This window comes from Sphaerodactylus townsendi, linkage group LG06 (assembly GCF_021028975.2).
Source record: "Sphaerodactylus townsendi isolate TG3544 linkage group LG06, MPM_Stown_v2.3, whole genome shotgun sequence".
In the NCBI taxonomy this organism is placed as follows: Eukaryota; Metazoa; Chordata; class Lepidosauria; order Squamata; family Sphaerodactylidae; genus Sphaerodactylus; species Sphaerodactylus townsendi.
In genome coordinates this window covers 30,069,547-30,213,725 of record NC_059430.1, presented here as the reverse complement: position 1 = coordinate 30,213,725, position 144,179 = coordinate 30,069,547, and the positions used below count along the sequence as shown (strand labels likewise).

General features: G+C 44.7%; 3 protein-coding genes across 9 annotated transcripts; 1 reads left to right on the top strand and 2 right to left on the bottom strand.

Moving 5' to 3' along the window:
* Positions 1-66,778: 66,778 nt before the first annotated feature.
* Positions 66,779-99,002, bottom strand: SLC37A3 (solute carrier family 37 member 3). Its single transcript, XM_048501038.1, has 15 exons — positions 98,862-99,002; positions 91,389-91,566; positions 88,412-88,526; positions 84,446-84,538; positions 83,733-83,816; positions 82,296-82,441; positions 80,637-80,733; positions 80,235-80,319; positions 79,871-80,064; positions 78,947-79,088; positions 77,027-77,128; positions 76,032-76,079; positions 74,085-74,236; positions 71,412-71,477; positions 66,779-70,122 (listed from the first exon to the last, which is right to left on the bottom strand). Exons 2-15 carry the CDS (start codon positions 91,481-91,483, stop codon positions 70,030-70,032), a joined length of 1,512 nt encoding a protein of 503 aa, XP_048356995.1. The 5' UTR covers positions 91,484-91,566; positions 98,862-99,002; the 3' UTR covers positions 66,779-70,029.
* A 3,565-nt stretch (positions 99,003-102,567) lies between these two features.
* Positions 102,568-111,937, top strand: RAB19 (RAB19, member RAS oncogene family). Of its 4 annotated transcripts, none has more exons than XM_048499161.1 (4): positions 102,568-102,785; positions 107,171-107,394; positions 109,185-109,368; positions 110,017-111,937. In XM_048499161.1, exons 2-4 carry the CDS (start codon positions 107,200-107,202, stop codon positions 110,280-110,282), a joined length of 645 nt encoding a protein of 214 aa, XP_048355118.1. In that variant the 5' UTR covers positions 102,568-102,785; positions 107,171-107,199; the 3' UTR covers positions 110,283-111,937. The 4 variants fall into 4 exon arrangements, with proteins under 4 accessions (XP_048355118.1, XP_048355117.1, XP_048355119.1 ...); XM_048499160.1 differs by lacking the exon at positions 102,568-102,785 and adding an exon at positions 103,065-103,128; XM_048499162.1 differs by lacking the exon at positions 102,568-102,785 and adding an exon at positions 103,069-103,087.
* A 2,268-nt stretch (positions 111,938-114,205) lies between these two features.
* MKRN1 (makorin ring finger protein 1) lies at positions 114,206-143,947 on the bottom strand. Of its 4 annotated transcripts, XR_007244837.1 has the most exons (9): positions 143,678-143,943; positions 128,179-128,307; positions 125,746-125,966; positions 121,496-121,722; positions 119,044-119,258; positions 118,217-118,327; positions 117,626-117,764; positions 114,834-116,240; positions 114,206-114,740 (listed from the first exon to the last, which is right to left on the bottom strand). XR_007244837.1 is itself a non-coding variant. In XM_048500685.1 (8 exons), exons 1-8 carry the CDS (start codon positions 143,872-143,874, stop codon positions 116,028-116,030), a joined length of 1,452 nt encoding a protein of 483 aa, XP_048356642.1. In that variant the 5' UTR covers positions 143,875-143,943; the 3' UTR covers positions 114,206-116,027. The 4 variants fall into 4 exon arrangements, 3 of the variants coding, with proteins under 3 accessions (XP_048356642.1, XP_048356643.1, XP_048356644.1); XM_048500685.1 differs by having other exon boundaries at positions 114,206-116,240; XM_048500687.1 differs by lacking the exon at positions 114,206-114,740 and having other exon boundaries at positions 116,021-116,240; positions 118,284-118,327; positions 143,678-143,947.
* Positions 143,948-144,179: the final 232 nt, after the last annotated feature.

Below are 144,179 nucleotides of genomic sequence, written 5' to 3'. Positions count from 1 at the left end.
TAAGACTGGAAAGATGTAACTTAAAGCAGCAATAGCCAGCTTTTTCAGCCACAGTCAGAATCCTTTCCAGCGTAGATATTTAAGAACAGCACTTCCCCCCGGCCCACCCCCAGCCATGATGTCACTGCTTTTCTCCTAACTCTCAGCCTCCACAGATGGGTCAGGAAAATGTCAGGCCCACCATACATGCTGCAGTCCCACCCAGTGGGACCAGAAGTTTGCCAGGTGCCTGTGAGGGCTGCTATTTAAGAAACAATCTCTAAATGTAACCTCACATTCAATGTTCTAGAAGGGAAATGATGTTTCAAAGGTACTCTTAATCTGCTTCTCCAGTAACCAAGCTGGATAAACATCCCTAAGTTGTTGCAGCACCTGCAAGAGAAAGATTCCCCCCATCTAATTTAGGTAGCCCAATTCCTTCTAGAACATCTGCTCAACCAACCAGCATCACCTCTGTCTTGTCTGGTTTCAATTTTAGCTTGATAAAATTCATTAAGCAAATTGCTTATAAATATGTATGTTTATATGTTCCATTTGGGCCCTGGGGGAAGGGGGAGGGTCTGGTAACCAGAAGGCCTCCCTTTTAAAAAGAGCCAAGCTATGGATTAAGGGAATTATGTAGATCTCAGCATGAAGCCTTCCAAAACTGGCCATGTAGAATTCACAGTAGGGAAAAAAAACACTGTCATACTGGTCCACCCCCATGGTTCCTATGAAAATAAAGGCATAAATGAATCAAGATTCACCCACACGGGTTTGGAAGAAAACACAGGCCTTTTCAGTCATGCCTCATGCTGCACAGACTGTTAGCAAATACTCCACATACAGAAAGACATTCGCTCCCATACTCAGCCCACACAGACGTCCTTGAAAATACCAGTGTGATTTCACCACATTCACGAATACGTCTCAATGACGTAGGATAAAAAGGGGGTATGGTAAAGGAACACTTTTACCAAAAAAGAACATATTTGTCCCAACTTCCAAGCAACCTAAGGCCAAATCGGAAACTCAGGAGAGGAAATCAAAGCCGAGGTGGTTTTATTTACTTCCACATGACTTGTACATAACTAATAGCAAAAAATAGTAACTTTCAATAGCAATATGCTGTGAAGAAGGGACAGAAATCCAGGGATTCTGGTTGCATTCTTACTTGAGATGCCAGCTCCAGGTTGAAAAATTCCTATGCCCTTTTCTACCAAAAAATCTAAGTGCGGTTGTGCGTAACGTGGAAGAACTGACAGGAATGTCTTTCTGCTGTTGGAAATAGTCCCGATTCTCTACTAGCATTTAAAAAATCATGTTTAAGCACAGCCCTCATCAAGAAGAAGAAGAAGAAGAAGAAGAAGAAGAAGAAGAAGAAGAAGAAGAAGAAGAAGAAGAAGAGGAGGAGGAGGAGGAGGAGGAGGAGTTTGGATTTATATCCCCCCTTTCTCTCCTGTAGGAGACTCAAAGGGGCTTACAATCTCCTTGCCCTTCCCCCCTCACAACAAACACCCTGTGAGGTGGGTGGGGCTGAGAGAGCTCCGAAAAGCTGTGACTAGCCCAAGGTCACCCAGCTGGCGTGTGTGGGAATGCACAGGCTAATCTGAATTCCCCAGATAAGCCTCCACAACTCAAGCGGCAGAGCTGGGAATCAAACCCGGTTCCTCCAGATCAGAGTGCACCTGCTCTTAGCCATTGCTCTTAGCCACTACGCCACTGCTGCTCCATCAAAACTATCATTCTGGGCACTATCATTTTCCTTTGATACTTAACTTTTACTTTGATACTTTTACTTTTAATTACCTTGTTCTGTAATAGTTAGTGCCTGCCATTTTCTGCCGGGTTCAGGAGCCTCTGTGCGGCAGGGGGCATTTTGTCGCCAGAAAATTCCTCTCCTTGCAGCATATCCGATGGCAATTTCCATGTAAAAAGTAGCAGAATTGTTTATCTTGGCAATCCTGTGCACATGTGGTTTTTCTTTTTGTTTGTTTGTTCTGTGGAAGGTATCTTCATCACTTCACAGAGTGTATATTAGAATAGCAGCTGCTCAGAGGTCTGGTCTATCTTCCATGAAGAACCATTGGGTAGACGAGGCCAAGTCTAGCCAATGCTTCTGAATGGGAGGTAGACTAGATCTCTGAGTGGCTGCTATTCCAACATATGGTCTGCAAAGGTACAATGACACCTCCCTCAAAACAAAAAGAAAAACTCATATGTGTGCAATATCTATTGATAGGGTTATTTTTAAAAAATTAAAAATCTAATGCTATGCAGGAGTGGGGAGGCCAAGGGCAATGGAAATGATACGGCAAGGTAAGAAGCGAGAAGTAGTTGGCAACAGGGTGGAGACCTGCTGCATGCAAAGCAGTGGGAGGGAGTGGGAGGAGGATAAGACTAGGTGGCTAACCGGTTGGAAGGAAGAGGTTCAGGGCAAAGCTGTGCCCAATCTGTCCTGCTCTGGCAGCGAAGCAAAATTAACATTGTGCTTTAAGTCGATTTGATTGCCGCGGAAAGAGTGGAAAGTGAAAGCAAGGCTAGATGAAATATGTCTGAACAAGAAATCTTGCTGCAGCAGACATTTGCCTCCACCACGCAGCAAACACCTGGCCACTTTCTTACAATAAAATAGCAACATATAAACCATTTCTAAGCAGCCCAAAAACAGTTTGTATGAACAGTTTAGCAGAATTAATAGTTAGCAGCTGTTAAACAAACTTGCTGTTATAGGAAGGAGCACATATGAAGCAACCTTATACTGAATCAGACTATTCATCCATCAGGGTCAGTATTGTCTACCCAGACTGGCAGTGGCTTTCCAGGTTCTCAGGCAGAGGTATTTTCCATCACCTGTCACCTGGTCCTTCTCACTGGAGATGCTGGAGAATGAACCTGAGACCTGCTGCATGCAAAGCAGGAGTTTCCTTGCTGAGCCAAGCCCCTCCCCAAGTTGTTTCTTTCTTTGGCATGTGGCTATCTTGCTTGAAGTCCAAAATGGTCAGGTGAATAATTAAACAGATGCCCAAGTAAAAAGGCTTTAAAGCAAAGGAGATTGAGCTAATAACTGTACATGACATACCAGCTCAGTCTCCTTTGCTTTAAAGCCTTGTCCTTTGGAACCCCATGAGATGGAATATTTGTGCACATGCTGGGATTTGCCCAGTAAATAAATAAGCCATCAGAGTTATGCACCAGTCATTCTACAAATTTCACCAAAAGATTTTTCCAAAAAGCTGTTGACTTATTATTTGGCCCTAACATACCCTGATCCAAAAGCAAGTGCAAAATAAAATCAAGTATATAATATAGCAGTTTGCTCTGGTAAAATAAATACATCCAGTATAAAACACAGGAAAGAATTTCCTTTAATCTGTAATACCGTAATGGAAAGTATGTGTAGGGAAGGGGTTTCAAGTGGGGACCTGTAGGGCAAAAATCATTGTGGGAGCATAACGCTGATTCCACATGGGCCAAAAACAGCAGTGTGAAAACGGTGTGAAAATGGTGTAAACCCTTTTACACTGTTTTCACACTGTTTTCACACCACTGTTTTTGGCCCATGCGGAATCAGTCTAAGTTTCATATTTCTTTTAACCTTCAAAGCAAAGTGTAGGGAAATTACTTTCATAGTAAAAAGATTACATTGTAGAGGGGCACTAAATCCCACCCCCTTCCCACATCTGGCCTCTCTTCATTGTTCAACTATCACTACCAATTTCAGACATGGGAAAAGAGAAAGGCAATGAGAGTAATGGACAGTAGAAAGGTCCAGACGTGAGAAAGGTGCAGCATAGCTCTCCCACCTGCTCCTTTTTCTGTTAAATTAAGACACACACACTTTATATGTAAATAGGACACACACAACTGAAAGTCCCTTCAGTATGCTTTGGGTCTATGTGTGAGGAAAGGGGTGTTGGAAGTACTCCAGAGGATAGTTTAAGGAGGGTAGCCATGTTGGTTTGCAGTAGGAAAGATTCAAGTCAAGGAGCACCTTAGGGACCAACAAGATTTTCAAGAGTCAAAACTCCTTTCATCAGATACAACGGAGTGTCTCTGTAAAGTCAACAGAGGTATGTCATGTACAGGTATCAGCTCAATCTCCTTTGCTTTAAAGCCTTGTCCTTTCCAGCCCCATGAAATGGAATATTTATGCACATACTGGGATTTGCCCAGTAAATAAATAATGAACCAAGAAAATGGGTAGTCTTTTTTTTTTGGTCCCTGCTTATCACATTCCATTAATTAACATTATCTTAGCACCGTGCAACAGTAACTGGCGTCTTGTTCAAGCTCAATAGCCAGAGTGAGCTGTTTCCTTTTTTTAATGGTCGCTGTTTACTGAAAGATTAATGAGCAAGCTGTATTATGCATAAGTGACTTCCCCTTACTTCTCTCAGAGGTCGGAACTGATCCTTAAGTAATTGGTGTTTACAGCACAGTACTGTTACCCAGTTGTTGATAGCTGCAACATACAGCTCTATGTAAAGAGTCACCCATGATACATATCAGCAGTTCATAAAATGCAGTACTTTTTAATATGAAGCAAGCTGCATGTACCCTATAGGTCAGCCTGACTACACGTTATTTTTCTGTTATACACCATTTTCATTTTGAATGAAATGGGCAACACGTGTATTTTCAGTTTCAGCGCGTTCAGAGTCTTGGAATATCAGGGACCTAGTATTCATGGCCCAATGTTAAAAATAAGCGTGTTTCACACAAACTGGCCATGATGCATATTGGAAGAATCAAATGTAGGGGTGCTCAAAAACCCACCACCGGTCTAGCTCAGGTCTTATTTGCTGGTTGCAAACAGAGACCTGATTTTTCAACCATCTGTTTGATAGATAATTGATACGTTCCTGGGTGTTTGGCATGTTGTTTCACTATATTTCATCTAAGAATACGGTGTGGTTGGCTTTTCACGCGTGCCTTCTCACACAGCCTGTTTGAAAGTCAACTACCCCACCCACCCGCATTCTTATTGCATAACTGTTCTGCTCAGCACAAAACTGTTTCAATGGACAATTAGATCATTCACAAATCACATAAATCAGTCGTCTATAAATACTGTATTCCAATAAAATCCAATCCTTTGGTGTTTATCTAAGGAGTCCTTAATGAGGCTAATAACTGCCAATCAGTTTGAAGTAGCAGTGCCCATGCACAGTTTTGGGAAAACCCAATGCAAACAAGGCATTCTCAGCTGCACAGCGTGATCCAAACATGCTGAATGATCGACTCACATCTGATGGTCACTTTTGAACACAGTACATTTCATGGAAAAATTCATAGCGTCCCTAATGTGTAGCATGTTTTTCCCATAAGCATGGTGAAATGTAATAACTTAAAAGAGTCATAGTTAAATGGACTTGTGCCGTGAATGCCCATGGGAAAATTCCTCTATGTCCTGTTAATTCTGTTCCCCAGACAGGAATAGTCATGCAGGTCTGAACACTGTAAGGAGGAGAGGAAAGGAAATTAAATTTCTCCTTCTGTATCTTCAGCAATGTAGAGCCAGTGTGAATGGTTAAGGTGTCACACTAGGACCTGAGAAACTCAGGTTCAAATCCCCACTTGTGCCATGGAAGTTTGCTGGGTGATCTTGGGTGACATTCTCAGTCCTGACCCTGCCTAGTATTTGTGTGAGAGACGTCCAAGGAATACGAGGGGTGTGATGCAGAAGCAGGCAATGACAAACTACCTCCAAATGTCTCTTGCCTTGAGAGGTCTACAGGATCACTATAAGTCAACTGTGATTTGATGGTCATAAATAAAAAAAAATCTTCTGCAAATGATTCCACCCTCTTCCTTCTTCTCAGTGAGGCACTGCAGCTATCCTGCATGGAAATCCCTCAGTTCCAGCAACAATCTTTCTAGGGGTCAGAAGGGGCTGGCTGAACAGAAAGGAACACAGAAGAACATCACATGCCTTTTGTGCATGCATGATTAGACATCGGCTACTATCTCAAAACATCGGCTAGTATAGAAAGAAGAAAGATCTGCTTCTTTCCAGCTGGCTAGTGGATCAGCTGGCAAAAGAACCATTTAGAGCCCAGCAAGTGAAGTTAAAAAATGTTGCCATATTTCATTCTTGCTTCTTTTGAGACATTAGGGGGCTCAAAATTCCTGTATGTGATATCGCAGGCAATATCCAATAGATCCCTGTTTTGCATTTCAATGCTTCTTTCTGTGCTGCTGGCTCCACAGACATCACTACTCTTGTCTCTCTGCCCCCCACCCCACCCCACCCCGTGCAATTTCTCTGGTTTCCCCACAAATTTCAGAAAGTAATCCCATTAGTCTACAGCAGCACAAAAAGACAATAGCATTTGATAGATTGCTGACACATCAGTTTTATATCACTTTAACTATCGTGGCTTTCTCTTACAACCCTGGAATTATAGTTTGGTGAAGTTCTCAGAATTTTCTGTCAAAGATCCCTAGGAACCCCCTACCCACCCCCCACCCACCCACCCCCGGCCCGCCTCCCTTCACAGAACTATAATTCCCAGGGATTTGGGAAGATAGTTAAATCTGTACTCTGGGATACTTTAAAAATACTGTGGCATCTTAGAAATCATCACTGCAACCACGTGCAGAGTTAGATAGCATAAATCTTATTGACTCTAATTGGATTTAAGCAGGCGATCTGTGCACAGGACTACAGCCCAGCAGATTTCAGACTGCAGACAATTGCCTGCTTGAGCAGAGGCAGAGAGCAAATTGTTTCCAAACACCATCAGTTCCCTGGGGATCTTAATTAAGGAGGAGAGAGAAGTGACAGAGGAGAGCAAGGGATCGGCAAGCATTCCTATTTGTTGAGTGGATTTATTAGAAATAATTGTGTGATTAACATTGTTATCTGCTCGTTTGAAAAAAAGCAGCATTTTGCAATTGCTGGGGTTGCCTCAGAATTTCTCAGAATTTCCCCCCAAAGTTTCCTAATGTACACTGTTTTGCTTCCCATTCTAGCCTCTCAGTTCTCTCTCTCTCCCTCTCTCTTTGCCAACATGACACAAACGAAAGATACCTCCATAAGCTGCTTAAAGACAGCAGGGTCCAGAACCCAACCAAGAGAAAAATGGATTCATCTGTTTGGCTTATCATCTCTCTCTTTTTTTTTTAAGGAAGGGGAAAACAGGGGACTGAAAAGAGTGAGACTTGCCATGTTTGACCTGGGGAAAGAGTTGCTTTTGCACTTGGGAACCCAGTCCCTGCATGGTAGCCCACTAGGTTTCTTTCCAGCAAATCAAGAAGCAGGAATTTGTTGCCCCAAATGAGAATGTGTAGCACGTGCACATTATGGAGATTGGCAGGTTCCTTCTCTCATTGCCATGGAAACATAGGCATCTCCACCAGACAAGAAGTTCAGGCAGACACCGGACAAAGGTGCAAATTGCTTTGATATACCCAGGTGAAGCAATAACATTTCTAGAAGACAATACCTAATCTCTATTGTTACCCCTGCTCTCTGAACACAAGGAACTAGGATAAACCATGTCATACATATGGTATCTGTCTGGGACCCTCATTTAAAATGCAGGTCCTAAACCATGTCAGCCAGATCCTTCCACTTTCCCAGAGGTTATTTGTTGCAAATTTATTGCCTCTCCTGCCAAGGTGGCCAGACAAAGATCTCCACCTGAGTTGAAAACTTGCACACTTTTTGGTCTACCCAGGATGGACTGAAGGAAGTTTTTAGGTTTTGAGCTTTGCATCTTCTGCTTAAGAGTAGCAGCAACAAAGGATGGATAAGAACGGCCAGCAGACTGGGCTGGCCTGTTCCACTGGTAAGGAAGGAGGAGTCCTATGTTCAAGCTCACCATTTGCATGCATGGGCCTTCTTCTGAAGGCCCCCTTATTGCCACATTGGACACTTAACTTTGGTACTGCCAAATGAAATCCGTAGCAAAGCTGCATGTGCCAAGGCTTTAGAACATGATTATGCCAGGGCTTGCCTCATGGATAATTCCCCTCTACATATTTATCAAAAGGGTTTTTTTTAATGCAATGACTATAAATCTTTAAAGATGCATTTTGTTTACACATAAAAGGCTCCAGTGTATCAGTATATAATCATTCATTTGTGGTTCATTTTTTTTAAAAAAAATATTTTCTATTGTGGTGTATTAAAATGATTTAAAATCATTTTTTGAAAGACATGTTATAGGGGGGTTTTTTTACAATGTTTAACCTTGTTGTCATAAATTATCTTAAAAGCATCAAAAGAAATTTGTTTCCACACAGACATTCCACATGGATAAATGCTGATTTGGGGAGGGTCCAAACAATATCATCCCCTAATTTTTCATTCTCTAGGTACATCTATCCCCTCCTGAATTTAAAGCTGCCACCACAGGACTTCTAGAACTTTCAGTCATCTTGAATGGGGGCAGAATGGGCTCCAGAAGATATGCCAGTCACCTTCCTTGTTGCCAATGGGTAGGAGCAAGCTGAGCTACTGCAATCCATCAGGCTTCCCTTCGTTATGCTGTCCCAAGCAGTCCTTTTGGTAACTTGGCTGGAGAACCAGCTTTTACTTTAAGATTGTTTAGATGGGGCCTCAAGAATTCTGACACAAGGTGGTGGGTGCAACTACAAAATGGCTGCCACAAGAGGTGGAGACAGCCACAAAATGTCAAGGAGAGAGATTATGCATAATTCACATCCTAACTCTGTTTACCAGGATATCTTTTAATCCACACAACCAATCTTTTAATTTTGTTGACGGATTTAGAAAGGAAGCTCATTTTCAAAGAGATGAAGCCAACGACCAGGAAATACACGAGAAGTTAATGGTCACACCAATTTTCCAAGATGGCAAAAAGATTCAGCTGATTCTATGAGGGTTAACACTAATTAATACAGCATAAGGGGAAGGAGAAGTCAGATGGTATCAAAGCCTCTTCAACCGTATGCTTGGTGCAACAACTCTGTTTTTACAGGTCCTGAGGAATCTATAAGATCAGGGTCTTGAGTCTCATTACCAGGGTTTGTAAACCATGCGGCTCTCTAGGATGTTCATGGATTCTCACAATCTCCATCAGCCCTCAAAGTTGCCAACATGGATCATAATTCCCATCAACCCCTGCCACCATGGCCAATTGGCCATGGTGGCAGGGGCTGATGGGAATTGTAGTCCATGAACATCTGGAGAGCCGCAGGTTGCAGACCCCTGCGACGAGTGTTCCACCAGACTGGGACTAGAACCCAAAAAGCCCTGGCCCTGGTTGAGGCTAGCTTAACTTCTCTGGGGATGGGGACCATCAATAAATTACAGGTCGATGACCAAAGAACTGTTTAGGGAACACAGGATGAGGATAAAGTCCCATGGACATGGCAGGCCCAAGACCTACTAGGAGCCAGGGCAAAAACCTTTGATCCAATGCTTCACCCAGAGCCAGTGCAGCTGGCAGGAGCATTCCATTGAAGAGAAATTCACCATGGAGTCCCCCTCAGGACCCCATTGCTGGGTTTTGGACCCAGCCGGAGCTTCTGGTTATGTCTACATTTATAGCCCTGTATAGAGCAAACTGTAGAAGCCCCAACTCCTGGTGCCTGTTGCATGGATCACTGTGGCAATGTTGGATTGGGAAAGGTAGGGTGCCACCTGCTTCGCCTAGCAAAGATAGAAGCACACTGTACAGGCATGTGTACCACCTGGGCCTCCATAGCTGAGGAGGCATCCAGGAGCACACCCAAACTCTTGACAGTGGACACAGCTTTTAGCTGCACCCCATTCAAGGTGCACCCCATCCAAGGTTGGCAACTGGCACTTCCCACCCAACCTGCGCCGATCCAGTCACATGACCTCTATCCTTGTTGAATTTAACTTCTGTGGCTCTCTTTCATCCATCCATAATGGCATCCAAGTAACTGGCCAAAACCTCTGGGGCAGCTCCCAGGTGACCTTCCACTAATAGGGAGCTATAGAATCGGGGTGCCATCAGCACACCATTTATATCCCAGTCCAACCCTCCGGATTAAAATTTCAAGGAAAGTGCCACATAAAGATGTTAAAACTATTATTGGTGAAGGAACTGTCTCTTTGCTAGTACTCAAACCCCAATGGAATTATAGGAAATCATCAATTGCTATCCTCAGTCCCTGGCCCTGGAGAAATAAGAACAGCCACAACAAGACTATCCATTCAATCCCCATATCAGTGAGGCAGTTGGCCAAGATATCATGGCCACCAGGTCAAATGCTGCTAACTGATCAAATAATATCAGCTGTGCCAACCCTTGTCAGTCCAGGTGCCTCCAAAGGTAATCTGTGAGGGCAATCAAAGCTATTTCCCCCCATAGTGCAGAAACCAGACTGGAAAAGATCCAGGGCTGATGAACATCCAGGAACCTTCGGGAACCTGTTCTAACACCCAATTTCTCAACTGCCTGGTCTGAGGAATTATGATTCGACACTCAGTAGGTAATTGGCAACCCCAAGAATCCATTGATTTTTTTCAAGAGTGGTCTCACCATGACCTCTTTCAGTCCTTCAGAGGATATCTCCAGTGGCCACTCAGAAACCCCACTTTCTGAAAACATTTGGTATTGGTAGATGCTGTGGGCTCAAGGGCACCACACTGGAAGCCTCTGATCTACAACTCTATAGCATTCTAGGAACTTAAAAACCCTTCATGGATATGATCACAGCTATCCATTTAACAGCACTGTAAGGGAGTTTACTATTATTTTAATCTCTGAAGGTTCACTTGCTACCAGAAACCATATAATGAGTTTATGGAAGAGGCAAGATTTGAACCAAAACCATTCTAGGGTTGGATCAATATACAAGTGCCGGCACTACTGATCTCCTTTAAATGGCCTGCACATTCCTTTTAAAAGTGATTCTGGGCTGATGACGTACATTTCCAAATTTTCCAAGTGGCAATCCCCACCCTGGATTCTGAGAATCCCTATGGTTTCCAAAAAAATTCTGAAACTGCAACTTTACCTCTCCCTTCTCAGGGAAAGTGAAGGAGATCAGCACTTGTTCATCTTTCTTTGGGTTTTTTTGCTCCTCCTTTCCTTCCCCTGCCCACACCACGGCAGTTCCTCCCTCTCTTTGGGCCACCTTTCCGAAGGCTCAGAAAGGCTTTCCTTTTTAAAAAATTTTCATGCTGAAGAACTGTCACTGGAACAATAGACTTGACATAAAATTGACCAGGTTTAGCAAAGTAATGCTAGACCAAAGATGGCAACCAAAAAAAGAGGCGGCAGGTAACCTCCACACAAAAGAACAAGGAAGTGATGGATGGGCAAAATGGTGGATTGGATTGGGTAAGGACAATTTGAAGGAGGAGAATCCTTGTGCACACAAATAACTGTGAGAAAACACCACTGCAAAGCAAAAGGCTGTGAGGTAAGTAGCACATGCATAAATGGCCCAGGTTTCTAATCACTCACCACTACATACACAGAGTGGGGGTGAGAGGGTGATTTATCTCTTCATCCCCTTAGTATGCCTGCCCTTGCCTTAAACACCATGCACAGGTTCAGTTTTCAAATAGGGAATGGACACATAAAATCCAATATGTTTAGGCTCAGAAAGCATGGTCAGTGACTGGATTTTATCTGGGAAATTAACTATGTGTGAAATGGAACTGCTCAGGATTGTATGCCTCATTTGAAAATCATATATGCCTGAGACCATGTATCATATATATGCCAGTGCTGGTGGCATTAATGATTAGAGGCTGGACAGGCAGGACTTTTCCTTGCTCAGCAGAGCCCCAATTGGTTTTCACTTTTCCTTCATTTCTCTGGAATAGGCCCCAGCAATACAAGATTAAATTTACGAGGGCAGGAGTGGCACATGAATTACAAGCCCAAAGGAAAACTCTCATCTCCAAATTCAGGATGATCTAAGAACATAAGAACATAAGAACAAGCCAGCTGGATCAGACCAAAGTCCATCTAGTCCAGCTCTCTGCTACTCGCAGTGGCCCACCAGGTGCCTTTGGGAGCTCACATGTAGGATGTGAACGCAATGGCCTTCTGTGGCTGTTGCTCCCGATCACCTGGACTGTTAAGGCATTTGCAATCTCAGATCAAAGAGGATCAAGATTGGTAGCCATAGATCGACTTCTCCTCCATAAATCTGTCCAAGCCCCTTTTAAAGCTATACAGGTTAGTGGCCATCGCCACCTCCTGTGGCAGCATATTCCAAACACCAATCACACGTTGCGTGAAGAAGTGTTTCCTTTTATTAGTCCTAATTCTTCCCCCCAGCATTTTCAATGAATGCCCCCTGGTTCTAGTATGTGATAGGAGAAAGAGAGAAAAATTTCTCTCTGTCAACATTTTCTACCCCATGCATAATTTTGTGGGACTTAAATCATATCCCCCCCCTCCTCTCCAAACTAAAAGAGTCCCAAACGCTGCAGCCTCTCCTCATAGGCAGGGTGCTCCAGTCCCTCAATCATCCTTATTGCCCTTCTCTGCACTTTTTTTTTTTTCATCTCCTTAATATCCTTTTTTTTGAGATGCGGCTACCAGAACTGGACACAGTACTCCAAGTGCGGTCGCACCACTGCTTTATATAAGGGCATGACAATCTTTGCAGTTTTATTCTCAATTCCTTTTCTAATGATCCCCAGCATAGAGTTTGCCTTTTTCACAGCTGCCATGCATTGAGTTGACATTCCCATGGAACTATCAACTAAGACGCCTAAATCCCTTTCCTGGTCTGTGACTGATAGCACTGACCCCTGTAGCGTGTATGTGAAGTTTGGATTTTTTGCCCCTATGTGCATCACTTTACATTTTGCTACATTGAACTGCATTTGCCATTTCTGAGCCCACTCACCTAATTTATCAAGGTCCGCTTGGAGCTCTTCGCAATCCTTTGTGGTTCTCACCACCCTACATAATTTGGTATCATCTGCAAACTTGGCCACCATCTGGATAAGATATCACACCTTTCATGCCTATTTGAGTGAGAGAAGGATATCTGCAGTACAGCATCCCAGCCCATGGTGACCTGATGCGTCTATTTCTGTCCCAAATTGAAAGGTCTTAAAGTCACTGAGGAGGGAAAAGTAAAAAGACTCGGAGGCTCACATCTACCAGTTCAATACCTACTAACCAGCATGTCAGCCAGCATGGTGTAGCGGTTAAGAGTGGTGGATTTGGAGAACCGGGCTTGTTTCCCCACTCCTATATATGAAGCCTGCTGGGTGATTTGGGACTAGTCACAGTTCTCTCAGAACTCTCTCAGCCCCATCTACCTCACAAGATGTCTTTTGGGAGGAGGGGGACAGAAAGTGATTGTAAGCCACTTTGAGTCTCTTTAGAGGTGTTTCATTTAGAAAATATATAAGCAAGGTTGTCAGAAACCTGTTTGAGGCAGCAAGGCTGCTCAAGGATAACATGAAAATAACTTAACAATGTCAGTTGAGAGAAACATGGATGGAAGGAAACATGGATGGAAGAAGCCGGATTTAACAAAGAACTATGGAATAAGAGAATAAGAAGAATGAATCTCCTACTGCTTGCATAAAACAATTAATAGAAAGGGGGGGAGGGGGGATGAAAAAAAATGTATAGATGAAATGAAGATATTGAATGTAACAAATGCATAATTAGTCTGTACAATAAAAATCTATCGATAAAAAAAAACAATGTCAGTTGAGGGCTGTGAACCTCAACTTGGTCCCCTTGAGTGCTCTGGTGCCCACAGTGTGTATTTGCATGTCTACACCACTCAGCTGGTAACCCTGGTTGGGAAAGTCTTAGGCTGGAAGAAGGCTTGAAACTTTGCTAGTGGAATGGGAGGATGGGCGGGATACACCCCACTAACACGAATGGTTGCAGGCAGGAATATTTGAGACAGAATAATCAGACGGGGAACTGCAAGACCCAGGATATTGCAGCTTGCCCTTGATTCCCAGGGCAGCTCCAGATGCACAATTGAAAAACAGAAGCACACCCTTATCTACACTTGTAAAGACCACCCATGGTGTGCATACTTCCTAGTCCATACCTCTGTTCCCGAAGATCCCTGTAGATTTCTGTTGTTACGTTAAAAGTGTGTATCGAAAACTGTCGGCTCTGGAAGCTAAATAAATGGGGGGAAGTGATGAAGGACGGAATCTGGCCATCTCCAAAGGAAATGCCCTGGTTCAGGCTTGCGCATGAAGGGGTACCTGGCATCTATGTGCTTATATCTTCGGTGAGTAAGTGAGAGCTGCTTTGAAGGGGTGCCAGTTGTGGTCGTTTTGTAACAGAGATTAATGTTGTGCATGAACTGACGGCCTTTACTATATGACGGCCATCAAAGAAAGCCAGGATCACAGAGAGAGAGAGAGAGAACTGGAAGTGGAATCCATTTGAAATAACTCATTAGTGGAGGGAAAGGAGTTCCATATATTTTCAGTAACAGTTTTAAAATTTGCATGAAACCCCCTTTAAAAAAAAAAAAGATAGATAGATAGATTTAAAAGTCTGAGCAGTTCTTAATTTTTGTCAAGGTGCTTGGATGTTATTTGTAACAGCTGACCTCGAAGGATTTTGTAAATAATGTGATAGTCTATCATTTGCTTGTGTTCTACACACCCCTTTTGCCTGGCAACCAGCTAAGATACCACAGAGAGCTGTGATTCTGTTTCCAGTGTATACAACAAGCTGAATGGATGGATTTCTTAAAGGGAAGCCGACTACACACAAGTCAAACATTGTTCAAAAGCCCCTTGTATAAATGTCCTATTGAAGCCAATGGTGTGGCTTAATCTGGCTTAAAAGGAAGCTTTTATGGGGATATAGGACACAGAAGATGGTAACTCCTTTTCTATGTGTAAATTACAATGTCAGCATTCAAGTCACACAGGACACTTTGGCAAGCTGAGCCATTCAGAATAGCTCTGAAGTTTGCATCCTTAGCCAGCAACTAATTACCAAGGAGTACCATTTTTAAAAAAAAAAAAAGGACGTTAATACCTGTGGTATCTGTATCCTGTCTCAATACCACTACCAAGGATCTGCATTTAGCAGACCTTATGGCTGCACTGGTATTCTTCCATGCCTATTTTTACCTGCAGGGTAGCAACAGGAGGCTAGATGGCTCCTCTCAGTATGCTCCTGGCAACCCACCTTTGTGAGTAAGCATACCTTTCCCTACCAGCTGACTCTTTTGAATGGAAGAAACCATTGCCCTTATTCATTCTACATCAGTCCCTTTCAAGAAAGCTGTAGGCTTCCAATCCTTGATCTTTGTCAATGCCTTGGAAGTGGCATCAAGATACTGGTGGTCAGTAGTGGGATCCAAAATGTTTTATAACAGGTTCCGATGGTGGTGGGATTCAAACAGTGGCACCGCAGCACACACGCACCTCCAGTCCCTATTAGGCAGGGAGGTTGCTTTAGTAACCCCTTCTCGGCACTCAGAAAAAATTAGTAACCACTTCTAGAGAAGTGGTGAGAACTGGTTGGATCCCACCTCTGCTGGTGGTGCTTTCATGGTCAAAAAAAATGGGATTCGTTCAAACCTACTGTGAGCAGCCAGGAGGGACTGTCGTGAAGCTAGGGATCATACAGACCTGTCTAGACATTAGGTATAAATGAGATGGCAGAGTCCTGAGATGGTGGAATGGACTGAACAACTTCAGAATACAAGGGAGGAATGAAATTTTTCAAAGTTCCCCCTAGATCAATAACATTCGTGCAAAACTAACTACAGCATGCAACGAGGCTAGAACCTCTCACCTGGATATGCTAATTTTTTATTTGTGGGGGTTTTGATAATCTGGTCCTGAAAAGGCCTGCAATGGCTTGAGGTAGGATTGCCATCATGGAACCAAGGAGTTCTTTGTGAACTGATTCTTCCTTAAGACAACTTTAGAGCTTTTATCTCCCTACTGGCAACAGTCTTTACCCACTGGGATGATAAGAACCCTAATTTATGTATTTATTTGCTTCATTTATACCTCACTTCCCCCTCCATAGCCAGGCTTACAACATTCTTCCCATCTCCATTTCACTTTCACAACGACACTGTGCGGTAGGTTGAGTGGTGTGGATTGTGTGGTCACAAACCTCCATGACAGGGGCTCATTCCGCACATGCAGAATAATGCACTTTCAAACTGCTTTCAGTGCTCTTTGAAGCTGTGCGGAATGGCAAAATCCACTTGCAAACAGTTGTGAAAGTGGTTTGAAAACGCATTATTTTGCGTGTGCGGAAGGGGCCAGGGTCAGGATTTGAACCTGAGTGTCTCAGATCCTGGACTAAATGGATAATTAACTGAAGGTTCTTGATGGAGGGATGTTAATTCATTTTTACCTGAGGATGTGATTCCTCCCTGCCTTTAAGCTAGGATTGCCCACAGACCTGAAGAAATGTGTTATGTTCCTTTAACAGAAGCTTCATGTGTGGAAATGGACAGCTGAAGCTTTTGGTGGGATGTGGATAAACAGCATCCCCTGGTAGATAACATTTATTTATTTGTGTCATTTATAACCCACCGTTCTCTATGAGACTTCAGCAGGAGCGCAAAATATTAAAAGAACAATTCCATAAAACAGCATAAAACATCCAATATACAATGCAGTAGAGCTAGGATTACAGCATTGCAAACAATGCAAAAAAAATCTCCTTATTACCGGTAAGCCTTTCTTAAAGGGACAGATATTTTTTTCCCTCCACACCATTAGCAATCCTAAGTACATCCCATTCTACCATTTCGTTTTGCTTCATATGTAGACCGGGCCCCACTAGCCCTTGGGTTGGGAAGAAGGTTGAATGCAAATAGTGTATCAGCCTCACCAAATCCTGTCAGCAGCACTGACGGCTTTTAAGAAAATGCTAATGTAACTACCAGCTCATTCACATGACACCCCCCCCCCCAAACACACACACACACACACATCCCCAGTCACCAACGGAAGTACCCAAAGGCTATCAGTGTGCATCACCCTGGATAAACACTCATCAATAAAGAAGAAATATTTTTCTGGGAAAAATCTGATCCCTACGGACACCTTTGATTTACCGTCTCCTCTATCTGTGCCGTAAATTGATCCCGCTGACTGCCCACATCCTCTCCAATATAACCAGTTTCCGCTAGCGCTAGAAGAGTCATTTACATTGACAAGTGAATCCAGTGCAGGCATCAGTGAATCTCTTTTCTCTTCCCCAACAAAACAGCCTTTTGTGCCTTTAAAGCCTGAAGCAGTCTATGATTTCAGCAGGAGACACTCTGTCTAAAAGTCAGTTCTGCTTGGCTTTTTGACTGAGAGGAACGGATCTGTCAAGACAGGAAACACAGCGTTTCCTTTGTGCTTGAAAAGTTGCCACCCCATCGATGTGTGGTGGCTAGCCATGCCCTGTTTTTCTATGCATTATGTCACTCAAAATATTAATGTCCCTCAGGCCTCTCACAGTGCAATCCTGAATTGAGTTTTGCCCTTCCGAGCCAATCGACTTTAATGAGCTGAGAAGAATGTAACTCTGTTTAGGATGTGCTGTCACTGTGGTACAGCGCCTCACATTTCCAGCTAGGACTGATTCAAATCCACATCCTCCCATGAAAGCTTGCTGGGTGACCTTGAACCATCATTTACTTTCAGCTTAACCTATCTCACAGGGTTGTTGTGAGGACAAAATGGAAGGTGAAAGTCCCGTGTACATCACCCTGGGTTCCTTAGTATAAGAGCAACAAATACAATAGATACATATGCCTATACTAAGATATGAAAATATATCTTTGCAATGTTTTGGTATTAGCTGGGCAAGGAGTTTGGCACATATTATCGAGAGGTGGTTTTGCATATCACATCCATGTTTTGTTTTGTTCTTTGTTCTTCATCTGAAATAGCCATTCTCTTCTCTTCCCCTGCCCCACCATTGTGCAAATCAAACTTGAGATAATCGTTACATTATTTTCCGTTCCTTTGCATTGAATTCCCTAATGCATGCATTTCCTACACTGTTTCAATATCAATAAATCAAGATTATATGCACATCACGTACATAAATGCCATACACTGCTTGTATAAACATACAGTGTACAAATCTGTGTATAGCCCCCTCTATACTGAGGCAAGGTCAAGCAGTGGTGTCAGTCAGTGGATTGTGGGAAATAGTAGCCTCTGCTGCCATTGTCTCATCCTCGCCCCTGGCATCGACATATTACTGACACCTCCGCCATCTCTACCACCACACTCCTTCCCACTGCCAGTTCTCACAGGAAATAAAACACCCAACATTCCTTCCTTCCGCATTTCCCAGGCATCTTTAAATTCTTAGTGGCTAGTTGTGCAGGCCCCCTAACATTCCCTAAGCTCTTGTTACATGGAGGTTTGGGAAGCCTTGCTAGTCTTGTGCCATTTGCCTTGCTATATTTAAGGATAATTTATGAATGCAGTGAGGGGAAAGGACCTTGGGCAGTACCCCTTCTCAAGCTCTCATTGGCAACCTGTATTCAACCCAAATGATTCTGCAAAACCGACATTAAAAAGAGAACTGAAACCATTGCCAAAATTGGAGCAAATAAAGAGAAACGAAATAGGGTACATTAGTTCATCCATAGTATATTCTAATTCTCACAAACACCAAGGAAGAGAACTGACTTCCTTCCACCTGTTCTGTTTATCCTGTTGCAAAGCAACAAATGGGGGCTTGCCACTCAGACAGTGTGTGCTTAGTTTGGGAATTTCAGCCATGCCTAGCTCTGAAGACAAATATCTGAATATGACATGCTGCCGTATTGATATCTTTTTTAAAAAGAAAAAACAGCCCTGTGGTGAGAAGGCAGACACTTTGAGAGGTTCTGCCTGCTCCACTTGAAATAGTCATCAGACACCACCTTGCTCACATGCTGGAGCGGGGATCCTGTAGGCCTCAGAAGGGGAAATGAAAGGGTTCCTCTTCCACCCAGCTAGACTCAACTCCTCTGCAGTCTGGAGTGGCCAACAGCAACTTCCTCTCTGACCTGTTCTTGGGACCTCCTTTTTATCCTCCCCCCATTCTCCTTCCAACCCATTCCCTCTGATCCCCAGCCTTTTCCTCTCCCACTGGGAGGTAGCCTCCAATTAACTTCAACACTGCTCACCTAGGGCCCTCCCAGCCCCAGGCTTCTGCCCCTCTCCTACATCTCCTCAGTCTGGTCCATGCCGGGGGAAGGCAAGTTACCAACTCCTGTCCATGAGGCAGGCATTTGGGAAGACAGCTAAGGCTCTGGTGGCCTTCCTCCTACCGATGCTACCAAAGCGATGTTAGTTGATGATGTCATTGGGTCCTCACTGTAATTCTGCCAATTGCACCTGCTCCTGGACATGTACACACTCTCAGGGGACTGGTGATGAGTCCTCAGAGATCTGACACTTAAAACTGGAATTTATGTGTTGCCATCCTGGTTAGGGCTGAATTGTTCAGCTAACAGGAAAAAAAGAAAGGTTCCCAAGACTAGGGGACTGTGTTCTTTCATTTACAATCTGTAGTTATCTGTGAACACTACAAACTGACTATTAACTAGATAACAGTGCAATGCTCCAATAGCCCACTTCACAGTCAATGACTCTTTTCCACTATAGCATACTTCTGTTCCACTTACAGCTCAGGAATAGGTTGGGGTGCTCTTGCCATCTATCATCTGGGAGCGGACAGCCCCTGGGCCTGATGCTGAGGCATCAGTTGGGGTGATAAAGAGGTTGCTAAAATCTGGGTTGCAGGTCTGGAGATCAGGAGAGTGCTATCTGCAGTGTCAAAGAGCTGTTGGGTGGTTTTGCGTCCACTGCAATTTCAGTAGGCTGGGCCTTCTGGAAGATGGCCCGAGAAAGGCCTGACCCGCCAAAAGGGGGTACACTACTATATGATTCCTGCCTGGTGCAGGCTGCCCCTTAAATGTTTCTTAGCTGTAGATCTGGGCTATGTTCTAGGGTTGTTATCTTGTCTGGTGGTGACTTCAGCTATCCTGGCCCACCAGGTATCTAATCTATTTTAGCTCCTGAAAGCTCACATGGCTCTTTTTTGAGTTGGCTTTTAACCAGGTTGCAGTCAAAGCCTGAAGGACTTGTTCCAGGTACTGGTGGTGTGAACGTTGCTACATTTTCCTTTTGAGCTTAGCATATGCTCAGAGACTTCTTAGTCCAGTTATTAAAAAGTAAGGAAATGTTTAACCATCCATCCCTAGTATTGGTCCTCATTGGTACACTCAGGAACCACTGTCCAAGGTCCTGGAGGTGCAGGCAGGTATAGCCAGGAACACCTGGATTGATTTAAAGTAATTTCCCAGATGGGGGAAGGAACACCCCCTCCTCCCCAATTTTTTTGGTGAGATCCAGCTACATCTACTCCATACCCTGACTGAGGGCAAAGCCTCTCTTCCATGTCATCATGGGTCCTAATCCAATTGTATGCAAAAACTGGAAGAGGAATCCCACATACAGTACCCATTTGCACTGGACATTATTCACCGAATGCTAATAGCCTACAGATGGATTATGGGAACTGTGAAGATCTGCCATGCATTTTAACAATGACAACAACAACCATTTGTGAATGCAGTTATATAGAGAGCGTATAACCAAATAACTGCAAAAACAGGACACAGTCCAACCAATGTGGAGTATATTTGAGCTTTGCAGATCTCATTCTCAACAGCATAGTTTAGATCAGTGATGGCGAACCTTTTCGAGACTGAGTGCCCAAATTGCAACCCAAAACTCACTTATTTATCTGTGCGCCAATACAGCAAATTTAACCCTGGAATGATTTGAGGTTTTAGTTTAGGTGCCGGTTAGCTCTGAGGCGCGTGCTACTGGTGAGTAAAGCTGGCGGGTAGTCAGTGGCATATTAAAGCAACCAGCAAACCTTCCAACATAAGTGAACTGGTAACCCTAGGAGGGTTTTACTCTGTAGCCAAGCCCCATTGCCAGCAACTGAGCTTACTCCCAGGTAAAGGATCGCGCTTTAGTTCTTCACATGAAAATCAGTGGGGTTTAACAGCGCTTAATAGGGTTACCTACACCGCTTCCCCAAAACTAGGTCTTAGGTTTAATGCTAATAATCGAGCCCGGCGGCCCAGGCCAGTCTAGATGTGTGTGTGGGAAGGGGGACTCTGTTTGCACGTGCCCACAGAGAGGGCTCTGAGTGCCACCTCTGGCACCGGTGCCATAGGTTCGCCTGAAGTCGGTACGACGACGCAATGAAGAGACGAGACGCAGCGATATCATCCGGTGGAGAGAAGCCAGTGGTGGGCTAGCACGATCCGTGGATCTGGCTAATCTGCCGTACTGTGGTCCCTGGCACCTTTTATTAGGGTTTGGGGAAGGCGGGAGAGCGGGAGAGCGGGAGAAGGTTGTGCAATTCGGCATTCGCTGGGCGTTGTTACCAGCCATCAACCCAAATTTCCTCTTCCAGGAAGAAATGTCTCCGTCTGGGTCAATTCCACATCTGGGGGTCTTGTGACCCATGATTCAGGCATCTGGTGACCTATGAGTCAGGGGGATCTCGTGATGGGTGTGCGTGTGCGCCCAGAAGGGGACAGATGGTGCAGGCATTCCTGTGCTCTTTCTGAGCCTCTGCTGGGTTCGCGGGCTCACCCCTACATCCACCACTACTGGTTTAGATATATTGGGGGGAGAAAGAGGACATGGTTTGCCACTATGGAAAAACCCACAGGATTCATGCATTGTGATACTCCCTCTTCCCTTTGAGCAAGGCTACCTAATTAGTGATTTCCTCTTTTGTTGTGAACTGAGGTTTGCTCTGGTAAACTGTGTTTATGCTTTCCCTGCAAATTGGCACTCCAAACTCTTGTTCAATCCTGGTTTGTGGCAAAATCATAAACTATACTTTGTCAGTTCCAATGTAATGGCAAACAGTGGTTTCCTAACAAGAACAACAAAAAACCCTCTTATTCTGCATGCAGTCCCTAGAATGAATGGCCCAGTTCATTGCTAGACGTTAAAAGGACCAACATGGTTGAGATACTATGGACTGCCTGTTAGCCCATATTTGAAGAAAATTCTCATTTGGTTAAAACAAGGCCAGGCAGTAGGCTCAGCTTCATTGACTTCAAACGCACTACGGGCCATTGCTTTAATAATGTTTAAACTAGACAGCAATTATCAGGTCTGCAATTAGACTAGTACCTGCGGTGGCTTCAAAAGACTCAAGTCTGAGGGGATGCATAATCCATGGAGTGTTAACTGCAAGAGGAGGACTCCTACCGTACGCAGTCCTAAATCTTGCTGCACGAGCATATAAAGCCATTTTGAGTGAAGCACCACCTGCAGCTGTGTCAGCACAGCCTCCTAAAAGACACACGGACAAAAAAGACAACATGCCAAACGAGCTTCACAAGAAGCTTTAACCAGCATTGCAAATAACTAGACTGGAACACATGTTTCCAGTGGGCAGTGACATCTTCTGAAGATGCATTTGTCAAGCTTTACATGTGGAATGTACCATGTGAAGATCTGATGCACATGTGAAGCCCCAGGGCTTGGTGGGTAGCATTAGAAGTTAAGCAAGTGTGAGGCTGAACACACTCAAACAAAGCAACTTAAAAAAGAAGAACTTTATTGATTTAGGTCGCCCTAGGTACAGGGTGCTGGAACTGAGGATTCTTGTCCTCAGTGCCAGTATTTAAACTATTTACAAAAAACAGACAGCAACCAATCAGCTTTTCCCCTCCTCCCAACTCCTGGTCTCCCAATGGTTCTGAAGTGGGGAGGGGACCCAGCATCTGGACATGGCCCACCCCCCTACCAAAGGGAGGGGGAGGGTGGCATGCAAGGGAAGGGGAGGGAGGGGATGTAGCTTCTCAGTTTGTCTTCCCGCTCTTTTTCCAAAAAGGCGGGAACTAGTGCATGCTGGGAGTTTCAGTCCTGACAGCAAGTCTGCTCCATATTTGGGGTGGAAACTATGTGGGAATCTGACATTTACCACCATAAGGAGGGATGCTAGTCTCTAGGTGGGATTTGGAGATCCCCTGGAATTACACCTCATCTCCAGACTACAGAGATCAGTCCTCATGGAGAATACGGATGCTTGGCGGGGAGGGGCGGAAAACGACTGTGTGGCCTTGTACCCCACTGAGGCCCCTGTCTTTTTCAGCCTCTATCCTCAAATCTCCTGGAGTTTCCCAGTCTGGATTTAGCAATCCTAGCTATGATTTCCATGATGAATGAAAGGTGGGATAGTAAGATAATTAGTTACAGAATTCCAACCAGTTTGGGGTCTTCAAGTAAAAATGAATGGTAAAGCTGCGTATTGCTCGTAAAGCAATTGTATTTGCATGTGCAAGGTATTGGTTCCATACAAGTGTGGTACTGCCAACTCAGTGGAAGGACAAGACAGCAGGAAGTGGTGCAGGAGTATGTAAACGCTTCCTCCACCTGCCTCTACAACACTTGCTGTAGTTGCACCGCGAGGTCAGCGTAATGAAGCGCAGGGCGAAGTGCCAGCGGTGATTTCATCTGAGATGGAAGGCGCCAGCAGCGGAGCACAGGTTTCCGTGTTCCTAGCTGACCTCTACTCTCGATATGCTGGTTCCTCGGCACCTTTTATTATGATGATTCTAAGTGTAGCAGAAGAGCTGAGCGAAACCTGGAATTCGAGGAGGCTGAGGCTGGCGGGAGACTGAGAAGATCATCATGTGATGCATGATCTCCACCTGGCCTGCTACGTCGCCGGAGGAGAGGAGCATCGGGCGCTCTGGGCCTGAAAATCCCTCACCTGGGGGCAGAGCCATTTGTCCCTTTGTCCAGGACACCTCGGTGGTTTATGAGCGAGGCCAGGTAGTTCATGACCTGTGACTCGCGCCGAGGGGATGAGGGGTGGGGAGGCCCGGTCGCGACCAGAAGGCTGTAAAGGGAGCCCGGTGTGTGCGAGAGGCGCTCTACTCTTTCACGATGCTGCTGGGTCAGCAGTGCATCCCTACATCTCCCTCCTTTTTTTACATTTTAGAAGGGAGGCGGAAATGTTAGGGGGGGGTGATTTAGAGGGCCTTTCGTCTGCCTCGCCCGTTTAGCCAAGCTGGCCGAGCTGCTTGTGCAACAGTATTAGAACTTGGTTATGCGATGTAAAGAGGAAAGCTCGAGGGCTTCTTACATGTCACAGGCAATATTGAATATTACATTGGATAATGGAAACAAGATCCGGCGATCGAGGGCACAATAACAATCAAAGCCAATGCAAGAGCTGTAACAATAGCATCTTTAACCATCCCTCCGGTAGCCAGCTCCAGAGGGCTGGACGACCATAGTAGAGTATGCGCGTCCATACTTCAGGATTAGATACAACATCTTGCAGTTCACACACTTTCATATATATATGAATCAAATGGGAATTATCAGAAAGATTAAAACAACACATATCATGCACATTCTCAGCAACCTTGGTGATGCAATAACAACAAATAATCAATAGCGGCACGATTATCTAAAGTAAACGGCTTGTCGAAGTTCCTGCTGCTTTCGGAGGCCAGAGCATCCCAAGAGCCATGGAGGTGGAGTTGATGGACTTTGCAAGGGCACCGGGCAGCCGACCAATGGTCTTAAGCGTTGTAAGAAGAGCTGAAGGTCGGGGGACTTTCCACTAGGGAAGTTCACGAGGAGGAGACGAACTCCGGCTGACCGGAGGGAGGGCAACAGCGTTAAGCTACGTCCGCAGAGAAGGGAGTCGAGGGGCAGAGTGGAAGCGGCGGCGGCGGCGTCCGGGCTCCTGGGGTGGAGCCACTGAGGCAGGGCTGATGGTGAGGCAGGCTACTAAGAGCAACAGAGAGAGTCCCTTCCGAGCAGAAAGCCGAGCAGGGATGTGATTGAAAGTTGCCCTCTCCATGCAAGTCCAGAACCAACCCTCCGAGGAGCAAAGATGTTTCCCGTTACACGGGGAATGTCACTCCATGCGCGGCAGTGCAGTTCCAGAAGTTGGTCCGAGAGCCGGTGAATGGAGCCCGGAATTGATTCCCTCGTCATACGCCCTTGGCGGCCCGAGATCTCGCCTTAGCGCAAGGTGTTGGACTTGTGATTAGCGACAGTCTTGGTGACAGAAGAGGAGAGCGCCCGGCGGGAGAGGTTTTGGACAACGAGTCCCCGATCCAGAAACATAAGAAGTACTTTGATGGATTGACATTCATAAAAGGGCTCTAAGCCAGACTCAACTCGCTAGGAAGTCTCAGGGGGGGGCTTTGCAAGAAAGCCTTGAGGGAGCAGGCAGGAGCTTAGCAAGGCTCCGACTCCCCAGGAGTACTCGGCCCAGGCAGAAGGAAGCGAAAGCACGTTGGCGGCGGCAACCGACTGCTCCCAGATGTTGGTCTGGGTCAAATCTTTCGTCAGGGGTGGCCCGACTGCCACCACGGCAGGAGGCAACAGAACGGAGCAAAGCAAGGATGGTGGCCGTCCGAGTTGGCGAAGTGATGATTGCAAGAGAGAAGTGACACAGAGAGGTTCTCAAGGCGTCTCGGAGGTGGCCTTGCTGCTTTGCACAACAGCTCTTGAGCTTGGCTGGAGCGGTTGCTTGATATCTCCCAGGTCATCCGGGTCTTTGGACCGCTCTAGAGGCGTCGGTGGCTTAGCGTTCCCACGTTAAGGCAGCTGGGGCGAGATCCCTCCAGAGAGATTGCGTTCCATCTCTGGGATGGGGTGATTGTTCCTCCTGGCGCCATTCCATGGGCTGGCCCTTACATCATGGCGAAATCGCGAGGATCCAATCGGAAAATCTGTAGGAAGAGGGACTTCGAAACATACCCCTTCCCCGGATTATAGGAGGGGCTGGGTCCCTGCAGGCGAAGGAAACCAATAAGCGGGAGAGGTCAAAATCAAGTTTGTTGGAGTTTAGTGTTTGATATGGGGCTGACAGGCTTATTATGCCAGCCTCGAAGGAGTTGCACAATGCCTTTTATTACTGCAGTCTACTGGGGGCAGCCTACTCCTCTTTCTTGCAGATTGTTTGACAGGAAGGGCAGATGGGTAAGCGATCCTGATGGAAGCTGGCTTCAGAGGCGTCGTCAGGGATGGCGATCAAAGCCGAGGGTCCGAGCCTCGAGGAGAGGAGGGCAAGCGGGCCTAGGGGAATTCAAGTGGGTATGCATGCTTAATTTTAGGTAAACACAAAAGAGAGGCTTGGATGCTTTGGGTGATGGATGCATCCGGGAGACAAAGTAATCAGCCGACATTAGGGGTAAATTTCACACACAAAGGGGGGAGGGTCTTTCTTTGCAAGCGGGAAAATGTACTTACAGTGACCTTGGTGGTCCAACGCTGGAGAACTGGAGGCTGTTCGTTGCTGGAATTATGTAATCGAATTATCTTGAGGAATTACTTGCCGCCCGCGAGGGCAGCTCCTTAAAGAGGCGGTTTGCCGCTAAATATTCGCGCCTATTAACTTTGAAGCGTGGTATTGAGGTAAGAGTTGCCAGAAGCGCTGGCTGCCAACCCAAGCTATATGAACCAGAGTTTTGGAGTATTAAGAGGTGGCATAATGGACTGGTAAGTCTTTTAACCTGGGGCCCCGTCCTGTGCTAAGGTACTCAGCCCAGCAACATCGGCCTGTGTCCTGGCAGTGCTTTCGCGGTACAGGGCCAATTTGGTTCAATCCAGGGGAGCCAGTGGCCAATTCGACACTTCCGCGCCTCTGTTGGTTGAAAATTAGAGGAAGAGAAGAGAGAAAAAAAAGGGGTAGTTTCTCTGCGGAAGTTACCGAGGGATGAGTTCGGAAGGCACAATTAGGATCTATGATCTGTGTGATGGGATTTATCCATCCCAGACTAGAATTCGTTTTGACCTGGCTCATGAGGTCCGCTTCCCCAGAAGATTTGACATGGATGTCCAGAAACGATGGGCGGACTGTGAGCGAGTCTGCAGCTTCGACCCTGGAGCTGTAGACGTGAAGCGAGGCGAGGATGTCTCCGTCGCGCCGGTTTGTTTTTCCCCACCCCCCAAATGTCGCGGACAGGTCACCGGTTGGCCCACTGGGTCAGGCCACTTTCGGCTGCTCTGATAGCGGTCACAGTCAGCGCCTTGGTGTCCACAGAGCCCTTGAACGAACACCCCTCCACAGTGAGCTCTCCGAATGCAGGCGGGAGCTTCCAGATAGGAATGTTTTCACCGCTGCAATGGTAGGTATTGGATGTGGCCCCCTGATGGCTCGCGGGGCTTGTGGCCTTTATTGTGTATTAGAGCAGCGAGGCAGCGATAGGGAGCAGGAGGATCAGCTGCTTGGCAGCAGCTGGTCCCGCTTAAGCAACTCCTGCGCCCGGGATGTTTGTCCAGACTTGGAGATGGATGGAGTCCCTGGTCGCGTGGAAGTCAATTACTCCGGGGATGATGAAACAATCCCTGCTCAGCGGAGATAACCCGACGCTCGCACCAGCCCAATGGTCCCCGGTAGGGATAAGGGTAAAACGCATATATTGGGTTGGGAGCAACCTTGAGGACCCTAGATCGTGGGGAATTTAAAGGAGATGGGCTGGAGTGCACACATGAGCCGAGATGCCACCGCGAGAGGGGGTGTGGCCTTTGGGGCGTGGGTCTTGGGTGTTTGGGCCTGCTCACAGTACTCTTCCCACTTGGTCCCTGGGCTGGGGAGATGCCGAGCCTTGAGAGTTCCCGTGAGACAGTCGCTTCTCAGTGGAAGCCTTTCTGCCTTGGCACAGGGGGCATGTCGAGGTTTTAATGACCTCAGGGGCATACCGCCTCTTGAGGGGAGGACCTCTCCTCCATCGAGGTTATCAAGGCAGGCCCCGCGCCGAACTGCCTACTGCACTCCCGCCGGAAGATGTCCTGACCTACGCAATGGTGGAAGCAATCACCTTAGGGCTGTCCCTGGCGATTAGAGAGTGCACCGGCAGGAGGCTAGCTAGCTGAAACAGTGGAAGCGGAGGATCCCGGATGTCCGCGGCAAGCCTTAAGCATGTCGGCCAGTTCAGGATCTTTTGCTACTTTCGAGACCTCGTGATTTGCTCTCTGGCAGCACTCAGTGAGGCGTTCTCTTTGGCGAGCACATGAGGAGCTCGTTTTGGGCCTCCCTCGCTATCTACCTGCCTCTTAAAAGCCTCCTGGAGCCTGTTCACAAAATCGTAGGGCTCTTGGGGTTTCTGTCGGATGGTGGAGAAACTATGGGTTGGCTACAGCCAGCATTAGGGACCTTTGATAAGCCTTGTAGAAGCATTCAGAGGCAGTAAAGTTGACCTCTGGCAGGAAGACAATCTGATCGTTAGGGTTGGCAAAGGCATGTACGTAAGCTGCTTGTAGGCCCGATTATTAAAGAAACGCGGCGGCTCCCCTAGCGACACACTGCTGGCGAACTTCGCTTTTCCCAGATCACAAATTACCGGGGCTCAAAAGCATCACGAAAAGTGGTCTTCCAGTCATCGGGAACCATTAGGTGATTCCGCTGCGACTGCTTCTAGCATGCCTCACATAGGGCTGGTGACTCCCACCGTCGCATAAACGGGCTCGGTGAGGATATTATAGCTCAACGAAGGCGATTTTCAAACGGCTCCCGCCCGAACAATGCCATCCTCCTACGTTATCCGTGAAGTGAGCGAGGGCATAGAGGCGAGGGATATCGGTATCGTCTTCCGTCAGGGTTTCCTTTTTTTCGCGGAATTAAAATTGGGTTGTCATCCTGCGAGGTTTTGAAAACCCAGCGCCATTATGTGGCGCTGAGGAGTGCCATGGCTTCAGAAATGAAAGCGAGGAGCAGGAGGGTAAATGCGGTAGAATTTGAAGGAGGCAGGGGTGGGGGCAGAAGGAGGACAGGCGTCCAATTTAGAGGATAGAAAATTCCGGGTGAAATTGAAGTTGAAAGATCGAGAAAGGAGGAGGCTGACCTACAGCAAGGGAGCCATAGGTCTACCTGAGCTGATGGCGACATAACATTGTCTCCACGTCCAGTAGCAGCTTTGACTTGTAGCGAGCTTATCGCGAAAAGAGTCGCCCGATGTTTTCCCAATCCTTAAGATTCAATGTCCCCCCTCCGGGTACCATGGACATTGAGCTTCAATCTCCTCGACCAATTGCGCAGCTCCCTCCTACTGCGGGGGGACCCTGCGGCGTTTACATGCGCTTTAGCTGGATGCGATGCTTGTCATAAGCCCTGCTTTGCAAGCTCCATACTCACCGGTGTTCCGTCGGGCCGAGAGTCCTAGGACTTCGAAGTCCCTGGATCTCGCCGATCAATGACGAAGGCGATGTCGAAATGGTGGTCCCTGGATCGCCCGATCCAAGCGGACTTCGATTACCTTGACCCTTTCCCAAGCGGCGGTGAGCAGGGTGGAGGTTCGAGGATTCCCGGGTTTCGGCACCAGCTTGTAGTTAAGCTGCGAGGTCCGAAAGCGTAAGAGCGAGCGAGGCAGCGGTGATTTCATCTGGTGGAGGAAGCGCCAGCAACGGGAGCACAGGTTTCCGTGTTCCTAGCGACTCTCCCGTATGCTGGTTCCTGGCACCTTTTATTATGATGATTCTAAGCGGTGTAGAAGAAGGGTGGAGCAGGGAATTCGAGCGGGCGGGAGACTGAGAGATCATCATGTGATGCATGATCTCACCTGGCTGCTACGTGCGGAGAGGAGCATCGGCGTCTGGGCCTAATCCTCACCTGGGGGCAAGGCCATTGTCCCTTTGTCCAGGACACCCGGTGGTTGTGAGCCAGGTAGTTCATGACCTGTGACTCATCGGGGGATGAGGGGTGGGGGAGCGGTGCGACCAGAAGGCCGTAGGAGCACCGGTGTGCCGGCGCTCTACTTACGGTGCTGCTGGGTCAGCAGTGCATCCCTACAACTTGCTGCTAGTTCCACAGCAGGGATGCCTTTTCCAGCCTCCTCGTGGAAGAGGCCAAAGGCTGAAGAACGAATCAGTGGTCCCAGTATGGTGTGATGAATATCTGCCAAGGAAGATTTACTCGCTTCATTTATAGTCCACCTTCCTCATACAGGTTTCAAGCAAAAGAAAGAGAGCTGTACCAGTAGCTTGGGGAAACACACTAGGCAAAGGGAATAAAGTACAATAGCAATTTAATCAACAGTTCCCAATATCTCCTCAAGAGGAATTATTCCACAGTTAAATAGACTCCAAGTCCATCTCCTTCTGGCATGCCATTGATAAAGGAGCTGTTTCTCCAAGGGTGACGCAGCTCTTCTGTCAGTGACAAAAGACACCTGATAGGCACTGGGAATTCTTTGTTAAATTGCAATTGTACCTCAACGGCTTGCAATTTGTCTTGTCTGGTGTACAGCAGATATGTGGAGCTGCACAATACTTAGAAAGAGAATGGAAGGTATCCAGTCACAAAGACTGCAAGATTAATTTTTGGATCTAGTAGCTTTTGCAAAAGAAGAAGAAGATGGCTTTACTCTGCTCAACAGGAAAAGTAAAATTAATACACCGAATAAGTATAGTTTGTTGTAATCTTTGTATGCTCTGGAATTAGGATGACCAGAAGCCGTGCTGTCGTCATGCTTTGTATAATTCCTTGCCTACATCTGGCATTATGCAAAAGGGACAAGTAATAGTTGGTCCTGTCTTCAGATGTTACTTTCATTCTTACTGGGAGCCCAGAATCCATGCGTACTGGCAGCATGCTTAACCCATAGAGCTCATAAGTCTTAAAGGGCATGATTACTGCATTGTCTCAACAGCGGAGAGCCCATGTTTTGCATGCATCTATTTCTTTGGTATGTGCTATCTAGAACCCTGAAAAAATGTAGTGGTTGGTTCATGGATACTGAAGTTTTATGCATCTGAAAAATATGTACTCCCTCCCTCCCGCATTTACAGCAGAACAACCACCAAAAGAGGTTGAAAATTTCCTGATGTGTTGGTGTAATATTTGAATATTTTCTTTCTTTCTTTCTTTCTTTCTTTCTTTCTTTCTTTCTTTCTTTCTTTCTTTCTTATATTTGCATTTATACCCTGCCCTCCCCAATAGGGCTCAGGGCAGCAAACAACAGCAAAATATCAGAATTAAAACAATAATAAAAACATCATTTAAACCATTAAAACGTTAACATTAAAACAGCACATGATGGTGTCAAACCCCACTTCAACTACTACTACCCATGGGAGGCCAGGAATGGTACCTGTCAGGCCGGCTGGCTAGATGGAAAAGCCTGGCGGAAAAGCTCCGTCTTGCAAGCCCTGTGGAACTCATTCAAGTCCCGCAGAGCCCCAATTTCAGCAGGGAGCTTATCCCACCAGGCAGGGGCCAGGGCTGAAAAAGCCCTGGCCCTTGTGGAAGCCAGCCGGACCTCCTTTGGGCCAGTGATCTCCAGTAGATTCCCCTCCAGTGGAGGGACCTAGTGGGGCAATATGGGCAGAGGCAGTCCCGTAGGTATGCAGGTCCAAGACCGCTCACAGCCTTAAAAATCAACACTAACACTCTGAACATGATCCGGAACTCAGTTGGCAGCCAGTGGAGTTGGTACAGGACTGGAGTGATCCAGTCCCCGCTTTGTACTCCAAAAAGGAGCCTGGCTGCCTCATGCTGGACGAGCTTTAATTTCTGGGTCATGGATAAAGGAAGTCCAGCGTATAGCAAGTTACAATAATCCAATCTGGAGGTGACCACTGCATGGATTACTGTGGCTAGGTTGCAATGGGAGAGGTACGGAGCCAGTTGCCGTGCCTAAAGCAGATGGTATACTTGGATATTTACTTGGATATTTACTTGGATACTTATCTGGATATTTACTTACTTCATTTATACCTCTCTTTTCTTCTCAATGGGGACCTAAAGTAGTCTACGGCTCATTCCGCACATGCAGAATAATGCACTTTCAAACTGCTTTCAGTGCTCTTTGAAGCTGTGCGGAATAGCAAAATCCACTTGCAAACAGTTGTGAAAGTGGTTTGAAAACGCATTATTTTGCGTGTGCGGAAGGGGCCTACATCATTCTCCTTGCTTTCTTTTTATCCTTACATTCCCCTTGTGAGGTAGGTTAGGCTGACAGTGTGTGACCTGGCAAGCTTTCATGGCAGAGTGGGGTTTGGAACCTGGGCCTTGGAATCTTTATGCTAGTCCGATACTCTAACCACTACAATTCACCAGCTTTTATTATGACACTAAGGCTCATTCCACACATGCAGACTAATGCACTTTTAAACTGCTTTCAGTGCTCTTTGAAGCTGTGCAGAATGGCAAAATACACTAGCAAACAGTTGTGAAAGTGGTTTGAAAACGCATTATTATGCGTGTGCGGAAGGGGCCTAAGAGTATTCCATCTAGAGTTTTTGATGGATCTTTAACTTATTGGTGAAGTTTCTATTGGTCAGTCAGGAACAAGCTGAACTGAACAGTATCCACAGTGGTTGTTTAACTTGGATATGGCCAGCAGTGCCTACCATGGGAGTAGACTTATTCATCATCTTCTCTTATCTGAGTGTGAGCCACTTGGCTTTCATAGTACTTTGGAAGAGACTAGCAAGATCTAGAGAAAAATCTGTGCCATCCGTGCACAGGCGTAGCTACCATGGGGACATCCGGGGACAAGCGCCCCGGGCGCCACCTTGTGGTGGGCGGAAAAATTGCAGGTTCGTTTGAAGCTTTCTGTATTTTTTACTGTTTTTTCCAATTTTGGTCTGCAGGAGGCACAGTTTTTAGGCTAGTGGCACCAAAATTTCAGGCTATTGTCAGGTGACTCTCCTGATGATATCAGCCAGGTTTGGTGAAGTTTGGTTCAGGGGGTCCAAAGTTATGGACCCCCAAAGGGGGTGACCCCATCCTCCATTGTTTCCAATGGGAGCTAATAGCAGATGGGGCTATCATTTTGAGGGTCCATAACTTTGGACCCTCTGAATCAAACTTCACTAAACCTATGTGGTATCATAAGGATAGTCTCCTGCTGATACCACCCAGGTTTGGTGAAGTTTGGTTCAGGGGGTCCAAAGTTATGGACCCCCCAAAAGGGGTGCTCCATCCCCCATTGTTTGCAATGGGAGCTAATGGTAGATGGGGCTGCCCTTTTGAAGGTCCATAACTTTGGACTCTCTGAACCAAACTTCACTAAACCTGGGTGGTATAATCAGGATAGTCTCCTAAAGATAGCCTAAAATTTTGGTACTGTTATCTTAAACATTGCTCTCCTGACAAGCACCCTCAAATTTTCCCCGGATTCTCTCTTTAAATCCACCCCCTTTGGAGTGGATTTAAAGGGAGAATCTGGGCTCCCTAGATTAAAAAAAACATTGAAAGTATTGTTGAAGGCTTTCACAACCAGATTCAACTGATTGTTGTGGGTTTTACAGGCTGTGTGGCCATGGTCTGGTAGATCTTGTTCCTAACGTTTCACCTGCCTCTGTGGCTGGTAAGAGAAGTCTGGACACAGTGTATAACAGACTTCTCTCTGTGATACACCTCTGAAGATACCAGCCACTCTGAAGATACCAGCCACTCTGTGATACACCTCTGAAGATACCAGCCACAAGATCTACCAGACCACAGCCGGATGCAGCTTAGAAAACCCACAACAACCAACTTTGACAATGGTGCTGTTTGGGGTGGATGGGTGGGAAATCTACCCTGAAACAGCATCACTTTCAATGTTGTTTAAACTAGAGAGCCCAGAGTCTCTCTTTAAGGTGAATTTAAAAGGAGAATCTGGGCTCTCTAGTTTAAACAACATTAAAAGTGATGCTGTTTCAGGGTGGATTCCCCCCCTTCAAAAATAGCATCACTTTCAATGTTGTTTAAACTAGGGAGCACTGGGTGTGTTCAGATTCATGTGTTGGGGCATGTTCTATAATGTGATGGTGTTTGGTCATGGTGGGGAAGGGGGGGCGCTGCCCATATGCCAGGGGGGGGGGCGCAAAACTCAGATTTTGTCCCGGGCTCAATTTTCCCTAGCTACACCACTGCATCCGTGAGAGGCTCAGGAGAAAGGCAGGCATCTAAATATGTTAATTTCCTCTGGCACAAGTATTCTAAGGAACTCTGCCACCACCTCTCAGCCAATGTCAGTTTGGTCAGGACATTGTTGGGATACAGAGGGGAAAGGATTAGCAATCCTCATGGCACCAGTGCTTCTGTCCAAAACACATACTGGTAGATCCAAATTATTTCTCCCATTTTCTCATTCCCCACCTCCTCACTAATGCTTCAGGACCACAAGGTTCTCAGTGTTAAGATCTCAGGACTGAAAGCACAGAGTGCAAAATTCCCAGAAAGCTGCTGGATGTTTCATCTGAAAACAATCGCCCTCATGTTTACTTTCCATTGTTTTTCTGCTGAAGCTGCTGGGAGCAAAACCAGAACAGTATGTCCCCTGTGGGGAGGAAGAGTTTAGTGTACCATTAGAGTTGGGTGGCAGTCGTGAATAATGGCAAAGGCCTCAGCTCCTGTTACAAAGTAAACGCCTTCCAGGAACTGGCCCAGAATGAGTTTAAATGCTTCATGGCAGTTGAGAAGAGTCAGCAAAGGGCTGTTGTCTCAGCCAATGACCTGAAATTGCAAACACAGAGATCACATTTAGTTCAGCTCCCAACTGTGAGGCAGGGCTATCATCCATCTGCCCAGTGCAGCCTTGCCTACTCCATCCAAGACACCATGTGTTGCAAACTGCATAGATATAAAACCACGCTATAAGAGGAGCTTACAAAACTATTTCTATCTGTGATCCAGATAACACACACTATGACATGCAACCCCCACCACCAGGAAGTTGTCATGGCCAGTTGTAAAGCAACTCAAAAGGATACCACTTCAAGGCATGAAGACACGCATACACACACTAAGTGGCACATATACAGAGCAAGTACTGAGGGCTCTATTGGGCCATCAGGGACTGCTGAGCGAGCCCATAAAACTCCTTGGCTGTTCTCGAGAAGGGAGACAGCTTTCTCAAATACCCTTCTTACTGAGAAAAGGCAGAAAGAGTGGGAGAAACAGTCTGGGTCTTATCCTCCTGGCCAATGAGAAGGGAAAGTCTAGTGAAGCGGAATGGTATGAGGTAATATCTTTTCCTCCTAACAAGGATGTAGGTAAAGGGGGGGGGGCGGGTTCCCAGGTTAAAAAAATCCCCATTACATGTCTGAAGCTCCACCCCTTTTTTGTATTTTTAAAGTGTTTTTCCAGTTTGTGGCCTGCAGGGAGTGCAGCTTTTAGGCTAGCAGCACCAAAATTTCACAGATTTTTTTGAAGACTCTCCTGATGATACCACCCAGGTTTGGTGAGGTTTGGTTCAGGAGGTTAAAAGTTATGGACACCCAAAGGGGGTGCCCCCATCACCCATTGTTCCCAATGGGAGCTAATAGGAGATGGGGCTACACCTTTGAGGGTCCATAACTTTGGACCCCCTAAACCAAACTTCACCAAACCTGGGTGGTATAATTAGGAAAGTCTCCTAAAGATACCCTGAAAGTTTGGTACTGCTAGCTTACGAATTGCACCCCTGACAGCAGGCACCCCTCAAATTTCCTCAGCTTCTCCTTTTAAATCCACCCTCTTCAGCATGGATTTAAAGGAAAATCTGAGGTCCCCAGATTAAACATTGAAAGTGATGCTGTGTCAGAGTGGGGGATAATCCACCCCAAAACAGCATCACTTTCAATTTTGTTTTAACTGGGGACCCCAGATTCTCCCTTTAAGGTGGATTTAAAAGGATAATCTGGGCTCCCTAGTTTAAACACCATTGAAAGTGATGCTGTTTGAGCATGGCTTCCAGCATCACAGTGACTGCCTATGGGAGGCAGTGGCGCAAAACTCAGATTTTGCACTGGGCTCCATTTCCCCTAGCTACGCCTCTGCCCAGAGGGAAGGGCAGAAGGGACTGCCAGCTGCCAGCTGGGAGCCCAGCTAGTGTGGGGTGAGGCGGGGGGGGGCAGGGGAGTCTGCCGTCCCTGGCCTCGGAGAGCTGCTTATATAAGCATTGAGGCCAGGGCGGGGCATGGGAAGGCGTGGCCACGCCCCTAGGGGCAGGTGGAGGCATGGCCCCGCCCCCCATACCCACCCCATAAAAAATCTATACCTACGTCTCTGCCTCCTAAGACTGAAGAAACAGACACTCAGCAGACATCTCGCATAAGAGCCAAGGCTGTGGGCACTGAGGTTCTTCTATGATTGCCAATCTCTTATCTGGGGCCGGGAGATCTCCTGGAATTACAACTGATCTCAAGACTACAGGGGTCAGTTCCAGTGGAGAAAATGGCTACTTTGGAGGGTGGACACTATGGCATTATACCATGCTAAGGTCCATCCTCAAGTCTCTAGGAATGTTCCAACCTTGAATTGGCAATCCTACGTCCTGCTGATATCACACTGTGACAAACAGTTCACAAGTTGTTTACCATAAGGGCATAAACAATATTCCTTCCCTGGTAAATAAAGGAAAGGTTAAACACCACCCCCCCCCCCTCCAATCAGGCAGATCTGGTCAAAACCAGAATCTCCCATGCCTAATTTTAAGTTTTTTAAAAAAATCCAGTGGCAGATCTCCCAAGATGGGGTGCCGTCTGGTTTCCGGGCTATATGGCCGTGTTCTAGCAGCATTCTCTCCTGATGTTTCTCCTGCATCTGTGGCTGGCATCTTCAGAGGATCTGAAAGTAGGAATCAGATCCTCTGAAGATGCCAGCCACAGATGCAGGCGAAACGTCAGGAGAGAATGCTGCTAGAACACGGCCATACAGCCCGGAAACCAGATAGCACCCCAGTGATTCCGGCCGTGAAAGCCTTCAACAATACATTTCCCAAGATGCATTTGGTTTGGCTGTCAGGGCACGAATCACAGGAGATCTGGACAGCGTCTGTGTTATTTTAACTTTGGTTTTGCTTTCTACCTGTCCTTGAAGTGGAAAAACCTCTTTTGGTTTTATCTGCCTGACTTTAAGCAGTAATTTATTTTGAATGTTTATTGCTATTAATAAAAGCATACTTACAGCTTTCCTCATTATAAATGGGAGCTATATTTCAGTGACTGCAATACCAGGAAAAATCCATTCCTGGGCCGGACTGTACTGAAAACCTCCACCACTTTGTCCCCTGTGGTGCTTTGGGATTCTTTGTCCCCTAGCAGAGGATTTTGGTGGGAATGGCAGGCCTCAGCAGGAGGGGCGAAATCATAAAATTATGTTCCGCTATCTCTGCAGGCCTGATCTGTTTTACAAAACTCTTTAACAGGACTTTGTATTTTGTCCGTGGAGGCAGCCTCTCTCACAACAGAAATCTTTGGATTCTAAAATGATAATAATAAAAAAAGGATATTGGTTATAAAAGGACAGGGTAGGTTACTTCTTGCGTATGGTAATTACCACCTGCTTATTTTTCCAAGGCAAGCTAACTGTTCTTCTGCGTCATTTCGTTCTTCTCTTCCCCCTTGCCTGTTTGATGAGGAGATCCTTTGAGTCGAGATTACTTCCTTCCTTCCAGACTATAACATCAAGGAAGGCAAGGCATGAGAGCAATATTAAAATGAGGCTATATGATCCCATTCCCGACAGAAGAACAATAAATCCTCTTAGGATAAGCCTGGCACACTCTCGCTTGCTAAAAGAGATACAGAAACAATCATAATTGTCCTATCCATTTTAGCAGAGGGGATCCCTGATAATGATGGGACATAAAATTTTGGGGTGACGGGGGAACGTCACCAAGGGAGCTTGAACATGGTCATTGGCTGCACCATTATCTTTGCTCACATGTAGGCATAAAAGGAGAGCCAGCAGGGTGTAGCGGTTAAGAGCAGTGGCCTGTAATGTGGAGAACTGGGTTGAATTTCCCAGTCTTCCACATGAAGCCTGCTGGGTAACCTTGGGCCAGTCACAGTTCTTTCAGACCTCTCTCAGCCTTGTATGCCAATAAAGGCTTGCTGTTGTTAAGTGGACCTCCCTCAGCCCACACAGAGGCAGGCAATGGCAAATCACCTCTGAGCCGCTTTTGCCTGGAAAATCCTACAAAGTTTCAATGTCAGCTGTAACTTGATGGCACACACACACACACACACACACACACACACACACACACACACACACACACACACACACACACACACACACACACACACACACACACACACACACACGTGTTAGAGGAAGGAAGTGCCCAGACCCAGCCTGACAGAAAAGAGTCCAACCTCGTCCAGGAACAAAAACACTATTTCAGTATATTCCTGGACTAATCCACCTAGAAGGATGACTTCTGGTTTGAAGGGAAAGAGGTGATTGAACTATTTGCTAATCCATCTACTTGTGACCAGAAACACAATATTAGCAGACATATCCACCAAGCATGTCTATTATCTGTTTTCGAGAATCGCACCTTCGGCACCCATTTTTGAATACATTAAACATCCTTTTGATCTTCTGTGGGGCCTAAAACCACTCAGTATTAAATTCCTTATTGTGAAGGATTCTCAGTAATTCCAGAGCATCATAATCCCAGTGAACATCAAAGGAGATTCTCTCATTTTTGGCATTAGAGCTCCAACACGCAAATTCAGAACATCTCTGTTTGTGTGGTAGTCACAGGGTGCTGCCTTACATTCACTCCGCCTTGAAGCGTCTTAATCCTAGAGACCCTGGCTGTGGACACAGAGAGAAAGCCAGAGACAGAGAGAGACAGAGTTATATACCACTTCTTTATCAGTCCAGGCTTATAGCTGCTAATCTGACTACAGACAAATTACGTTCCTGTGCTTCCATTGTCTTGTCTAACCACTGCTGAAGTTAAACAAATCCACGACCAGGCAGACAACATTTATCACCTACTTTAAAAGTAGCCCGGCTTGGCCTTAAAGCCCCCACCTCCTCCTCCGCTCCTGAACAGGAGTCAATAGGCAGGTTTATGGGGAAGCAGCAGGGACCATGACGCAAGGCAAAAAGGTATTTACCCCCTGCCCCCCTACATTAAGGTGCCATTAAGGTAGACTGGCCCACAGTCCACTTCTCTTTAACAAGGGACTTAGAATCCACTTTCAGAGTATCCAAATAAAAGTTTAATCCCCATTTATGGTCTCCCCCAGTGGCTCGCTGCAGTGGCTAACATGCTTGTGCTTAAACGAGACACTGCTCTGTTTGTCCTCATTACTCCCCACCCCACCCCTGCAACCCTGCTTTTTCCTGTATCCCCCAATTACAGATTTGAGATAATACAGTTTGCTCAAAGGTTGAATGCATTAATGGTCTGAGCACAAAGCTTGTAGCAATTGAATTTATTTTCTTAATGCAGGTTGGCTTTAGGCAAGTCACTTAGATATCCCCCCCCCTCACCAGTTTCTACAAAGATGCTCAGGGAGGGGGGGCGGTTTACAAGAACAGAAAGAAAGAATGCTTATGTACAGCATTATGCACAGTGTATTGCATTTGTCACTGAAGAAGCATATGCGCATATTCATCTTTCCCAAGGACTTGGCTTTTCGACCAGCAAGCCATGGTGGATCACATCACTGGCATGAGTGAGCCTCTGTTCCTTTTCCTCTTCCAGCCGACTTTGTACCATTTCTGGGTAATCTTCCTTATGACATTATGCATGTTTGAGCATACATTCATGAACACACAATATTACCAGCTTCCTCGGTGGCCCTGGTGAGAGTAAAGAGGTCAGATATAAATTTAAACCAGGATAAAGTACATTGATTACTGTGTCTTACTGAATTTAGAGAAAATAAATCTACAGTTGTCATTGGCCCATCCCAAACTTCACTGACAAGGCACATCTGGAAGTAAAAGCTGGGATTCGTTCCTGACGAATAGCCATTTTCTGCACAACTTTCGGGAACTTGTTTGACTTATATCTCATGTGATTTTCTTAGTCATTTACAGTGCAATCCTAAGCAGAGTTACCACTAACCCCTTCCCTTGATGTTACCTCCTGGAACTGGTAATGATAGAGATTTGTTGAACTTCAGTAATGGTTAGACAAGACAATGGAAGCACAGGAAAGTAATTTGTCTGTAGTCAGATTAGCAACTATAAACCTGGACTGATAAACAAGTGGTATATAATCTGTCTCTCTGTCTCTGGCTTTCTCTCTGTGTCCACAGCAGTGGCGTAGCACCAACAGGACAGGGAGTGTGATGCCCCAGGTGGAGCCATGGCAGGGGTGTGGCTGGGCTGTGGAGGGGGCGTTCCAGGGTGGGCGTGTAACCCCCATGCTCAGAATGGGTTGACCCAGAAAGGGGTGGAGACTCAAAGCTGCAGAGCTCATGTAGTTTGGAGGAGACAAGGCTACCAGACTCGGACCTTGATTTGTATAAGCCCTTAACACCTTGTTAAGGGTTTCTTTTTGTGGTTGTAATGGGTGAGAGTTCTCCTGGAAACCTTCATCATGTTGAATCCTGTTCATCAAGCCCTTGGAGTCTTCAGGAGCCAACCCACTTGCAAAGAAGAATTGGACTTGGCAGTATCAGTAGACTGTAAATATAAGGACTTGAAAATGCAACCTGAACAGGACCTTGAAGTGTGATGTTAAATGCTGATGTTTGATGTTATATGTTAAGAAAGTAAACCATTGTTTTTAAAATTTGTTGTTGCAAACTCATTCCAGGTTCTGCCCCACAGAACCCACAGTTAGAGGTTACAGGCGCAGGGCACGCACAAGCCCCAGACATAGTTTTCCCTCATTCCACCTCTGGCCACAGCCAGGGGCTCCAGTATTAAGAAGCTTCAAGGCGGAGTGAATGTAAGGCAGTCCACTGTAATTACCACACAAGCAGAGTTACAACTAAGCCCTTCCCTAGATGTTACCTCCTGGAGCTGGTAATGATAGATTCTTGATTTTGAACATGGAGGTTCCTTTAGTCACCAGGGCTAGTAACCGCTGGTGGACCTAACCTGCCTGCTCTCGTAGGTTCTCTTCTCCTTGAGCCAACTGAAGATAAAAGGGTGTGCAAAGAGAAGGCTTTTTGGGGGGTAGTGATTTCACAAACACACCCGTCTTTTGGAATATTTTCCCTATAGGTCTATGAAGATAACACATGTAAATATTTAAATAAATAAATAGATCCAGTCTGAAATGAATCCAGGATAGAAAAGGGGTTGTTAGATATGAAACTAGCCTGAATCTTTTCTTTAGACTTGATTTGGACAGTTCTGAAATTTGTTTTAGATTACTGGTCCATTTGCTGTGTTTGTCGCTTCACTGACTTTTCTGTTTTCAGTTCTCTAGCATGTTATAAATCAGGGGTGTCCAACTCTGGATGTTCATGGACTACAATTTCCCTCAGCCCCTGCCAGCCCCTGCTATAACTCAGCTTACCTTCTCCATGATGACAAATACCAGGAGATTTTTGAGGTGGAGCCTGAGGTAGGCAGGGTTTGAGGAGGGAAGGGACCTTGGTGCAGTATAATAGCAGAGATTCCACCTTCCAACGCTGCCATTATCTTCAATGGAATTGATCTCTTGTCACCTGGAGTTCAGTTATAATAGCAGGTTAGGTCCACCAGTGGTTACTAGCCCTGGTGACTGAAGGGAACCTCCTGAGCTACTAGCCCTGGAACCACCAGTTGTTACTAGCCCTGGTGACTAAAAAGAACTTGGAGGTTGGCAACCCTAGCATTAAATGTGTTGGATCAAATAACGTCTTTCTGAGAGCCAGCATAGTGTAGTGGTTAAGAGCAAGTGCACTCTAATCTGGAGAACTGGGTTTGATTCCCCACTCTGCCACTTGAGCTGTGGAGGCTTATCTAGTGTACCAGATTAGCTTGTGCACTCCAACACATGCTAGCTGGTGACTTCGGGCGAGTCACAGTTCTTCGGAGCTCTCTCAGCCCCACCTACCTCACAGGGAGTTTGTTGTGGGGAGGGGGGAGGGAGATTGTAAGCCCCTTTGAGTCTCCTTACAGGAGAGAAAGGGGGGGATATAAATCCAAACTCTTCTTCCATCTGCTGGAAAGAGTCTTGCTCCGTCTCAGCGGGAAGGTTGCTCCAGTGGATCAAACCCTATCTCAGTGGTTCTCAACCTTCCTAATGCCACAACCCTTTAATACAGTTCCTCATGTTGTGGTGACCCCCAATCCTAAAATTTTCCATTTTACAGATGGAGAACACTGATGCAAAGAGTCTTAGGCGACCCCTGTGAAAGGGTCGTTCGACCCCCAAAGGCGTCCCAACCCCCAGTTTGAGAACCACTGCCCTATCCTCTGATGGTCTTTTAAAGAGGTTCGTTTAAGCATTATTCTTTTTGTAGTTCATGCTTTTATTCTTGATTATCTTGTAAATTGCCTCAAGATCTTGCTTCAAATAGAAGAGAACATTCCAGATTTTTCTTACAATAATAGTAACTATAGTAATTTAGGTTTGCATACTCTGGTTTGGGCAATTCCCAGAGATTGGGTGGTAGAGGCTGGGGAGGGGAGGAAGTGTAACCCCTCTGTTCAGAATGGGTTGACCCAGAAAGGGGTGGAGACTCAAAGCAGCAGAAGCCTGCAAAAACTGGTGAAGTTGGAGGAAGCAAGGCTACCAGGCTGGGACCTTGATTTAATTCTTTATAAGCTCTTAACATAAGGTGACCAGATGGTCACCTTTGTGAACCGGGACGGGTGGCCGCATGCACGCGCGACTGCAGGAACGCACGGCCTTCTGGGGCGCTCCCTTCCCGCCCTATGACAGGGTGGGAAACGGGAGCGCCCCAAAAGTCCGTGCACTCCTGCGGCCACGCACGGGAGGCTGCTACACTGCCTTGCACCCCAGAAGGCAGTGCGGCAGCCTTCAAAAAACCGGGACACTTGAAAAAGAAAAGAAACCACAGATGGGACAAATTGTTTGGCCCGGTGGGACATGTCCCAGCTAAAAGCCGGAGACGATCTGGTCTAAGCCTATCTTAACCACCTTGTTTAAGGTAACTGCTACAAAGTTGTTGGGAATCCTAAGTGGGAAGGAGGAGTTGTTTATTGTTGCTGTGTATTGTAAATGTTAGAATTTATTGTTTCAAGGCTTTCTATGTATGTAGTTGATGGGAGTTCTTTTGGGGACCTTCATCATCTTGGATCCGGTTCACCATGCCTCTGAAGTCTTCATAAGCCAACCACCAGCAAAGAAGAATTTGACTTGGCATTATCAGTAGACTGTAAAGATAAGGACTTGAAATGCAGCCTAAAAGGACTGTAAATTGTTGGTGTTAAATGTTAAAAGTATTACCTGTTAAGGAAGTAAACCATTTTGTTTTAAATTTAGTTCTTTGCAACTCCTTCCAAGTTCTGCCCCACAGAACCCACAGATAGAGGTTACAGAAGCACAGTGGATATGTGATTCTTATGGTTGCTAAGAGTGGCCTGCAGACCTCCTGGAATTACAGGTAATCCACAGATGAGAGAGATCAATTCCACTGAAGAAAATGGCCACTTGGAAGGTAGATTCTATGGCAGTTTGCCCCGTTGAAGTCCCTCCTCTCCATAAACTCCACCCTCCCAAGGCTCCGCCCACAAAATCTCCAGATATTTCCCAAGCAGGAGTGGGAACCCTACCCTCAAAATCTTCCATTTACTCCAGAGGAATAGATCTTTGTAGTCAAGAAATTGGTGGTAATTCTGCGAGAACTCCGGATTACAAACAAAAACGATAAGACCACAGCCACACTGGCCAGAAAATCCACAGTTTGGGCCGCTTTGTTTTCTGCTTTCCTTCTCGCTAGATTAGAACCTGTTTGATATCAAGAAGCAGCGTGGTTGTTTTTGTGGTTGTTTACTCCACGCTATCTGAAATAGGAACTCTGATAAACGTGGATTGGGTTAGCAGCACCAGGCATACAAATTCCAGAGGATTTAGCCACGTTAAGTCTTTTGCTAAAATATTGTGGCACCTTGAAGACAAGTACAAAAACGTTTGTGTTTGAATAAAAACATGTTTTCACTCAAACAAAGTGTCACAAGACTTCTGTTTATTTTCCCATGCATACCAAAACAAATGGTACGGCAAGGGATCTCAAACCTTCCCAGGCAGATTTACGGCAGGCAATTTACATTCTCAACTGGGCTTCCTTCCCTAAAAATGCATGCAGAATTATCATATAACATGCATCCTCTTTTGGAATTCATCCTAATATCCAAGACTTGGCAGAATTAGATGCATTCATTCCTTTTTTCAGAAGCTGCATTTGGTTGTTTGATGATCACCACCCGAGTCATTTGAACTGGCTCCTCCACCTATTCTGCCTTATCTTGCTAATCCACACCCAGATTTGCATATGTGGTTTATTTCCTGATTTGCCTTGGCATGAAATGAAAAAAAATCACTAAATAAAAACTGTGTTGTATCATATACAGTCGCCTTGTTTATTCTGGCACTATACCCAAGAGATACTTGCCAGACAAGATTTCAAAAATCAGAGTGCTTTGGTGCTGCAATCTTAGGAATATATACCTGGGAGTACATAAAAGAGGACTAGCTTCAGAGTAAACATACATAAAACTGCATGGTAAGTGATAGGCCCCATCTGCACATGCAGAATAACACACTTTCAATCCACTTTCACAATGGTTTGCAAGTGGATTTTGCTATTCCACACAAGTGCAAAGTATAATGAAAGTGCATTATTATGCATGTGCAGAAGGGGTCTTAGAGCTGATGAGAGCCAGGTGGATATATTCCAGTTGCAAGTGCTAGAACATGATCATTTGGAGATTTTGTTTAAAAAACTGATTGTTTTATGCTATCTGGGCAAGGAAGCTTGGTTTTCAAAAATATCTATTTGTTAATGTGTATAAATGCAGAATGTCTAGAATTCTGGTCAATGGGATTAAAAGAGATGGCATTTGTTTATTTAAAATATTTATAATGCACATAATTATCAGAGCGATCTTAATGACATTTTGCTGGGAGCAAGCCACACTAAATAGAGCTGAGGAAGATTCCAAACAGACCTGTTTAGGATTGCTTTCTAAATATGATAGATATTAAATATATTAAAACCACATTAAAATAGTCCACACATGGGAGTGCCATATTAACAGCTAGAATGATTAGTGCCATTGCAAAAAAAATGGAAGGCAAACATGAGCCCGACTAGCCCAAGGAGGTTAAATCATACTGGGACTCGCTCCTTTGTAAGCGTGCTTAGATCTACAGCTTCCATTAAATCAACAACCAAGACACTTCACTGTTCATAGGCATAAGGGTTACCACCCTCAATGTGGGACACCATAGAGTCTAGGACAGGGGTAGGGAACCTGTGGCTCTCCAGATGTTCAGGAACTACAATTCCCATCAGCCCCTACCAGCATGGCCAATTGGCCATGCTGACAGAGGCTGATGGGAGATTCTGTAGGTGTCCTCGACCTTCTGGAGAGCCTAGCAGGTGTCCCTACCCCTGGAAATCTAGGATGAGATAAACCTAGAAGACGCTACAGAGAGTGGAACTTTGGTAGAATTTTCATACTTATCTACTATAGATACCAGCAGAGAAACTTGGGAGAAACTGATTGACTGTGTGATCCCTAAAAATACTAAATGCCAAGGGCTGGCTAAAGATTAAGAGACAAATGGGGCTTCTGTTGGCTGGAGTCTTCCTATGGTTCTTCAGAGAGGATTTTTATTCTCAACACTGAAGAAAAAACCTGAAGAGCATTTTGAAAGGTCATTTAGGTTGCATTTAGCAGATCTGGGGATGCAGCCTCGGTGGGACAGGGACCTTGGTGGGGGGGGGGTACAATGCTACAGAGTCAACCCTCTAAAGCCGTGGTGGCGAGCACCTTTTGGCCTCAGATGTTATGGACTACGAATTCCCTCCAGCCCTGCCAATTGGCCCGTTACTGCTTGCAGGGTCTGATAGAATTATGCTCAGATCACCTGTATCTGGAGGAGGTGGTCTCCCTCCACTAAACATCCATTTACTTGAGAGGAAACAGATCCCTATCATCTCCAGATGAGCTGTAGTTCTAAGAGGAAATCCTCCAAGTTTACACCCTTGATTCCAGGCATCTCTACCTACTATACTTTAGGATGTCATTGGGAGATATAATAGGAGTTTAGGAACTGAGTAATATGCAAGGTAGAGTAAAGCTATCCAAGTCAAACCAAGAGGAAAGGGTAAGAAACCTGCCAAAAGCTCTTTTACTGCCTCAAGAAGTAACAAATGGACCAAAAGAGCAAACCCGGTTCTCCATTAGCCACCTTTTTCTTCAACAAGTTTTTCTAACCTGGGAATTCAGGAAATCAAATGGCCCAGCCTAGATTGTAAAATATTAGATAAGTCCCCCCCCTCCTCCTCTCTTGTGTGTGCATACTGAATCTTTTAAAGAAGTGAATAGCACTGAGGACGCCACACGACAAACCAAATCAAGGCCAGTCTGTTCTCTAGGCACCCCCCTTGGGTTGGCCACAGTGCCTAAGGGGACTCCCCTGGCCACTGGCAGAGAGCGGGGGTAGGGTTGCCAGCATCAGATTGGGAAACTCCTGATAGTTTGGAGGTGGAGCCTGGGGATGGCAGGGAGTATAATGGAGTAGACAGGAGTACAATGTACTCAGTGGAGTACAATCCTTCATACCCCCCTCAAAGCTGAGAGATGTATCTGGGAGAAAGGAATTTAGCCTGGTTCCAGAAATCTAGGTTTTTCGCCCTGCTTCCTAACCACCCCATGTATATGAAGCATTACCCCTCCCACCAAACCATTTTTCTAGGCCGAGGTGACTAAATGGCCATTATCCGGGGGACATTTATTGGCCCTATATAACCCCCCTGGAGCGGTATGCCCCCTGCTCCAAAGCATCCATTTTCTCTAGGGGGATCACACTCTGTGATCTGGAGATGAGCTATAACTCCATTGTGGAAAGTGTCTTATAGAAGAAGAGTAGAAGAGTTTGGATTTATATCCCCATTTTCTCTACTGCAGGAGACTCAAAGGGCTTCACCTGACTCTCCTTGCACGCTTCCCCCCTCACATTACCAAACACCCTGTAGGGTGGAGTTAGGGGCTGGGGAGACTCCGAGAAGCTGTGACTAGCCAAGGTCACCCAGCTGGTGTGTGTGGGAGTGCACATACTAATCTGAATTCCCCAGATCAGCCTCCACAGCTGAAGCAGCAGAGCGGGGAATCAAACCCGGTTCCTCTAGATTATAGGTTTCATCTGGGGTGTGGTGGCTACATTCTTACAATACTCTTGTATTCAAAATGTTTGTTACGGTTTTTAAAAGTTAGTCCAATACAATTTAGTTTCCCAGTCCCATTCTGCAGGACCATCCTGACTGTAAACAGCATCTGGTCTTGGGCGGCTGCCACCCTTCCTGAATGACAGGAGAGTGTTGGGCACAGAAGGTATTCTTTAAGAACCTGCAACAAATTACTGCTTATGTGGGGTGTTTACTCACAGTTCCATGGCAACCTGGGTCAAGCTGACACAGTTAAAATTGCTTGACTCAAGATTTCGGCTATTTGTCAACTCGCTGTATGCAACAGTCTAAGCCAAGCTGGACCAAATCCCAACCAGCCATGGCAGTTACAAAGTGCATGTTGACACATTTGGGACTGCAGAACTGCTTCTAAGCGGCTTGGGTGCAAGGCTAGTCCAGCTTGACTGACAGCAGCTAAGGCAGTACTATTGTTCCCTGCAAGTAATCTCACTGATTTCAGTGCATTTGCAAGAAATGCAGTTTGGTTGGGTCTGTGGCTGAAGGGACAAAAACTTGGTGAGCTCAGAGAGGTCAAGAAGTAGGAAGAAAAATAAAAGGAAGGCTTGGTCAGTGTTGGTCTCATAACTTTTAAGACTTCCCCTTTTAGCACCACCCCATCTCATCTGGACTACAAGCATACAGGGATGGTGTTGTGATAGAACTTATCATTCAAGATTTTCCCTTATATTAGTCTAGCGTGTTAATTTTAAGACATTCCCTAAGGTCACATGTTCAAGTTCAGTTTGTTGACAGTGCTGGCAAGAACCAGCTGGATTTGCTCCTTAGACTGAGCGAATTACTCATAATTCTGCTGGTCTCTGTCTTGGAACCCAGCAGGTTACAGATGGTGTCAAGTTGCATCCATCAGAGTACCAACCTTGCTTAGCTTCCAAGGCCACCATCAGAGTACCAACCTTGCTTAGCTTCCAAGATCTGATGAGATCTATAAACTGCTGCCTTTCTCTTCATTTTAGCCACAGTCCTCCATTCAGGTGCATAGCTGCAATGGGGACATCAGGCTTAACTGTCCTGAAATACATACATGATAGTCCTGCAGAAGGGGAGGTGGGGGCGGGGGAAGTTTGCATGAAGTGTTACATTGGGTGGGGAGGCAGAGGCAGGCGGGCAGTTCATGCTCCGGGCTCAGTTTCCCCTCCCTTCATCACTGCCTCCATTAGAGGAACATTCATTTGCAGATATGACACTAGCAATATAAGAAGAGCACTGCAGGTAGATCAAACTAGTGGTCCATGTAGCTCGGTGTCTTGTTTCACGCAGGGACCTACCAAAGCAACCACCTGGCCCCCGACCTCCATAAGTAAATGCCTGGAAGAAAAGAAAAGTTTTAGCTTGACAACCAAAATGAGCATGGCTAGCTGCCAGACCAGTAATGAAAGGGAGTTCTATAAGAAGGAGCTAGACTGGAGCCACCATCCAAAAGGCTTTCTCTCTTGTAGCCATCCAATTTACTTCCATACAGAAAAGCATGTGACCAGCAAATCATGATTTCCAATAGTTCACTGCAATTGGATAAACCCTAGGCTTTTTAACTGTCAAACGGCACCTTTCCGCAATGTTCTTGAAAACAATTCTAGCTGCTCTGCTCAGGTGACAACTGGTTGTGTTTTAGGGCAGAAAAGTTTCTAGTAAGTGCAATTCTTCCAGCCCTGACCCAGATGGCCTAGGCTAAACTAATGTCATCAGATCTCAGAAGCCAAGGAGGACCAGGTAATCCAGGTCGGGATAAAGAGGAAGGCAATGAGAAACCACCTCTGTTAGTTTCTTGACTTACAAACCCTACTGGGTTACCACAAGTCAGCTGTGACAGACAACATTTTACAAACACACAATCCTTCCTAGATCACATAAATGACTTAGGGCTCACTGTGTTGTATAAAGCTATTTGGGAAAACGTAGACTGTGCAAACAAGTGAAACATACAAATATCTGTTTCCAAATTGCCCTTTTGGGGACTAGCTCCTCCTGTGTTCTATGTTTGAAAACAGCAAAACTGGATACAACTGAAAGCAGTTTTTGGTTCTTGCCGAATCACTTTTGTACGTTAGTCTTTTAGAATGCTTGTATCAAAAATGTTAGCCCTTGGCAGCAGATTCAGCCCTGCATATTTACTTTGTGGATTAAGGGGTCAAACTAGAGAAGACACTGTTTTCTTTCTTTTAAAAAAAAATGAAAATAGCAGCCAAGCAATGACTCAATTCAGACTGGAGCCAAAATAACTGGAGAAAGAAGGGATTTTAACCCTTCCCTCCTTGTGCAGTTTTACTGATTGAAAATGATCTCTCCCCCTAGAATTGCCAACCTCCAGACGGTGCCAGGAGTCCTCCAGCAATTGCACCTTATCTATAGGATACAGATAAGAAGGGACCATAGAGTCTAAGAGAAATGGAACTCCTATAGTTGCTACAGAGAGTGGATGCTTTATGACTTCAATTTCTTCAATGGCATGACATAGCAACTAAGAGACACTTACAGAATATCTCAAGTGGGAGTTGGCAACTTTTCCCCTCATCTATTATTAACCTCAGAATGGGGGGAAGAGGGAGACAGAGTGTCTCTGACTTTTTTCATTTTAGGAGTTGGTTTCCATTTGTAAAACTAAGTAGAGAGAGAAGGTTTAACCTTCCCCTCAACACAACATGGCTGTCCTTTAAATCAGGGCCCTGGACTTAGGGTTGTTGACTCTGGCTTGGAAAACTCCCAGAGTTTTGGAGGTTGTACCTGGGGAAGAGGACGGAGGTCATCAAGGGTTGATAGCACAGTGCCTGCCCTCCAAAGCTGACATTTCCTCCAGGAGAACTAATTTTTGTAGTCCAGAGTTTAGTTGTAATTCCAGGAGAAATCCAGACCACCACCCACAGTCAGGCAGCCGTACCTGCACTGCTACTTTCCCCTAGGGACTCCAGCCTCCAGGTGGGACCTGTGGATCATCTCCAGGCTACAAAGATGTATTCCCCTGGAGAAAATGGATGCTTTGGAGGGTGGACTCTGTGGCACTGCACTCCACTGAGGTCTCTATCTTCCCTAGGTTCCAGCCCAAATCTCCAAGTGTTTCCCAACCTGGATCTGGTAACCCTACTACTCCCCCCCCCAACCCCCCCCCCCCCAACAATCCTCACTATTTGCAACTTGTGGCAGCATGCCTGACTTGGCCCTGGGCTGCACGTCAAGAGTTTCTAGATCATGCAGCAACCCCACCCAAATACGATTAAGAGTGTTGTTGAGTCACCTTTTCACATTTGTTTTAAGACTGCTGCCAGACTGATTAGAAGTCTCTTCTGAAGAGAAAGTATCCCAACACCAGAGCCATCTTGAAGTTTTCTTTTAGAGAGGCAGGCTGCTTCCACATGACAGAAAGCCCCCTCCCCACGTGTCAACATCCTGAGCAGTATTCCTAGGGCCAGCAGGGGCTTCTCCCTGGGAAAAAGCTTCTTTGATGCAGCTCAAAGAAGAAAGCACTGGGTGGCTGTCGGCGGAGATGTTGCTGCCAACTTCCATGCTACTTGCTGCTGCTTCCAAGGCAGGCTGAGTGAAAGCAGACCATGCTCTCCAGAATCCCCCCAGACATTGGCAGGAGAGCAGGATGGTGCTCTTAATTGGTTCTTTCCAGGAAACACCGTCCTTCTGGCCTGCAACATCTTGCACATTTCCTGTTTTTTAAAACCCAGAATCTCTTACACAAGTTTCTTGAAAGTGAGGAGGAATCTTAGTACCAGCCTGCCAAGTACCGTCTGCTTCCCCAGCCCTGCTCTCGTCAAACACTTGTAGAAGTTAAATTGTTAACTAGAGCTTTGGGGTTGGAGACTGGGAAGGACAGGGTTTGGGGAGAGAGAGCTCAGCAGGAATGTGATGCCACAGAATTCACCTACTGAAGCTGCATGTTCTATAGGAGGCTTCATCTCTGTAGTCTGGAGATCATTTGTAATACTGGGAGAACCCCAGGCCACACTGGAGGTTGGCAAAACTACCACGGTAACTAGAGACTGGGTTTCTTGAGTGCTGGCATCTCACCTTTGGCATGCCCTCCCCTCTACGGACCTTCTGGTGTAGGCACCAGGCCAAAGCATTTCTTTTTAACAAAGAAGTTCATAACTGGTTTAGCTGTTCTTTGGCTCAAATCTAGCTTGCGGACTTCTAGAATCTATCAGATATTTTCAATCTACTGGGAGGTGGTTTTATGTTATTTTGAGGTTTCTGGCTTCTGTTTTAATATTAATAGCTTTATGCAGCTCTTTTACGATCTTGTTTTTACTTGTTAACCCCTTCCAGAACAAGTTTCCAGAAAAGCAGCATATAAATACATCCAAATAAATAAATCAAACCCTGTGTAGGCAGCCAGAAGTGTGCAGAATTGTTGAAGCAGTGGATTTACTCGGAGTAGACCACCTTGCAGGACACAATGTAGACAAGAACTGACAGACACACAGTGCGACCAGTGCAGTTCTATTTATTTATTTGCTCTCTACTGACAAGAGTGCTTACTTGCCAGACCACAGGTGTTTTCAGGCACACCTCACTCTGTAGTCTGTGCTATCCTATATATACAAATGCTGGTACCAATCAGGTGCTCTCACGCTTATCGGGTTTTGCTGCAGCGGTACATGATTTATTGCACTCAGTAGTCAAGACTTTTACTACGGCACCTGCTAGGAGGGTCCAGCTGTCATTTTAGATTTTGCTCATCTAAACTGCGTGTTCTGACTTCCCCTTCCAAAATCCCATTTATGACAGTATGCCATTATTATGTACAACATTGACAGAGACACCACATTTAGCTGTCTTACACTGGTAGATCCATAGATTTTCTACTTTTGCAGTAGGTTTTGTTAAGGCATCGGCCACATTTAGTTTAGAATCCACATACTGCAGTTTGATGAACCCACTCTGTACCAGTTCACGTACACGTTCATATTTGACACCTGTATATTTCGTTCTGGCTTTTAGGTTCTCGGTTTCAGCTAAATGGATGGCTGTCTGCGAGAGTCTTCTAACAGTGGTAGAGAAGGGGTGACGGGAATCAAGCCTGCCATTCTCATTCTTGGCCTCCACGCATTCTAAGGTTGCCAGGTCCCTAGACCTTGCAGGGGATGGGGAGGGGTGGCTGGATGGCCAGATCCAGGATGGGAAACTCCTAGAGATTTGGGGATGGAGCTTGGGGAGGAGAGGGACGTCAGTGGAGGACAATTACAGTTTACCCTCCAACGCATCTATTTCCTTCACAGACACTGATCTCAGTAATCTGGAGATGAGTGGTAATTCTGGGGAATCCCCAGGTCCTACCTGGAGGTCCCACCCCTAGTGCATTTGTTCTTCCCTGTGCAGAGAGGGCTGTTGGGGGTAGAACTGACAGATGTGACCTTCCTGGCATAGTGGCGTAGTGGCTAAGAGCAAGTGCACACTGATCTGAAGGAACCAGGTTTGATTCCCAGCTCTGCCGCTTGAGTTGTGGAGGCTTATCTGAGGAATTCAGATTAGCCTGTATACTTCCACACACATCAGCTGGGTGACCTTGGGCTAGTCACAGTTTTTCGGAGCTCTCAGCCCCACCTACCTCACAGGGTGTTTGTTGTGAGGGGGGAAGGGCAAGGAGATTGTAAGCCCCTTTGAGTCTCCTACAGGAGAGAAAGGGGGGGGGATATAAATCCAAACTCTCCAAACTCTTTACCACCACAGGCACAATGGCAGTTTCAATTCACAAAGTTTCATAACTTTATGGATTCATAAAGGTAGCCAGAATTGAGTAAACCTGTATTTGTCCTTTGGAGAAAATTGGATACAAATTGAGCAGTTGAATGGAGCTATCTTCTGGCCTATCAGCACCAAACACTGATATGCGGTTTTTATATTAGTCATACCCTCATACAAAGAATTTGGGACATAGCAGTTTGGTAACAGCGCTGAGAATCCTCTGTTACAAATCCCCCGTCACTCCCAAAGGCGTTCCCTGGAGTTAGGGAATGTGTATTTAAAATGTGTTGTGAAGATAAGATCTGTAAAAGTGATTTAAACCCCAGTACATTTATTTGCCAAGCATGAACAAGCTGACGCGGAAGGTGTTTTATTAGTCACACAATTTGGAAAGAAAAGCTTTGACGTACAGAGCAGTCAAATCGCTCCATCTTTGGCTTACAGCATACCTTTTCGGAATGTTCTCAATGACTGGTACAAAAGGGGAAATGCAGGTAGCCCAAAGATTAACATCTAATTCCCAGTAATTGCCCAGATTATATTATCCTCCATTCTCACTGTTTGTGAATGTGATTCATCCGCAGGCTCAGCCCAACACAAGGAACTCATCTGGAGCTCTTTTCCTCCTGCTGCCTTACAAATAAGTTAGCAAGAGGTTAGTTTATGACTCCACACAAATGTTATTGACCTGTAAGGAACAAAGAGAACACCTATGTGAAGAGAGGTAGTCTGCAGTTCTTGATTGCAGTGGTGTAGCTAGACTAGAGTAAGCCAGGGTGCACCTCTGGCTTTCACTTGCTTGACACCCCACTTTTTGGGAAAGGAGCAGGCAGGATAAAGAGGCTAGGAAGCCTGCCTGCATTACCTGGGCCTGGTGGGAGTACATTTCCTAAGGCCCCTGGGTGCTTGGTTCCAGCCCAGGCAATGCAGGCGGGCTTTCAACTCGATAAAAGTAAGCAGATGACCCATAATGAGAGAACAGGAGGGGAAGGAGGTTTCCACCCCATGACTGGCTAGAATGGAGTGTAGTCATTCAGCACCCCCCCTTCCCCTGGTAGCTTCACCACTGCTTGATTGACAAAGGAAGCTTTGACTCAGGAAAACTTTTCCCTTGAAAAATTGTGCTGGTCTTTAATTCAGGCTTGAATTTTGTTCTTCTTCTATAGACCAACACCTGAAAAACTGCCCTTCAATGGTGAATCAAGGTAGGCAACATATGTAATCTGCATGATAACATGCCAGGGAAAAACTGACACGAATGCTTCCGGTGTCGAAATATGCAGCAACCAGAGTAATGTGTAGCTTGCCTATGAAGCTACTGGTGAAAGCTCTACAAATAAGGCCAGCCAGAGTTCCCAAGGCAAAGGATTATAAACAGAGAGTTTTTTCCTTAGGGTTTTTTTTTTAATTAAACGATTGCCAAGTTGGCATGCTCTGCTTTGAGTTGTGGCCAACCTTCATCTGCTCCTCTTTCAACTAATGTCTGAGAGTGTGAAACTTCCCTTTGCTACTAGCACAAGCTGCCAATCCTTGTGATATTGTAACTGTGCAAGTGCTAAACTGTTTTCAGATGATACATCCTGCGAGAGAAAAGCAACACACTTACAGCCCAATCCAGATGGGTGAGGAGAATGAAGTTATGAATATGGTGCAGGCTCGCACCGATGCGCTGCAATCTTCGATATGCTTTCTTCATGTGTGTTTAGTGCCATCAAGTCACTTTTGATGTATGGCGACACTATGAATTAATGACCTCCCAAATGTCCTATTGTTAACAGCCTTGCTGAGGTCATGCAAAGTAAAGGCTGTGGTTTCCTTGATCGAGTCAATGCATCTCATGCTGGGTCTTCCTGTTTTCCTGCTATCGCCAGTTTTTCCTCAATAAATATCTTCTCCAGTGACTCTTGTCTTCTCATAATGTGACCAAAGTATGATAGCCTCAGTAGTCATTTTACCTTCTAGGAAGATTTAAGCTTGATTTAATCTAGAGCCCACTTATATGTCTTCTTAGTGGTCCACAGTATCCATAAAACTCTCCTCAGCTGCGACTGTTCCACCTTGAATGACTGCTAAGAGCTTAGCCCCTTGGTGGCGAACCTTTGGCACTCCAGATGTTAAGGACTACAATTCCCATGAGCCCCTGCCAGCATGGCCAATTGGTCTGCTGGCAGGGGCTGATAGAGGTAGTCCTGCTATCCTTGGAGTCTCAAAGTCCTCCTGCTCTCTGGACAAAGTTAGGAGATTGCTTTCTTCAGTGGATGCTTAACACAGCTGAGGATGGATAGATTCCCTTTACAACAAAGTGCTCTCTAGTACTAATGAAACAAGTATCACTGCACTTCATTCTCCCAGAGGGTCATTCTTGTTTGATCCTTTATGTTAATCATTTTTAAAGTATACAAAATAAAATTGAAGAGACAGATGACGAATATATTTATGTCCACTATATCAAGGCACAGAAATGAATAAATAACACTTTGTTCGTTTGTTCTCTCATGGCTTACACCATCACACAAAATTGTTTCTACTTACAACTTTGACAACAGCTGTATTTTCCTGAGGTTTATAAACATTCCAGGACTTATTAATTTCTCAGAATCCTCCCAGATGTCAAGTGTGACTCTAGCTGCTTCCATCCAAGATCTATTTATAGTTGCTGTTTTGCACACAAGCATTCCATTCCATACTCTTTGTGTGAATCTTCCAGTTTTTAGCTATTAACATTTCATCCAAATCGAAGCACTACTCTGGTAGCAGCTCTCCTGGGTTCCAGAAAGAGAATGACTGCACTTATCATAGGAGATCCTTTAGCTGGAGATATAAGAAATTGAACCATAGAGTGGCTACATTAGTGATCTTGTAGTTGTTCCCCCTGGCAGTCATTTTATGATGGTGACCCCTACCTAGTCTTAAAATTCCACAAATGAGCGCAGATTTCAACTGTTTTTTATGCCAATTAATGACTGCTACTTGGGAAAATTTGTGCACATTGACTGTTCATCTGTGATGTGGTTGGATTAGATTGAGCGAGGAACAGGTGGAACACTAGCTGAAGCTGAACAAAAGCACTGTGAACTGATTTTCTACAGAGACTACAGTATCAAGTATCACTCTCAAGCGGCTTTAAAAATCACCACAGAAAAAACTATACGACAAGTTATTGCCTAGTTTCTAATTTGCCTTTTCTTGACCAAATGCTTTATATTAATACAAAACCAACTCCCAGCCCTTCCTAGATAAATCATTTTTCCTAGACCTTTCAGCCCAATTTCTGACCAGATTGTGGGATGGAGATAGTGCTGGTGACCCCAGCAAATGACCTCTGTCTAAATGTAAACAAAGAGGCTGTGCCTCTCTGCTGCTTTTGCTAGACTTATCAGCAGCCTTTGACACAGTGGACTATGCTATCCCACTGAGCCATTTAGAAGTAGGGATCAAGGGCTTTGAATTGGTTTAGTCGTTCCTTTTAGGCAAGACTCAGAATATTTCTGTCAGAGACACATTTTCACAGTGCTGGACCTGATTTCTGGGATTCCATAAGGTTCAATCTTGTCTTTAATGCTACTTAGTGGCCCTTTCCACATAAATCTTCTAAAATCTTTGGAAGCAGGAAATAAAACATTTCCTCTACTGAGTTCTGCAGGGTTTTTTTCACCCCCTTTGGCCCCCCCCCCAAAAAAAATTATTTGCACCTTCAAAATGTTTTAAATGAATGCTCTTTTAAAACAATCCTTTAGTTGAAACATTTTCAAAATGGTCCCGAGATGTTTCCAATACCTCTTTGTCTTCCCTGAACTTCCTCCTTGGTGCAATTTTCTGAGTTCATTCCTTGATCCTTGCCTGTTTTTCCTATACCATTTCTGTGAGTTTCTTTAGTTGCGTGGGGCTAATCTTTGAAGGATGGCGTGTAGAAGGCACAGAGAATCATAGCACAAAGCTGTGAAGCTTGGAAGCATCATATGGACAACATATTTTTTTAAAATGGGGAACTCACAAAATGGCAGAAATACATCCTGGTAAAGGGGGGGGGGATTGAAAATGTTTTAGAAACTTTTTGGAGATTTGTGCAGAAAGGGCCTATGTTAAGCCCTTTGGAGAAATAAGTCATGGTTTTCAAACAAGGTGCCATCAATAGGTTGATAGGCTGAAGTCACCCAGCTCTACACTTCTTTATCGAAATTGTCTGGTGATACTACAGTGTCTCTGAACCAATGCCTGACTGCTGTAGTTTAATAGCTAAGGGTAAACAAGCTGAATACAGGCAGAGTAATGTTGACTGGGAAAACTGAGAAGGACAGAAGACTCCCCACTTTTGATGGGGTCTCTTGCTAACACAGTTAAGAACACTGTGTTGTTTACCTCTGAAGATGCCAGCCACAGATGCAACCTCTGAAGATGCCAGCCACAGATGCAACCTCTGAAGATGCCAGCCACAGATGCAGGCGAAACGTCAGGAGAGAATGCTGCTAGAACACGGCCATACAGCCCGGAAACCACACAGCACCCAACTGTTTATTCATCAGTTACCAGGCTCAATTCAAGTTTTTACCTTTCACCTACAAAATGCTTAATGGCATATGAGAGTGGAGATAGAGGCTCCGGACTTTATTGACCCACTGCAAGCTGCAGCTACTAGGATTTCAGTATATGTGTGAGGCATTCCAATCCTTAAGAATATGGGATAGGACTTTGTCTTCCTCTCTCTTCTCAATGCCTGCCTTGACCTGCCATGCCAAATATTCCCTCACAGTCTTCACTCCCCTGTTTGCCTGCTGTTCTCCAGTCCTGTCCCCTGCCCAAGCAAATCTACCTTATGGTCCTCCTGTTGCTGCCTTCCTGTGCAGGTGCCTTACCCAATCTTCTTCAACCTAAGAGGCTACAGTGCTGTCTGTGTTATTATCTGGAACCTTTCCTGTCAATTTTTCCATATACTTTAATATTAAACACAGGTGCCTTTCATTGCCACAAAAGGGGGGGTGTAATTCTATTTGTCTTAAATTTGGCAGTGTGGGTATGCTCAGGGAATACCCCTAAGTTTTGTCCAGTTCAGATGGAAAAGCTTGACGGAAGGCACAGATGTGAGAAGAGGTGCATATGTCTTCCACTGAAACCGATGGGAAATAATGAAATAGACATCCCAAAGTGAAACAACATGAGCAAAAATAATGCAACAAAATCAAATGAATCCTCAACCCAATAACTAACCAGTCTCTTTTGCAATTAATAACAAAAACAAAAGAAATCAAAGAAACTCCTGTGCACAAGTCTACTGACTAACTACCATCACCCATGCTCAATTTTCCCAACAGATTTTTGAATTCCAGCCCACCGTCTTAAAGTGCAATCCTAGGAGAGGAAGGGGACCAAAAGAATGGTGGGAGTGGCACAAGGGCTTACCAGCGCATGGGGCAAATACACCAGAGGGGTGCTAACACGTGTTAAGAGTGCTTGCTTACGGGCAGTGGGAGCACTAGAGGCTGTACAGGGCACTTGAATGCGGAAGCGGCCGCAGGACCAACAGTTGTCCGTCACAGGAGCCCATACTGGCACTGGTAAGGGTGTTTGGGAGAAATCCCCAGGAATGGAGCTCACTTTAGGCTGTGGTTTTTCAGCCTGGGAATGTTCCACCAACACCCTCACCAGTGCCGATGTGGGCTCTGGTAGCAGAGAAGAAAAATCCGAGAACATGAGGTATAAATATTTTAATAAATACAGTTTTTACTTAGTGGAATGGTAGGATGGGATAGAATCCACCCCACTGCATTCTCTTGACACTGGAACCACCCATCACCATTAACCTATTTAGTTTCTAGGGAGAAACTAGATTAGATGACTTACTCCACTTTTTAAGTTACCTGGGCATATTCAGACCAGGGCTTTAGTGCTGGCAGGGTATCTTCCCCATGCTTTTCTCTTGATTTAAGCCTCCAAGTAACACTGTTTGCCCAAATGATGTATCCACATTTTCCTGTTATGAACATAAGAACATAAGAACATAAGAACAAGCCAGCTGGATCAGACCAAAGTCCATCTAGTCCAGCTCTCTGCTACTCGCAGTGGCCCTGGAGTGCCTTTGGGAGCTCACATGTAGGATGTGAACGCAATGGCCTTCTGCGGCTGTTGCTCCCGATCACCTGGTCTGTTAAGGCATTTGCAATCTCAGATCAAAGAGGATCAAGATTGGTAGCCATAAATCAACTTCTCCTCCATAAATCTGTCCAAACCCCTTTTAAAGCTATCCAGGTTAGGTATCACCTCCTGTGGCAGCATATTCCAAACACCAATCCTGCGTTCTGCATTGAAGAGAAGTGTTTCCCTTTTATTAGTCCTAATTCTTCCCCAGCATTTTCAATGAATGCCCCCTGGTTCCTAGTATTGTGAGAAGAGAGAAAAAATGTCTCTCTGTCAGCATTTTCTATCCCATGCATTTTGTAGACTTTAATCCATATCCCCCTCAGCCTCCTCTCCAAACTAAAAGGAGTCCCAAGCGCTGCAGCCTCTCCTCATAGGAAGGGTGCTCCAGTCCCTCAATCATCCTTGTTGCCCTTCTCTGCACTTTTCTATCTCCTCAATATCCTTTTGAGAATCGTGACCAGAACTGGACACACCACAATTACTCCAAGTGCGATTAAGCACACCACTGCTTTATATAAGGGCATGACAATCTTTGCAGTTTTATTATCAATTCCTTTTCTAATGATCCCCAGCATAGAGTTTGCCTTTTTTCACAGCTGCCATGCATTGAGTTGACATTCCCATTGGAACTATCTTCAGGCAGCCTAAATCCCTTTCCTGGTCTGTGACTGATAGCACTGACCCTGCTTAGCATGTATGTGAAGTTTGGATTTTTTGCCTATATGTGCATCCGCGCTACATTTGGCTACATTGAACTGCATTTGCCATTTCTGAGCCCACTCATCTAATTTATCAAGGTCCGCTTGGAGCTCTTCGCAATCCTTTGTGGTTCTCACCACCCTACATAATTATGAAGAAAATAACAACTAAAGTGTATGTATTATTTAAATCAGGAAAACTGTGCAGTGGAGTAAGTTTAAGCTTCCTTATCTCCCCTGCCCCCTTCTATTAGTTTTTGCTTGTGCTTTGTTTTAATGAACAGAAAACAGGACTCCAATAACACATCTGCTTTGATCATTCCTTAGGGTTGAGAGCTCTGGGTTGGAAAACATCTGGAGATTTTGGAAGTGGAGTCTGAGCCAGCAGGACTGGGGGAGAGAATTCACTGGGATATATTTCAAGAGTCCACCTTCCAAAGCAGCCATTTTTTCCAGGTGGACTGATCTCTGTGGCCAGGGGATGTTGCAATCCCAGGAGATCTCCAGCTACTACCTGGAGGTTAGCAATCTAGTTTAGCTCTACTGTTGAGAAGGGATGTTTAAAAAGCATGAGAAGCACAGAGGCTTTCAGAATGTAGTAGGAACCAGAGACTTCAACAGATCTAGCAACTTCTGCCGCTAAATAAGATATTTGGCTGTGCTCAAACATGAGCCCGAATATTTGGACTTATCCTACTTGATGTGATTTTAGTCCGTGAAGTCCAAGGGGCCAGAATTCTGAGTGTAATGCATTAAAAAGGTCAAGCAGCTAAGCAGTTCAGGACACTCAGCAGAGACCCCAAGAGACGGAATAGTACAATTACTACTTTCCAAGAACAGGAATTACTGGCACAGCAGATTACTTTGCTACATAACGGAGCTCCCAGGGGTGTGAACAAGCATCTCCAACCAAATTAAAATTCCCTCCCATTTTGTAAGTGTAGCTATATAAAAACAAATGTGATAAGCAAGATCTGCAGTTAACTGACTAAAGGAAAACTCTCTCATTTGAACCTGGAAAGTACATGAGGCAGATGAACACCCACAGAATAGCATGCGCCCGGTAATGAAAGGAGTGGAGATGTCCAAGGGCAGATAAATATGGGGGGCAGGTAAGAGGAGAGTATCAAGTGTGTTTTGGCTGCCTTATCAGAAGCCATTAATCACCACAGCCTCTGTTCCTCAGGCAAAGCAAACTTATGAGCGTGTGGGAAAGCCGCCAGACTTACATGCCCTAAGATAATAATGGGAAAGTCTGAGGCTGGAGCCTATCTGCCTCAGAGGAGACCAGAATCAGAGCAACTGCTTATCCTTTGTTTAAAATACAACTGATAAAAGTTTTAGCCTTAGCTCAAAGAATCCTGGCTCAAAGGCTAACAGGGTTAACAACTCCAGAGTGGGTAATTCCTGGAGATTTGGGTGTGGAGTCTGGAGAGGAGAGGGTTTGAAGAGAGTAGGAGGCTTAGCCAGGATGTGATGTCACATAATCCACCCTCCAAACCGACCACTTCCTCTGGAGAATTGATCTCTATCATCTGGAGATCTCCTGTATTCTAAACCTACAGACCCCACCTTACACGCCAATAAAAGGTCTGACAACTTTAGGGCAGGATTTAGCACACATCCATGGAGATTTTTTTAAAATGTAAAGCAATGATATCCTTGCAGTAGAAAATGGTGTAGAGCCACGCTGGTCTATATGGAATCTAAAAACAAGAATGGAACCCATGTAGAATGTTTTAACAGGATGATGCGCATTAATGTAGTGACCAGGACAAGCAAAACGATTCAAGAATAAGACACTACCAGAAGCCTTTGCTTCTTGACCAAAGTTTCTCTAGTCTCAAGATAGGCCAGTGAATAGGATAGGATATATTTTTAGCTTATTAGATAGCCTAGAAACCAGTGCTGGGTAAACACTCCTCCTGTTGTCTGTCCAATATATTGTTCTAAGAGAGCAAGATCAGGATGAACAGGTGCAAGTTGCTACTTTTAATGAGGTCTGAGGTAATCAGTTAACTAGAGGGAAACTGAAGAACTGCCCCTATAGGAATGAAATGAAGGTTTGAAGGATAATATATATTTTATTCACATACACACATATATGTGAGTGAATAGTATCGAAAAATTTATTATGATCACATTCAAAGCCGTTCGCGGTCTCGGACCTGCATACCTGAGGGGCATACTCTCCCCATATGTGCCCAGTAGGCCTCTGCTCCTCAGAGGAGGACCTACTCGTGATCCCTGGCCCAACAATGATCAGGCTGGCCTCCACGAGGGGCAGGGCCTTTTCAGCCCTAGCCCCTACCTGGTGGAACAGGCTTCCTAGGGAGATCAGAGCCCTGCAGGACTTACAGAGTTTCTGTAGGGCCTGCAAGACAGACCTGTTCCGTCAGACGTTTGGCCAGCCTGATTAAAAATATATCTACCATGTCATCTGGCCTCCCGTGGACACAAAAGGGGGGAGGGGGTAGCAGGGCCATCATCCACACATTTTAAATGGGTTCTATTTTTATGTAGCTGATATTTAAATTATGTTTTAAGGTATGTTTTAACCTTGTTGTGAACCGCCCTGAGCCCTCAGGGGGAGGGTGGCATAATAAACAAACAAACAAACAAACAAATTTAAGAATCCCATTGGTATAAGCACACATAAGAATCATATTATTTGCACTATAGAAAATAGATAAGTTTCCTGCAGCACTAGAAATCTAGCAAGTGATGTAATTTGGGATTTTGCCCAGAACCTTATATGAGCTTTCAAACTTCAAGGAACTAATTGGGACCTAGCTGCACTCTTAGATGATATATTATAAAGAGAGGGGAGGGGGAAAGGAGAGTTTGAGTAACTAATTAAAGAAATACACAGAAGCTTATATTCTGTCACAAAATGTAGAATTGATTGTTTTATTATGCACAGAAAACGTAAGCTGGAGTCCGCCTCCTGTTTGGATTATAGAAAAGCTAGTTTTCTTTGTTCACCTGCTCTTCTTTGTTACGGATCGAATCCTCTCTGATCTGAATAAAAGCCTATTAATTCAATCACCTGTCTCCCGGTAATTCTTCCTGCCCACTTTCCCTGGATTGGGAGATGGGTAGCTGCCAAAGATACTCCACGGAGTATCATTAACACACAAGACTGTGCTGGTTTTCAGGCTCACCAAAATTTTTTCAACCAGCAGTAAAGCTAATTGGTTGTCTGCGGCCCTCAGACGATGCACGCACGTTCAGACCTTAATACCACAGACTGAAGAATCTGCTTCCCACCTTTCTCTCTTTTGACATGCTGTAGCATCCAACATAATGAAGAGTTGCGGTCATCTTGAAAGTTTACACAACATGTTGTGTCAGTTTGGTTGATCCTAATAAACGGTATTACACGGATTTCATTGTTAGTCAGTTGTACATAGTTCAGCAGCAGATAGACAGAGGCTGAACCGAACTGATTTCAAGAAAGAGAACTGTTGTAGATGTCTTATTGGATTTATGACTGCCTGCTTTTGTGTTCACATGTGCACTCTCCCTCTCAGACACACACACTGAGCATTTGTCCTAAAACACAAGCTGCTTAAGAGAGCAGTTTTCATTTCAAAAGCAGCTTGCCATATTGCATAGTGCACTGGTGTGTGTCCCCCACCCACCCGCCCCCCAAAGCAAATTGTAATCTCAAAGCCCCCTTGGGCCCACTGAAGTAGCTACTCAGTTCTTTGGACCCCAGCCAGATCCTGGACAGAAAGCTTTGTTAGTTTCACCTGGTTTTAAACCCAACTGAAGCAAGAAACAAAGACTCCCACCCAACAACACAAATACACAGGGCTGCACAGGGCCCTTTAAAACAAGCCACTGTCACACTCAACATATAGCAGAGCAGAGGCACAGAATGTCACGCTCCCTCCAATTTTCAATCTGTCATCTTCTTTTACAGGACCACATTGCACAGGTAGTGAGTGGGCACATCTGTGGGCTACAGCTCCATCTGGGAGGAGGTCTGACCTCTACAATGGAAAGTAGAATCTCTGAGGCTTCCCCATATTTTGCCTTTACCCTGTAGCAAGGTCTCCCTTTCTGTGATGTATGTGACAAAGCAAAGGAGCTGAAAGATTTGCCATATATGATACAGGGCACATTATAAAAATTTGGTGTACTTGTGAAGGGCATCATTCTTCCAAACAAGGTTCCCTCTCCAACACAACTTGTTCTTATAATACAGGTCAAACAAAGATACCCTCTGCAGCTGCTGCTGTGGTATAGTTGGGACAGGTGCTGTTCCCATTTTTCAACCCCCCCCCCAAAAAATAATTACCAATCCAATATAATCTGTTTACAACACCAGTAATTTTAAAAATCAAGTAACATTTTAAGCAATTTTGGTCCTGCAGAAAAAAGCAGTAGTCAGCATGGTAGCTGGCGGATGCATGCTTGCAATGCGGTAAATTACTTGGATTAGTTCTGGCTCAGAATCATGGCATCCCAGAGAGGGCATGCCCTATTAAAAATCATCTCCGTTAGCATGCTGTTGCTGGTTAGCAGCATTCCTCATGCTGGGGTATGCTGGGGCATACTCAGACTCAATCAGATGAAGCTACATTATGCAAATGCAATGTCTAAGCATACTAAGCATGTAGTATGTACTGTATGCAGGCCCTCCCCACATGATCTGTGCACTACAAAATGGGGAAACTGAGCCAATACATACAGGTTGAACGTAAATATCCAAACATGCTGTGGGGGGGGGGGGGGCGGGATCCAAATTCATTGTTTTTATGCTGAAGATTTAGCATAAGACATTGATCAATCTAGTAAGAAACTCAAGAAAGTCATTGCAAATAGGCTGATGACAGCATAAGAATGTACAATTGTAGGCCACAGTAGGCGTAAGAGTTGGAATTTGTGAGGACAATGAAATGGTAAATTCTTATAGGAGGAATGGGTGAGATAAGGAACCCATAAGGGTATTGTTGCTATGCCACGGGCTAACTGAACTGTACATAAGGAAGTCTAACCTGGGTCACAGTGCACCTGTTCTTTTGAGCTTTATGCTGACAGAGTGTCTTTTGCAGCTGCAAAATAAACTTTTCTTTCCACTCCTAGTATTGGTTATGGGGTTCACTGATACCAGGCATGTTCCTAAATAAGGGTCACAGAAATATCTGGGTATAATGTAAATATCTTTAAAACCAAAATACTACTGTGTAATCAAAGGCCCTTTCCGCTGCCGGACCCAAGCGACAGCCTAGGGGGCGGTAAAATGCCACAGCCCCCAGGCTACCCCTACGTCCACCTGAGAAGCGGCTGCTGCAGCAGCAGCGCCAACCTCCCCCCCTCCCCAGAGCTGATCAGGCAGCCTAAGAAACAACTCAACCAACTAAAGGGTTGTTGTTGAGGCGTCTTCCATGGTGAGGTGCAGACTTAGCCAGAAAGGAACTGCCTCTGTTTCCCCCCTTCCCACTTGCTGCTTGCCTCTCATTAGCCATGCGTCCCACTGCTGGCCTCCTAAGTCCCTCCTGCAGCTGTCCCTCCGACCCCTGGGCTGAGGAGGCCAGCAGGACTGAGCCACACCAGAGGTACATGGGAAAGGGTAAGGGAAGAGGCGGCTCCATGCGGAGCCGCCTGCCGTCTGCCGGCCTCTCCAGAGGCCGTCTGCATGCCTGCATGCGAACGGCCTCCGCCTCCACGCCGGCGGAATTCCTGCCGGCGTGGAGGCGCCCTTACGGCCGTGCGGAAACGGCCAAAGAAAGAAGATTTAGATTATATAATTGGTTACAAAAAGCATCCCATTCAGCAGTAATTTGGTACTTAGGGATTAAAATATCTGCATATTTAAATCTCTTCTGTAATTTCAATTTAGAACCAGTTTTTACAGAACTTAAATGTAAATCGCAGTATCTAGCTTCTCTAATCATTGTTTAATACAATTAGCATGATTAAAATGTTGGTCCTTTCAAAATTAGTTTTCCTGTACCAAAATCTTCTGGTTTGTGCTTCAGACTTTAAGAAAATGCCGAAATGATTATTTTGCATGAGAGAAAAAAAGACCAAGGATTGACTGAAAACACATTCCGTTAAAGTGGAAATATCAGTGAACCCCATAACCAATACTATGAGTGGAAAGAAAAGTTTATTTTGTGTTGCATGTTATTATCACACAGCAAAAAGTTTATGGTTAGCTGAGTGGTTTACAGTGCAACTTGAGCCAGCGTTATGTATTGAACAAGCTTCAGTACTGATAACTCTGAGGCCCCTTCCACATGTGCAGAATGCGCTTTCAATCCACTTTCAATCCACTTTGCAGCTGGATTTTGCTGTGTGGAATAGCAAAACCCTCTTGCAAACAATTGTGAAAGTGGATTGAAAGTGAATTATTCAGCACGTGCGGACGGAGCCCGAGAGTCTTTTTTAGGAGGGAAATACTGACAGAATGAGGTTTCCTTCACAAAGGTCTTCAGAAGAAAAGAAGAGCTGGTTTTTTATTTTACTTTTCTCTACCAGAAGGAGTCTCAAAACAGCTTGCCTTGCCTCCCCCTTCCTCCAACAGGCGCCTTGTGAGGTAGGTGAGGCTGAAAGAGCTCTGAGAGAACTGTTAATGGCCCAAGATCACCCAGCTGGCTTCGTGTGGTGGAATGGGGAATCAAAACGCAGTTCTCCAGATCAAAATCTGCTGCTTTTAACCACTATACTGATTCCATTCTGAAAACATGGGATAAATGACAATCTAAAACGTCTCCCCATCTTTCACCTTTGAAATCTACTGTAACCCAATCTAAATTTAGTTGGACTAAACAACATTGCAAGTATTAGACTAATGCAAACCTGGACCATTTTTATGAGCTAGTGAAAAAAATAGTTTCTTATGAACTAATAATAATAAAAGCAAAAGAAATGCATAAGTTATTGTAATTAACACTGTTGCAGAAATACCAAGATATAGCAGGAGTTACAGGAACTTAAAATTATGTCCTGTTGGGAACTGAAACAAGTTTTCAAATTGTTTCATTACATTTAAATGTAAAGGTAGTTAATAATGTGTAGTAATGTAAATATAGAAAGGAATGTAAAAATTAAAAAGCAAAAAAACCCCAACATGCTGTGACCCATGGCGAAGGGATGAGATGCTCCCTACTACAAACAGGAAACAAAACCTCCGCATAGGACAACTTTTATGAATTTTTTTCATCTACAAGGTGTTTTTATTATTTTCATATTATTTTCGCACAAAAATCTCTCAAACAAGACACACAGTCAACTAAGACACAAACAAAACCAAGTTCAGAGAATGTCAGTTTGCCAAAAATAATTTATTCATGTGAAACTAATTTGGAACAATCTCGTCAGAACCAAAGTATTTCCCCATATACACAGAGCAGAAGATACTAAAACAGGTAAAAGGGGACAGGGAGTGCCTTATCGGCAGTTGTCAGTCATTAAAAAAGGTATGCTGGATACTGTGGAACTTGTTCTGCTCACGTCAGCACTTTCCCACGAGGGGCCTTACCATCAACACAAGAGACTCTTCCATTCTTGGAAGAGACTCCGGCATCAGAGGAAGGTTCCTTGTGTGGGAAGGGGACAGTGCCGGAAGATGAGCAGGATCCAGTATGTTTCAAAGCACCCGAAGGACACAGTATGCATTGCTAGTGGAAAACTTGGCAACAGTTCAGAAGCAGTGTCAATCATTTCAGTCGAAACGTTCCCGCAGACTGAAACTCCTAACTTGCATCCTGGAACAGTAGGCCGCACAACCTGCTTTTAGCACAAGTTGAGAGGAGCTGAGCTAAACAAGTATTGGACCCTTTTTGCAAGACCCAGTCCTGCACAGATTTCCTCCACTGAGCTACAAAACAGCAGGGAAAAAAAAGTGATTGTACAAAGTCTACCCTAAAACTCACAAAAAGCCTAAAACTCAGTCTACAGTGTGTTGCTTCCCATTATGAAAATCACACTGCTATAAGTGTTCTTTTAAGATGCATTTCAGCAATAAAATGAAACCATGTGGAAAACCAGTTTCTTTCTGGGACAAGCCACAGAAGAGCTGATACTGCCACAAAATGGGAAGGAGCACAGGAAGAAGAGAGAAACCAGCCAATGCTTTCTCTACCCCCCTCACCAACAGGATCCAACGTTAAAAAGCAAGAGAAAAGGTCCAGACTTTCAAAAGACATCTAAAGATGAAGCAAGAGCTTCTTATGGAAACAGAGCAAAACACAAATCATAAAACAGTACCAGCTAAGTACAGTCAACTGTAGCCACATGATTCAAAATTTACATTCATAAATAAAAAGGTATTACGGTACATTAAGTGTTTTAAAAGGCATTTTTGGAATGAGAGGAAGAATCCCTTTTAACCTCCTAAAATCTGTAAGTAATTTAAGTGTTTCTTTCCCCTCTCAGTCTCAGTGGCAAGAAGAAGCCGGGCCACAAGATGGGACTCTGGAACTGAAATTGGCAAGGAAGCATCCAGGTCAGCAAGGCTGTAGGCACAAGGATCAGTTTTCTGAAGCAGGCTGAGAATGGGCCAAGCAACGAAGTGCCTCAGCATCCAACTCATGATGTATTTCTAGATCTTACAGACAGATGATCAACAGTGAATCGGGAACAGAAAACCATACCCCCAAATGATCTAAGTTCACCTGAAGAGGTGAGGCAGCAACAGAGACTTATTATTCCGACTTGATTAATAAGGACCAAAACAATACATAATGCAAAAAAAAAAAAATCCAAGAGTGCTGCTGAAATAATCCACCTCTTGTTCTCCATAATGTCTAGGTCAGCTTGCTTCTTGTTCCAACATCACTGCCCCAAGCACTTCCTTATTCCAGAGCACTGGTTGCCATTAGTGGAATAAGGAGAATTTCAGCATAATTTCAGGAGGGTGGCCATTTTCGTCTGCAGTAGAACAGCTAGATTTTAGTCCAATGTCACCTTAGAGACCATCAAGAATGTTGAGATAAAAGCTTCCGAGAGTCAAGATATCTGACTAAGGGAGCTTCAATTCTTGAAAGCTTGTATCATCCCCCCCTCAATCTTGTTGGTATGTAAGGTGCTACTTGTCACTTAACATAATGACACTGGGGTACACGGAAAGCTTAATGCTAGAGGAGAGGGGAGAGACAATCTGATAGTTCTCAGGGCATCTCCATCCTTTTTAGAACCCCCCCCCCCACGCTGCCCTGAAAATGCAAAGGACAATTCGGCCATATTCCCTTCAACTTGATTGGGCCGCAACTTTAATTCCTCATTGAGAAAGTGTGCCTCTGAAGCTATCAAGGGCATCTCCAACCCAGACAACAAATAATTATTGCTGTTCAGAAATGGATAACTCCTTAGGTAATTCAGAACCCCCTTTTTCTTCTACCAGCCTCTCAAGTGCATTCAAAATCATATCATCAATGTCCACCTTAAAATCATATCATCAATGTCCACCTTAAAATTAAGGACCATGGTAAACTGACTACTTTTTCTACAAAATACTCAGCTCACACATCTCCAAAGACACAGCCTCATTCTCATTCTCACACTTCAAGCAGATCAACGGAAGAACCAATCAAGTATAAAATGTATCTGACTTGTGGAATAGAAGCAGCTTGCGAGATTTGAACGGGACAAATGTTTAAGACCAAAATAATATGGCCTCTGCCTTCTTGAGGCAGGGCAGTAAGGCCCTGGGCTGCTTTCACAGGTTCAGAGTTTCCTGATGTCCACTTTGTAGTGATATGGCCTGGCAGGAAGCACAAGGAAGGCAGCTGGTTCAGTCAGCTTGCCAAAAGCCAACAACCAAGAGGCACAAAGTTGACGAAAAGTAATGCTTTAGTCTCAAGTAACAAAGAGGCCTTTTTTAAAAGCCTATTTGCTAAAGGAAGCAGCAAAGAGAGCTTTGTGTCAGTTTTGTGGCTTCGGCCATTATCAGATGTTCAGACACAGCAGAAAAACGCAAACAAACAACAGTACAAAGAATTTAAGAGGGTCAATTCACACAGAAATTAGTGGTTAAAGAAACTTCCTGGATTGTACCACTTGTGGCTGCCTGAGGCGGGTTGTACACATGGACGCTTCCCAACTATCAATAAAAGCTTCCTTCAAACAGATGTCCCAAACAGGAAGATGGCAAATCTGAACTCCTCTCCAGGCCGCACCACTTTCCTGGGGGCAAGGAAATTTGTTTTGTAAGGACACATTCGCAACGTATGTTCTCAGCCACCGGCAGCCTGAAGCATTCCATTCCAGGAATGAAATCTTTACCATTTGATTCTGATGATTGCACAAGCCGGCTCGGAAAACGTGAGGTACAGTTAAAATGAAAACAATCCTCTCTGGCCTGTTCAACAAGCTCTTCAAGAATCAACCTCCACAGACGACCACCGTACGTCTTCAGACGGGTTTAAAACCATTCAGGTGACAACAACTGTCCTGCAGCAGCAAATCCTTTCAGAGCAATTTTCATCCAACTCTGGTTAAAAATAAAAGATACACGTGGAAATTCCGATAAACACGCTCTCTTCACTGGCCTTCGTTCAATGGTGACTAGGGCAGTCAGCCAGTCAACCTGCGCGTGGATGTCTCTCTCAGGAGCGCACTTATTTCCCTCACGATCAATGGTGCGATGAATAAGAGTGTCAAACTTGTCTGTGAAAAGAAAGGAGATTAAGGGCCATGAGACCAGCGCACAGTGCGGCTCAAAGCCATTCCGGCAGCTGCTCTAGGGTTATTTCACACATTATGCTGAGGTTATCCAGGTCTGCCGTTAGGACCCACAGCCAACCAGAGCTCTGACAAATGAACTGTTACAGAACTGTGTGTGTTGCCCTATCAGTCTTCAGGGTTTGAGCTGTTTTAATGCATGAAGAAGTCCCTCAAGCACAGTTTTCAAGAACGGGCAGACCAATTACATGCTGCACTTTCCAGCAGAGTAATTCTTCACATAACTGTTTGATAGGAGGCAGCCCCAGCATGAAGGGGATGCTCTTCCAACTGCGCACAGCATTCATTTATGAGTGCAAAACAACCCACAAATGAAAAAAAAGTCCTCACATAGAATGCAAGTTTCACCCCCCCCCCCCCATGAGGTAGGTTGCCTCCTCCCATTTCCAGGATGTTGCATACAACCACAGAACGGAGATGGTACAATCCCTATGGGAGATGCGCACTCCACTAAATGATAAAATGGTACTTTTGCACTTTAAAATATCATTCTGACTTGGAATATAAAGATGTATTTATTGAAAACATTTCTACAGGACCTTTCCATCTAAATAAGGTCCCCGAGACAGTGAACATTAAAACATTGCAACATTAAAACATTTCAAATAAAGGATATACACAATAATTGAATAAAACCACAACAGAATGCATCACACCAAAAAAAGGAGAGCCGCAACCGTTCTTGGAGGTATGCCAAACAGAACAAGAAAAGTCTTCATCCTCCAGTGGAAGGCAACTATAGAGAGAGACGAATGACTTTCCCTCAGGAGAAATTTCTGAAGCTTTGGTGCCACGACCAAGAAGGCCCTTTCTCAGGTTACCACCTGTCAAACTTCAGATGTCAGGGGCACCCAAACAGGGCCTCCAAAGATGACTGGAGTGGACGGCAGGCTCATATGGGAGAAGACAGCCTTTAAGGTATGCTGGCCCCAAGTAGTATAGGGCTTTAAAGGAAAATACCAGCACCCTGAATTGGGCATGGAAGCAAATCAGGAGCTAGTGTAAAGGGAACAAGACTGGAATGATAGGGCCTCCTACAACCCATTCCAGCCACAGCATTCTGTACCAACTGTAGCTTCTGGACAGTCTTTAAGGGCAGCCACATGTAGAACACATGGCAGCAATGATGCCCAGAACGAATGCAGCGGCTTCACCAGCTAAAAAGGCACCCCAGCCACCCCTGCCAATGGTTTATCCCGCATTAAGGGTCTTACCATTAAAATGAAGAAATAGAAAACCCACATCCATCCCAAGTTCTCTTGGATCAAGGACACGAGGTACTGGAAGCAGAAACACAGCACATGAGGAGTTAAAAAGTCGTCAAGGGACACATCACACACAATTGACACTTTTACTTCCTTCGTCATGCTTGGCCACAGAGCTACCCCTGATCTCCCCTTCACTTAAAAAGAAATCTGAGTACTTCAAGAGAAGGAATTGCAACTTCGTAAATTAAACGTCTGAACAAAATCCCACAATCAGTTGCCTAAAGATGTGCAGCTTCAGAGGTAAACTCCAAAGAGTTCTGAAACATGCATCTGAAGAACAAGAATACGGTATATTTATGGGGAAAGCAATTGTTGGAGCTGTGTGAAGTCAAAAGCTTTTGTAGAAATTTTGCCCTGAAATCTGCTGAGCGTTCTGTCATTTCCTTTTGTTTCCAACAGGGCAACCAGGTCAAACTAAGAGGGGGAGTTACCACTTCCCTGCATTTTTTCGTTCATTCTTTTTTCAGATTTTGAACATACTCCAACTGCTCGGTTCCCACTAGGGGAGACAGCCCAGCTCATGAATCTTAGCCGGTTGCTATGGAGATGGATCATCACCGATGACTACAACCTCAGGTAAAAGGAGGAAGCAATTTGTCAAACACAAAGCCCCGGTTTCTGTGGCAATGGGGACGTTCAAAACCTGGAGAATGGGCAAGGTGAACTTACTCGATAGGATTAATTCTACAGAGGATGTTTTCCATTGTGAGCGTCAAACAATGGTCGAAGTGACAGCACTGAGAACCATCAATGCTGCCTTCATGTGAGGGACAAATTGTTGGCTTCTCAAGGGAAAACCGCTCCAGAGACAGCATAATGCAAGCGGGGGCTCTCCCCCGCACATCGCATCCAGTCAGGCAGCATAAAGTTTCTTGGTACAGATCCTGGGGCCTGTTCAAAAGGTACCTGAAAACAAAGCAGCCAACTTGGGTCCCAGAGGAATCGAACCAGCAACTTTGCCAGACTCTTAATTACTCTCTTGCACCAGGCAAGATTTCCCTCCAAAGTCAGCTTCCTATTCTGTTGGCTTGTGAGACAATGCCTCTGTACATTACGGCAAGTGGTCGATTTAAAAGCGCGCAGCCTTTCTTCCATCATCACTCCATTGTCTAATGGGCTTTTCCAGCCTCATGAAGTCCACATTTGAAGCGATTATTTTAAGTACATTGCTACGCAAACCATTAATTCCTACATAAGTCCAGGGAGGTTCATAGAAGGGAAGGGACACTGACCAAGCAAAACAGAAATCCAGTACTGGGGAAGGGAATCCAGCCTCATAAATCTGTGTGTTCTGAAAGTCTCCTTTCAAAAGACAGCATGCCATCAAAACCTTTTCTAGACACCAGCTCAGATTGTTATAATAAAATCAGAATTAACATTCAAGCCGGCACGATTAGAGAAAACCATACAAGAAAAGCCATGTGTGGCTCCCGAGCCACTGAATGAGTATTGCTGGGCTAGAGCGTTGGACTAGGACTCTGATGATCTATTCTAGGATCAAGTCTCCAGGTAAATCCACAGAGTAACCTTGGGATAATCACTCTATCTAAGAATGCAGCCTCACAAGGCTCTTGAGAAGATAAGAGACAGATAATTGATATATGCTACCATGCACTGCTTAGAGGAAAGGAGAAGATGTAAATGAGGCTTTTCCTCATCTAGAAGGGGAACTGCATCTTCTAAGACCACGTGTGCCACCTGCAGTTAGACTGGGCATTGCACCATTCCTCATCAAGGATAACATCTTCATTACGTGAGCTTGGCAAGTGCTCTGAGATAATGGCAGTGTTGGCCAGGCAGCCAAATTATTCCCTCACTCTTTCTCTCCAAAATGACATACTCCCCATTTTAGTAAGGCAGGCTTGCCTAAATTCAAGACAGTGACTTCACAAGCTCACCCCCTCTTTCCCTCCAAGTCACTAAGGAGACCCTGAATTGATCCTCGCCCAGCAGTATCATCTTGCCTGGCTTCCCGGGTGACCAGGCCTCCAGAATTGTGTTCCCTACAGTCCAGTTCCGGCTGGGAGAAGGGCAAGAGTCACAAGGAGGCCATAAGGAATACGAAACTACTATAGAGAGACCCACAAGATTGACAGCCCCTTCTCATTCCCCCAGTGAATCTGATGGAGGATGACAGAACTAAGAACTGATGCTCCCAGTTTAAGAGAGACCCTCTGACTAGTTGCCTGGAGGCAGAACTTATTTGCCAGAGGGAACCAGGTAGGTGGACAGTTGAGCGTTTCTGTTAGGACTTCCTGCACCAACACCACATCCTGCTTGACAAATGACAATATGGAGCCAGGAGACAGAACAGCTGGTAGATATCTATTTTACCATATAAAACGGAGGGTGACAGGAATGCCTGAATTCATAAAAAGGGGCTAAAGTGAATTTAGAAACACATAATTCCATGATCAGGTCAATCAAGACCCATTTCCAGGAAGGTCTTCAATGAGACGTAACTTTTTCTTTCAAAAGATTTGAATTCATTGCAGCTATAAGTAAAGTTTTCAGCTAGCAAACTTTGGATACAACTTGGAGAGAGCTGATCCTTTTGGGGCTATGTTCCTTCCTCAGCAGAAACCATTTTTAATCCTTCTGGACAGATCTCTTTCTCACCTGACCCACGGCTGCTCCGATGCTGCCAGTGCCATCCACGATCCCTGTCACCGTCGCCAAAGCTTCACTGCTTCCCTTCACCATTTCTTGACGTCCCAGATCAGCGGAAATGGCTGAACTGATCATGTTAGAAGGACCCCCAATGAAAAAGCCTGGAGGACCACAGAAGGAAAAGCAGAAGAGAATACTACAACTGCAAGGGATGGGCACCACTTCAGATCTGAACCCAGATGTTCCCAGATGTGCCATGCTTTTCTGCAAATGCTGACGCCTGACGAACCACCCTCTTTCCAAGCTGTTCAAGGCCACCAGCTAAGATCCTCTTTCCAAATCCTGCTGTCTGTTTCCTAACTGCAGGAGGTAAGGTACGTGGCAGAGACAGGGTATTTTTAGTGGTGGCATCTCCCTTTGGAATGCCACACACCTTTGGAATGTTCATCTGGAGCCTACCATACTGTCTCCCAGGTACAAACTAGCCCAAACATTTTTTTTCTTTAATCCAGGCTTTTAACAAAGGCATTTGATATTTTTAGCTGTGTAATTGTCTGCTTCTAGCTCAAAGAATGTTTGATGGCTATTTATGCTGCTCAATTGTTTTATTCTATCTTTATGCCCACGGCTTGTTTTTAAGATTTCTACTGCATACTGTTGTTTTTAGGGTACTGTTTTGTACTTGTGAGCCACCTCAAGCAGGTCTCTGGAGAAGCAGCATATAAACTTCCTAAATTAAGTGTCGGGGACTTTTACATTTTTAAAAAGTTGCAGCAGGGAAAGAGTTAGAAAACATACTAAAGTTTTATAAAATTGTACACAGTTTGAAGAAAGTGAAGAAGAAGAGTTTAGATTTATATCCCCCCTTTCTCTCCTGTAGAAGACTCAAAGGGGCTTACAATCTCCTTGCCCTTGCCCCCTCACAACAAACACCCTGTGAGGTGGGTGGGGCTGAGAGAGCTCCGAAAAGCTATGACTAGCCCAAGGTCATCCAGTTGGTGTGTGTGGGAGTGTACAGACTAATCTGAATTCCCCAGATAAGCCTCCACAACTCAAGCGGCACAGCTGGGAATCAAACCCGGTTCCTCCAGATCAGAGTGCACCTGCTCTTAGCCACTGCTCTTAGCCACTACGCCACGGAGAGAACATTTTCTCCCTCTCCCTCAGAATACTAGAACTTGGGGACACCAAATGAAGTTGATGGGCAGTAAATTCTGGACAGCAAAAGAAAGTATCCTGCACAATACAAACCTAACCTATGGATTTCGCAGACACACGATGAAAAGACAGTCGCTCACTTAAATGACTTTTAAAAGGAATTAGATAAATCTATGGAAGAGAGCTCCATCAGCGGCTTAAGAGGACAGCCATGAAAAGCAATATGATGCGGTGGTTATAGTGTTGAACTAAGGAGCTAAGTTCAAGTCCCCACTCAACCAAGAAGCAAAATGGATGAGGCAGGGCTAGCTGATTGGTCTGTCTGCCTGTCTCTCTCCAAGTCACTCTGCAAGCCTGATATAACAACCAGATGGGAGAGGAGAGAGATAGGTGTGCTGCTCAGAAGTACCTAGAGGAAGGGTGAATAAAAATATAAACAGAGATTCAGAGGTAACAAGCCTATGAATTCCAGCTGTGCGAAAACAGGGCAAGGCTTTGGCCTTTAAGTCATCCTTGCAGAGTTCCTGGAGGCATGTGGCCAGTATGCATGATGAACTTTGGGTGTGAAGCTATGAGATCCTTCTAATGTTCTTGCCAGCATTGCTGGGGGGCCAGACGGGCAAGAGAGGATGTCCATTAGACCTTGCAGGACGCTAAAATTTTACTGGGTTGCTCCTTTACTAGGCCTATAATATATTATGATGAACACTTGCTCTTGAGACCGTCAGCACCATTGTCCGTTAGCACCGCTGAGGCTAGATCTAAAGTAATGCTGAAATAGCAGGGCCAACATCTTACCTGTAACAGCCATGATAACTGCATTGATGACTTTGCTGTTTGGTGATCCTAGAGAGACGGAGGGAAAAAAGCAAAGTCCCCTGAGAATCAAAATTCATCCCTGATTGAAGGATTCAGAAGCTGATTCGTAAAACAGCTCTCCAAGGCTATAAAATGCAAAGGTCTCTCTCTCGCTCTCTGCCTTCGTCATCCAACTCAGCCTGGTCAACATTGATGGACTTTTGCCATGACAGGATATTGCAGAAAAGTGACGCAATACTCCTAGACTTTTTTTTCCTGTTTATTAAGGAAGTTAGTGTGGCAATAGAAATCAGGCAAGATTTTAAGATGGACTGGTTAGCCCAAAACTGATGAGGAAGCAAAAGAAGAAAAGGCTTGCATTTTGAGATTTAATTTAATTTCTACAGTTTATGCTTTCTCAAACTGGGTGAATGAAGGTAGGAGACAGGAGATTGTCTACTGACCACTGAATTATACTGAAGCTGTTATTTCCCAGTCCTGGAAAATTCTCCACTCCCCAGCAATCCTAGCCTCACAACCCTGGGTAAGATCAATAATGCTATTTTCGGAGATACTTGGCAGGCTTCGAATCTTTCTATCACAGAAGCATGACAACGATTTGCACAACATCCCTGACTTCTACCGGAGCATGAACATGGAAGCCTTCATGGAACAAAGAGGCTGTAACACAGGCTCGCTTCTTCTCCTGATCGCTCAAAAGAGAGCCTGTAGAGGGATGTGTTTTCTCGACACTTTTAACGAGTCTCTGTTGGAAACAGGATGCTGGACTGGACAGACTTTTGGTCAGATTCAGCGAGGCTCTTCCTGCTGTCATTGTCACGACGTCATCCACCTCCACAAGCCAAGCCTGGTTAAATGCACAGCATCACCACTGCAAGTGCGCCCCTTCAACTGCAGATTTGGAAGGCTGACCTGGAGAGCACGGCAGTCCACACCCACCCTTAAACACCCCTCCAACGCAGAAAGGTACTCACGGCTGTACCCAAAGAGAGACCCAATTGCCAAGATGAGACTGATGGCCAGCACTGGCGCTCTCTTCTGAAGCACATCAGAGATCAAGCCTAGGATGGTGCCACCTGCAGAAACAACAGGAACACAGAGCCTTCAGGTCAGGAATGCAGAAGGCATTGGGGGGGGGGGGGACACACATCCTTAACAGCCTTACAATTTCACCTGAAATAAAAGACCACAGCTTTCTAGGAGCGCGGATTATGATGTCATGAACCAGCTCTGGTTTATTCTCAGGTTCATGCGCTTCTCCCCTGGCTGCTTTTTTCTCTCCTCCTCCAAGTGGAACAGGGCCTAAAGAAGAAGCCTTCAATCGGACCAACGTTTGTTGCCATGGTCGAAATTGGGCTCTCTAACACGCTACAGCTCGTTTCTTGCCAACAAACCAGGATTCTACAGCAAGATTATAAGAACATAAGAACATAAGAACGAGCCTGCTGGATCAGACCAGAATCCATCTAGTCCAGCACTCTGCTACTCACAGTGGCCCACCAGGTGCCTTTGGGAGCTCACATGCAGGATGTGAAAGCAATGGCCTTCTGCTGCTGCTGCTCCCGAGCACCTGGTCGGTTAAGGCATTTGCAATCTGAGATCAAGGAGGATCAAGATTGGTAGCCATATAGATCGACTTCTCCTCCATAAATCTGTCCAAGCCCTTTTTAAAGCTATCCAGGTTAGTGGCCATCACCACCTCCTGTGGCAGCATATTCCAAACACCAATCACCCGTTTAGCATTGAAGTGTTTCCACAGTAGTCCTAATTCTTCCCCCCAGCATTTTTCAAGAGTTCTACAATTGTTGGCCAGAAGAGAAAAATTTCTCTCTGTCAACATTTTCTATCCCAAGCATAATTTTATAGAATTCAATCATATCCCCCCTCAGACATCTCCTCTCCAAACTAAAGAGTCCCAAACGCTGCAGCCTCTCCTCATAAGGAAGGTGCTCCAATCCTTCAATCATCCTCATTGCCCTTCTCTGCACTTTTTCTATCTCTTCAATATCCTTTTTGAGATGTGGCGACCAGAACTGAACACAGTACTCCAAGTGCGTTCGCACCACTGCTTTATATAAGGGCATGACAATCTTTGCAGTTTTATTCTCAATTCCTTTCCTAATTATCCCCAGCATAGAGTTTGCCTTTTTCACAGCTGCCATTCATTGAGTTGACATTCCCATGGAACTATCAACTAAGACGCCCAAATCCCTTTCCTGGTCTGTGACTGATAGCACTGACCCCTGTAGCGTGTATGTGAAGTTTGGACTTTTTGCCCTTATGTGCATCACTTTGCATTTTGCTACATTGAACTGCATTTGCCATTTCTCAGCCCACTCACCTAATTTATCAAGATTAAACTGTGGTTTAGAATTCTGGTTTGAGGCCAAAAAAAAAGCGCCCCACACCTCTGGTAAAAGTCAGAATCAGGACCCTACATCATTCTAGTGGATAGTTTATTAATACAATTATAGACCAGCATGACAACATTGCATGAGATAAAACAAGAAGCATGTAAAAAGTTAAAACATCAACAAAGTTCCCTTGCGTAAAAATTATTAAACCCACTGATGGATTGTATATGCAGCCACACAGAACTGCACAGTCTGTATGGTATGCTGTGGTTTATTCATCTATGAGGAGCCACCTAATGTAGTCCAAATCACAATGTCCTGGAAATTTATGGAGCACAGATTTAACAGTCCTTAAGCAGACGTCCTGATAAAAGGGCAAAGGAGTAAATGTAGGTTCAATCGCTCTTAGTTCACAGAGACACGGCCTCTTCCTCTCCAGAATAGCAGAGGGAAGAGCATGACATCTGGCAAGTGAAAATGTATAAGTTTATAAGCACTAGCAAATCCTGGATGGCTAAAGCTGAAGTCTGTGTCATGTACCTATAATCCCTCCAACGTCGTACCAAATGGAGAGCTGGTCAGCTTCTGCCTCCTTCCACCCAAAGTTGCTGCTGAGGTAGAAGGGCAGCCAGAAGAAGAAGGAATAGTTCACCAGTTTCAAGCAGGCGTAGGCTATGGAATACTGAAACATGTACAAAAAAGGGAAAAGCGTGTCAGAGCCGGAGAAGTGAAAGCGAGTAAAGAGAAGCAGACAGAGAGCTGGACTGGAAGCATTGAGGGGGGGAGAGGGGCTAGCTCAAATCCCTGCTCTGCCATGAAATTTGCTTTAGCAGGGTAGGGAAGGAAAAAAATGGGAAGCCATGAACAAATCGACTGCTCCTCTACAGAAAATGCAGAGTGCACCATTTGTAGGGAGAAAGATTCTCCCTCCACCAACCCCCAGGTCAACACTGCCCCCTCAAAGTTAAACACTAGGTGTGGTTAATCAGCTAAAGCTGAACAGCCTCCCCCCCCTCCCCCATACCCTATTGGTATTTTTTTTTCCCATTTGAGAAAAAGGTGGCAGGTAAAAGGAATCCCAAAAACAGATCCTGAACAACAGCGAAAAAATTTAGCATGATTGGGGCCACTCAGGACCCGCTGCCAACACTGTTGCTTTCATGCTCCGTTTTGAGTTTGGAGGCTGCAGGAATTTGGGGGGGGGGGGGTTCAGGTCTAATAGACCTGAACATTTTCGAGAAGCCCGAAAAAGCCGATATTAGGAACTGGATTTTTCCGGGTTTCTCGGAAGTTTCCCAAATTATTAAATTCAACCCTGAAAAATGATGATTAAAAAAACCTGCGCCCACTCCTACTAGACACGCTTCTCCAAGTGATCATCAGTGATGCTGCCCCCTCTGCAGTGGATCCTTACGGAGCATCACAGTGCCCCTGTGTTCAGAAGAAGGTGGAGGGATTTCTTACCAGGATCACACCAGGCAAGCAACAAGCCTGGACAAACCCAATGGCCCTGGGTTGGGCCCCCCTGCTTAGGCCAGCAGCCTGAATGGTGTAATTCTGATCGTCTTCATCATTGTCGCTCCCGGCCATTAAAGGCTCGTTGGCATCTTCTTCGGCAGCCCCGCCACCATCACCCTCTTCGTCACCTTCGGGGAGGCCTAGAACCCAAAGAAGGGCAAAAATGAAAACAAAGGTCAGCCAGAGCCCCTCTCCCCAACGTAAAGCCACGCGCGCTCTTTGAGGTCATCGCTCGCCCCTTCCGATTGCCTCGGAAGACCGACTTGTCGGGACAGAAGCCAAGAGGGGCGTATCATCTGCTTTCACTCACCTACTTCTTTGGGAGAAGTCACAAGACCAAAGAAGACAATGACTCCGCCAGCAAACTGTACCGATGCTGTCACCAAGAAAGCATACTGGAGTGAGGAGAGAAGCACAGACACAGCCCTTAAGCGCAACTGTTCAGACAATCACATTAACATAACCAGTTCCCAGTTTGTGAACTGTACTCAGATGCCTGGTTTTCGTAGATGGCCAAAATCACGCTGCACAAATTCCTTCTAAACAATCACATGTGAGAAATCTCAAAAGCATCAGAAACAAGAGCACAAGGTGCTCCACACAGCTTTTGTTCTCACAACACAACTTTTTAGCACATTCCTTTGCTAGGTGACCACAGGATACCATCAGTCCCGATCCACGCAGAAGGGGCATGGCCGGCAGCTCCACCCACCTCATAGCCGTACTGCAGAACCGAGGATGCGAGGAATGCTCCCAGGATGTTCCCGACTGATGCACAGGCGCTCCAGAGGCCAAACACAAACCCCCTCCTGGGCAGCAAAAGACAGAGACAGAAGCAAGTGCTGAGGAGGGGAGGGCTTCCATTTTGTTCTCTCCTGCCTCCACAACAGGAGATGCATGAGCAGTTAACCCTTCATGAGTCTCTCTCCTTGACCAGACAAAACCAAAAATGTTAGTTCAGGGATGCCACTGTTATTTATAGAAGGATGAAGTTTCAGAAGTTTGTTAGCCATACAATCTTACTTGCTTATCTCAATGTATCCAAAGTAGCAATTCCAAAGCTTGGGGAAGGGGAACATCAGTGTGTCGTATGGGCAGCTGAAACATGTACTGAAAAATGGTCACCTCTGTGCTGGATGTATCTGATACTTGATGGCCCTTGCGGCAAGATGACCTTATACAAAGCTGTCCAGCCATCATCACTGCCAATAGATGGGAAGTGACGTCACCTCAAGAAAGCGAACAAGAAAGCACAAAGGATTCCTCTTGTTTTCTGGGGAGGCGATCCAATAGGCACAACTACTGCCCAGAAGGCACAGCCTCAGCACTGAGTCCAAATGGAAAGGGTGACAAGATATTAAATGATATTAACTGGGCAATCCCACTATTGTGAGCAGGGTGCCTGCTCAGTATTCTGGGAGCTGACAGAAAGAATGTCAATCCTTTTTTGAGCAGGAAGCCAAGCATTTCTCCAATTTCAAGCCCAATTTCAAGTGCCAAAAATATCAAGAGTCTGGGGAACACATTCCTGGAGGAGAGATCCTGCAGGATGACAACTGAACTTGCACCCCTGAGATGGCTGCTCAAGTGAATACATCTTTGGTCGTCAATAATCGTTATTATGTTTGGGGTACCTGAAGATCTACTCCTCCATTAAGTATTACTGATCAAATCCAGACTAGCTGATGCAAAGGATGTTCAGAGTCAAAGATCCATCTCTAGTGAATTTTAACTTAAGACCTCAGAAGGGCCACAAAAAACTACATACACCCTCTTCCATATTTGACTTTCTACAGTAACAAAAGCAAAGTTCGTGCAAGCATCAAATGAGTATCTCAAAAGACATTGTCAGTTTGTGCAACACTGAGCAGGTTTAACTAAAAATGTGGTTTCAACAGCATGAAGTCTGATGCAGAACACCTCTCTCAGAAGGCTTATTTTAATTGTATTTTTTAAATTTTCTATGCTGCTTCTCTCTCTGATCAGGACCCAAAGTGGCTGTCCCCTGCTCCATCTTATTCTCGATCAGCTTGTGAGGAAGGTTATGCTGAGAGACTGTGACTGGCCCAGGGTCTGCCAGCAAGCTTCCATGGAAGAGTGAAGATTCAAACCCAGTCGCTCCACATCCTAGTTTGGCATGCTAACCACTAGGCCACACTGACTACATTATATGAAAAGATAAATGTTCTTTTAGTATCAATTTCTTCCTGGTCAATGAAGGGAGCAACTGGTCTGGAGGGAAATATGCTTGAAACATATTTTAAAAGTAAATTTTATCTCTCTTCTGACATGTTTTTGATATTAAAAAGTTATACACGTAGGAAAGATAGTGCGCTGCTAACAAAAAGGTGAGGGGTGGTGATAGACATACCCAGCTTTGCCAAACCAGTTTCCCATGACAGCCACGACACAAGGCCAGCCAGTAGACTGCAGCAAGCCGTTCACGATCCACAGGCAGCAGTAAAACCATTTGTTGTAGAAATGCAGCCATTCCGAGACAGTCCCAAAGACAAACACCTGGGTAGAAAGAAAAGGGGCGCTCGAACACCAGGCTTCAAAGCAGCCTTACAATATACGCCTACTAGTTACTAGTCCTATTGCCCAAGCATATCTATACTTGCCACTGGCAGATTAAAAGAAAACTAGTCAGTATAACTTCTTGTAAAAACTTCCTTGCCTGGTCAGCTGGAGGCAATTCCCGCTCAGCAAAGGAATTGATCACTGGATTAAGGATGAGATTTGGGGAGGATACTAAGTACAACCAAAAGGGGGGGAGGATTAAAATGCTTTCAAACCTGAAAGGGAGGGATAACTTCTGTAACGGGGTTGTCATACAGATGAGGATAAGCTCTAACAGCTAGCTCCCAGAATCCTCAATAGTCAACCATTATTTAGACACCTGGATAGGGGAAAAACCCCCAACATTTTCTAGGTGGTTTGGCAAGCAAGTACTGGGGTTTTCACCCACTAGCTGTCACCCACAAAGAGTTCAGATTTGCTGTATACAAAAAGGTACAAACAACCAACTGAACCAGATTTAAATCTGTAGAATCGAGGAGGTCTCACTGCACAGCAGAAAGATTTGCAAAATGCTGCCTGAGCAAGAAGACTGTAAGTGGAATTAAAGGCTGTCTTCATTGTCTATATCAGGCATTGTTCACTCAGTTTTTTTTCCTAATTCTGCAATCTGTGCTATTAGATGGTCTGTTGCATGCAATACATTTCGCTGCATTGGCTCGTCTCGTAACTTGTGCAAGTGAATTCGAATCTAACTGTACTACTGCAGACCAACACAGCTGGCCTCTGAAACCATCCTGCTTCATTGTATATTATGTGTTTTATTATAACACTGGTTTCCAATCATCATGGATTGGCATGGATGTGTGTTTGCTAGCTGCATGTATTATGATGTGCTTTCTGCACTGCTTTTAGTGGTAATTCTCCTTGGATCTCAGCAAGAAGGGTGAACAAGAAAAATATGCCAAACTCAAGAAAAGCTATGCATTAGCTGGTTCTTTTCAACTAGCTCAAATGTTAATGTGTCTGAAAACACAGAATGTTCAGGGACGCTGTGCAAACTAAGGATTTCTCCTGACCAGCAGATATGATTAGCAACAAACAAATCAGGTGGATTCTATGCTTTTAGTTAGGATACTAAGAATCAAGGTTTTTTCTTTCAAAAACACCAATTTCTAGTCCTCATTATTCAAATACAGAACTAAGGAAACACTTCCCCAAGATGAACAAGGGCACTCAGAAACTACACATCTCTTCTCCACTTGGACAGAGCCAAGGTGTCCCAACTTACAACTAACGCAGAGGAACACATGCCGAACGACAGGACCCATCGCATATTCAGACGATCCCCAACGATCCCGCTGACAAAGAGCCCCTAAAAAGAAATCACACAACTGGTTTTTTTTAGAATGCAAGTTGATTTAGAGCACTGGATCTGGGAAAGCCAGATTCAAACCCACACTCTGCCATGAAAGTCTCAAGCCTATCTCTCTAGGGCGCTGTAAGGAACCAACGGAGAAGAGAGAAATGCTGCTTTGGATCCCCATTGGGAAGAAAGGCAGGGAATAAAGTAAATAAACAAAGACAGAGTACTAAGTCCCCAGTTGCACCCAGTAAGCTTCACAGCTAAATGGGTCTAACTACAACACCACACTGGCTCTACTGTTTTGGGCAGCAGTTTAGATCCCAAGACCATTCTGATCCCCTAAAACTCTTCCAAGCTTCCACTTGCCCCTATTGTAGCAATTGACTCCAGTCTGAATCCAAAATGGTGGCCACAGCAGTCCATTTCTATTAAACAGTGCAAATAGAACTTCTTGCAGTCACAGAGGCTGCTTTGTTAGACATGGACCACAGACTAAACCCATAGTGAATCCCATGTGGTTTCCTGGACGCTACTGGTTGGAGATGCACAAAAGTTCATATGTAACAAAGGGATAACTTTCCCCCTTTGTGGGTCTGATTTCTACCTTTGTGCTTTGTATGGAAAGAAGTTCTACCCACCACCGCATACGAGAATAGGAAGATGGTGTCCAGCGTCCCAAGGAAGAGTGTGGCTTCTCCAGTGTCGGGAAACAAATGGCTGCTGTTCCACAGCTGCAGGAAAAACAATCAGAACCAATAAGCCCACTGGACCACAAGCTTGCTGGCAAGAGAAGCTACCTTCACGCTAATGTATGAAGCACTAAGGGAAAGAAACCGGCAACTTCATCACTTCTGTACTGATGTATGGCCCTTGCCAAGAGGGCAACCAAATATTGGTGGTGGTAGGAAGTGCTGTCAAGTCGCAGACAACGTACAACAACCCTGCAGGGGTTTCATGGCAAGAGACATTTGAGGTGGTTTGAAATTGCCTGGTTCTGAGTCATGATCCTGGACCTCCTTGTTGGTCTCCCATCCAAATACCAACCGGGGTTGACCCTGCTTAGCTTCTGAGATCTACTAAGATCAGGCTAGCCTGGGCTATGCAGGTCAGGGCATCAAATACTAGATGTATTCAGCAAAGAACTGCCACCGCTGTGCTGACTCCTACCACGAGAGGGCAATCCCTTTTGCACTTTGGTTCAGAAACAGGAACAGCTCACTAGGCATCCCAGGCTCATTTCTGAGAGAAAATGCTTTTATCAATAGGAAAAGCACGAATCAACTGCAATTCCTTGTTGCGAGTACTCAACATATGAAGCAACTTGCATGCAAATGCAACAATAATACAAAGCGTTTATATGGTTGTTCATTGAAAGCAGTACAGTACAGCATGACCATTATTAGGCACATCATATAAAATATTACAGTGAAAGCAATGAGGTCCAGTGGCAGAGGGTACCTTTCGTGTGCAGAAAGTTCCCAGGTTCAATCACTCTCATGCTTCCCTCAAGGGTCTCAATTAGCAGGTACTGGGAAAATATAAACCTCTCTTTACCAGAGAACCCTGGAGAACTACTGCCATTCGGAGCACACCATAATGAGATGGATGGAATAATATCCTGACAGTGTAAGTTCAAATCTGTAACCAAACCTGGACAGAGTGGCTGGTATACCTGGAGGAGTCTATCACCCAACCAGAGAGGGTGCAGACAGAAGGAGTGGTCTTTTACTGCTCTTCACATACTTCCTGGGAACCCCAGTAGGCCCACATCTCACTTCATGATGGAGCAGGGCCGTTTGCTGTATCTGCACCTGGGGTGAGACAGCTTCTCAGTGACTCCAGACTGGTCCATACCCACAGCCTGAGACACCTTCTCATCTTCTGTACCTGGGCCTCTGTTGCCCACTCATTTGGTTGCCCCCTCATTTGGTAACCTCTCCCACACCAGCCAGCCTTTCCCATAGCTTATTCCACCTCCCTAGTTTCTTTTCAAGGAAGATCCCAGTCCCTAGAAAGCTGGGAAGAATCCTAGAAGGCACAATATACGGAAGGCAGCCAATATACAAATTCCTTTCCCCCTGTCACAGTGACACACAGCCACTGTTTACCAGAGTAAATATTTAACTGGCTCAAGCTGACTTCCCTGCATTTGCCTAGGCCAGAAGTCTTGTGGATTTCCCTAATTCAGGTACAAGGGACGAGATTATTGTGACTAGGGATAAGAAAGGTCTGGCCCACATTAGACACTACTACTACTCCAGCTGCAATCTGTGTAATGCAGAGCACAACGGATGGCGATCAGCCACTTGGAAACTGCCCCTAGGGTTGTAGTAGATGGATGTGTGCCAATGTAATTGTGACGTCTGGAAACAGGGCTGAACGGAGCCCAAACAAAGACTTAGGAACATTTCTTTTAAATAACAGAGAAGGAAGATTTCTCTAGAAGTTGAAAAGGTAACATCTCCACCTAACTGGACTGAAATAACTTCAGGCAGGGAAGGACCCTTTCCAAGTAAAGCTATTCATGCTGTAGAATCACATACTATGGCACTTTCCCAGGTTTCTTCCCCATCAAGCATCACGTCTGAATGCTCTATGGAAACAGCTCTTTGAATGTCGAAAACTAGCATGTCAAGCATCTAAGTTAGCTTTGTACACCAGCCTTCTTCTTGCTAGCTTTCTATGCACAGGACATTTCTTTCACAAGGAACCATTTAGAAATATAATCCCGCCCACCTGCTGTCTGACATGGTACAGTCCGGAAACAGAGACAGACAGATTTTCTGGGATATTGCTACAAGTAGATCACTTGCATTAGCGGTCAAAATAAACATATCATTATGTCCACAGTCATGAAGATATTGCCAGATTATAAAATGTGTCCGTATTTCTAACCCTTCATCTCATTGTTGAAAACGGTCAAAGGATCTTAGGTATTATGATATTTGTCTAACCGTGGAGGGGAATATTGCTGCAGGTGGCAATGAAGGCCTTCTGACAGCCTGGGCCCAATTTGTTTATTATCTAGAAACATTAACACCTCTTCTGCTGCCCTGTTCCCAAGGCAGAGTGTAACAAGGTCATCACAGAATCCCTGACAGCTGTGGCAAACAGTAATTAAGGCTCTGATTGGCATACTGAACACACGTGAAGCACGTGAACACATCCATGAAGAAGAGGAAAGAAGGAAAGAAGAGAGAAAGAGGAGGAAAAGTTTGGATTTATACCCCGCCTTTCTCTCCTCTAAGGAAACTCAAGGTGGCTTACAAGCTCCTTTCCCTTCCTCTCCCCACAACAGACACCTTGTGAGGTAGGTGGGGCTGAGTTCCGAAGAACTGTGACTAGCCCAAGGTCACCCAGCAGGAATGTAGGAATGCGGAAACACACCTGGTTCATCAGATAAGCCTCTGCCACTCAGGTGGAGGAGTGGGGAATCAAACCCAGTTCTCCAGATTAGATTCCACCTGCTCTTAACCACTATACCATGCTGCCTTATAGTTCATCAGACCCTTGGCCTATCATGGTCAGACTGGCAGTGGCTATCCAGAGTCTCAGGGAGAGGTCTTGAACATCACCTGCTGGCACTTTTAACTGGAGATAGGGGGAATTGAACGTGAGACCTTGTGCATGCCAAGGAAGTTTTTCTGCTGGGCCATGGCCCTTCCCCCAAGGTAACACAGAAGACAACAGACACGAAGCTGCCTTCTACTGAATCAGACCATTGGTCTACCTAAGTCCATTTAGACTGGCAGTGGCTGTCCGGGGTCTTAGGCTGAGGTATTTCACTGTGCCTCAGAGGGTGGTGGACTCTCCTCCTTTTAAACGGAGGCTGGATGTGTGTTCCTGCATGGCAGAGGGTTGGACTGGATGGTCTTTGGGGTCTCTTCCAACCCTGTGATTCTCTGTTCCTTTTAACTGGAGATGCCATGGACTGAACTTGGGATCTTATGCATACAAAGCAGAGATTCCTCCACTGAGTCACAGCCACAATATTCCATAGTCAAAGGCCAAGATTAATTTTTTAGAAGAAGAAGAAGAGTTTGGATTTATAAGGACCCTCAAAGGGGCTTACAATCTCCTTTCCCTTCCCCACAACAAAAAGAACAATTGGATTTATATCCCCCCTTTCTATCCTTTTAAGGAGACTCAAAGGGGCTTACAAACTCCTTTTCTTTCCCCTCTCACAACAAACACCCTGTGACGTCCCCCAGCTGGCATGTGTTGGAGTGCACAAGTTAATCTGGTATACCAGATAAGCCTCCACAGCTCAAGTGGCAGAGTGGGGAATCAAACCCAGTTCTCCAGATTAGAGTGCACCTGCTCTTAACCACTACACCACGCTGGCTCTCTGAAAGAAGGCTTTCAAGACACATTTAAACAGAAGCAGCTCCAGCATTCCTGTGGGAAATGGTTCCACAATCTTGAAGCGATTCATGACAAAGTGCTCTCAGCCGTCAGCAGTAATTTCACAGCCGGCAGACTTTTCAAAACCCATTCCCCCATTCCATCCCTACACGACGGGCATTCACTGCTTATTGGCTTGCTGCCCTCCCCAAGGAAACAAGACGGCAGCTTTAGCTGTCTCAGAAACCCGACTCACTCACATCATAGGGCTGAAGTTGGAGGGCAGTGTCATTAAGGCAGGAGGGCGTCCACTGACTGGAGATGCTGACCTTGACATTGCTGAACGTCTTCCTGGAGGCATGGAGCAGAGAGTAGCTGGGGATAAAAAGGGAAGCAGAGAGGAAAATCACATACAAGATTATTTCATTGGGATTGAACAGAAGATGGCCTAGTTTTCTGAAACAGCCGGGGCTGTTTGTTTCTAGCAAAGGGACTTTCAGGAAAACTGGGTCCAGGAAAGACTACACATTCACACACACACACCCCCAAAAAATCTTGCCTCTTTCCACAAAATGTATTAGAGAAAGTAGCTTCCAACACACACAGACAAAAATACCCTTCCAAATAATCAAATTATTCACTTGGTCTAGATGAGAGAGTATTTCCATATGCTTATAGCAGGGATGTAGGTATAGATTTTTTTATGGGGAGGTTCAGGAGGCGGGGCCAGGCCCCCAGCCACCCCTGGGGGTGTGGCCACGCCTCCCCAAGCCCCACCCCCAGTGCTTATAAAGGCAGTTCTCCGAGGCCAGGGACGGCAGACTCCCCTGCCCCACCTATCCACCAGCTGGGCTCCCAGCTGGCAATTGGCAGCCCCTCTGCCTTCCCCTCTGGGCAAAGGCATAGCTAGGTGAAATGGAGCCCAGTGCAAAATCTGAGTTTTGCGCCACTGCCCCCCCCCCCTTGCATGGGCGGATGCTATGATGCTGGAATCCACCCCCAAACAGCACCACTTTCAATGGTGTTTAAACTAGAGAGCCCAATTTCTCCTTTTAAATCCAACTTAAAGGGAGAATCTGCGGTCCCCAGTTAAAACAACATTGAAAATGATGCTGTTTTGGGGTGGATTATCCCCCACCCTGAAACAGCATCACTTTCAATGTTTAATATGGGGACATCAGATTTTCCCCTTAAATCCATGCCGAAGGGGGTGGATTTAAAAGGAGAATCTGGGGAAATTTTGGGGGTGCCTGCTGTCAGGGGTGAAATGGTTAAGCTAACAGCACCTAAATTTCAGGGTCTCTTTAGGAGACTCTTCTGATGATACCACCCAGGTTTGGTGAAGTTTGGTTCAGGGGGTCCAAAGTTATGGACCCTCAAAGGTGGACCCCCATCTTCTATTAGCTCCCATTAGAAACAATGGGGGATGGGACCACCACCTTTGAGAGTCCATAGCTTTGATCCCCCTGGACCAAACTTCACAAAACCTGGGTGGTATCAGTAAGAGACTATCCTGATGATACCTCCTAGGTTTGGTGACGTTTGGTTCAGGGGGTCCAAAGTTATGGACCCTCAAAGGTGTAGCCCCCATCTTCTATTAGCTCCCATTGGAAACAATGGGAGATGGGGGCACGGGAGTCCATAACTTTGGACCCCCTGAACCAAACCTCACCAAACCTGGGTAGTATCATCAGGAGAGTCTCCCAACAAATCCCTGAAATTTTGGTGTTGCTAGCCTAAAAATGTGCCCCCTGCAGGCCAAAAACAAAAACATCAAAAAATACAAAAAAACACACAAACAGGGGACGGCGCTTCGGAGATGCAATGGGGGGGTTGGACCCAAGAAACCCCCACTTTACCTACCTTCTTGGCTTATAGCCTTTCCTTTAATAAGTGCAAGAGGATACTAGTACGGTAAAGCAGAAAGAGGCTGCTCTCCACGGCAGTGCCCACACTTCTTTTATTTTATTTTTATTCATTCATTTATTAAGTTTGTAAGCTGCCCTTCCATTGGTGGGCTCAGGGTGGCTTGAATTCGCTCCCTTCCCTGGGATTTTTTCTGTTGCTTCTTCTACCTGTTGGCAGCCAGCCTGCCCCGCTCTTGACAAGAGTCTCCTCCAATTTGTCTCCTTCCCCCAAAATGACCAAAGGGAGATTCGGATGAGGTAGACCATTAGCCATACTCCCAAAAGCAACTCATTGCCTGCAGAGAAAGATACTTTCCCTTCCACAACCAACCCCCCCATCTGCTGTTGAAGGAAGAGAAGGGCATTTGAATTCATGGCCCACGAGCATTCCAGTTCAGCACACGTGACGTCCTTCACATCAATAGCACACAGCAAATCGGGGATTCTAAGCAGCCCAGCACTTGCACTCAAAACCACTGCCAATGTCTATTCAGGGGTGCCTTTTCCCAGTAGTGTCCTATTCAGACAGGATCCCAGGATCCAATGCAAAAGCAGCACTGAGTTCTGAACAGCGTTTGATCCACACAGATGCCATCACCTGCCCAGGCCAGCTATTCTACTGCAAACTTATCCTGGCAGAAGAACTGGCAGACACTAAAGAACTCACAGAGAACATTTGTTCTGGATTAATACATATTTCAACCATTGAACAAAAGGCCGGACAGGTGACAGAAATCTGTGTTTAGATCATTATACTCCACTCCTCTCCCCAAACATCACTGTTCTGCCCTCCTCTACTTTCTCCTCACAACAGCCCTGTGAGGTTTGTTAAACTGGGGGAGTGAATGGCCCACAGTCACTCAGCAATCTTCTACAGCACAGAAAGGATTTGAACCTCCCCCCCTTCCCTGATTTTAGCCTGCTACTCTAATCATTATACTATACTGGGGGGTTCAGACCCCTTCTCCCTTCCCCAGAGTGGTGTAGTGTTAAGAGCAGGTGGATTCTAATCTGGAGAACCGGGTTTGATTCCCCACTCCTCCACCTGAGTGGTGGAGGCTTATCTGGTGAACCAGATGTGTTTCTGCACTCTTACATTCCTGCTGGGTGACCTTGGGCTAGTCACAGTGCTATTTGGAACTCTCTCAATCCCACCTACCTCACAAGGTATCTGTTGTGGGGAGAGGAAGGGAAAAGAGTATGTAAGTCACCTTGAGTCTCCTTACAGGAGAGAAAGGTAGGGTATAAATCCAAACTCTTGTCCTTGTTTCCCATCAATATTGCCCCCTAACAATCTAACAGATTGTTACCTGAAGAAAGAAACGCTTACCTGAAGAAAGTGAGCAGGAACACGACCACATGGTGATGGGTGAACTGTGATGCAAGACCCCTGGTTGCAGGCTGCCGCCTCAAAGATCCCGGCATAGCTTTCCTTCTGGTTCCCCCCAACTCCCCCCTCAGCCCCGTCTGCCCTTTAAGGCTGGGATGTGGCTTACATCATCTTCTTCCTTAAAAAAAAGGGGGAAATATTCATCCAAATGTTGTCGGTTGTGATCCTAAACATGTTTTCTAGAGAGGAACCCTCAACAAATGAAGAGGACTTACAGCCAAGCAAGTGTACTTTGAAACAGATTGTCAAGACAGTTCAAAGACGCTTGGATGCTGTGCGCCATTTCACCGATCTACTTAAAAGTTATCCTTGCACAAACAGAGGCACCCATAATGTTGTTCTTTTTCATCAGAATATGCCTTCTGCATGGCGCGCATGCCCCAAGTACAGCAGTCTGTGCTCTCCTTCAGTCTCACAAGGAGAAGCATATCCCATGGCGTTACAGGGAAGAAATCTCCTCTGCTCAGGCTTGAAGTTAGCCATGCGTTAGCTGCCGCAGTGAACAGTAGTTACCTGCTGACCTCCAGGTGTGGTCCTACTGCAGACAGAATACCAAACTGCACCACAATGATCAGCCATGCCTCAAATTAGCTTATTCACTCCAGCATTTATGCTACTGGGAAGCATGTTTTCTCCCACTTCCCTTGGAATCATGGTGCAATCATGGGGTTACTGGGTACCTTTCCCCTCACAATTTTTGGGGACTTCCCCCAAACCTGCTTTGCTGCAGTGTTCTGGGGAAAATCGCAACAAAGCTGGGTTGATTGCCAAGTGGAAAGGGAAGTCTGGATTTTCCCAGTTCCACCACCATTGGTACCATTTTTCCATACCTCCTTCTGCACCCCAGCCTCTTACCACCACGAGGACTTTCTTAAGTTTTTTTTCTCTAAGATTAGTAATTGGTATATTACCATTTAGCTTTTAAAAATCTCAAAAGAGAACTCCTTCAGTCTGGTGTGGAGCAGGGAAACACTATGTAGAAGCCCTGTGTAGTAACTAAGTGCAGTTGACTCTCATTTGGAGAAACAGGTTTGATTTCCCACTCACATGAAATCAGCCGGCTGGCCTCAGGCCAGACAGTTCTCTCAGAACTCTCGGTGTCACCTCACAAGGTGTCTGTTGTGGGGAGGGGAAGAGAAGGCGATTGTAAGCTGCTTTGAGATTCACTTTGGTAGAGAAAAGTGGAACATAAAAACAGACTCTTCTCCACAGCATTAACAATAGGGAAAACCCTAAGAAAGCATCCCCAAGTAGCAAATTGCCTGAGCCATACAACAGGACACATGAAAAGAGGTCTCTCTTTAACCAAATACTTAGAACTGAAGCCTTTCCAGTGATAACAGGCAAACACACAAGGAAGCAGGAAGTTAACCCAGCTCTAGCCTCCCCATGTTTATCTATGCCTGTTTTATCTCTGCTTTAGTGCCGAGTGTTTTCTAGGAGGAAGGAGACAGGAGCAGAATTGCTTGTTTATAAAAATGCACAGGTTGCCTTTCAACAATTCCAAAAGCAACATACAGAATAAAAATTAGATATCTAATTGAAAAACCAGAATAGCAACCACATGGGAAAAATGAAACAGGATTAGAGTAGCAGGCGACAAAAGTCTACTTTGAAAAAATCAAAATCCCAAAAGGCTGTTCTGCAAAGAAAACCTGCTCCAACTTTACGGAACATTTGAAAACGTCGGCGCAAGGAGAATCTCATGGGGACTGCAGAACTCTGGAGCCAACATCCAAAAATCCCTGCTAAACGAAGGCAGGACGGATCTGGGTCTCATTGGTTGTCCTCAAATCATAAGGAGGTTTTAGCTGACAAGAAGGGGGAAAAAAGCAGACAATGGCACCGTGCAGCTTCTTTTACCACATGTGCAATTTCCTACCCCCTCCAGCTTTTTGTATCTGTGGGTGAAGAAGAAGAAGAAGAGTTTGGATTTATATCCCTCCTTTCTCTCCTGTAGGAGACTCAAAGGGGCTTACAATCTCCTTGCCCTTCCCCCCTCACAACAAACACCCTGTGAGGTAGGTGGGGCTGAGAGCACTCCGAAAAGCTGTGACTAGCCCAAGGTCACCCAGCTGGCGTGTGTGGGAATGCACAGGCTAATCTGAATTCCCCAGATAAGCCTCCACAGCTCAGGCGGCAGAGCAGGGAATCAAATCCGGTTCCTCCAGATTAGAATGCACCTGCTCTTAACCTACTACTATGCCACTGCTGCTCCTAAAGGAAATGTAAAGAATTCCAGCAGGTGGAACTCTCCCAAAGAATGGCTGTACTCACAAAGAAAATCTAACATGTAGCCAGGCTCTTCTTTTTACCTCACAGAAAGGCTGTGGGACAACCACAACTACTGGCTCTGGACACTCACACACTTGATCTCAAAAAACACCCCATTTTATTTCCATTGCCATCAAGTCACAGCTGACTCATGGTTACCCTGCAAGGTTTCCAAGGCAATACATGTCTGGAGATGGTTTGCCGTTGCCTACATCTGCATCACAAGGTTGGTATTCCTTGGGGGTCTCCCATCCAGAGTCAGAGCTGAGAGTGCAAGACTGGATGAAGCTTACCCAGCAAGTTCCCATGGTGCAAGTGGGCATTTGAACCTGAGTTTCCTAGATCCTAGTCTGACACCTTAACCACTATACCATGTTGGGTCTCCAAGAGACAAAAAGGGGTTAATCTGAGATTCGGATCTCAGGTGGATGGTACAGGGAAGCTATTCTAGGAGATCAGGATGGGAACAGATTGTTCTCTGCAGTCTGGACAAGCCCAGACTCCTGACTGCGGGATCAAAAGAAACTTCAGCTTTTATGCTAAGAAAGCAGCTGTTAGCTTCCAAGTGTCAAGACACAACAGGAATACCATTCTCCACAAAGGGACCCTGACAGCCCCAAATAAAGCTTTCCTTACTGAACTATGATTACTGAGCAATGATTACACGGCACAAAAACTGATTCTGGTGAACACAGGGGCAGCCTGAGAAAGCTTTGCATCCTACCAGGGCAGATGGCCCCAGCCAGTGAATTTCAAGGCTTTGTGAGGAATTCAACCTGAAACGGTCACCTTCTAGTCCAGCCCTTTAACCACTACACCACACTGGCAAGAACACTCAGCGAATGTCAGGTCTTGGATGAGACAATAAACCGACTTTGGATTCTTGATCAGTTGCGTTTATTGAAAGGTAACAAAGCACCCGGCTTTCTCAGACCTTTTTATCCTCAATCAGTCCCCCTCTCATTTTCCCAGAGAAAGTGTGAAAAGAATTATTCTGGAGCTAGGCACCCCAAGGTCGTGATAGGGATAGATATAGCCACCTGGCTCGGCTCCCCTCCCCCCCCCCACCCCCAGTCAGGGCAACAGCACATCCTGTTTCTCTGGGGAGTAACTTGCCAGGGTCACCAGCCTAGTTATCCACAATCCGTGTTAAAGCCATAAAGATCAAAGGAGACAGAAGAGACCCTTTACATATTTATTTATTTATTTATTTATTTATATTTTAGATTTATAGGCCGCCTCTTCCCCGAAGGGCTCGAGGCGGCTCAACAACATGGCTGTTATTAACAGCAACTCAACAACATAACGTAAACATTAAAACTCCGGCAGCAATTACATATAATTAAAACAATCCAAGGCCACATTCAACCCATTATAAAAACAAAGTTCAAACAGAAGCCCGTTCCTAAAAGACTAAAAAACAAAGGAAAAGAGGAAAGAAGGAAGGGAGGGAACAGGTGGGGCCAGATGGAGTCACAGCAGGCTCAACCGAAAGATGACAAAGATGGAAATTCGAGCCAGAGTTTCAGTGGGGGGCAGTAGAGACAGCGGCCAGCCTCTCCAAAGGCCCGGTGGAATAATTCACCAATGTCTTACAGGCCCCTGCAGGAACTTCACCAAGATCCCGCAGGGCCCTCGGACTGATGGGGGGTAAGGTGATTCCCACCAGGCTGGGGCCAGAGCCGTAAGGAGCCCTGGCCCGGGTCCAGAAACCAACCCGCATCGTCCTTGAGGGCTAGAGGGTCACCAGCAATTCTGCCACTGCCGAAGCCTTGCAGTGGCCTATAGTGGGACATAAGGGGTGATGCGATGTCCCGTAGATATGAGGGGCCCCATGCCGCCGTAAGGCCTTTTAAAGGTTATTACCAGCACCTTGAAGGCGCATCCGGAACTCCACTGGGGAGCCAGTGCAGACCAGGCAGTAGCACAGGAGTGATATGGTCTGAGTAATCCCACCACCTGTATCAGTAGCCCGCGATGCAGCTGCATTCTGGACCAGCTTCAACTTCCGGATCAATTTGCATAAGGGAAGGCCCGCGTGAAGCCTGAAGTTACAGTAATCCTAACCAGCCTGAGGTGACTGTCGCATGGATCACAGTGGCCAGGCTCAGTCTGGGAGAGATAGGGAGCCAACCGCCGTGCCTGGCGAAGATGAAAAAACGCATAATCCTGGGTAACATGGGCCCACCTGGCTCTCCATTGACAAAGGCAGAGTCCAGAAGCGGACCCCCAGGCTACGAGCCAGGGATGCCGGGGCCAAAACTTGACCCCTCCAATATAGGCGGCTGGAATTCCCTTGGTCTCTCCCCGGCCCAGCCAGAGGACCTCCGTCTTTGTTGGATTAAGTTTTAACCTACTCTGCTTCAACCAACCAGCGACCCAGAGCTCCAGACAATGCTGTAGAGCTGCAGGGGCAGAGGCCGCCCCCCTCTCCATCAACAGAATGAGCTGGGTGTCATCCTCGCGATATTGGTGACAGACCAGCCCAAAAGCTCCGCACCAGCTGAGCAAGGGGTCGCGATGTAGATGTTAAATAAAAAAGCGGGGGGAAAGCAAGGCCCCCTGAGGAACCCCACAGCTAGGAGTGGGAGGCTCTCTGGGAGGCCTCAACCCCGCGACCATACCTGCTGACCCCGACCCTGGAGAAACGAGGCAATCCATTGGAGGACAATGCCCCGCACTCCAGAGGCTGCCAGGCGGTGGATCAAAAGGTCGTGATCGACCACATCAAACGCTGCTGTGAGATCAAGTAACACAAGCAGCGCCGATCCGCCTTGGTCCTAGCTGCATGCGGAGCATGTCTGTGATGGCAATGAGGACGGTCTCCGTCCCATGCCCAGCACAGAAGCCGGACTGGAAGGGATCGAGCACCGATGCGTCCTCCAGGAAGCCCTGAAGCTGCTCCAACACCACTCTCTCAATTACCTTCCCCAAGAACGACAAGTTCGAAACGGGGCGGTAATTGGCCAGATCGCCAGGATCTAAAGTTGGTCTTTTTAAGAGTGGGCGGACCACTGCCTCCTTCAACCTACCCGGAAACATATAGCAGGCAGGTTACATACTGTAAATCTTGCAACAATTACACTGAAGAGAAAGTACCTCTGTGCCCCAGATACTATCTCGAGCAATATAAACTGTTGCAAAGCAGTAAGCTAGGACCACTCCTCAATCACCAGGCGCAGTTCCTGACAGTGAACTGTGCCACGTTTAACAAGTTAAACAAAAGTAACATGTCACACAGACGTGGTCCCTCAGAGGACAGCTTTTGCTCATATTATTCTCTCAGCACTAAAGTCAATACTTGTTCAAACTTGCTGACAAAGGATTGGAAGCCTAAAGTGGTAACTACAATGTTGCCAGCATTTCCAGACTGTTGCTTACGTGGAATCGTTAAGTTCCACGCAGTCCGGGTACAGAAAGCATCTGGTGACTATATGCCACATGTCAAGGAGGAAAGTAAACAGTCTGCAGTTCAAGTCCACCATTTTGCAGGAGGCACAAAAGGTTATGTCAGGAATGTACTACAGGAGAAATCATTCCTATTTCTCTAGGAAATGACAGTAGATTCTAGCAAGTATACAGCACCTGACATTATCAAACACAGAAAAAGGACAGGTTTACCTCTGTACACACCCCAGAACCAAGTTGAAAAGCATGGGGGAGATAAAGACATCCTCGAAGGTCACTCTTCAAACAATGCCTGCTAGCATAATCTGACATATTGGTTCAAGTCAGACATCACACTGGCGAGCACAAACAAATGAAGCTGTGTTATACTTCAATAGACTTTTCATCTATCAAAGCCAGTATTGTCCACTGACTGGCAATGGCTCTCAGGCTTTCAGACAGATCGTTCAAAACACTTACTGCCAGATGCTTTTAACTGGAGATAGTGGGGACTGAACCAATGCCCTTCTGTATACAAAGCAGATACTCTAACTTTCCTATCATGTTCATGGTTTGGGTTATACATGCACCAGGGTTAACTAAGAATAGAACTAGGCAGTACTGAAGAAGAGGAGTTGGTTTTTACACCCCACTTTTCTCTACCAGCGTGGTGTAGTGGTTAAGAGCAGGTGCACTCTAATCTGGAGAACCGGTTTTGATTCCCTGCTCTGCCACTTGAGCTGTGGAGGCTTATCTGGTGAACTAGATTAGCTTGGGCACTCCAAAACATGCCAGCTGGGTGACCCTGGGTTAGCCACAGTTCTTCAGAGCTCTCTCAGCCCCACCTACCTCACAGGGTGTTTGTTGTGAGAGGGGAAGGGAAAGGAGTTTGAAAGGCCCTTTGAGTCTCCTACAGGGGAGAAAGAGGGGATATAAATCCAGCTCTTCTTCTTCTACCACAAGGAGTCTCCAAGGAACCTACAATCATCTTCCTCCCCCGCCCCCCGCCCCACACACACAACGGGCACCTTGTGAGGTAGGTGGGGTTGATAAAGTTATGAGAACTGTGTCTGGCCAAGGTCACCCAAAGAGTAATAAGTAATCTAACATAGTTCTCAAGATCAGGGTCCACCACTCTTAACCACTACACTATGCTCACTTTCAAGTTATTAAATGAAGCAGGTCTGGGGCATACTCAATTCACAAGATAGAAGAGTTGGGTTTTATATCCTGCTTTTCTCAACCTTTAAGGAGTCTCAAAGCAGCTTACAACCACCTTCCCTTTCTCTGCCCACTCTTAAGCCTTATGTGATGGGTGGGGCTGAGAGAATTCCGACTAACCCAAGGTCACCAAGCAGGCTTCATGTGAAGGAACTGAAAAAAACAAACCTGGTTCTCCAGATCACAGTCCACTGCTCATGAGGAAGAGTGAGGAATCAAACCCAGTTCTCCAGATTACAGTTGGCCACTCTTAACCACTACACTAGTCCCAGTACAGCTATAATGGTAAGGCAATTGGGAACATATGAAACTGCCTTATACCAAACCAGACCACTAGCCCATTTCGGTCACCGTTCTTTGTTCTGGCTGACAGGTTCTCTCCAGGGTCCTGAGCAGAGAAAAGTCCTCCCCAGCACCTGCTAACCAAGAGGTTTCAGCCAGCTATCCCACTTGGGACCTTCAGCAGACAAAACATGAAATTAGCTACTGAGCCATGCCTGCTACCCACAAAAGAAACAGAAATTTGCTTACAAGAGAATATGATGAAGAAAGGAGTACAGGAGACATCCAGTTTCCAAACCATACTGTGGAGATAAGGGAATGTGATGCTCCCACTAAGTGATCACCAGCAACAAAAAGCTGGGTACACAGCAGCCACCAATGAAATTTACCAAAGGTATCTTCAGTGTCCTGTGAAGTGGCCAGACAGTTTATCAGGAAAGTGATACTGTTATCAGGGTTGCAAAAAAGAAAAAAGACTTGTTTCCCACAAGGCTGGAGAGGAGCAAAATAAGGTCATTCCTTTGCAATAAAGGGATGTTGCTAAGAGTAACAAAACTGTTTATGACAGACCATGATTCTCCCATAGCCTAACATTTCCTGGCAAGTTTACTCAGAAATGACTCCAGTGTTGCCTACTTCTTGTTTTTGCTTCCTCTGCTCTGCCGGTGACATCAATCAGTATCCAAACACACACCAATTTAGCAGGTGCAGGGTCCCCCCCCCCCCCGCCCCCATGCAGCTAAAATCATGGTAAACATCACAATCGCTGGTTTCCTACCTGACAAATTACTGTTAAAGGGACCAGAGCAAGATCTGTAGCCCATTTACCCAATCTTAAGGGAAAGCCGGTGCCGCAGTAGTTTTGGAGACAAACAAGCTGACGCTCTTAATTTAGTTTGCATAGACTAGAAATGACTTCCTCAAGGTGGCTTCCCAATAAACACAGAAAGGGCTGGGCTGAAGATCTGTCCCTGAAGCACCCTGAAAGTAACGTTCAAAATAAATGAACCCTTTTGATTTAAAAAAAATGAAATAGACCCAAGCAATCTCACAAAACCAGAGCACTGAGTGGTCCCACCATATGTCAGTTATTCTGCACAGCATATTTACAACGAGTTGCAATCGTTGCAAACAAACTCGTTTTCCCTTGGGTGAAATAAATATGCTGTGCGGAATCCATTTCTGTCTCCCGACTTGCCACCCCGTCCACAGGAGCAAGTAACGACCTCACCGCATGGCTTACCCCCCCCAGCAGCTGGTCCTCCTCAGAGGCAGACTGAACGCCTTCAGCCATTGGGGATCACTGCCACCTTCCACATCCCCCACGCATATGGACGTGAAGCGACGACAGAGTAGCAAGAGCACCGCGGGCTTCCTCCGACCCGGACCCGTCCCGCAGGCAGCAGCGGCCCCAGCCCACCCACGAGGAACCCGCCGCAGACCACGCAGCCCCTCCACGTAAACACCGCTCACCTGCTCACATTTCCCGGAAGTGACGCGCACCGCCCTCTTCCGAGCCGGCCGTTACTCGCCCTCCAGTCCTCCCCCCTTGCTCCAGATGCACGCTGGGAGCTGTAGTCCGGCCCCCTCAAAAACACCCCCGTTGCCTTTTTTCTGCTAATAGCCCGAAGGCGGGCGATGGAGAGCTCCTAAACCTGCAAGGAGGAGTAGAGTAGGGGCGGGCTGCAAGGGGTGGTCTTTGCCTTTCCAACGTGGCTGAGGCTGAGAAAAAGATGGTCTGAGCAGTACTTTTACTTGGGAGCAACCTTGGTATGAGTGCACGTGTGAAGTCAATTGGAAGCCGATTTATGGCCATCCCAGCAAGGGGCTGTCAAGGCAAGGGAGGAATACAGGTGTTTTGCCATTGCATTCCTCTGCAGACAGAGCCTTCCTTGGAGGTCTAAGTGAAAATATCCTGCACTTAAAAATGGGTACCATCCCCCACCCTACAGAGTTTCTGGTGGGTTCAGGTTCAGAAATCCAGTAGGAGCGGCAGTTATCCACCTTCATCCAACCTGTTTTTATAGCAACGCGCAAGCTTTCGACTGTGCCAAAGCATGCCATCCACAAGAGTGGAAAGGTAGCCTGAAATCACCTGCCAGTGAGGCTTTGTGTAACTTGAATTGCTGCTCTTACAGAACATTAAATGCTAATTTTACACTGTGTGATTAAATCTCTTCTTGTAGAGTATGGCATGGCACTTGCTTTGGAGTAGGTCAGTTGGCTTTTCCTCAACAGCTTTGCAGGCAAACAAATCAGGTACAACGTGGAATGCCTTATCTGCTGGGTTTCTGCCAGCTGTATAGAGCGTGACAGGAGAAAAACAATGAGTGCTTCTAAAATTGCATCTTTTTCTTTTCCTCCCTAGCAGGCCTTCTTTTGCCTTTGACATTTGGTGAGCAGAAATTCCCTCCACCCACTATGTTCCTTCAGATGTAAAAACCCTGTAAATGGAAGATGAACATAAACAGAAGAAAGGTGGCGTTGTGTGCTTGTGGTGCTCGTTTTGCAAGGTTTTTTTTAACATAGAGGTCATTTTTAAAATGACCCACCACCCCACTCATTCTACCACCCATAGTCACCTCATGCCCCTGACCCACCTCGTGATAACTTGCTCACAGGTGTGCATCAGACTGCAGCCTTACAATGTTGTTGGGCAATACCGCTTTCTTTAGGATCCTGGCTTGTCTGTACAAAGCCAGCAAGGTGTCATGATTCAGAGCAGCAGACTCTAATCTAGTGAACCGGGTTTGTTTCCCCGCTCTTCCACATGAAGCCTGCTGGGTGACCTTGGGCCTGTCACAGTTATCTGAGAACTCTCAGCCCCACCTACCTCGCAAAGTATCTATTGTGGTGCGTGGAAGGGAAAGGAGTTTGTAAGCCACTTTAAGACTCCTTACAGTTGAGAAATCCAAACTCTTCTTCTTCTCCCACTTCTAAAAAACTTAATAAAAATGATGTCAAATGGCAGATCAGTATATTTACATTGTATCTGACTGATGAGGTATAGTGGTTAACAATGGCTGACTAATCTGGAGAACTGAGTTTGATTCCCACTCCTGCACCTGAAGCCTGCTGGGAGACCTTGAGCTAATTACAGTTGTCGGAGAAATCTCTCAGCCCCACCTACCCCACAAGGTACCTGTTGGGGGCAGAGGAAGGAAAAGCAATTGGAAGCCACTCCTCAAGATAGAGGAAAACGGGGTATAAATCCAAACTCTTCCTCTTCTTCTGTTCCATATTTTAACTGTGAGGCAAACCCAGAAGCCACTGATCACTTTCCCATTTGCTTTGAAAATTTATTCCACCAAACTCTTCAAGCATTCATAAAGTTCTGCGTCACACAGGGGAGAGCCATCATTCAAATCCGGCAGAAATGATGATCTGCTCTCATGTTTTGCTTGCTGGATGACTTCATTTCGTTCCAGGTATACAGGATGTGGCGAGTTTATCAGTGCAATACTAACCAGAATGTCGCCTTTCTAAGCAAACTGACTTCAGTGCATCTCGAAGGGGGGCGGGGGGGTGTAACTGCGCACAGGATTGCCCTATTAGGCGAATTTGGGGCAGCCGCCGTTTTTTAACAGCCTCGAAGTTCTGTCATCTTGGCAATTGCTAGAAGTCAGTAGACGGAGCGTGACCCGTCGTCCCTTACCTGGGCCAGGTAAACTTGCACCTGTTGGTTTGCTGTCTGCCGCACTGACCAAGATTCTCCGCTGAAGAAACGTGGGCAGTTACGAAACCAGCAACCAATATGGGGGACGGGGCGATCCTGAACCGATTATCGCGCTTTTGAATTCACTTCCTTGGATCAGAACGACGCAACTCGGGTTGTTCTGTAAACCTGCAGCTTTCACGCGTCTGGGCCGCTTTTACTCCTGAGTAAACCCAAACGGAGACCTTTTCCTCTACCGATAGCACATTTCCCATTCCAAGAGGAAATCTGCCTGCGGTCCCAAGTGGCGCAATCGTCCTCTTGCATGAGTCAACCTGACTGCCCTTCAGCCACTCGGCGATTAGCAAAATGGCCCGAATGACTCCTTTATGCTCCTAGGTCCGTCTTATCTGCAGCACGGCCGACTATTTAATCCCCCAGATTTCAATCGGGTCATTAACTCCTCTGATTTCAAGTCCGCTGGGAAAACTTGTGCTGGACTTCAGAAGAAGTTCTTGGTAAGTTTGCAGCAACTCTCTCTCTCTCTCTCACACACACACACATACATATATACTGGGCCATGCAAAGAAACGGCGCCTCCTTTGCAGAAGCAATAAGGCTAGAAAGCGAGTTGTTCACTATTGCTCTGGAGTTTGATATTGTTTAACGGGGGTGGGGTGGGGAAGGCATTAAATCAGAGCTCGCGTAACAATCACGGGGGGGGGGGTGCGCAGGTGGAGAACTACATTTCCCATCAGGCGATCAGAGAGGCGGAAAAAGTGGGAGGGGAGTGCGAAGCGAGCGTTACCTGTTCATGCAGGTAAGAGAAAGAGGTGAGCAACAGGTGAAGAAAGCCAGCCGGTGAGAGGAAGGGGGGTCCAGTGTTTTAAGGGTTCACCCACCTTGGTAAAAGTGGGGGGAGGGGGGGCCTGGGTCTTACCCAAGAAAAGTTTTGGGACAGGTGGTTAGAAAACAGGAGCCCTAAAGAAGGGAAGTCATAGAGGCTGGGGCGCGAAGCTGCTGAGAGGACTGCTTGTTTTGAGCTGCAAATGGGAAGGAGGAAGAGGCAGGCAAAGGAATATGAGACTGGGAAGGGCAAGTGAAAACCTTCCTCCTTTGTCTCTGTCTTTGAACCACTACTGGGGTCTCCAGTTAACGTGTTTTATCTCCAGGTTGATTTTGGATTTCAAAAGTTATTTCCTGAATTTGAAAGGAAATCCTTGCAGGGAGGGTTGTGTTCTGCCACAGAGCAGTGTCTGGCTTTTTAAAAAAATCCATCAAAAGATACCCCTGTGCATCTTGGTGCTGTGAATTGTCTCAGGCTTGCATTTATCAGAGGAAATAAGGAGCTGGGTTTGAGTGAGTTTATTTTGCCCTGTGATTGCCAAAATGGTCCCTGCCAATGTTGTTCTTGGGGCACACTTGCGTCTTCCCCAGCTGTGCTGTCTTGCCATAACCAACTCATGGTGACCCCAACCATAAGATACCCCTAGCAAGGATTGAGCAGACATGGTTTGCCAGTGCCTTCCTTCCCATCACACCTGTGGTCTTCCTTGGCTGTCTTCCTTCCTTCCCATTGCACCTGATGTCTTCTTTCCTTCCTCTTGCACCTGTGGTCTTCCTGGGTGGTCTCCCATTTAAGTACTGACACTAACCAACCTTGCTTAATTTGCAAGCCCTGATGAGCTCAGGTCAAAGTGGGCTAGAGCCAGTTCTGACTTCACTCCCCCTTCCTGCAATACATGGAGCTCAGGAAGAAGAAGAAGAAGAGTTTGGATTTATATCCCCCCTTTCTCTCCTGTAGGTGACTCAAAGGGGCTTACAATCTCCTTGCCCTTCCCCCCTCACAACAAATACCCTGTGAGGTAGGTGGGGCTGAGAGAGCTCCGAGAAGCTGTGACCAGCCCAAGGTCACCCAGCTGGCGTGTGTGGGAGTGTACAGGCTAATCTGAATTCCCCAGATAAGCCTTCACAACTCAAGAGGCAGAGCTGGGAATCAAACCTGGTTCCTCCAGATCAGAGTGCACCTGCTCTTAGCCACTATGCCACTGCTGCTCAGGAGGCACCAGGTTTTGGTTTACAGGAACACCCATTCAGAAACAGTTGCCTCTGTCCTGGGAAAATGGTCTGCCTCCCCACATTTTATGACTGGCCCCTCTTCCCAAGTCAACCATTTTTAAAGTAGTTCTCCCTACCCTTTTGCAAAGGGGCCCACAGGCCCAACAAGTTTCAGAACCCCCAAGGCTACACCAGTTAACCTTTGCTACTTGAAGCTGGAGAAGGTATTGAGAAATTATTGCTCCTGGGCTTACAGTGTGTTTTCTTCAACCTGGGTGTACATGGATGAAACCTTGGATTTTCTGTGTTCACAATGGACACTGTTGGGGTCAAGCGCTACCATGTAGGTTTACAAAGGGACGTAAGAAATACAGCAAGCACAATTTTTGGAAAGTATGATCTGCTGGCAGTGAAAGCAGTTGGGGAAATAGTTGTTCCAGTGTGGCTTTCCTTGGTGGAGAGATGTGCAATTGGCTGAGAAATGAATGAATGGATTAATATTGTTATACACCGCTGCCCAGATGATGAAAAAGAGCTGTGTTTCTATATAAGTGTAATGGCAAGAAAAAAATCATGGTCTGCTTTTAAGGTAGAAAAAGATTATGGTCTGCTTTTAAGGAGAAGAAGAAGAAGAGTTTGGATTTATATCCCCCTTTCTCTCCTGTAGGAGACTCAAATGGGCTTACAATCTCTTTGCCCTTCCCCACTCACAACAAACACCCTGTGAGGTGGGTGGGGTTCCTCCAGTTCCTCCAGATCAGAGTGCACCTGCTCTTAGCCACTACGCCACTGCAGCCAGTATGTTTTTAGAATGTTGACTAGGGAGATCTAGATTTGCAGAATTGCTTGGCTAGGCAGCTTGCTGGGGAATCTTATGCGAGTTACTGTCTTTCAGTAACTCGCTTAAGATTCCTCAGCAAGCTGCCTAGCCTACCTTGCAAGACTGTTGTGAAGGTAACGTGGAAATTACTCTTTATCTGTTTTGAATTTCTTGGAAGAAAAATTGGACTGTAATGTAAGAAATGGGGTTGGATCCCATGTGCATTTCCATTTATAGATTGAGGTTTTTCCCTCAATGGTATTCTTGGGGATCCCTTGTGAACAACATTATAGGGAGCATTTTCGGGAGGTTTTTCCCTCAATGGTATTCTTGGGGATCCCTTGTGAACAACATTATAGGGAGCAGCGGAAGCAGGGAATCAGGAAAGTGAAACCCCATTGGTAGAAATAATATTTTAGGTGTGGCTAAAACTTGCTTGCATCTGGGAAACTATTCTTGCATGTAAAAACACACACAGAGTGTACTTTAGCAATGCCATGGCTGACTTTGCCTGCAAAATACGTGCCAGTTTCACTGGAGATCCTTACAAAAACACTAATGTGTCAATAAGAGCTACTGCTTCACTGTATGAATGGTTGTAAAACAAGATATTGTTTGTGTGTGTGTGTTTGAACTAGGCAATGGTTCCCTGATTACAATAGAACCTCAGTTGTGGTTGTAATTAGATTTGAAACAACTCTCACCTTTCCTTTTCCTATGCCAATTTTAATGCTAAGTATTGGGATTGACATAAGTTAGCAGTGACTTGATGGCAAAAACATGGTACCCAGTGACAGTTGATGTCCGTTTCTGTTTGATTTGTGTGATTTTTGCCATCAGTTTTCAGTCAAAATCGAAACAGTTAAGTGAAATGCAACACGGTAGTGTTCATTGTCTGACCCTTCCCAAGCAGTTGGAATCTGTTCATAGACCAATTTTATTCCACCTTGCTCCTCCATTTCACTAATTGGGAAACCTCATAGTCCACTTTCCAGATCTCAATTAATACTTGCCAGACTGGATCTTTTGACAGGAGTTTTCTGGCTCCTCTTCATCCTAAAAAGAGATCTGTGTAAAAGGCAGAGTTGGGTTGCCACCGTCTGCTAGAGAAACCATGAAAGGCCTCTGGCAAACTTCTGCTGTTACTCAGCAATCCGCTGACATTTTTCCATTTTAGTTAACAAAAACAATCTTGGATAGCTCCAGGCTAGCCTGATTTCATCAGATCTCAAGCGCTAAGCAGGGTTGGCCCTGGTTAATATTTGGATGGGCGACCTCCAAGGAACACTAGTCGTGATTTGAAGGCAGCAATGACAAACCACCTCTCAGTGTCTCTTGCACTGAAACCCTTACAGGGTCACCTGTGACTTGATAGCGCACGTGCACACCCCCCACCCAGAAAATTTATTAAATCTTGAAAAGGAAAAGCAAAAGCATCAACTCATCAAGAAGTGAGTGTGGTTCTTTTTTGCTCAATAGGGCTTTCTCATTTTTCTGCTAAAGCTCCTTTGAGCCACTGGAAAAACTGCTTCTGAGACTTGGGGTCAGGGGGTGAGCTGTAGAGTAGCTTAGATGTGGGCTGGGGGTGCTGGAGCTCTTTGTGGGGAAGGCATTCGTGGAAATCAGACACACACACTCTTTTATCGCACTAGAAGGTACTTCTGTTCATGGGGTGGGCTCTTGGGATCCAAGCCAATATCTCTTTGAGTAATGCGCAGTTATCTGGAGGAAGAGATCTCACACACATGAAGCTCCTTATACTTGGTCCATCAGGGGCAGTATTTCCTACTCAGACTGGCAGCAGCTCTCCAAGTTCTTTGGCAGGGGTCTTTCACTTCACCCGCTGAATGGTTGGCCATTTCAACAGGAGATAATAGGAACTGGACCTGGGACCTTTTGTGTGCAAAGCAGAGGCTCTTCCACAGAGCCATAGCCCCTCCCTGGATCTTAAGAATGCAGTTGCCTCCTTGTGGGCATCTTATGTCATAAATTGAATTCAGTCTTCTCCTTCATACATTCATCCAGGGCGAAGACACTTGGAGGCAAAGAAGATCATGGCTTTCTCCACTTCTGAGCTGGATGAGACCTTTGACTACTTGTTCAAGATCATTCTTATTGGAGATTCAAATGTCGGAAAGACATGCGTGGTGCATCGTTTCAAATTAGGGCAATACAGTGTGAAGCAGCAGAACACTATTGGGGTGGACTTCACAGTACGCTCCTTGGAGATAGATGGTAAGAAGGTCAAGGTGAGTGGTGTGGTCTTTGACCAGAAAAAGCACACTATCCCATTTTATTTTGCTGCTACAGACTAACTATCTGGAATTATCGTCCTGTAGGGAAGATGGCCCATGATGGGCAGTATTAGATGATGTTGTATTGGCTGGTGCAATGCTTGGGGCAGTCTCTGAAAATTCTTCCCCATCAGAACCCATCTATTATCAGGTGCAAGTTAAAAGTGCCATCAAATTAGAGCTGACTTATGGCTACCTTGTAAAGTTTTCAAGGCAATTCAAAGATGGTTTGCCTCTGCATAGTAACCTTGAACTTCCATGGAGGTCTCCCATCTAAGTACTAACCAGGGATGACCCTGCTTAGCTTCTGAGATTGGCCTAGTCTGGGTCTTCGAGGTCAGGGCATTATTAGGTGTAGCTACTCAATAAGGATAATGATGTCCACTTTTTAGCAGCACCTACAACATTCATATGATAGAGAAGTTATGGCTGCATCAAGTTTAAATTAATTGGAGAGGCTGCAAATTAAGACAACCAGCATTCTGGTAGTGTAGAAGACTGGTATTTTTTAAACCATAGGGCTTAATTACAATTACATTTTCCCCTGGGGATGTCCCAAGATCAGATGGAGAAGTGAGTTCTGAGGTTCTACCCTTTCCAGGCATGCAGAGGCCCAATTTGGACTGGAAGATGGCTCATGGAGAGAGGGGCTTAGTCTTTTCTTTGTCTTTCTTTTCTGGCCTGAAACAGCCATGGAGGGCAATATTAGATCCATTGCAGGCTGCATGTGCGCTGATGATCTAAACATTGTTATTAACAGGACAAATAGCGTGGACCCCAGGCTGTTTAGGCTGGCAAAATAGGGAAGGTCTAAGCCCCTTCTGTCCACCCACCAGAGTCCCAATCCAAATTGGACCTGTGCATAACAAGGACACTTGAAACTTTCAAATACACCTCTCCAGCTGTACTGGGAAGGTTCCTGGGGAAAATGTAACATGTAACTAGGACCTCACTTGTCTGTGCTTCTATTTTTCTCTCCAAAGAAGGCCCTTAAAACCCAAGTTTTGCCAATATACCAGTATTGTTGAACTAGTAACTTTAATATATTAAACTCAGGCTGTATACATAAGGGAGGTTTATGACTGAAGGGCTTAAAATCTGCAAGTTGCCTCTGTTCTAGATTAGTTGTGGAGTTTAGACTGGTAAATAGGACAGCATTTTCAGTTCTGTACCCTATAGTGTAGAGCCAGACATTGCTCAGTATAAAACCAAACACTGCTCTATAAAAAAGAGAAGTAAACTTCTTCTTTCATGTACACCGGAGGGGTAGGTGAAATGCTACAATAACCAGCATGTGAAGGGAATGGCAGACTAAGATTTTTACATGACTCAGCTCAAGAGCTTTTTAGACATGTTCTACAGAAAGGGAACTGACAGAGGTGAACAGTTGCTAGTAATCCAAGTGAGAACTGCGCACAGATTTGTTCCAAGTGCTTAAAACAATAGTGCAGGGTGCTGCTGTGTATATTTATTACTTATTGTGAAATTTTACGCATGCTGCTTCCGAATAAAGGATTCTCAGCAGCCAAGGTTTTGGACATGAATAATTTATTGATTATTAAAAGCTTGCTCAGAATTTTGATATAGTTTGGCTTTTTAATTCTAAAAGGTTGCAAATCCTTGCACTCAATGCTGTATTGTGCAATTAATTCTTTTTTTCTTTCACTTTCTGATCGTTTTAGCTTTAATTGATAGCTCGAACTAGGCTGTTTCATCAATTTGTGTTTCTCACCCCTCCCTTTCAGATCCAGGTGTGGGACACAGCAGGCCAAGAACGCTTCCGCACAATCACTCAGAGTTATTATCGTAGTGCCCACGGGGCTATTCTTGCCTACGATATGACAAGGAAGTCCACGTTTGAGTCTATCCCTCATTGGATTCATGAGATTGAAAAGTATGGTGCAGCTAACTTGGTCTTGATGTTGATTGGTAAGTGGTGAGCTTAGTCACCTGCTGCATGAATTTGTCAAGGTCATCTTGGTCTTTGCCTTTGTTGTGATTCCTTGCTTTACCCTGTAACACCTGTTTTCTGAAGTAGGGAAAACCAAACTGACTAAAGCAGGGATAGGGAACCTGCGGCTCTCCAGATGTTCAGGAACTACAATTCCCATCAGCCTCTGTCAGCATGGCCAATTGGCCATGCTGGTAGGGGCTGATGGGAATTGTAGTTCCTGAACATCTGGAGAGCCGCAGGTTCCCTACCCCTGGACTAAAGGAAGAATTGTTGAGAGACACTTAAGAGAAGTTTGCTAATACATCCTTCTTTCCCACTTCTTTGGGTTGGTTCAGTTTATCAAATTAAGACTGCAGTTCTAAATACACATTAGAATATCCTGCAGAAGTCAGTGGGATTGGTTTGCCTCGTTTCCATCTTTTCAGAATTTGAACAATCAGGTTAAGCTTGGCTAACCAGAGAAAAATTCCAAGTAGCTAAGTATTTGTTTCGTAAATATGGAACTTTGGTCAGAATTTTGAGAAAAATCACTGTGGATTCATGTCCCATGGTTATTCAAGTGTCAGCTGTTGTTTATCAAAATCTCCCAGTTAGTTTATTTGTTTATTCTCTTTCTTTTTAAGGGAACAAATCTGATGAAACAGAGAAGCGCCAAGTCCTGTTTGAAGATGCTTGCACGCTAGCTGAGAAGCATGGTCTGCTGGCTGTATTGGAGACCTCAGCCAAAGAGGCCCAAAATGTTGACGAAGTCTTCATCCTAATGGCTAAAGAGCTCTTGGCAAGAAATGCCTTGCAGCTAGGTGCGGAGAATGGGCCCGCAAGCAGCATTTATCTAGACACCAGGCCAGTGATTCCCATTCAACCTGACAAGTCTGACTGCTCCTGTTGAGAAGAAGCTTCACGGAAAAGAAACTTTGGTCATTCCAGTGGTCCACGTTGCTTGAGAGTTTTCTGTCTAGCCTTGGCTTGTGTCCTGGTGTGCATATCAGCCACACAATGCTGACCTGTTCTGCCATTCATTGTCGCCATGGCCAAAGCAGATTGTGATGGTCAAAACTGGCAGTGCTACCCTGCAATGGAGGAAAGGGTCTCTTGGATGCAACTTGTTCATCAGAAAGGAACTGTGAAGAGTTTTAACAAGAATAAGGCAGCATTGAACATAGCCATCAAGATGACAGTCCTATTGAGTTGGTCTTAATTTCCAGTGATAGCTGCAAGAAACAGTATGGTCACTTATCTAGCATCCAGTTTTTGTTTGTGTACTGCTCAGAGCTGCATACTTGCATTACGTATCACTCAGCCGACTCCTAAGAGGTCTAGTAATGTCATAGTAGTGTAGTAAACCTGACTGATTTGCCAGTTTCCTTTGACTCATCATCCACTTAATTTAACTAATTATTTAGCGTTTTTATAGCGTAATTTCTTCACAGTTAATTGTTGGAGGTGACTAGCTCCTTTAAACCTATTGGCACCAATTCAGTCTCTTCCTTAGCAGTGCTTTAGTTTTGGATGTAAAGAACTGCTAAAACTGTTGACCATTTCCCTGTCCCTTGCTTAGCTAATGTTAAACTTCAAAGTGATTGCATCTGTGTTTTTTCTCTATGTGCAAAAACAACTTGGAACTTGTTCAGCACGTTTGATAAGGATTGAACAGCACTGTTTTTTTGAAAACAAATCTCTCACACAGTGAGCTGCAGCTACTAGGACGCTTTGCAACGGCTACATGTAAACTATTTTTCTGCCCACCCAGTGGTGACTAATGCTGTTACTAAATTCTGTTAGATTCGATTGCAGTGGGTGTATGAAAGTATCTCCTGTGGTTCCTGTTTGAAAATTACTCAGATTCAGGACACATGGATTTCCTTCAGGAGTGGTGGCTGGTACAGTTTGATTTTGTAATGTTTGCTGATTTTGATAATGAGAGAGCTGCATAAGAAACTGATCTTTTTCTGAACTGTTTTAGTGGTCATCAGCAGATGCCTTGCTGATGTTTGTATCTTGCAGTCTCAGTTTACTAGGGAATATGACAAAAGCAAAAGAAAAGTGTCCTAATGCATAAGAAAAGGGTTGGGGTACTTGTTCCCAAAGCTGATACCTACTCTGTTGAAATGCGGCGCTTGTAATGTAGTCATCTCCTTCTCAGTCACTCATTCCTAAAAAGGAATTTGTTACCTATAAAGGCTCTCTAATCGGTGTCTAATCCCTACAAAGGGTGCATATTAAAATCAAAATGATCCCCTTTCTTTAAATGCACTCTATAACAATACTTACATCAAAAGGGGAACAATTCTAATGTTACTATAGCTGCAGTTGAGGTATAATAATAGAATATGGAGAGACCACTGAAGTGTGTAGTTAGCAATTGTAGGGATCTTATAGCCAGAAACTAACATTGTCAAGTCATCACTACAGCGAACAAGTAGCTGAGTTTGTACTAAGTCTACCCTTTCTTTCAAAAGCCCAAAAATACATGGGCAAGTACTGTTTTGCTGTTTGGTTAACTTTAGTACACTTTTATATTAAAACTTTTCTATTAAAACTTTATTGCTGTATGATATACTTCAAACTAATTAATGAATGATACAAGCTAAATTTTTGGCATGGCGTCTATGATGGTCCCTGTAACTTGTATAGGGAGGAAAGGCCTACAGTGGATAATGCACAAGGCCTAGCCTCAATGTTTGTGTAGAGGCTTCTATTCCCTCATTCCCCACCAATGAGGCACTATGCACGTATAATGAAGTCCAAGGACTTTTTGTGATCTATGACTGTTGTACGTCAGTGGAATGTAATCGCTCAGGCATCTGGCAACAAGTTAAGAAACCAGGGTTCAAAATTCCCCACTGGTGACCTGAGGCCAGTCACTGCTAAAACCCAGCCTACTACAGAATATTGCTGAGAGAGTAAAAACTGAGAGGAAGATCACACAAGGCACTCTGAGCTTTTGAAAAGGGTAGGGTGGAAATGGGAATAGAAGTACCAGCACATTCTGGCATGTTTTCCTTCAGAGAAGGGGGGCAGATTCCCAACAACTAAAATTCAGCCTGCCCCACTCGACGCTATTCCCTCTCTCTCCTTTTCCACTTCGGAACAAGTTTTGCCGATTGTCACACTGCTGCCTGAGCATAATGTTTCGGAGTCTGTGGTATATTGTTGATAAGCAAGAATACAAATCGGTTTGAGTGAAACCATCACCATCTTTTGGCATTTATATTCTACATTCTCTGCCTACATTCACGGGATTAAACCTTTGGCAAGTACCAAACCCATAATTACAGATTAGACCCTGTTTCACCAATTACTGGTGGGACTAAGGAAGTCTGTTTTTATCATAGCGAGCATATAAAAAATGGCCACATCCACTCATGTAAATAAGTGAATCCATCAACCAGTCCGAAGTCTAGCAGCCAGTGCAAAGAGAGGTAATCACTACTCTCTGCAGAATCTAAAATGGTATTAACAAAATGCTGAGGAAAGGGTAAAGACATATGCAGCTACTGTTCATAATGTCCCATTTAGTATTAGTCCGCCCCCCAATTTTTTTTCAGAGCATTGCCCACCCTGTCTATCTAGCTTTTCTCATAGGATGGTCTATCAGTGATCTAAAATTGACCTTGATTATCAAGACATATGCTCACTTTTTTCTGAAACAATCTGGAGGGTTGAAAAAAGTTTGTTTGCTTCCAAGACTTTTTCATTTTTTAATGCAGCTAGATTGGGGCGAGGTGAGAGGGACAACACACAACCACAAGAAAACAAGGCTTGCAGCTTGTCTGAGCTGTTTTTAGCTGTTTGGGGCCATCCCTTCTGTAAACAGAGCAAGTTCAATGAAAGGATGAATGCTGCCTTCTGCTGGTTAGTGTGGCCTACAAAAAGTCCTGAGTGGTGATGAAGGGGACGAGATGTTGCATGTGGAGGGCAGCATGAAGGGGAAATCTAGAAAGTTCTGAAACTAGACTGGAGCAATTGGGCAGTTTTTGCCGATTGCTCCTTCTTACTGCCACTAACACCAATGCCACACCTAGAGTTGTTCCAAAGTCACCATAAAGCTGCTCCGTTAGCTGAAGTCTTGGCTCCAACCATAGCCCATAACGTGCATCAAACCACTGGTTTGAAGATGGGAATTACCAATTTCCACTTGAGAACGTTACAGTTCCAACTGGGATCATTACATGTGCCTTCCACAGGCCAAGACAACTCAGTCGGTATTCTCGGATTTTGATGCCTTGTCCCTCTCACTGTAAAGGCCAATGACCAGGGAGTGAAGTCTGACTTTTTAATCCAGCTGAGCTGACTTTTCAGTCATGTGCAAAACCAAATAAAAAAGCAGCAAGGAATTAAAAGGATTAAGTCCACCTATGTCAAAGAAAAAGGAAGACTTAATTAGTAAGCAGAGAAACTAGCACTCATGCGTGAAAAAGTAAAGAGGATGTTCTTACAGGTCCAACTAGCAAATTAAAAGGACTGACTGGGAAGGCATTCACCTCTTCCCTTGAGACATGCACAGAATAAAAAAATCTTATTTGGGTGTGTGGAGTTTTAGCATCAACTCTGGCAAAAGTTCTAGAATGTTCCAAAGCTGCTTCTGCCCATACACATAAACATGTGATGGACTATACACAGACCAGAGAGATGATTCATCAGTCCAAGTAATAAGGATCAGAGTATAAATTATGAACTGTGACATGAAAAAAATACAATCTCTCCTTCGAATAGCCACTGTCTTTAGAATAATGAGGGATGGATTCCAAGTGCCCCAAGTCACCAGGGTTGGCACCAGTCTTGCTACAGAGGATACAATAAAGTCCAGAAGCCAGATAAGAAATTTAATGGTTTTTTGGGGGGGAGGGGGCAATGATACACCCTGTGTTGAGAGTACACAGATTACTATAATAAAATACAGGTACATAGTAAGGTACAGAAGTTTCAAATGTGAATACCAATGTGCTTTTAATTTTTTTTTTATTTGGGAAAAGTGCTTCTTACAAAAGGCAGCTGTAAAGTGACACAGACTTCAGCAATAATTTCTGATTCCATTTAAAAGTGAAAAGAGACACAATTCGGAAGGACAGAAGCAGCAGAACAGATCAAGGACAATCCAGCAGCATTAAATGTAATGGAAGGTTAAAACTCCATTAGAGGATTGGAGAAAAAGAGGAATTTAGTTGCATCTGGAGCTCTTTAACAGAACCAGAGCCGGGTTACTGAGAGGCTCTTTGGTTCTATAGGTAAAAGTAGCATGCATATTGAGCAGCCAGAATGAGTCCCATATCAGATGTTCTGTGAGGCACCAAACACCTTTTCTAACTAAGATGCAGAAGTGCTTGTGTAGATCAGGGGTGTCCAACTCTGGCACTTCAGATGTTCATGGACTACAATTCCCATCAGCCACTGATGGGAGTTGTAGTCCATGAACATCTGAAGCGCCAGAGTTAAACACCCCTGGTGCACATAAAAGACTATAAAATTAACAATAGTCTACAGCGTTGCAAAAACTATTGCAAAGAGATTCCAACAGGCTGATGACTCATTGGACAGTCACTGGATCTGAACCCTCTTTGGCTAACCATATTCTTATCAGCCACCCACCCAAACGAGTGGGAGGGCAGCTGGGAGGAGTGCGTGTACGTGCACATGTGCTGGTGTCGTTAAGAAGGTGCCTTACTACCAACATTATAATTGCTGTTTAAAGACCATTTCCACAGATTCGGCTGAGACCACAATATTTGCTTCCCAGTCCAGTTGGATACACCAGAGTGTGTAGTGTGTATGAAAGAAGAATAAAGGGGGTGGGGGGGGGGGGGAGGAGTGAAAAGGTTTTAATACACACGCATATATAGATATATCAAGTTGCCCAGCCCTTGGGATACAACTTTGCATTTTATTTGTATATACATACATAGAAAGTTTCTCCTTTCACATACAAACATGTTTGCCTTTCATGCCAAACAGTAAAAACCCGGAACACTCGTGCCTGGTTCTGGTTACACAGTAGTAAATAGTAATGTGCAAGTAAACAAGAGACCAAAACCACAAATGAACACATGTACGTCGGGTGGGGGGGTGAGTGGTGCTGGAATGGAGCTGAAGCCAACCAAGAAAGTCGTTGCTGGCCTGAAATCTTGAAGTTTTTTTTAAAAAATTATTTCCATAGTCCATAGCGGAAAGAGAGGCCGTTGGCCGAATGCTGCCCTCCCGTTCCCTGTATGCACCCCCCTCGCACGGCTGCTGCTCTTATGTTTGTATCTGGGCTCTTTCAACATGAGTGTGGAAGTCCTGTAAACATGTGAACCCTGGAACTGGATGAATCCTGTCAGGAACACAGATATGAAGCAACAAGTCTAAGCTAACTGTTTGACAGTTAAATTCATTTTTACAAAAACTAACGTTTTAAATGTTTATTCCATTTAATTTGTTTAACAGAAGGGGGGGAACACACTCCAGGGGCTGGGGGAGTTGGAGGCGGGGAAGGGGGAAGGGGGAGGAGACAGACCCCTGGGTAAGTTTATTACAACAGCAGCACCTGGAATGGATAGGCCTGCCTAGGAGAAAAACACAGGCACTGCCACAACACCACAGGAAAAGAGCTACTGCCTGAAAGTTGAGCCGATGATCTAAACTCCACAGAGAGATGCTATAGATCCAGGTCATAATAGTCTTCCAGCTCGTCGTGAAACAAGTCCCACTCGTCCTCGGAGTCTGTCAGGTCGTCCTCGCCGCCCGCCGCCAACAGCATGAGAAGCATTTCACCCAGCTCAAAGGTCACCACCTCGTCCTCGTCGTTCTCAAAGGGGTCACCCCCCTCCCTCTCCTCAATGAACTCCCAAAACCGGTTTCTCCGCTGGGCCTACAAAGGAAAATACAGTTATTGCCCTGGGTGAGTGGCGCTGACCACACAAGCCTGTAAGATAGAACTGCTCTCCTTCAAATAAAATTTTATCCTGTTCTAAGTTTCCACATTTCTTATTCAACCAAACACCAAAGGCATTGTGGAAGGGGAGTTATCAGGGTGTACTGATTTGGTGTACTTGATGCCCATGCCAATTCATTCTGGGTCAAAGTAAGGCGCTAAAGGGATCATAAAGAACTGTCTAGGTATCATGTGGTTCAAGCACAGCTCTCACAAAACTGACTTGACACGAAACTGCAACCGTTAACGTGAAAAGGTGCATTCTCAATGCCGCTGAAAAAATGCCACATATTCCAGCTGGCCTAAACAACTTGTGATCCACCAAGCTGAAGACATCTCACTGGGCCACGTATTTGTAGTTTCCCAGGTTCTGATTTTGTCACCGTTTTATTTTCGTTTCAAGAATGGTGCAAAGAAGGAAATGTAATGAACCTGCCTGTGGGCTGTGTTTGGATTGGTGGATCACAAGTTGTGCAAGTGTCTGTTGTGTATTTGTAACTCAGGAACTCAGAAGAATTAGCTGTATTTCCAACTGCAAAAGGAGGGGGTGCTGCCTCCTCATGTAGTAGGATTATACAGAGGCAACCACATGTGCTTTTTCTTTCACTGTCGGGGAGGGATTTATGCCATCTTCTTCGTGCCATTTGCCCTCTAAAAGCTGCTCACTAGGAAAATAAAATATACTGTTTTGATAATATGAGCTGTAACAAAGGGAATAGAAAGACATTTCACAAAAAAAGGTCTCCCACCCATTTCACTGATTGGAGGAGGCTGTGGGGGGGGGAGGGTGTTGCACTGGACAAAATAACTGGACATTCAGGGTGAGGACAGGACGGATTGCCCTCACTCTGATCTCTGTGGTGGTTCCAGACTTCTAAAATCCAAATTTATTGGTTACCGAGTGCCCCGTTTTGTTGACTGTACTCACTATCTGTAATCCGCCTTGAGTTGCTGTGATAAATGCGGACTTTAAATAACATAAAATAACATGAACCTCCTGTAATCAAAGGTGATTAGCTATGTGACATTATCATGCCATTCATGTGATCCCTGATTGGCTATAACCACTATAAGAAGCAGCCCCTATTCATAAAGAATTATGCAAAAGATACAGACTGGGAGCAGAAGCAGCTGTAAACAGCAGACCAAAAAACCCCCACATAAACAGGGCAGTCTGTGACACCACTCACCCTTTCCAAGCAACCCCATATGTCCCTCAAAATGGTGTGCGTGGCCCTACTTTTCGCTGACCATTGTCAAGAGCCCACCTCAATGCACACTCTACCTTTAAAAAAAGAATCAACAAAATCTGTGGGACTTACTCTGTATCTACTTGAAGTTCCCACTTTCTGCCTCTGGGGTTCTTCTCGACGGCCATCGGGATATGCGTGTTTGTAAAAACAGTTCCCTCCAAATGGGCAGCTCCCACGGCCTTCATCAAAATACCTGCATGGCTTGTTGCTGGAAAGGAAAATATCGCAACCCTTACTCACGGCATAGCCAATTCAGTACTGCATTTGCTTTATAATCCAGACGATTCTTTTTCTCTCTCTCTGTTTGTCTGAAGCCATTTTAAATCAGTTAACAGATGTACAATGGATTACATGGAGGTGCATACTCAAGAAGTGTGCGCATGGGTAGGTGCATGCAGAGGAAAGATCTTCGCTAGCCTGCACTAGTAAGGCTAGGTCGCGGTTGGGAGGGCGAGGGAATAGCACACGAGGCTGTTTGGCACAAACGAGTGACTTGTGTGGCCTGCATGCATCTTCTGGTAGTTAAGGAAAGATGCATTTCACACACAGGAGGAGGGTAGGAAGGAGGTATGAGAGGACTTTATGCAACTTCTCGCTTTGGGTCCATGTCTGCCCGTAACGTCTGCAGTCAAACGTGGCCCAAGGCTGCAGGGCTCATACCTCATTGCTTCCTTGTATTTCTGAATGAGTTTCTGCTTCTCTTCCTTCTCCTCCACCCAGTACTCACTTGGAATGACAAAGTTAGATGTGATCCGACATTCTGGGCAGGACCTAAGGAACGAACAGACTGCACTGCAAAATTCCACATGACCAGGGGCACTATTTCCAGTCACAGACACATCACGGTATATGCCCACCTCTCAAAGCAGTCTATCGAACCTCAGATCTTTGCACTGTGTTCTTTCTCCTTTCTACAATCTAAGCTTTCCCCCTTCCCCTGACCCCCAAACATTTTTTTCTGATTCTCAGTTCTGTAGCTTTCCCATTTCTGAAGAGCATAGGGGGGGAAAAAACATTTCACACACAGACTCGTTTTTCTTTAGATATAAATAAATTTATTTTTTGTAACTTTGCTTTCCTGGATGTCCATATTGGTTTGGGTTTTTTTTCTTTTTCCTCCAAGCAGAGTTAAAAGAAGGATGGGTCACTGGCTCAATTATGAATTAGAAGAGTGAAGGCTTAAGAAATACACATTTGGAATTGTTCTGTCTCATCTGAACCCAAATTATTCTGAATAGTAACCAATAGGACACTATGTTGCTACTGTTTAACAACAACAAAAAACATTCAAACTAAGTGGCTCTCGCTGACCAACAGAGTACCAAGGTCAAAAAGCATAACCAAAAAACCCCCTCAATTCTGAATGACAACATCACTATGTATTAAATACAGTCTTGGGATGAACGAGTGATGATGTTGAAAGTTCACACAACATACTAACTTCTCCCCAAGAAACAAAGCACAACGGACATGGAGAAGTGCCTCACTTTATAATCTTGCTCTCAAATTGTTTAGCGCTCCTCCACTTGCGGATGCACTTCAGACAGTAAGTGTGATTGCAGTTGGAGAGGATCCCAAAACGACGCTCGCTGGGGTTGGCCTTTTCATACACCACCTCCATGCAGATCCCGCACACCATGTCTTTGCTACGCTGGACAGCAAATGAGAGCTCCATGTCCTTCTCATGAGCCTCAATGCAAGACTGCGCCGGGAGAGAAAGAGACATACAGAAAGACAATAAGACAGTCAACTCCCCCCAAAAAACAAACTTAAACATGGAGAAACATATCAGTACCTTCCACAAACCCTCCTGGCCTTGCCTGTTTTTGCCACTCTAAGATCTTTGTAAGCCATTTCCTCTCCTTGGATATTCTCAGTTCTTAGTTCACCATCGGCAATAGGTTTTATACTGGGTGTTGTTTAAAAAAACTGCAATTGTTTCCCAATGTTTTATGTTTTGCTGGCTTTTAATTTTGTTGATTTTAACTTATTGGCATGCTTTATGGTTGTAAGTTGCCTTAAACCTCTTTGCAGAAATGTGACCCACTGAATTAATAAATAAAAATACAACGAAACTAGGAATTCTCAAAAAAAATATTGCTTGAACGTTCCTTTCCCTGGAAATTACGATGAATTCAGAAAACCAGCTCCCTACACAGAGAGATCAAAAAACCAACATGTCCACAAGAACAAGTTTTTTTTCCTCATGGAGAATATGGAATAGATATATAGAACACCTTCATAAAGGAAGCTCAAACAGCTATATTGCAAAGGACCATTTAGGCCAACATACAACACTCAAACTACGGATAACAAGGAAGGCCAGGGAGATGCCAACTGAAACCCAGTATTACCAGCAGCCTCAGCTGGATTTTGTGCTAATTCTGTGCAGGTAGAAATTGGACACGAAATGCTATCTTTCCCCCTCCTTTCACACTTCAATGTTGCTCTGGCATAGTTAGCCCCAAGGCCTTCCATATTTTAAAGTTTATAAATACTTCCTTGCTTTCAATCAAACATCGTCTGCAGAAGTTCTCACTTGAACTTCAAATGAACAAAGGCAATAAAGGCCTATATCTTATCTTCCTATACACACAGCAAGCTGTGCATCCTTTTAACATACGTGGGGATGGAGAGTAGGAAAGGCTTCGGTCTAAATTTGCATACATTTTGAAGGGGAGGACAGCTTTTTATACATGCATGTACTCTTCGTAAACTGGCAGACCGTATGACTACTTAGGCATCTACTTCTGAGCACCAATGCAGCAGAAGAAGAGCTATTTTTATTGAACAATTGTTTCAGGTACCTTCTCTAAACGCCAGCAGAAGGCTTTTCCAAGCTCACTTCACCCTTCCTTGAAGCACCCCCATTCATAGGGCATTCCTTTCAAACGGAATTCATCCAGGCTATGTACCCAACTCAAAAATTCATTCATGCTATTTTCTCAGTCTAACAAAAACAGGAATTCTGTGACACTTTAAAAGACTAATGAAGTCTTAATCCAGCATTAGATACATTGGCAAAGTGGGTTCTAGTCCACAAAAATTAAACTGGAACAAAATAGTTAAGACTTCAAGGTGTCACAGGACTTGTTTTTTATACATTTGACTTAACACAGCTATTCCTGTTGAATTATCCTCTAACAAGTTCACCTCTCTATTTAAAAAACAGAAAGTCAATTGACCATTCACGAGTATAACAAAGGAAACATTCTTTCTGCCCCTTCTTGACTCCTTTCCCCTGACATCCAAATCGAGAGCGGAATTCTACTAGTCAAGCTATATGCACTCTACAATTCTCATCGCATAAAATCATGTTCTACAGAAACGGCCCACATGTCCCTCAGGATTAGTAAGAGAGTGAAGAGCAGAGAGATCAGAATGTTTCCTAGTCCTACTGACCATCAGCCCTGCAAAAGGCATCAGCCTATTTCCTGTTTCCTAAATCCCCACTCCTACTTGGAAGGACTTCAGGGACCACAACAGAGCTATGCATCTCCTCCACCCCCACCCCCACCCCCACCCCCCCATTGTCTTGTGGTTTGATGTCCATCTTCACTGGAGAATAAGAATAGCAAAGTAGGTTCTCTGTCCAGCTGCCTGGTAATTCCAGAGAACAGCTGTTTCTTTGAGGTTTAATGAAACAGACTCTGCGAACCCTGAAGATAAAAGGAAGCCGAATCTCGTCATAGTAGGTTCTGCATTCTTTTTACATTACATGAAGTTTCTGAATAATGAATAAAGGCTGGGCCAATAAGCTGTTTCTCCGGCCTAAGTCAAGCCACATTCCCAAGCACTCTTAACAAGATCTTTGGACAAGTATGCTTGGCCAGACGTCTTCACTATTATAAGAGATGCTATTTCAAGACCCCATGAAGTCTGCAAAGCTTACAACAGGTCAGTGACAACTGAACGGCCCAAATTTCACCTGCCCCTCACCTTTATGTGCAAAGAGCGCTGGGCGGCATCAGCAGGATGGAGGACCTGCAAGCCACACATGTCGCACACATCGCCATGGATATACACGCAGTTTTCTCCATAACGGCATTCTCCTACTGCGGCGTAAGGACAAAGTTGCTTCTTCATCTCCAGGTTTGTCTGCTGCTTCTCATATTCTTCTTCAATTACCATTCCCTGCAAGGGGGCTTCAGTGCAGGACGGAGCAGCTGGGGAAGGCAGATGAGGAACAGGTTATTTTGGCATGCCATTTTCCAGCAATATAAAAATGACCTGTGTCAATAGATGTGCCCAGCAGAAATAGTTCCAAATGAATAAAGCCCTTCATGATCTCTCTTCCCTCTCCTTCACCGCCCCAGGGATAAAATCACCACTATTTGGTAACTATTTCAAGACAAACACAAACGTTTACTTCAAGTCTGTTTTATTAAAAGCCCATTTCAAGATGAAGGTGCCTTGTGGAAAACACCAAAAAGTATATACTCTGTTTCCCCGAAAATAAGACAGGGTCTTATATTAATTTTTGCTCCAAAAAATGCGTTAGGGCTTATTTTTTGTGCGCCCCCACTCCTCCAAATGAGACCAGAGCAGCTGAGCCAGGGAATCTGTAACTAGGGCTTATTTTCAGAGCACGGCTTATATTTCAAGAATCCTCCAAAAATCCCAAAAAATCATGCTAGGGCTTACTTCCGGGGTAGGTCTTATTTTTGGAGAATCAGGGTATATATACCTTGTAAGAGCCTTTTAAATCTGATGCCTACTGTATGTCAGCATTCCATACAACAGGCATCAGATTTAAAAGGCTCTTACTCTACATACCAGCCCACGTATGAACAGTGTCTGCGCATAGCCCCACTGATGTAAAGATGCTGCATGCACCCAGGCTAGCGCATGGGGTAAAAAAATATTTAAAATGTTATACTTGCTATTATGGAGTTTGGTCAAGGGCAAACACAGTGTGGTACAGTGATTATATATTGCATTAGGATCTGGGAGGCAGAGATTCAAATTTGCACTCTGCTGTGGAAACTTGCTGGGATACCTTGGGCTAGTCACTCTCAGTCTACCTCACAGAGTTGTGATGAGGATGAACTAGAGAACAACGAGAGCTGCTTTAAGTCCCCATCAGGGAGAAAGGCAGGGTAACAAGAACATAAATGAATAAACTTTCATGACTTCCAAATGGGAAAGTCAACCCTTGAATCTGCAAGATCTCCATAAGTGTGTTTTTTTTTATTCATTACGGAATCAACCTGTGAAGTTTATTCTTGGCATCTTGGCCACCCCTTCCTAATAAATACCTGGACGTGTTGCTCTAGATCAGAATGAAATCCATCTCAATATTTTACTGCATTAACACAAATAAGGTACAAATTATACATTTTAACTTTACAAAAAAATCTTACTATCTGAAATATTTATGAACTGCATTAGCAAAATATATAGCAAATGACTTCATCTTAGGAACCTATTAAGTCATCAGAGGAAGCAGAGCATTAATCCACAAGGAAGAATCATCCTGTACAGTTCTCCCATGAAGATATGGACAAATTCTCTCTTCGATCGGGATGTTCAGCATACGCAGAAATTGTTCTAATATTGGGGGCTTTTTTTTAAAGTGAAGCACTTTATGCCCCACATTCTTAAAGAGTAAAGTATTGTCTCAGATTCCATTCATTTCATTTTAAAACAGAAGATTTCGCAAGAATGTTATTTTTCAGAGCTACTCGAAATTTCTAAAGTCATGGTGAGAAATGAAACTGGGGAAAAGTTGCTGAATTTTTCCAAGCCTTAGCAAGACGTGGTGTGAAACCAAACCACAATAGAGCCAGTGAGCCAGCTTGATGAACGCTGGCCATCCCCAATATAATGATTCAGGGGTCAGCTGCAACATCAAGTGAAAGAACTCAAGAATAAAGAAGGCAATTCATTTCGTTTGAAATACAGCCACACACTTTCTTATCTGAATGCAATGTACCAGCCCTGCGTGACAACCGAACAAGCTTTTTAAAACTTCTTATTATCAACAGATCTAGAGTAACACAGAGACTGCAAGATTGGACTCCACCACTGAACTGCAGCATCCTGTGCAGGTGTCCGGAACACCGTCTGGTCCAGTTTTATTGGATCCATTATGGACAAGTTGCTAGCAGGGATGCAGCCAACTATTAGTTCCTTGGCCCTCTGTCCATCCTGGTTGACAAAAGCTAGCTTGGGTGGTGGCGGTCCACTGGGTTCAGGAGGTAGTAAATGCTTCACAGATGGAGGGGGTAGTGCCAGCACTCCTGAAAGAGGAGGTGGTCATCACCCTTATAAAGGGACCCTCTTTGGACGCTATGGTGCTGAGTCAACATCCCATTTTTTGGGAAAGGTCCTAGAGATGGTGGTGGCGGCTCAACTCCAGGTTTACTCAGAAGAAACTGATTTTCTGGACACATGTCAGTTTAGTTTCAGGCATGGTTACAGCATGGAAAAGGCCTTGGTTGCCCTGACGGATTATATTTATTGAGAGAGAGGCAGGGGAAATACTACCCTGTTGATTCTCCTTGATCTCTCAGTGGCTTTTGTTACCACAGACCATGGTATTTTGCTGGACTGGCTCCAGGGAATGGGGTTGGGGGACACTGTGTTATAGCAGTTCCCCTCCCTTCCTTCAGGGCTGGTTCCAGAATATAATATTGGGGAACTTGTGTCTACATTTTTGGGAGTTCCCTTGTGGGATTCCCCAGGGCTTGGTCCTGTCCTTTATGCTGCTCAACGTATGTATGAAGCTGTCAGGTGAGGCCATCAGGGGCTTTGGGGTGATTTTTATTGCTGTTTTTATTGTTATATTTTATTCATATATTTTATTGTGACTTTTATTGTTTTTTAACCTTTGTAAGTTACCTTAAGATACTAGTATGAGGTGGGATATAAATATCTTAAATACATCTCAGCACAAAGAACCAACAATGATAGAAAAATAGGTAGTAAGGGATTACTGGTGAAAATATGCAGAATAAACAGATACCACTTTAAAGGACGGCACATTCAAAAGAAGATGGATGATAGATTGACATTTAGGTATACATTTAGATATATTAGAGCATTTACTTTAGAACTCAATTAGGGTGGGAAGCAGGAGATTGCTGTGTGGATGAGGGAGGAAGGGGTGGTTAGGAAATAGTCACAGAGGAAGAGAGGATCTGGAGAAAAAAGGAACGATGGAAAAAACTTTTTAAGAGATCGAGAAAGGTTGCAAAAGGCAGGAGCCTTTTAGGAATGCTGCTCTCCCTGTTGAGGCAGGATTTAAACTGGAGATCAAGATGGGCGCCCAGCTGGTTCCCAGGAAGTGACGCAAAAATCTACATCCTGTCTCCCTGAGAACGAGATGGGAAACACCCATCCAGATGTCCCCCGCCTCCAGTAGAAGGGCAATGTGAAATCTTATACAAATAGCATCTAGTGCCAGAATTACTAAAGCTTTACTGATACTTCCCAATTTGAATTCTTCAAGTCCAGTATGGTAAAACTCTTGCCAATAACCTTTGGATCACAACCAACAGTACTTAACTTTACTCCTCTCTCTGATAACCTGCTGCTGTGGCTTCCCTCAATATTAACATTAGGCTGTTGGCTATCCCTTTGGTCTTCGAGGTGGCAGCCAGATTGAGATAGGATGTTGCCCAATCAAACACACACACTCTTCCCTCTCAAAGATCATCAGGTAAGTCTCTGAAACAACTAATCATTCTTAACTGACACGTTGTTTCCCAGGAAACATTCACCCAACAATCCTATGCCTATGAGCTATCAATGGCGGCAGGTGACGTTCATCTCCACCACAGAATCAGAGTTGGAAGGGGCTATACCAGTGGTCTGCAACCTGTGGCTCTCCAGAAGTTCATGGACTACAATTCCCAATTGGCCATGCTGGCAGGGGCTGATGGGAATTGTAGTCCATGAACTTCTGGAGAGCTGCAGGTTGCAGACCCCTGGGCTATACGGGCCATCTAGTCTAGCCCCCTTTCAATGCAGGATCAGCCCAGAGCATCACTGACCACTGTTTGTTCAGTTGCTGCTTGAAGACTGTCAGAGAGGAGCCCACCACCACCCTAGGCAGCCAATTCCATGGCCGAACTCTTATGTAAAAAAAAAAATTACCCAATATCAAGTCAGCACCTTTCTGCCCACAACTAATACCCATCATTGTGAGCCCTATCCTCTACTGCCACCACAGACAGTCGACTTACCGCGGCCACAGTATGGCTGCCCGGGAACAAACTCCACAGCATTCACCCAATCTTCAGCTCCTGCCGCTATCAGATCTTTGTCTTCTACTTCAGTCTCACCAGTGCTCACTTCAAGTGTTCCAGGGGGTGGGGTCACATCTGTGGAAGCTGAAGGATAGGTTTTTGCAGCTGGACTCACAGTAGTCCCGTCTTCCCTTTTCAATGGCTTGGTGTGTTCGTATCTGAAGGGGAGCAAAAGCGGGATTTGATTTCTTTTCCCCCCATGAAACAATGAAATGTATCAGGCTGCACCAAGTTCAGTTATGAAGGTCCACTGGTGATAACACTGCATTTTTGTCCATTGCTTATTTTAGATGGAACAGGGCAAAAACAACAACAACCCCAGTGATATATTTAAGCATCCTGGAAGATTAAGCTTATTTGAACAAAACAAATGTTTGCCACATTACAGAGTCTACAGCATTTAACTGGCAAATCCATGGCTATCTATTAAATTTAACAAAGCAAAGTATTTGGTCCCTCTTTTACCACCACTAAACAGTAAATACCACCACTTCCTTTTCTTCATCCCTCCACACATGGCCTCTTCATTATAAGCATAACTTAACACACACTTACAATTATAATTCAAACTTTCTTGTCAAGTATCTTATGTATTTCTCTATGGATGTACCCTATTCTACCCCCAAGAAGCTGGGTGGGGAGGGGAGACCTGCATGGGTTTATTCCATTTTATCTGTAAAACACACTTGTAAGGCAGACTAGTTTGAGACACAGTGACCTGCCCAAGGCCACCAAGATAGCACCGCAACCAAGTAGGGCTTTGAGCCTTGATCTCCCTGGTCTGACACTCTACCTACATGGATTCCCAACTGCCTCAGTGAAACACCTCCAACCAATAAGAGCTATTCAGATCAAATCAGCAATGACAAAATTAAGGAGGATTATTAGCAGCACCCTGAATAATGACAATAATTCAAGCATAAGTTTTCAATGGGAATACATTTTGTTAATGTTAAGGCACCACTGGGCTCTTGTTTAATTTTGCTATGGTTCCCCATCTGGTATACACAGCAGTGGCACATTAGCCCAGAAAGAAAATAAAACAGGTATCAGGACTAAGTCTTCTCAGTTTATAGAGTGGAGGCTTTTAAGTCATACTAAACATCTCACAGAACAGGAAAGATAGCTAGTGCTGAGAAGAGGCTGTTTTTCTCAATAAATTCAGAATATGGCCTCTTAAAAAACTCGTGCTTCCCGCTTACAACACCATTGATGAGAGGGTTATCACAGCTTATTGTGGCAATAGGATTTCTGTTCATTCTATGCTCTTTGTACTGAGGAATTTAAAATTGCTACAACACATTGTATAAGTTTGTTTTTAGGACAAGTCCCAGAGAGATTGCCCATATTGGCAGAACAGCACGTCTACAAGTTACAATTTGTTTTTTGTTTGTTTGTTTTGTCCCCAATCATATTCTGTACAGCTTCTTACAGGAGCTTAAACAGTATTCTTCACGTATTATTACATGGCCATTCTGTAGCTCAGAATCAGTCCAAGACATCATTTGCAAACCATAATCTGAATTTTTTTCTTATTCAAAAATAAAACAGCAGTTTTAGCTTGTCAAGTTGAAGCCAACACATCTTTGTGGCAACACAGCTAGGAATCAATTCAGATTTTTGTTTCCAACCACTTAACCAGGCCATTCAAAGCACTGCTACACATTTCTTCTACACTTCAAGGGATAAAAACAGAGGTAGGGGAATCTATGTGGCATCAGTACTGGAATAACAATCCCAGATGAGTAGGCATGTCACAGAAAAATAAACAGCATCCAGTGGTGAGCTCCGACTCTGCAAGCTGGAAGAACTTTTATTAGTTTGTTAAGGTGCCACTAGAGTCCTGTTTTATGGTGATGCTGGACTGATATTAAAATACTGCTTCAGCAGTGTTTGCAAAAACTGCATTAAGATTAGTGAATACTTCAAGGAAGCTATTCCCCCGCCCATTATTCCATTTGTAGCATGTCATAAAAACATTTACCGCTAATTAAGCAATGGTGTAAATGTCTCTAAGGCAGTGGTTCTCAACCTTCCTAATGCCTCGACCCTTTAATACAGTTCCTCATGTTGTGGTGACCCCCAACTCTAACACTTATCCATTTTACAGATGGAGAACACTGATGCAGAGAGTCTTCGGCGACCCCTGTAAAAGGGTTGTTCGACCCCCCAAGAGGTCGCGACCCACAGGTTGAGAACCACTGCTCTAAGGGAATTTAGTTCAAGGACACAGCACCTATGATCAAATCCATTTCAAATGGGGCTTCATGTTTTATGCCTTTGGAATAAAGGCGGCTGTGCTGTACTTGGTCGTGAATAGGAAGAATTAACTCCTTGCTCAGAACTGAATGTTCAGTAGCAATCCTGTACCTGCAACGATCTCCATAAGCACAGCATCCTCGCTGGAAATACCTGCACACCATAGCAGACTGGCTAGTATAGAGGTCATGGGAGTAACGACAGTTGTCTCCTTCCTTGCAAACCCCATGCATGAAATACCTGAAAGACAGAGAAGTTCAAAAGAGGGTCAAGCAGAAACATGGAAATGATGTAGGGGGTTGATGGATTCTACCACAGGTGATGCAAACAAATAATGAGCCGTGCAAAAGGATCCTATTAAAATATAGAACAAAATCTGTTATCCAGCACTTGCAGGAAATTAGAGTTGCTGGTTAATCAATCTGCTGGATGTCCAAGCTCTGCCCTGACCCCTAGTGAAAGGAAGCCACAGCAACCAAACACCATCTCATTGGAAATGCCGTTACGGCAGCCCCCATGGATAGTGGGACCCTTCCCTTTCCCTCTAAGCCACAGAGTGATTCTACACAGCAGGCAGACAAACTGCACAGGAGACTCCTGGCTCCTGACAACTCAAGGCAGGGTGAGGGGTCTGAAGGCACCCGAGGGTGCTTTCAATTCATAAGCCCTGCTGTCAGAAGTCTGTCCAGCAATAGCTGGAGCATCAAGCTGGCCAGCAAGAGAACCACAGTGGTTTGGTGTCTGAAGAGGAAGAGCTTGTGCTCCAGGCAACGCTGCTCAGTTGAGTGTTCTGGATATCACAAGCCAGACAATGGGTCCATTATTGTACTAAAATTAACAATAAACTCTTTGCCATACAGGTAACATTTCTGGGACTGAGGCCTATGGGAACAGATGGCTCAGTTTAGACAACATTTTTCGTCTCCTTTCCAAGCACAGCAGTTAGGTACTGAGATCACCGGTTGCCTCAAGCAACAGCACACATGATATGATCAGCTAATAGGTGTTCTTCACAGCTCAAAGGTGTCTGAAACAAGGGCCTGGATTATATCAGGAAGGGACCAGAGACAGGAAACTGTCTTCAAATTTGCAGAGCTCACCCATTAATCAACACTGACCTCCTCTGGGTGAGATCAGAGAGCTCAACAGGGTATGTGAAATGTAAACAGCTCCCTCTAGCGGAGCTTCAGACTCCTAGAACAAATTGGTCGGTCCTTTCACAAATTAAAAAAAAAGACACAAATCTGTCATTACAATTGCAGCACTCCAAAACCCACAAAAGAACATTTCAGCTTCCCATGATATTCTATTCCTGACCTAGAAGTAACCATTCTCCAACATAAGGGGAGACTCCCGTGAGAAGCTGCTGAATCAGAATTTATCAAGAAGTTGACACAATTGCCTTACCCCAAGGATGAACCACATTCTTAGGATTCTTTAGGTACTATAAATATTAACTCTCTCAGTAAAAGCTTGTTAACTAGTTTAGCAAAAATACAGCAAAAGCCCACACTTCAGTTTTACATAATTAATCTTCATCCTGTACTTCCTGCATTTCATAGCCCATTTGACCATACTATTTACTGTTTTTAAACTGCATACACAAATGTTTACCTAGTGAGTTCCCACTATATTGCACCTAAAAAGGAGGGAGGGGTTCAAGTTCAAATAAACTGGAATAAATTTGTTAGCCTTTAAGGTGGCACTACTTAGATAGCCTTAGATGCCTCTATACTAATGCAGAGCACAGGAAATAAGACGAACTCAAACTTCTAACACAGCAAAGCAAATATGATATAATAGGCATCACTGAAACTTGGTGGGATGAGTCTCATAACTGGAATGTAATAATTGAGGGGTATAACCTATTTCAGAGAAATAGACCAACTAGGAAAGGAAGAGGAGTAGCACTACACATCAGAAGTTAGTACACCTGTGAGCAGGTACATGACTTAAATCTTAGAAGCCAGGTTGAGAGCATCTGGGTAAAAATTAAGGGGGAGAGAAACAACAGTAATCTTGTTGCAAGGGTCTATCACAGATCCCAAGCCAGAGTGAAGAGTTGGATGATGCTTTCCTGGAACAGATGATCAAGCTTTCAGAAAGGAGTAGTAGTAGTAATGAGAGATTTCAATTATCTTGATATTTGCCTGGAGACAAACTCTGACAAATCTATAAGGCCCAACAAATTGTCCCAATGAATTCCTCACTTGCCTTGCAGACAATTTCATTTTCCAGAAGATGGAAGAGGCAACAAGGGGATCTGCTATTTTAGATCCGCTCCTAATCAATAATGATGACTTGCTTAATGGGGTGGAAGTGGTAGGATCTTTAGGTGGGAGTGACCATGTTCTCCTGGAGTTTGTTATACAGTGGAAAGACTTGACTTTGTCAAGAATAGTCAGACATGCATTCTAGAGTTTAGGAAAGCTGATTTCAGTAAACTTGGGAAACTACTATGTGTGATCCCATAGTTAAGAATACTAAAAGAAAAGAGAGTGCATGATGGATGGGAGTTTCTTAAAAGTGAGATCTTGAAGGCACAGTTTCAATGAGGAGGAAAAATGGGAGGTGTCTAAAAAAACCAGGATGGACGTCTGAAGACCTTTCAACTGAGCTAAGATTTAAAAGAGGCATGCATGAGAAATGGGGAAAAAAGGGAAAATCACCACAGAGGAATTCAAACAAATAGCCAGGACAAGTAGGGAAAAAGTCAGAGAAGTTGAAGTGAAGAACAAGCTCAGGCTTCCAGGGAGGTTACAACAATAAAAAAGGCTGCTTTGGTTATGTCCGGAGAAAAGGGTCAGAATTCAAAATGATCTGGACAGATTAGAGAGCTGGGCCAAAACTAACAAAATGAATTTCAGCAGAGATAAATGTAAGATACTATGCTTGGGCAGAAAAAAATGAAATGCACAGTTATAAGTGACACATGGATTGACAACAGTACATGTGAAAGGGATCTGGGAGTCTTTGTTTGTTTATTTACCGTATATACTCGTGTATAAGTTGACCCACATATAAGTCGAGGCACTTAATTTTACCACAAAAAACTGGGAAAACTTATTGACTCGCGTATAAGTCGCGGGTGGGAAATACAGCAGCTACTGGTAAATTTCAAAAATAAAAATAGATACCAATAAAATTACATTAATTGAGGCATCAGTAGGTTAAATGTTTTTGAATATTTATTTCAAAGAAAAACAGTAAACTAGCTCTGTAAGTGGAAAAGAGAGTCAACAAAAACAATATGGTATCAACAATAACTTTAAAAGTACAAAAACCTTAGCTTTTTTGTAAGGAAGGGTTTTAAAAAATGGATCTTACAATAAAAACTGGAATGAACATCCTGTTCACTGTGACTCAAAACTACCCTGCTTTTTAAAAGAACATTATTTTTAATGTACATGTTTTTAAAATTGCACATGGCAGGTGTCATTTTAGAAGGGACATTCACACAACTTGTCAGGGGAGGAATGTTTATGTTAGCAGTACCAACATTTCAGAGTATCTTTAGGAGACCCTCCTGATGATACCACCCAGATTTGGTGAAGTTTGGTTCAGGGGGTCCAAAGTTATGGACGCTCAAAAGGGTAGCCCCATCTACTATTAGCTTCCATTGGAAACAATGGGGGATGGGAGCACCCACTTTGGGGATCCATAACTTTGGACTCCCTGAACCAAACATCACCAAACCTGGCTGGTATCAGCAAGAGATTATCCTGATACCACCCAGGTTTAGTGAAGTTTGGTTCAAGGGGTCCAAAGTTATGGACCCTCAAAATGTAGCCCCATCTACTATTAGATCTTATTGGAAACAATGGGAGCACCTCCTTTGGGGGTCCATAACTTTGGACCCCCTGAAACAAACTTTACCAAACTTGGCAGCTATCATCAGGAGTGTTACCTGATGATACCCTGAACTTTTGGTGCTGCTAGCCTAAAAACTGCGCCCCCTGGAGGCTGACAAAGTAAAAACCCTAAAATATTTTTTAAAATACACCTGACTCGTGTATAAGTCGAGGGGGGCTTTTTCAGCACAATAAATGTGCCGAAAAACTTGACTTACACATGAGTATACACGGTATTCATTGGATTTGTTTTTTGTCCTATCCCCACAGGGCTCAGGGCGGGTCACAATACATAATTACCATAAAATAATTACACTAAAATAATCACCATAAAAACAAAACCAATATTAAACAATAAAACAGTACAAATAAAAACATTAAAACAACATTCAGTGTAATGGTCAATGGATGTCAAAAGACCGATGGCAAGGCTAATAGATAATCATCACCATCGATTCCTTCCCCTTACACATTTACTCTAGTTTCCGAGGGCTGCTTGAGTCCACGTCATTAGATGCCGTCCAGTTCCTCTGCTTTTTCTCATTCCATGTCTTGTTAGTCACAGGCTGACTATTCTTCCAGCAGAAGACTAAACATGACTACCATGTGTGTCATGAAATCAAAGAATAAAATGGGCCATTTTATACGCTCCACTATCTTGCAACACTTAGAAATAATAAATATGAATAATTAATAATAATATTAAAAATAATAATAGTAGACCACAAAGTGGTGAGTCAGCCGTGTGATGTGACAGCCAAGAAAGCTAATGCAATTCTGGGCTGCACCAATATGAGTACAGTGTCTAAATCAGGGGAAGTAATAGTACCACTCTATTTTACATTGGTCAGACCTCACCTAAAATACTGTGCCCAATTCTGGGTATAGCAATTCAAGAAAGATATGGATAGTCTGGAAGGGTCCACAAGAAGGTAATCAAAATGGTAAAAGATCTGCATTCCATGCCCTATGAACAGAGGCTTAGGGAACTAGATCGGTTTAGTCTGAAGAAGAGAAGGTTAAGGGGTGACATGATAGTAATATTTCAATATTTGAAGGGATGTCATGTTGAAGATGGGGCAAGCTTGTTTTCTGCTGCTCCAGTAGGACAAGGAATAATGGATTCAAGGTGCAGGAAAAGCAATTGCACCTAAATATTAGGAAGAGCTTCCTGACTGTAAGGGGCATTCGACAGTAGGACATTCTGCCTCAGAGAGTGGTGGAGTCTCCATCTTTGGAGGTTTTTAAGAGGCTGGATGGCCATCTGTCAAGGGTGCTTTGATTGTGTATTTCTGTATAGCAATGGGTTGGACTTGATGGCCCTTGTGGTCTCTTCTAATTCTATGATTCTAGAACTGTATTATTTATATTATTACAGGCCATTTTGGTTCTAGTTTATAACAGTATTAAGAAAGACAAACATTTTGTTGCAACTAAGCCTTTTGTTGTAACTAAGAATAGTAACTTCTTGCGGAATATTAAATTACCTTAAACTTCCTCCTGTACTTCAAAAAGGCAGCCATATTAAATTTGCAATACAAATTATTCAACTGTACATCATCGGTCAGCTAACAATGTTCTCCTGTGTTGGCAGTTCTAATTTAGCACCAAGGTAAATAGTTTTGTATAAATGCGAGCTCTTATTTTGTTGGGAAATATTCTAGACGGAATTGAGGAATAAAATAATTTTTAAAGGAAAGTAATTTGTTGTTCCCTTTAGAGAAACCTCAACAAGTCACTGTACACTCTGCTGAAAGTCTTATCCAATTACAGAAGATTTGCTCGTTTTGGCTGGTAAAAATGTCATGAAATGAGGCTTTCTGGAAAACACTTTTTTATGGTAAATCTGCTACTGAATATTTTTTAGACATCCACTAATCATTTCAGAGTTAAGGCAATAGCTCCTTAAAAAAATACAAACACTAATTTAAATAGGCATGCTATAATGCAGTATCTGTTTTTATTTTAAACTATTTATCTGCCTCTCAAGGCAGCATGGGGAATACTGCTATGTCATAAACTTGACATATGAACTTCCCTCTGATACACCTCTGAAGATGCCAGCCACAGATGCAGGCAAAACGTTTGGAACAAGATCCATCAGACCACGGCCACACAGCTGGAAAACCCACCACAACCAATTGAATCCAGCCGTGAAAGCCTTCGACAATACATTGACATATGAACTTGACAACCCTGATCTGTGTTAGACTAGGCTTAGATGTCATCTCTCTTGAAATGGGAGCACCAGGTGGCTCTGTTGGAACAATCTGCCTAGGCCTTCTGGGTAAGGACTGGATCACTTTAGGGTTCTAGTTGGGCCAAACCCAGCAATGGTGCTATGGTGGCTGTGATAGCAGTCAGTCCACAGATCTATCCGAAAGCACATACAAGCATATATTTTATCAAGGGAGGGGACCTGGGAGCAGCAGTGGTGTAGTGGTTAAGAGCAGGTGCACTCTAATCTGGAAGAACTGGGTTTGATTCCCCGCTCTGCCGCTTGAGCTGTGGAGGCTTATCTGGGGAATTTAGATTAGCCTGTGCACTCCCACACATGCCAGCTGGGTGACCTTGGGATAGTTAGTCACAGTTCTTCTGAGCTCTCTCAGCCCCACCTACCTCACAGGGTGTTTGTTGTGAGGGGAGAAGGGAAAGGAGTTTGCAAGCCCCTTTGAGTCTCCTTTAAAGGATAGAAAGGGGGGATATAAATCCAACTCTTCTTCTTAACCACAGATTCACTAACAAAATTAAGTCATTGATCTTTTTTTGTCTATTTTAACAGGGGCTGTTCAGAATCTCAGGTGGAGAAAGGTCTTTCCTTCTTACACTTTTAAGCTACAGCCCCTTCCTAACTAACCCAGTTTTTACTCAGAAAAATGTAACTACTGTTATCCAGAAGAAAGGGCAATTTATATCCCACATACAAAACAGAATCCTAAGTAGCCCTAAAAGTAGGTCAAGTATTGCCCCCATGATGCAATGGGGGAGGGGGACTGAGGAATGTGGCTTACCAAAGACCACTGAGGAAATTTGTGGTTATCATCACATTTGAGACAAGGATCAAGATTATTTGAACAGAAACAGTCTCATACAGTTATAATAGGGATAGAATATTGGACATTATAACATGGAAAACAGCTTTGAACGATGCTAATTCCAGATGACCAGCTGTGTTAGTCCACAGCAGCTGTTTATCTTAAAGCATTTCACTAATTCTCCCCACCCCCGAGACTTATCCAGATTTCCTAATTCTCCTTGGGGAAAAACTGGAGGAAGGAGATCAGGGATGGAACCTGTCTTTAATCTTGCCTATATTTGCAATGGGGGCTAATATTCTCTCTCTCTCTCTCTCTCTCACACACACACACACACACTCACACACTCACACACACACACACACACATATATTCTGGAGTGAAATACAAAACTTTAAAAACTCTACTTAAGAGAACAGAAACAAGCACAATCAGGTTATATTCAAATATACAGACAGTCAAGTTCTCACTGCTCTCAGGAAAACAGTTTTGGAATCTGTCATGAGCTCATGTGCACACAAATCAGTGACAAAATATTTCCTAATGACAGGTTCCCTGAAGCCTCCTCCACCTATACTGGAATATGAGGTGGATTTTGATGTAAAGTATATGTCAAGGTGCAGTCAGATCCTTAAGAAGCACACTATTCAATTCAACCTTTAATGGCATATAAAGAAGTACACTAACAGTGCAGTGCTATGCAGAGTTACTTTGCAAAATAGCATCAGTTTTTCTAAAGTGAGGAGTCACAAATCCTCCCCTCAGCTGAGGGTCTCAAACAGTTCTCTCTTCTGAGGGCCACTTGACACATTACAAGTTTCTCAGGAGAAAAGCATCTCTCAATGTATCTTGCCTTGAAAACCCGGCCTGGTCTCCACAAGGCACTTGGTGGCAAAAAAAGAGGCTTAATGAGGACATGCTGTCTTAAACTGGAGATCTTTCTGACCCTCAGATTGTCAGGGCGCTCTGGTTATTTGCTGAATTGCAAGGGTTCGAACTGGCACCTGGCTTGAACCATCTGCATTGAATACAGTATAGAATTTGATATGGGCACCACTGGAATAAAATTTGCATAGGTTGAATAGAATTGCACAAAAATGTCAACTGCAGAGTTCATTGGTGACATGACTAGTTCAATTATGGTGCCTGAAACATCTATGCTGCCTTTTCATAGCTTGGTGAATTTGTATTTTCCATAGCCTGTCTCCATGTCAGACCCCTGGTATTCCCTGGAGATCTCCCACTCAAATACCAAACAGAGAAAATGCTGCTTAGCTTCTGAGATCTGATGAGATCAGGCTATCCTGCGGTTATCCACCTCAGGGCTCATTACGCCATCTCTAACCATATTTTCTTCTCTGAAGTTGCCATTTAAAATAATTCAATAATGCGTGCCCCGACAGCAATTATATTTCTAAAACAAAATCTGACAACTTTACAAGATATAAATGAGATTCTACGTACATCTCTTAATTGGTTATCACTGTTTTAAATGTTTTGAGGATTAAATTTCAGTCCAGTAGTGCTTTTGAGATGCATAACAGTTTCAGGATGTAAGCTCTCAAGAGTCAAAGCCCCCTTCACCAGACACAACAGAATAGAAGCAGAGATCCTATAATCACTCAGCATTTCACTCTTTGGGATAAGAAAAGCAGCGTGAAAACAACTTCCTGCAAAGAAATGATTGCATGGCCATCTAGACCTGTACCCTGTTTGCTCTGCAACAAATAATTGTGGGTTTCTGCTTATGACTCACATGCTGTGACTTCACTTGTATTATCTGTACTTTACATCTATTTATTGTTGGTAAGCACTCCAGTTCATGGTTTAAAAGCTTCTGGTAACCATCAGAGAACGATTTGTCAGGATTCAAAGGTGAAGACAGGCATGCCATTGCTCAGTAACTATTATCCCAGCAAGATGCGGATATTAAAATAAATCGTTTTTACCCTACATTTCGGTATTCCCACAATAGAACCAGGCAGGGGCAATGAAGCCGAACAAGCACAGCTTTGGAGGTACCTACTTCCAGGAAGCATTTGCAAACCACATAAATGTACCAGAGACCACAAGAAACTTCCCATATTTGTGCTTGCAGGTAAACTTGGACTGAGAGGCATCAGAGCATGCAATTGGTTATTATTGGTTATGCAAAACAGGATTGTCCCAGAAATCCAACAGCAGGTTAGAATTCTCTCTAGACAGAGGTCAATAGAATGAGTTCAAGAGCTCAGGTTTCCTGCTTAGAGCAAATCCCACCTCAACCCCCTTTTCCTAGAAATTTTTACATCAAGCATTTGTCATGGAAGGGACCAAAGCCCGTTCATTTATTAACATCTCGGGCTTTTTCCATTAAAAGTAACGAGGGCATTCGGGCCTATGCCAGAAAGCCATGGCAACCCAGCTAATTTTCTGCACTGCTGGCGGACATGCCCAGAAGCCAGTTTATTCTGGGACAAGATTTTGAGAGAGAGAGATTTAATCATGCTATGCAAAATTCCTAACGACGCCTTAATTGTCTTATTAAACAAATTTGATATACAAAAACTATCCTAAAAAGGGAACTGATTCTGATACTGCTACTGGCAGCAAAATATTTGATCGGCTCATACTGGGGGAAAATGCTAAGATACCTTCCGTTGGGCAATGGTATGAGAAGGTTTGGAACCATTTTAGGTAAGATGCTTTCCCAACTTAAAGGAGCAAATAACTTATCTTACTCTACAGACTGTTTAAATAGATGGCTGCCTTTTCTAGAATACGTCACAAGGTAAATGATACCCACAAAGCTGTCATATGATTTGCATTTGTTAAGTACTGCTAAGTGATAAATATCCATGGCATAGCGGTACGTTGTTGTACTGTAATCCAAGCTCTGCTCACAACCTGGGTTTGATCCTGACAGAAGTTTCAGGTAGCCAGCTCAATGTTGATAGTTGTCTACCCTTCCAAAGTCGGTTAAATACCTAGACTGCTGGGGGTAAAGCAGTGGTGGGATTCAAATAATTTAACAACTGATTGTTTACAAGCACCATTTTAACAACCGGTTCTGCCGAAGTGGTGCGAACCTGCTGAATCCCACCACTGGGTGTAGATGACTGGAGAAGCAGTGGCAAACCACCCTGTAAACAGAGTTTGTCTAGTAAATGTTGTGATGTCACCTCACAGGTCAATAATTACCCAGTGCTTGCACAGGGGACTACCTTTACCTTTTTAAATGGATACAACAAATGGCATCATTTCTGTAAAAAGCATTAATGCACAATAGACTAAATATCAGAACGTATCTCAACTGTATTCATATGTTTAACCTACTGCTGTTGAATTTTTATTTTCTTCTTCTTGTTACTATAAGCTAATATTTTAATTCTCATTCACCAAGAAATTCCAGTTTTACCTCCTTCAGATTTGCATAGGAGAGATAAAATGCATACAATTTAGCTTCACGTGTAGCTGACAAGTAGGCCTAATAAAATCCAACATGACTTTTGGTTCAGATCTTAAAACTTTGATGAAAACCCCTACGGACTGGAAATTATTTTCCAGCTGTTAACACAGATGGGTGGGTGTTATTCTTCTGAGTATCCTCTTACTTTAGAGTAGCAGTGATACATTTGTGGAATCCATGACTTCTTACAGAAAGATACACAGAATACAGGTAAACAGTGAAGTCTTTGTTCTGCAATACAGGAGGATAATGTTAACTAACACAGGAAGAATCTGAGATATTTTCCACTACTTAGTTGAGAAACAAAATAACTATCTTTTGCATTACTGGCTGACCAACTGGAATATAGGAAGTGAAGTATTATAAACAATTCTTGTAATGCCAATGTGGGTTAAGTTCTGTCAAGTCACTTCCGACTTAAAGTGACCTTCTGAATTATTGACCCTCAAGGCATCCTATCACTTGCCAACTGAGGGCTGTGGTTTCCTTTATGGAATCGATCCATTTCATCATGATGCCAATACTCAAGTTAATTTTAAATATATTTATGGACCTAGAAAACTAAAATGATATTTCTGAATGCATTCCATAACACCTAACTCAGATATCTGTCTTCTTTTTGATAAAGTAAACCGGACTGCAAGTCCTCGTCATTGTGTGTCATATGTATTACGCTGTATGTACTGATCTCATTTTACTGCGTTTTCTGCTTTTGCAATTCCACTTTTGGCATTGCATGACACACTGGTCCTACACTTTTTTGCACTTCGTCTATTTTTTGTAATCCAAGTCCTCTTACATTGCTCATTAGATCTTTGGTGCCGACTGCGCTGTTTAACACCATGTAATCCCTCTTCAGTCTCAGAGAAGAAAGCTGACTATAAAGTAAACAAATAGGCTGGTTCTCTTGTTATGTAATCCTTTGACATAATTATTCAGCAGCTCATCAGAAAACCAATTTCAAAGCATAATAACAAAAACCTTTGGAAAGATTACCTCTAATTTCAATAGTAACTAACACAACAGGAATGTTTTTTTTAAAAAAAAATAAGGAAGTGTTCCTTATCCTCTTCCATCCGCAAGAACACCTCACAAAACAGAAGTTCATCACTTCCTGGGCTATCATCTTCTCCTTCCAATTCTGTAATTTAGAATTACTCTAAATCTTTTTCCTAAATTGGGAAAACAATTGTAAAAAGACTCCTACTTGCCAAAACATAAAGTACAAAAACACTGTTGACCGGTTAGTTCTCAGGTTTCTGATTAGCCTCCCTTGAACCCCCCCCCCCCCAATTTGCTGCTGTTCTAGGGAGTGACTGAGTTGTCCTTGCTGGCGCTGGTGGGAGACACCACAAAAATGAAGGGGGGTGGTAGTGTTGCCGCAGTACTCCTGGGACATGCTCACGGCACCCCAGGGTACCAGGGAACCCTGGTTGAGAATGGCTGAGGTAGGGTATTCTACCAGAATGGGCTCCCATGCCAGACAGGTCTCAACTGAGAAACCAAACAAAGAGTGTCCACCAACCCATACAAACGAAAAATTATTCCATACCGCATCGGTCATCGTGCGGGTTAACAAGGGCCATGTCGCATGCTGGAGCCCCTGGGTATGCGTCAACAAGTGGGCTACAAGTGGACCAACCATCCAAAAGACACCGTGATCGAGGACAAGAAAGTGACCATCATCAACATAGCAGTCCCCGGTGACAGCAGGGACATTGAAAAAGAACATGAGAAGGTCACTAGATACCGCGATTTGAAAATCGAGCTTCAGTGTCTATGGCACAAACCAGCTGAGGTCGTCCCAGTGGTAATCGGCATGCTGGGCGCCATTCCAAAAACACTAGGGCAGCACTTGAAACATCTTCGAATTGACAAAATTAACATCTGTCAAATTAATTCAGAATGCAGCCCTGCCGGGATCCGCACGAATACTACGCCGATACAGTACAACTTCCTAGGCCTCTGGGTGAGGCTCTAATTGTAATGAAGGCCACCAACCAGCTAAAGATCTGGCAGCTGTGAAATTGATAACAACAATACGAAGAAAAATACAGTTTCCATTGTTACATTTTACTGATGATGGTTTGTGATGTGGTTTTTATTGTTTTTAATTTGTATAAGCTGCCTAGAGATGCTAGTATGAAGCAGGGTATAAATACTTAAAAATAAAAATATCCTGTGAAAATCCTAACAAATAGGCAGGAAGAAAAGAACAATATTGTACAATCTAACACTTGATTTAAAATCTTCCTTAGGAAAGAAAACGGTAAAATCAGAAGACTTCAGAGAAGATGTTTTCATTCATTGCCATGAACGGAACCAAAAGATGAGTTACTCAATGTCTACTTAGTGTGGTACATAGGGTAAAATGTTGGAATATGATCTGGGAGACCCACATTCAAATCCCCACACAGAAGCTTATTGAGTGATCCTGGGCCAATCACACTCTCAGTCTAATTACCTTACAGTACTGTGGTCAGAGTGAAATGGAGGGGAAGGAGAAAGATGCGAGCTGCATTGGGTTTCCACTGGAGAAAAAGATGAGGTAGAAATGAAATAAATTACACTGACTAAAAGGTAGTGCATTTGAGTAGTACAGTCACATCTATATGGGACAAATGGAGGAATTCATGCCTCTTGTGGCAACTCTTTGTGATTCTTTAGGGAGAGCTAATTCAGGCTTTATAAATTCACAACGTACAAAAATAATTCCAAGGGGTGAGCATTGTATCAACATGCAGCTCCACTCCAGTGATGCCACACATTATTTTTATGTTCTTCTTCAGCTTGTTATTGACCAGTAGCAAAAGAAGGAAAATACACCATGTACAAGCTGAACTGGGTCCAGGAGCTAACTGCATTGTGCATGTGGAGAAGGAGTCATATTTTATTTTTCATTTCCTCCTTGGGCAACTAAATTGAGTAGTGATGGCTGTCAAAGTTTCATATCCTACATTTAGATTAATATGATTGATTTGCAGCACAACAGTCCCGATGACTATGGATAAACAGATTATATGGGGGGGGGGGGAGAAACGATGCACAAAAAAAATACAGACTCGGAACACTGTCCCCAGCTCATCATTCATAAAATCTAAACCAATTCTGTTGCCAGTGGATATTAATCCAAAATACTTAAATAAGGATCTAACAGAATAGCTTGGTTTTCTTCAACTCTTCTCAAAGTTACAATCCATTTTTAAGATGTTTGTCTGCTCACTGCAAACATAAAAGCCAGATAAGCGTGCAACAGGAAACACAACTCTCCCAACCACACAGTATCTCCAGTTGTTTGGTACAATATTAGCATACCCGAGGATCCTTAATTTCTGTCCATTAACTTTTATTTCAGCCAAACCTATACAAAATATTTTTGTCTAGGATTGTCAATGTGTTTTACAAAATTACATGTACCCTTTGATCATAAGAGGCTACAGTTTTGTTACGGGCTAACTGATGTACTTTTTGGACAACCTCATTCTCTCAGCCCAGGCAAGCAACAGCAAATCACCTTCAAACGTCTCTTGCCCTAAAAACCTTATTGGGGTTTGCCATCCATTAGCTGTGACCACACAGCACTTTCTACCACAGATAACCAGTCTATGAGTTTAAGGATTCAAGTAACTATAAATATATTTTTCTTTCACTTTCTAAAAGAAGCTTCACTGTACATATAGTTCATTTAAAGAAAAGAGCTGAGCAGGATCGAGTGATTCCAAGACAGAAGAAATTAAGTTAACAGAGTATTTATCACTGTTGATTAGAATACTTAGAATAGAAGTGGCCGCAAATGGCCCCAGCCCCAATGAATCTTCCCTCAAAGACCAAGTCGGCCTTGGAAGGAGTCTGCCCCTCCCTACCCTTTTACTGAAGGAAACTGAAGTCCCAACAGCCAGCCTTGCCCGTGATTACCTAGCAACAGCACAATGGAAGTTTGTTTGTAAAAACTACAGCTACTGTTTCTTTTATTTTGGGAGGCTCTAACCCGCTCCCCCATTTTTTAGTTTTTAGATGTCAGATTTATCAGCAAACTTGAAGCTTTTTTCAGTCTACGGAGTAAGTATCCACAAATCTGGAAATGTTGACAATTTGATACGTTGATGCTAAGCCTCAAAACCAACAAAAACACACACACTACAATGGGATCAGAATTGTGAATTGATCAGAAATAGCAAAGACTATAAATCTCTGAACAAGAACTGTACCTCTCACAGTTAGAAGAGTATCAAGCATTTTTTTCAACCCTGCATATTAAAAACAATCCTACCTCACTCATTATATCCGTTTCATCCAACTGGCAACCACAAGCAATTATATCCAGTCCCCAGAGGTTTCCTTAATTATAAGTCACAGCATGATACAATTTTGACTCCAGTTTTATACCTAAGGAAACTGTTCTCAGAATCTGCCGAAAACTTTTGAAAGAGTACACTTTAATGATGCAGTTGGGTTTTGTGTCATAAACTCCAGAGGTGACTGAATGCATTTATTCCTTATCAATCAAGCCTCTCAAGAGAGGTGACCTAATTTTGTCACTGGCACACACAAAGAGGTCAGATAACAATAAACTGTTCTCAAACAGTACATAAAGACATATTACTGAGCAGCATGCAAATAGGAGTGCTGCGGGGGGAGGGGAGCTGCAATCACAGAACAAGGAAGAACTCGACTGGAGAAAAGCAAAAAAATGCCAGATGGGAAAAAAGGAAGAGAACCAGTAGTCCTTATCCTACCTCTCCAATGATCAAAGTTTGAACCCTCCCTTCAGTCTACTGACCCCCTCCACTACAGTCCCAGCCAGGGGGATCCAACAAGATCCTAAACAACGCCAGGGGAACCATTGTGACAAGGAAAGAAAGCAATGACATCACCTTGCTAGGACCCAGTTAAGAAAATCCAAAATCAAAGAAGTAGCAGGTAACAACCAGCCGAGGCAGCAGATCGGATCAGCCTCCGCCAGTGGGGTTTTTTTTTTTTTTTTTTGGGGGGGGGGTTGAACAGCGGACCTGGAGAAGACCTGGTAATTCGTAAACCAACCTCAGTTTCGAATAAAACACAGACCCTTTGAACTGCATCCCCAGACAGCATATCTGAGAAGAATCTACTTAACAGAAAAGAGACACAGCCCAATAATGAAACATACAATAATGCAGGAGCAAAAAGCCACTGAGGAGGGGGTCGGGAGGCTGACATCCGAGCACTGCCAGCTGGATTGGGGGCGAAAGCGAGGCGAGCCACGGGCGCCATCATTCGCCGTCGCTTCGGCACGTTACCTGCAGGCGACTTGCTTCGTCCAGCAGCCGCTGCTTCCTCCTCCGGCGCCGGCCGCGGGGAGCTGGGGTCCGGCTGCGGGGGGGCTGGAGGCCGTGGTGGTGCTGGTGGTGGAGGGGCTGGAAGCCGAGACAGCCGCCCCCCCAGCTGCCGCTCCCGCCGCTCCGCCACCACCGGGGGCCACCCCAGCCTCCGCCATTACTGTTTACCCCACACAGCGATGGCCCCACCGGAACTTCCGGGAGCGCATCCTTCCGGCCGGCTGGACAGTGAGGCGGGGCAGAAATCGGTGGGCGGGGCGAGAGAGAATCGGGAGAGGGCGTGGCTTGCCTGCCGGGAGTTGGTAGGAAAAGGGAAGAGTTGACTCGGCAACAAGAGTTCTGATTGGTACTCCTCGTAAACGACCCCCGCCTATGGAGAGAAAGAGAGGCGTGGCGAATGGAGCGATAACGTTACTCTGGGGGAGGATGGGGATTGGTGGGACGAATCACTGGGAAAGGTGGT

Excerpts from the sequence above, each read along its gene's own strand:
- SLC37A3 (XM_048501038.1), bottom strand. The coding sequence starts at position 91,483 with ATGCCGGGATCTTTGAGGCGGCAGCCTGCAACCAGGGGTCTTGCATCA. Across the intron at positions 83,817-84,445 it reads TCCTATTCTCGTATGCGGTG|GGGCTCTTTGTCAGCGGGAT; the intron begins GTGGGTAGAACT and ends ATTTCTTTTTAG. Across the intron at positions 79,089-79,870 it reads GCTTGCCTGGTGTGATCCTG|TATTCCATAGCCTACGCCTG; the intron begins GTAAGAAATCCC and ends TACATGTTTCAG.
- RAB19 (XM_048499159.1), top strand. Across the intron at positions 107,395-109,184 it reads TAGATGGTAAGAAGGTCAAG|ATCCAGGTGTGGGACACAGC; the intron begins GTGAGTGGTGTG and ends CCTCCCTTTCAG. Across the intron at positions 109,369-110,016 it reads CTTGGTCTTGATGTTGATTG|GGAACAAATCTGATGAAACA; the intron begins GTAAGTGGTGAG and ends TTTCTTTTTAAG.
- MKRN1 (XM_048500685.1), bottom strand. The coding sequence starts at position 143,874 with ATGGCGGAGGCTGGGGTGGCCCCCGGTGGTGGCGGAGCGGCGGGAGCG. Across the intron at positions 125,967-128,178 it reads GCTTATGGAGATCGTTGCAG|ATACGAACACACCAAGCCAT; the intron begins GTACAGGATTGC and ends GCTCCCCTTCAG. Across the intron at positions 119,259-121,495 it reads AGCGCTCTTTGCACATAAAG|TCTTGCATTGAGGCTCATGA; the intron begins GTGAGGGGCAGG and ends CTCCCGGCGCAG.